Raw genomic sequence first — 138,246 nt, 5'->3', positions numbered from 1 at the left:
CCTCACAGTGAGAAGGTCCTTACATTGTCTCCCAGCTGGTCCTTTATATGTGGAGTTTGAACACTCTCCCCGTGTCTGGGAACAGATTTTTGCAGAGCTCAGTGCGGTGAAGAACTTGGGAATGAAACTTAACGAATCTTGGTCTGTATTTTGATGGACCCATAACAGTGAAAAGAGGTGCTGGATGTGATCGGCTGAGTCCTTTGAGACAAGAAGCCAAAATGAAAAAGCAGCTAACTCATGACTTCAGCACTTCACTTTTTACACATTCTGTGTTAGAGCCTTTTTCCAAAAATGGATGAAATGAATACTTTTTCTCTAAATTCTACACACAATACCCCATAATGACATGATTTTATAAAGATTTTTGCAAATTATTTGTAATAATAATTGTAATAATAAATGATGCTAAATCATTTATTAGAAAAAGACTTGAGGCTGTAATTGCTGTCAAAGGTGCATCAACAAAGTAGTGAGCAAAGGCTGTGAATACTTACAGTTGTATGCAAAAGTTTGGGCACCCCTGATAATTTTCATGATTTTCCTTTATAAATCATTGGTTGTCTGGATCAAAAATTTTAGTTAAATATATCATATAGCAGATGAACACACTGAGATTTGAGAAGTGAAATGATGTTTCTAGTATTTACAGAAAGTCTGCAATAATTACTTAAACAACATTGGGTAGGTGCATAAATTTGTGCGCCCTTGTCATTTTTTGATTTGAATACATTTAGCACTAATTATTGGAACACAAAATTGTTTTGGTAAGCTCACAGACCCTTGACCTCCTTACACAGGTGAATCCAATCATGAGAAAGGGTATTTAAGGTGGCCATTTGCAAATGTTTCCCTTCTTTGCATCTCTTCTAATGAGTGGCAACATGGGAGCCTCTAAACAACTCTCAAACAACCTGAAAACAAAGATTGTTCAACATCATGGTTTAGGGGAAGGATACAAAAAGCTATCAGAGATTTCAGCTGTCAGTTTCCACTGTGAGGAACATAATGAGGAAATGGAAAACCGCAGGCACAGTACTAGTGAAGGCCCGAAGTGGGAGGCCAAGAAAAATCTCAGATAAACTGAAGCAAAGGATGGTGAGAACAGTCATAGTCAACCCACAGACCTGCTCCAAAGACTTACAACATGATCTTGCTGCAGATAGTGTCTCTGCATCGTTCAACTATACAGCACACTTTGCACAAAGAGATGCTGTATGATGCTGTAATGCAGAGGAAGCCTTTTCTGCCTACACGTCACAAACAGAGTTGCTTGAGGTATGCTAAAGCACATTTGGACAAGCCAGCTTCATTTTGGAATAAGGTGCTATGGACTGATGAAACTAAAATTGAGTCATTTGGACATAAGGGGCGGTATGCATGGATGAAAAAGAACACAGCATTCCAAGAAAAACACTTGCTACCTACAGTAAAATTTGGAGGTGGTTCCATCATTCTGTGGGGCCAGTGCAGGTATTGGGAATCTTGTTAAAGTTGAGGGTCACATGGATTCCAGTCAATATCAGCAGATTCTTAAGAACAATGTTCATGAATCAGTGACAAAGTTGAAGCTGCGCCAGGTCTGGATTTTTCAGCAACACAATGACCCTAAACACTGCTTAAATCTACTAAGGCATTCATGCAGAGGAACAAGTACGACGTTCTGGAATGGCCATCTCAGTCCCCAGACCTGAATATTATTGAAAATCTGTGGTGTGACTTTAAGTGGGCTGTCCATGCTCGGAAACCAACAAACCTGAGATGTTTTGTAAAAAAGAATGGTCCAAAATATCTTCCATTTTGGGTAGATCAGTTTAGAGGAACCCCCCCCCCCAAAATGCCTGAGGAATTAGCAAACCATGGATGAAGGCACGTTAACACTGCTAGCTACCCGTTGCAGTGCAATGGAAAAAATAATTCATCATATTATTGTGACGAGCTGCGTGGAAGAACAAAGATGGAGCCAGAGCTTTTGTCTTTTCTGCACTCTGCCACAAGGAGGTGCTTTTAGTTTTATCCACCTTTTTCAGGTTTCAAATCCCACAAAACCTCGGAGAGGTTGCTGCGCTGCAGGATCTCAGTAACATTGAGAACTGCATTGAGACGCTCTGATCACGCTACACTTTATGCTGTGTTTACACATAACGACAAGTCACGAATGCCACGAAGTACACATTCTTGGCCACTGATCACGAATGATGATTTGGGGCGTCAGGTGTCCTCAGGAACTGCTGCAACCTGTTACCACACGTTATGATTAATGGCACGTGTTGCTGGAGAATTATCAGGAACCATTATGCACGGTCAAGAATAATGTTCCGTGTTGTTGCGCGCTATGGTGCGCTATTGCACGTAACAGCACATCATTAAGTTCTGTCACGTTGTGAACGAGGTGAATTGTCTCCACACACACACATTCATCCAACCGTTGCTAACAATTCAGATCGCTCCAGTTTTTCAGAAGAACTTTGTGACTGCATGCGTAGTTGGCACAGAGCCCAACTCGGAGGAGGAGACAGACAGAGCCAGATGTGTGGCTTCATGCGGCTCTCGTCTTGCGCATTTTCCCAAACATCAGGCACATGCAGCAGGTGGAACACCTGCAGGAGCGCACTGAAGAGCACTGAAATGAGACTTTTAGCCGACTTGGTGTCAGCAATCAAACTGAATGCAGTGCAGCAGGGTTTAGTTGTGCGTGCGCTTCTTCCTCCGCCAGACTAGAGGAGGTGCAGAGATGTCTGGCTGCATGCGAGTCTCCTCTCGCTCCTCTGGTTCCTCTGGCTCACTCGTTCTCCCGCTCATCAGTTACAACAGCGGGTGGAACACCTGCAGGAGCGTCCTGAGGAGCTTCAGCAGGAACTGTGGAACGACACTTGGCTGACTTCACGTCACTGTTCCTCTTCAGCATACTGCATCAAACTGAACGCTGTGGAGCTGAGTTTAATTATGTGCACGTGACAGAAAACTGATTCGTCGTAGCGCGCAGTGAAATGTGACGCCGCGTTACAAGTCGTGTCAAAACTTGACAGTTTCCGTGTCACTTCGTAATAACGCGTGACAGTTTGGGCTCCAAGAACCATCACAGGAACCACTACGAACGTTGTCGCGTTCTATTAAGGATCAGTACTCATCAAGACGGATCAATATGCTCAGTTGCGACCTCCACGACGTGAGACGAAATGAGGGTGGTGTGTGACATTCGTGGAAGATTTTTTGACAGACAAAAACATGCTCCACGAATATAAAGAATATCACACACCAACACGCACTATTAAGAAACCTATTCAGATGCGTTAAGTCACATTAAGAATGTCAGGAATGTGTCACGAATGACAGAAAAATGACATTCGTAACGCGTCTTGCTTATTGTGTAAACGCACCTTTAACCGCTGCACACGGACAACACCATTAACATTGCAACATAAAACTATTTTTATATTGTGCCTAGAACTCTTGTGAATATATTCTCTGGGTTTATAGATGTTGTTATTGCATTTGTTTTATGTAAATGTGAGAATCACAGTCTGTCTCTACGTTATTTTCAATGGGAGCTGCTGTGAACTACAATCGCTTCCTGATCATGTCGTTCTGGGGGAAAGTGAAGTCTGCTACATTTAAGATGCGTGGAATTTAATAAACACAGACTGAATTTCAGACATATTACATGGAACAAAGAGGACAATCAGTGTTGTAAAGAACAATAATCAAGACGTTAAAGAACAAACTTCACTTTCCTCCAGAACGACATGATCAGGAAGCGATTGTAGCTCACAGCAGCTCCCATTGAAAATAACGGAGAGACGTCCTGTGATTCTCACGTTTACATAAAATAAACACAATAACAACGTCTATAAACCCAGAGAATATATTCATGAGAGTTTTAGGCACAATATAAAAATAGTTTCATGTTGCGATGTTAATGGTGTTGTCTGAGTGCAGCGGTTAAAGTGCAGCGTGATCAGAGCGTCTCCATGCAGTTCTCGCTTCCTGATCATGTCGTTCTGGGGGAAAGTGAAGTTTGCTCTTTAACGTCTTGATTATTGTTTTTTACAACACTGTCCTCTTTGTTCCAGACTAATATATATAATATGTCTGAAATTCGGTTTGTGTTTATTAAATTCCACACAGATTAAACGTAACAGACACGGATTATTTGTTATAATTGTTTAGCAAGTTTTCAGGGTATCATGCAGCAGTCTCTTATTAATGTGTCAAAAAGCATAAAAATTTTTTATTTTTGTAGTATAATATTCATTTACAATTGTCATCATGTGGATTCTCTATGTTGTTTTGACTGCAGCGTCTCTCTGGCGCGAAAGGGATTATGGGATACATGAAAACGCTGAATACTCAACACAGAGACAATGGCTGAAGTCATCAAACACAACACTTTAGACTTATGGTAACAACAACATGACACTCAACCAAACTGACTAAACCAACTGAAATACAAAACACAACAAATCAACAACACTAATAACACTGTTAAACTAACATGAACCACCACAACAAGACTGAAAACCCCAAACTCCAGTAACGCATTGCAGCACAACACACACACATACGAGGTCTATTAGATAAGAAACCAACACTTTTTTTTTAACTATATGGATTTGAATGACGTGCGATTACACCAATCATGCTTGAACCCTCGTGCGCATGCGTGCGTTTTTTCACGCGTGTCGATGACGTCATTTCCCTGTGGGCAGGCCTTGAGTGAGATGTGGTTCAGCCCTCTCGGCTGAATTCCTTTGTTTCACACGCTGCTCGAGACGGCGCGCGTTGCTTTATCAAAATTTTTTCTGGACCTGTGAGGAATATCCGAGTGGACACTATTTGAGAAATTAAGCTGGTTTTCGGTGAAAAGTTTAACAGCTGATGAGAGATTATGGGGTGTTTCTGTCGCTGTAAGGACTTCCCATGGAGCGGGACGTCGCGCAGCACTTCCAGGCGCCGTCGTCGGCCTGTTTCGACCTGAAAACATCCTAATTTAAGGCTTAATTCACCCAGGAAGTCGTGAGAGAACAGAGAAGATTCAGAAGAGGCCGGCATGAGGACTTTATGCGGACATTCCACTGTTTAAGGACATTTTGTAATGAAAGACGTGCGCGCAAATTCGCTGAGTTGTTTCCGTGACGACTTGGCGAATCTGTGTGCGCCGCGACAGGAAAAACACCTCCGTGTTGAAAACCATTTGTAAAATTCAGGCGGCTTTTGATGGCTTTCAACAAGTGAGTAACTGAGAAATTGTTTAACAGCTTGGGCATGTTCCAACTTGCTCGTTAAGGTTTCCAATGGAGGTGTTTTTCCTCTCGCGACCCCCCGCGGTCGGGTCCGGCCGACATGCGACTCTGCCCGCACGTTCTTTCATTACAAAATGTCCGTTAACAATGGAATGTCCGAATAAACTCCTCATGCCAACTTCTTCTGAAAGTTCTCTGTTCTCTGACGACTTACTGGGTCAACAGAGCTTGAAATGTGGAAGTTTTCAACTTGAAACGGCGAGGCGCTGCGGCCTCGAAGCGCAGATCGCCGTCAGGTGCCGTGGGCCGTCCTTAAAGCGACACTACCAGACCAAAATCTCTCATCAGCCGTTAAAATTTTTACCGAAAACCAGCTGAATTTATTGAATGGTGTCCACTCAGTTGTGCCTTACAGTTTTGAAAAAATTTTGATCAAACAAAGCAGCAGTCTCTGAGCCATTCCTAAACAATGAAAAAAATTGACGAGAGGGTGGGCGACTCCTCACTCAAAGACTGCCCACAGGCGAATGACGTAACCGACAGGCGTGAAAAAAACTCTTGCATGCCCACGAGGGTTCAAGCATGTCTGATGTAATCACACATGATTCAAATCCATATGGTTTTTGAAAAAAATAATAAGGTCGGATACTTTTCTAATAGACCTCGTACATACACTGAGCCATTAAAAACAAAACTTCTCTTCCCCTCCGGGGGTTGGAGTAAAAAATAAAAAGCTGTTGTGTGCAGCAGCCCCACACTTTTCCCTCTTTGTAAGATTCTCAAGCGAATCTTCCACTTATTACTTTGCCATGTGACAGTTGGAAAAAGATATTGTTATGTGAATAAATTTGGTACAGTGATATCAGGGAGAGTCCTGCTCTCTGGAGTCCTGGATTCTTTAACATCCCTTGTTTATTGTTTCAGCATTCTGAAGAGACAGTGGGGGGGGGAACTGTCTATTTTTTCAAGACCTGGCATTTCTCTTTTCTGGATTTCAAAAGAAATCCAGTTTATGAACTGAAATCATGTATGCCACATTTTGGTGATTATCAGATTACTGAAGTGTGTGTAAGTAAACACGAGAGATCAGATTCTATCTAGTGACAGGGGGCGCTTGTTTTTAATCACAGGGACGCCTTCACATATGTAACTTCTGCCACGCCCATGTAGAACCCATGTAGAGCCCACATAGAGCCCGTAGAGCAGAGTGCACATCTTTTTTTGCCACCAAACAATTTATGATATGAGAAATGAACTTCTAGTTATCTGTTCTACATAGAACAGGATATTAGCATGGGGCAGGTTTCAAATGACCCGTTTACAGATCACTCCGTTCTGAAGTTAGACAGATCATCAACTTTGATCAAATATTAGCAATCAGAATATCACGAAGAAGAAAATGGTCAAAGTCTAAAATTCCTGACCCAATATTCAAGTGTGTATTCTGTAAAAACAAAGTAAAGACAGACAGCATTGAAAGCTCACGGTGCACTAGTTGAATCCGCAGGTAATAATCATTTTTATTAGTATGATGTCAAATTTATGATCCGTTTAATGTAGCATATTAATAAGAAAATCTTCTGTTATTGTAAATATGTTACTCTGGAATTATATTTAGGTTATAACAGTGTCATAAATCTATTATCCAAAAGTGTCACGCTTGGAATGCTTAGGACTACTACCACTAATAATAATAATTTTAATGAGAACAGTTTTAACAATAATAATAATAATGTCAGAGTTGAAATCTGTAAAAGAGCAACTTTTCTTCCATTTTCTGACCCACACCTTTTTGCTTTTTTGCAGAGTCCTTAGCTTTCCTCTTTATATTATCCACTAATTCTGTTGTTGTTTCTGGCTGTAATTTCCCTGAGAAATTGAACTGTTTTTGCCACATGCTTGAATGTTTAGATGACTCGGGATATTTAACCTCCATATACCTGAAATCATTAGACTGTGGTTGTGTGTCATGTTTACTGTGAGAACAACAGCAGTTACCCATTTTATCTGTTGGTGGGGTTATCTCAGAGGGAGATCTAAATGAACAGGCTGTTGTTCTTTTTTCACTGTTTTGGTCGCCGATCAGTCTGAAAAGTGTCACCACTTTGATCTCTGAGAGGTGGGTGACCTTGCTTAGGGCTTCTTTTCAGACTCGTAGGTTCACAGACAGGTGGTTGGCTCTCACTGCGGTATTGTATCACTTCCTGTTCCGGAGCACAGCGGTGTTTTTCTGTATCTGTTAGCTGTTTAATCTGCGCAGTTAGATTGATCTAGTTATCTAGATAACGATTTGTTTCCCAGTGTAATCTTCATGTGCCTTAACTAAAGCACTCCTTCTGCTGAATCACCTCTAAATTATTTACACATTATTCACTTTGCGTGTTTTTAGGAATCCGCTAGCTTAGCGCAGCTACTAGCTCTTAGCCGATTTAGCATGGCGGCTTCTCCTGTCTCTCCCGCACTTTTCTGCTCTGGGTGTGAAATGTTTAGTTATTCCTCGGCCTCCTTTAGCAGTAATGGTACTTGTAATAAGTGTAGCTTATTCGTAGCTTTGGAGGCCAGGCTGGGTGAATTGGAGACTCGGCTCCGCACCGTGGAAAATTCTACAACTAGCCAGGCCCCTGTAGTCGGTGCGGACCAAGGTAGCTTAGCCGCCGTTAGTTACCCTCTGGCAGATCCCGAGCAGCCAGGAAAGCAGGCTGACTGGGTGACTGTGAGGACGAAGCGTAGCCCTAAACAGAAGCCCCGTGTACACCGCCAACCCGTTCACATCTCTAACCGTTTTTCCCCACTCGACGACACAACCACCGAGGATCAAACTCTGGTTATTGGCGACTCTGTTTTGTGAAATGTGAAGTTAGCGACACCAGCAACCATAGTCAATTGTCTTCCGGGGGCCAGAGCAGGCGACATTGAAGGAAATTTGAAACTGCTGGCTAAGGCTAAGCGTAAATTTGGTAAGATTATAATTCACGTCGGCAGTAATGACACCCGGTTACGCCAATCGGAGGTCACTAAAATTAACATTAAATCGGTGTGTAACTTTGCAAAAACAATGTCGGACTCTGTAGTTTTCTCTGGGCCCCTCCCCAATCAGACCAGGAGTGACATGTTTAGCCGCATGTTCTCGTTGAATTGCTGGCTGTCTGAGTGGTGTCCAAAAAATGAGGTGGGCTTCATAGATAATTGGCAAAGCTTCTGGGGAAAACCTGGTCTTGTTAGGAGAGACGGCATCCATCCCACTTTGGATGGAGCAGCTCTCATTTCTAGAAATCTGGCCAATTTTCTTAAATCCTCCAAACCGTGACTATCCAGGGTTGGGACCAGGAAGCAGAGTTGTAGTCTTACACACCTCTCTGCAGCTTCTCTCCCCCTGCCATCCCCTCATTACCCCATCCCCGTAGAGACGGTGCCTGCTCCCAGACTACCAATAACCAGCAAAAATCTATTTAAGCATAAAAATTCAAAAAGAAAAAATAATATAGCACCTTCAACTGCACCACAGACTAAAACAGTTAAATGTGGTCTATTAAACATTAGGTCTCTCTCTTCTAAGTCCCTGTTGGTAAATGATATAATAATTGATCAACATATTGATTTATTCTGCCTTACAGAAACCTGGTTACAGCAGGATGAATATGTTAGTTTAAATGAGTCAACACCCCCGAGTCACATTAACTGTCAGAATGCTCGTAGCACGGGCCGGGGTGGAGGATTAGCAGCAATCTTCCATTCCAGCTTATTAATTAATCAAAAACCCAGACAGAGCTTTAATTCATTTGAAAGCTTGACTCTTAGTCTTGTCCATCCAAATTGGAAGTCCCAAAAACCAGTTTTATTTGTTATTATCTATCATCCACCTGGTCGTTACTGTGAGTTTCTCTGTGAATTTTCAGACCTTTTGTCTGACTTAGTGCTTAGCTCAGATAAGATAATTATAGTGGGCGATTTTAACATCCACACAGATGCTGAGAATGACAGCCTCAACACTGCATTTAATCTATTATTAGACTCTATTGGCTTTGCTCAAAAAGTAAATGAGTCCACCCACCACTTTAATCATATCTTAGATCTTGTTCTGACTTATGGTATGGAAATAGAAGACTTAACAGTATTCCCTGAAAACTCCCTTCTGTCTGATCATTTCTTAATAACATTTACATTTACTCTGATGGACTACCCAGCAGTGGGGAATAAGTTTCATTACACTAGAAGTCTTTCAGAAAGCGCTGTAACTAGGTTTAAGGATATGATTCCTTCTTTATGTTCTCTAATGCCATATACCAACACAGTGCAGAGTAGCTACCTAAACTCTGTAAGGGAGATAGAGTATCTCGTCAATAGTTTTACATCCTCATTGAAGACAACTTTGGATGCTGTAGCTCCTCTAAAAAAGAGAGATTTAAATCAGAAGTGCCTGACTCCGTCGCATAACTCACAAACTCGTAGCTTAAAGCAGATAACCCGTAAGTTGGAGAGGAAATGGCGTCTCACTAATTTAGAAGATCTTCACTTAGCCTGGAAAAAGAGTCTGTTGCTCTATAAAAAAGCCCTCCGTAAAGCTAGGACATCTTTCTACTCATCACTAATTGAAGAAAATAAGAACAACCCCAGGTTTCTTTTCAGCACTGTAGCCAGGCTGACAAAGAGTCAGAGCTCTATTGAGCTGAGTATTCCATTAACTTTAACTAGTAATGACTTCATGACTTTCTTTGCTAACAAAATTTTAACTATTAGAGAAAAAATTACTCATAACCATCCCAAAGACGTATCGTTATCTTTGGCTGCTTTCAGTGATGCCGGTATTTGGTTAGACTCTTTCTCTCCGATTGTTCTATCTGAGTTATTTTCATTAGTTACTTCATCCAAACCATCAACATGTTTATTAGACCCCATTCCTACCAGGCTGCTCAAGGAAGCCCTACCATTATTTAATGCTTCGATCTTAAATATGATCAATCTATCTTTGTTAGTTGGCTATGTACCACAGGCTTTTAAGGTGGCAGTAATTAAACCATTACTTAAAAAGCCATCACTTGACCCAGCTATCTTAGCTAATTATAGGCCAATCTCCAACCTTCCTTTTCTCTCAAAAATTCTTGAAAGGGTAGTTGTAAAACAGCTAACTGATCATCTGCAGAGGAATGGTCTATTTGAAGAGTTTCAGTCAGGTTTTAGAATTCATCATAGTACAGAAACAGCATTAGTGAAGGTTACAAATGATCTTCTTATGGCCTCGGACAGTGGACTCATCTCTGTGCTTGTTCTGTTAGACCTCAGTGCTGCTTTTGATACTGTTGACCATAAAATTTTATTACAGAGATTAGAGCATGCCATAGGTATTAAAGGCACTGCGCTGCGGTGGTTTGAATCATATTTATCTAATAGATTACAATTTGTTCATGTAAATGGGGAATCTTCTTCACAGACTAAAGTTAATTATGGAGTTCCACAAGGTTCTGTGCTAGGACCAATTTTATTCACTTTATACATGCTTCCCTTAGGCAGTATTATTAGACGGTATTGCTTAAATTTTCATTGTTACGCAGATGATACCCAGCTTTATCTATCCATGAAGCCAGAGGACACACACCAATTAGCTAAACTGCAGGATTGTCTTACAGACATAAAGACATGGATGACCTCTAATTTCCTGCTTTTAAACTCAGATAAAACTGAAGTTATTGTACTTGGCCCCACAAATCTTAGAAACATAGTGTCTAACCAGATCCTTACTCTGGATGGCATTACCCTGACCTCTAGTAATACTGTGAGAAATCTTGGAGTCATTTTTGATCAGGATATGTCATTCAAAGCGCATATTAAACAAATATGTAGGACTGCTTTTTTGCATTTACGCAATATCTCTAAAATCAGAAAGGTCTTGTCTCAGAGTGATGCTGAAAAACTAATTCATGCATTTATTTCCTCTAGGCTGGACTATTGTAATTCATTATTATCAGGTTGTCCTAAAAGTTCCCTAAAAAGCCTTCAGTTAATTCAAAATGCTGCAGCTAGAGTACTGACGGGGACTAGAAGGAGAGAGCATATCTCACCCATATTGGCCTCTCTTCATTGGCTTCCTGTTAATTCTAGAATAGAATTTAAAATTCTTCTTCTTACTTATAAGGTTTGAATAATCAGGTCCCATCTTATCTTAGGGACCTCGTAGTACCATATCACCCCAATAGAGCGCTTCGCTCTCAGACTGCAGGCTTACTTGTAGTTCCTAGGGTTTGTAAGAGTAGAATGGGAGGCAGAGCCTTCAGCTTTCAGGCTCCTCTCCTGTGGAACCAGCTCCCAATTCAGATCAGGGAGACAGACACCCTCTCTACTTTTAAGATTAGGCTTAAAACTTTCCTTTTTGCTAAAGCTTATAGTTAGGGCTGGATCAGGTGACCCTGAACCATCCCTTAGTTATGCTGCTATAGACGTAGACTGCTGGGGGGTTCCCATGATGCACTGTTTCTTTCTCTTTTTGCTCTGTATGCACCACTCTGCATTTAATCATTAGTGATCGATCTCTGCTCCCCTCCACAGCATGTCTTTTTCCTGGTTCTCTCCCTCAGCCCCAACCAGTCCCAGCAGAAGACTGCCCCTCCCTGAGCCTGGTTCTGCTGGAGGTTTCTTCCTGTTAAAAGGGAGTTTTTCCTTCCCACTGTAGCCAAGTGCTTGCTCACAGGGGGTCGTTTTGACCGTTGGGGTTTTACATAATTATTGTATGGCCTTGCCTTACAATATAAACCGCCTTGGGGCAACTGTTTGTTGTGATTTGGCGCTATATAAAAAAATTAAAAAGAAAAAAAGAAAAGAAAAGGTGTGGTGCTTATAGAACGCTTACAACCTACTTCACAGACAGGGCTTCATTTCTGCCAGTGGGTTAAAACTGGTGACAGGCCCCCGCGATTCAGTTGTGCACGTTCTTATTCATAAAAGCACACTCACACAAACACATTCACATCGCTGTGCTTCAGCTGTTATCACGTTTTAGCTCTGCTGTTATCATACTTCTGCTCCAACCGGTTTTATATCAGAATTTTACGGCTCATCCACTGAAGGTTTCACCGACCTAACATTGTACAGTTTTTTATGCGCTGTTACGGACCTGAAAGTGGTCTTTTAAGTTGTCTCCTGCTTCTTTTAATTGCTAATTGTAACCGCTGCCAGCTCAATCTGGAGCCAACAGCCACATCAGGTGTCTGACACAGCGGGAATGTAGCGCGAGCACGCGGCTCCGTAACAGATGGTCTTTAACCGCTGCGCCACCTGACTTTTAACGCTTTACAGCCAGGCGTTTGCCTCACACCTTACAGTGTTTAAGCCAAGAGACAAACCAAAAAAGACATTACGGGGTTTTTCCTCACGGTGGTCCCGGCCACATGCACATACGTGCACGTACAGAAAAGCAGTCTCACCCGTGATCACACTCTGTCACCACCGCTGAAGTCCGTATGCCTTCATCCTGTTAGGTGCCAACCCGTTAGGGAGGAGACCCGTCCCCCCAGAAAAGGGTCTGCGGGAACTAGTCCCGGCCATGGCCACGGTCTTCCAACGGGGTCCTCTGTCACGGGCCAACCACCGTCCCGCTCTATTGGCACCCGGCTCTTGAAGGACCAAGATGTCAGAGTTGAAATCTGTAAAAGAGCAACTCAGTTAGCTACACAAAGAATGATCATGCAGGAGACTGAATTTCATTTCCTGATCAGGAGAGAACAGACGACCCTTCGTCAAAACTCGTCCTCGTCCGCTCTGAAGGATCCGCCCACTCTGCTCCTGGATTTATTTGAAGCAAGTTGCACACAGACATATTACAAAACAAGCTTCAAAAGCACAGCTGTGTTTCTTCAGTCAGTTATTTGTATCGTTTGCACCTGAAGGCGCCTTATGGTCACCTCAGACAGATAGTAATTGTTCTTCAAATTGAAACATTACAGCACCACCCTCGAACTAGTATACAGGCTGTGTTGTTCTCTGCTCAAGGCCGACTCGTTAATTAAAATGTACATCTGTGCTCAGCAAAAACATAGCTCTAGCAAAACAGTCTGCACATTCACTAAGTCAAAGATCAAATGTTACTTTTCTCATGGGAGCCGTTTTAATGATTACTTGAACAGTTCAGTGTATATGACTGCTTTGACAATGAGTGATTAATTGAACGAATAATGGTGCATGAACTCTCACATGCATATATGTATATATGGAAAATAGAGAACAGAATCAAAAACAAGATCAAAGGCATTTCAAAGTAAAGGCATTAACAATCAAAGTAAAGACATTAATATTTGATAATAATATTGATAATATATAGAAAACCCTGTCATTATTCCCCCCGTTTATCGAATTTTAACGTCTACATTCTCAACATCATCACTGCAGAAACATCAATAATCTTACAAACAGTTTACTTAACCATCATTTTGCCCCGTCTGGGTGGGGTGACATGATTCAGCATCCGATAGCAATAAGGCAACATAGTCACAGTCTAGCAATAAGCCATCAACTGTGGTGGAACTCATCCGTTGAGCCATTGATCAAGCAAGAGGACAAATCACAATACTTAGTAAGCTAGTTACCTCAGAACATTCAATAGTAAGAATTTAAAGGAAGCACATTCATCATACAACACAATTCAACGTTTTCCAACAGATACACATTCGTCAAACACCATTTCTTTGTATAAATATTTAAACTGATTGATATTTGGACATCGGAGTTTCTCAGGTAGCTTATTCCAATTTTTTTGGCCACAAATAGAGACACAGAAGCATTTCCTGGTCATCCTTGCACCCGCAATTTTTAAAACGATACAAACCCCTTAAATTATATATTCCTTCTTGTTGCATAAAATATTCTTGAATTCTGAGAGGTACTTGTTTGTTTTTATTTTTTTTACTTTATACATCAATCGAACAGTCTTAAATGAAATCATGTCACGGAGTTTTAAAATCTGTGACGTAATAAACTGGATTAGTATGATACCGATAACCTGCATTATAAATTATTCTTAATGCTCTTTTTTGAAGGTTGAATAATGGTTGTACTGTAGTTTTGTAGGTATTGCCCCATACTTGCACCAAGTCAAGTAAGGTGCAATCAATGTGCAATACAGAGTATGTAGGGCTTTACCATCAAGAATGTGCTTTGCCCTGCTTAATATTGCCGTACTTTTTGATACTTTCTTTTGACTGTGTTGAATATGTGCTTTCCTGTTGATCCTGTCATCGATGACCACACCTGACGACTTGTTCTCTTTGACAAGTTCCATATTCACCCCCTGTATGTTTAACTGTATTTGTCCATCTTTTTTATGGTTTCCAAATAACATTATTTTAGTTTTTAGACTAATTTAGTGACAGTTTGTTCATATCGAACCATCTCTTCAACTTTATCATTTCTGATCCCAGATCATCTAGTAATTGTTCCAAATTATCCCCTGAACAAAATAAATTTGTAACATCTGCAAAGAGGACTGCTCTAAACAGATCCAAGACTTTACATAAATCATTGATATACAATATGAATAACTTTGGTGCCAACACAGAACCCTGAGGAACTCCACAAACAATGTCCAGATATGAAGAACAGCAATCAACTCAATCAATCAACTTTTTTCTTGTATAGCGCCAAATCACAACAAACAGTTGCCCCAAGGCGCTCCACATTGCAAGGCAAGGCCATACAATAATTATGAAACACAGTCTACGTCTAAAGCAACATAACCAAGGGATGGTCCAGGGTCACCCGATCCAGCCCTAACTATAAGCCTTAGCGAAAAGGAAAGTTTTAAGCCTAATCTTAAAAGTAGAGAGGGTATCTGTCTCCCTGATCTGAATTGGGAGCTGGTTCCACAGGAGAGGAGCCTGAAAGCTGAAGGCTCTGCCTCCCATTCTACTCTTACAAACCCTAGGAACTACAAGTAAGCCCGCAGTCTGAGAGCGAAGCGCTCTAATGGGGTAATATGGTACTATGAGGTCCCTAAGATAAGATGGGACCTGATTATTCAAAACCTTATAAGTAAGAAGAAGAATTTTAAATTCTATTCTAGCATTAACAGGAAGCCAATGAAGGGAGGCCAACACGGGTGAGATATGCTCTCTCCTGCTAGTCCCCGTCAGTACTCTAGCTGCAGCATTCTGAACCAACTGAAGGCTTTTTAGGGAACTTTTAGGACAACCTGATAATAATGAATTACAATAGTCCAGCCTAGAGGAAACAAATGCATGAATTAGTTTTTCAGCATCACTCTGAGACAAGACCTTTCTGATTTTAGAGATATTGCGTAAATGCAAAAAGGCAGTCCTACATATTTGTTTAATATGCGCTTTGAATGACATATCCTGATCAAAAATAACTCCAAGATTTCTCACAGTATTACTAGAGATCAGGGAAATGCCATCCAGAGTAACGATCTGGTTAGACACCATGCTTCTAAGATTTGTGGGGCCAAGTACAATAACTTCAGTTTTATCTGAGTTTAAAAGCAGGAAATTAGAGGTCATCCATGTCTTTATGTCTGTAAGACAATCCTGCAGTTTAGCTAATTGGTGCGTATCCTCTGGCTTCATGGATAGATAAAGCTGGGTATCATCTGCGTAACAATGAAAATTTAAGCAATACCGTCTAATAATACTGCCCAAGGGAAGCATGTATAAAGTGAATAAAATTGGTCCTAGCACAGAACCTTGTGGAACTCCATAATTAACTTTAGTCTGTGAAGAAGATTCCCCATTTACATGAACAAACTGTAATCTATTAGACAAATATGATTCAAACCACCGCAGCGCAATGCCTTTAATACCTATGACATGCTCTAATCTCTGTAATAAAATTTTATGGTCAACAGTATCAAAAGCAGCACTGAGGTCCAACAGAACAAGCACAGAGATAAGTCCACTGTCCGAAGCCATAAGAAGATCATTTGTAACCTTCACTAATGCTGTTTCTGTACTATGATGAATTCTAAAACCTGACTGAAACTCTTCAAATAGACCATTCCTCTGCAGGTGATCAGTTAGCTGTTTTACAACTACCCTCTCAAGAATCTTTGAGAGAAAAGGAAGGTTGGAGATTGGCCTATAATTAGCTAAGATAGCTGGGTCAAGTGATGGCTTTTTAAGTAATGGTTTAATTACTGCCACCTTAAAGGCCTGTGGTACATAACCAACTAACAAAGATAGATTGATCATATTTAAGATTGAAGCATTAAATAATGGTAGGACTTCCTTGAGCAGCCTGGCAGGAATGGGGTCTAATAAGCATGTTGATGGTTTGGATGAAGTAACTAATGAAAATAACTCAGACAGAACAATCGGAGAGAAAGAGTCTAACCAAATACCGGCATCACTGAAAGCAGCCAAGGATAACGATACATCTTTGGGATGGTTATGAGTAATTTTTTCTCTAATAGTCAAAATTTTGTTAGCAAAGAAAGTCATGAAGTCATTACTAGTTAAAGTTAATGGAATACTCAGCTCAATAGAGCTCTGACTCTTTGTCAGCCTGGCTACAGTGCTGAAAAGAAACCTGGGGTTGTTCTTATTTTCTTCAATTAGTGATGAGTAGAAAGATGTCCTAGCTTCACGAAGGGCTTTCTTATAGAGCAACAAACTCTTTTTCCAGGCTAAGTGAAGATCTTCTAAATTAGTGAGACGCCATTTCCTCTCCAACTTACGGGTTATCTGCTTTAAGCTACGAGTTTGTGAGTTATACCACGGAGTCAGACACTTCTGATTTAAAGCTCTCTTTTTCAGAGGAGCTACAGCATCCAAAGTTGTCTTCAATGAGGATGTAAAACTATTGACAAGATACTCTAACTCCCTTACAGAGTTTAGGTAGCTACTCTGCTCTGTGTTGGTATATGACATTAGAGAACATAAAGAAGGAATCATATCCTTAAACCTAGTTACAGCGCTTTCTGAAAGACTTCTAGTGTAATGAAACTTATTCCCCACTGCAGGGTAGTCCATCAGGGTAAATGTAAATGTTATTAAAAAATGATCAGACAAAAGGGAGTTTTCAGGGAATACTGTTAAGTCTTCTATTTCCATACCATAAGTCAGAACAAGATCTAAAATATGATTAAAGTGGTGGGTGGACTCATTTACTTTTTGAGCAAAGCCGATAGAGTCTAATAATAGATTAAATGCAGTGTTGAGGCTGTCATTCTCAGCATCTGTGTGGATGTTAAAATCGCCCACTATAATTATCTTATCTGAGCTAAGCACTAAGTCAGACAAAAGGTCTGAAAATTCACAGAGAAACTCACAGTAACGACCAGGTGGACGATAGATAATAACAAATAAAACTGGTTTTTGGGACTTCCAATTTGGATGGACAAGACTAAGAGACAAGCTTTCAAATGAATTAAAGCTCTGTCTAGGTTTTTGATTAATTAATAAGCTGGAATGGAAGATTGCTGCTAATCCTCCGCCCCGGCCCGTGCTACGAGCATTCTGACAGTTAGTGTGACTGGGGGGTGTTGACTCATTTAAACTAACATATTCATCCTGCTGTAACCAAGTTTCTGTTAGGCAGAATAAATCAATACGTTGATCAATTATTATATCATTTACCAACAGGGACTTAGAAGAAAGAGACCTAATGTTTAATAGACCACATTTAACTGTTTTAGTCTGTGGTGCAATTGAAGGTGCTATATTATTTTTTCTTTTTGAATTTTTACAGCAGTCCCCAAGTTTAACAAACTGTTTCCGGTTTTGTAAATAGCTTTTAATCCAATTCAAAGCCACTCCTCTGATCCCATAAAGCTCCAGCTTTTGAAATAATATGTTGTGATTGATTGTGTCAAGAGCCTTTTTTTTTCATTATGTCAACAAATAATCCTGTTACTATTTTCCTTTGGTCCACATGTTTATTAATCTCTTCTATTGCAACTAAACTCATATTGACTATCATTAAGCAAGCTGTGTTGTTCAGTAAATTTATTAAATCTGTTATTGTAAAGTTTTTTCCAATATCTTTGAAAATTGTGACACTAGAAAGATACAGGCCTATGGTTAGTAAAAAGGTGCTTGTCACCAGATTTGAATAAAGGTATCACTTTCTTCTGTTCTGTATTGTAACATGGTTCATATATATATATATATATATATATATATATATATATATATATATATATATATATTTTATACCACCACACAGTAAATGCCACAATCACAGCAATAATCGTCAAAATCAACATCAGGGTTCAAAGTTTGCATCCTGCTCTGGCAGCAAAGCTCTCCATAGCTAAAACAGTGTTTTGAACAACCTGTTGATATTTCTCTCCTTCTGTCCCTTTGTTGTTGGTTTTTTTTTTTTTTTGTCTTTCAAGGGACAGAGAGAAACTACAGTTCTGATCTTAAAGATGTCTTCTTTCTTTGGTGACAGTTCAAAAGGTGCAGTTTGTCTGGGCTTAGGGGCTGAAGGTGACAGTTCACAGTCTCAGTTCAGTTCAGCAAGGGACTGAGGGACTCTGGAACTTTTTTATGTTATTTCCCTTCAGCTGTAGTGCATAAATCTGTACTATCATCAGTATGTGTAAGGCATGCTGCAAATGGAATTAAAATAATGTGTCATGTACTCTGTCCTGTGCCCTGTTCTTGACGTTTTCTTCAAACACAGGTGCACAGGAATAGAACAGGATTGTCTTGTCTCCCATTCTCTAAGATGCAGTTTTATCTCCTTCTTTCTCCTGGTCTGGTCACGTCACTGCTGTATTTCAAGCTTGTAGTACGTCTGCTTCTGATCCTGGTTCAAGTTGACAGGCCTCTCCTGATATGGCTGGTTACTCGTCTGCTTCAGGACCCTGGTATCTGCTTCAACCTCTGGTCTTTGTCTTTGTTCACTCCTGGTCACTCTCTGTCTCTGTTATGACGCGCTTCCAGCTGTTGCTGGGCCCATAGGCCATCAGCCGTCACTGTTACACGTCACTCCCCTTGTCTAGTTCGGGATCTTTCAGGTATCTTTGTCTTTTGCAGTGGGATAGATGCACCCAAGATGACCTCTCTGCGATTTTCACTGCAGTGGGGGTGGTTAGCAGCACTTGGAATGGGCCTTACCACCTCAGAGATGACCAGTTCTTTCTCTTAATAGTCTTTTATCAGCACCCATTCGCCAATCTGGATCTGATTCTCAGGGCCCTGCACAGAAATAGGAGAGTCTGGTATCGTGTTAGAATGTATAACGTTCTTATGGGACAGTACTTGTCTCATGTAATCAACTAATTCCTCATCCTCACTATCAGGCCCAGCTATCTTCTGTAAATCTGGTATTCTGTAGGGCCTGCCATACAAAATTTTGAATGGCGTAAGGCCAGTCTCTGAGCTGGGTGTTATATGCATGTACAGTTTCACCAAATCCAAACAATAAACCCAGTTTTTTCCTGTTTCTTCCATACATTTTCTGAGCTTACTTTTAATTGTTCTATTTGTTCTTTCCACTAAACCTGCACTTTGAGGATGATTAGCACAATGTGTTTTGCATTTATTTTCAAATGTTCTGTCAAATGTTGGATGATTTTATTTACAAAATGTGTACCATTATCACTGTGCATTGTTTCAGGTATCCCATGTCTTGGAATGATGTCTCTACAAAGTATCTTTGCAACTGTCAGAGCATCTGCATGTTTAACAGGGAACACCTCTACCCATTTGCTATATGCATCAATCAATACTAGGCAATATTTTTTCCCTTCACATTGGTTCAATTCAATAAAATCCATATGGATTGTTTGAAACGGGTATTGAGGTGTTGGAAATTTTCTTTGTATTAGCCTCTCATTCCCCTGCGGGTTATGCTGTGCATAAATTAGACATGCTCTGCAGTAATGTTTTGCATATGCCTGATATCCAAACGTCACAAAATGATTATTAACCAGTCCAACCATCCCAGCCGTAGAAATGGGACATGGTCCATGACTTAAGACGGCTGCCCACTTGAAAAAGCTGCGGGGCAGGACTGGTTTGTTTGAGGATCAGGCATACACACCATCAGCGGTTTGGTGGACATTGTGACGCATTCATTTGCAAAAATTGATTGATTGGATGAATGATAAGCATTGATTAATATTGATTATTAAGTGCAAGCCAATCTTAATATGACAATTCAATTCCTGACAATGATCCAATACTCCAATTAGATCAATACACTACCTACCATGTAGGTATACGGACAAATTTGACCCCACCACAGTACCCCAGTGCCATGCCTTGCCTCTACTGGTGGTTGGCTCTCACTGCGGTATTGTATCACTTCCTGTTCCGGAGCACAGCGGTGTTTTTTCTGTATCCGTTAGCTGTTTAATCTGCGCAGTTAGATTGATCTAGTTATCTAGATTACGATTTGTTTCCCAGTGTAATCTTCACGTGCCTTAACTAAAGCACTCCTTCTGCTGAATCACCTCTAAATTATTTACACATTATTCACTTTGCGTGTTTTTAGGAATCCGCTAGCTTAGCGCAGCTACTAGCTCTTAGCCGGTTTAGCATGGCAGCTTCTCCTGTCTCTCCTGCACTTGTCTGCTCTGGGTGTGAAATGTTTAGTTATTCCTCGGCCTCCTTTAGCAGTAATGGTACTTGTAATAAGTGTAGCTTATTCGTAGCTTTGGAGGCCAGGCTGGGCGAATTGGAGACTCGGCTCCGCACCGTGGAAAATCCTACAGCTAGCCAGGCCCCTGTAGTCGGTGTGGACCAAGGCAGCTTAGCCACCGTTAGTTCCCCTCTGGCAGATCCCGAGCAGCCGGGAAAGCAGGCCGACTGGGTGACTGTGAGGAGGAAGCGTAGCCCTAAACAGAAGCCCCGTGTACACCGCCAACCCGTTCACATTTCTAACCGTTTTTCCCCACTCGACGACACACCCGCCGAGGATCAAACTCTGGTTATTGGCGACTCTGTTTTGAGAAATGTGAAGTTAGCGACACCAGCAACCATAGTCAATTTTCTTCCGGGGGCCAGAGCAGGCAACACTGAAGGAAATTTGAAACTGCTGGCTAAGGCTAAGCGTAAATTTGGTAAGATTGTAATTCACGTCGGCAGTAATGACACCCGGTTACGCCAATCGGAGGTCACTAAAATGAACATTAAATCGGTGTGTAACTTTGCAAAAACAATGTCGGACTCTGTAGTTTTCTCTGGGCCCCTCCCCAATCGGACCGGGAGTGACATGTTTAGCCGCATGTTCTCGTTGAATTGCTGGCTGTCTGAGTGGTGTCTAAAAAATGAGGTGGGCTTCATAGATACTTGGCAAAGCTTCTGGGGAAAACCTGGTCTTGTTAGGAGAGACGGCATCCATCCCACTTTGGATGGAGCAGCTCTCATTTCTAGAAATCTGGCCAATTTTCTTAAATCCTCCAAACCGTGACTATCCAGGGTTGGGACCAGGAAGCAGAGTTGTAGTCTTACACACCTCTCTGCAGCTTCTCTCCCCCTGCCATCCCCTCATTACCCCATCCCCGTAGAGACGGTGCCTGCTCCCAGACCACCAATAACCAGCAAAAATCTATTTAAGCATAAAAATTCAAAAAGAAAAAATAATATAGCACCTTCAACTGCACCACAGACTAAAACAGTTAAATGTGGTCTATTAAACATTAGGTCTCTCTCTTCTAAGTCCCTGTTGGTAAATGATATAATAATTGATCAACATATTGATTTATTCTGCCTTACAGAAACCTGGTTACAGCAGGATGAATATGTTAGTTTAAATGAGTCAACACCCCCGAGTCACACTAACTGTCAGAATGCTCGTAGCACGGGCCGGGGCGGAGGATTAGCAGCAATCTTCCATTCCAGCTTATTAATTAATCAAAAACCCAGACAGAGCTTTAATTCATTTGAAAGCTTGACTCTTAGTCTTGTCCATCCAAATTGGAAGTCCCAAAAACCAGTTTTATTTGTTATTATCTATCGTCCACCTGGTCGTTACTGTGAGTTTCTCTGTGAATTTTCAGACCTTTTGTCTGACTTAGTGCTTAGCTCAGATAAGATAATTATAGTGGGCGATTTTAACATTCACACAGATGCTGAGAATGACAGCCTCAACACTGCATTTAATCTATTATTAGACTCTATTGGCTTTGCTCAAAATGTAAATGAGTCCACCCACCACTTTAATCATATCTTAGATCTCGTTCTGACTTATGGTATGGAAATAGAAAACTTAACAGTATTCCCTGAAAACTCCCTTCTGTCTGATCATTTCTTAATAACATTTACATTTACTCTGATGGACTACCCAGCAGTGGGGAATAAGTTTCATTACACTAGAAGTCTTTCAGAAAGCGCTGGAACTAGGTTTAAGGATATGATTCCTTCTTTATGTTCTCTAATGCCATATAATAACACAGTGCAGAGTAGCTACCTAAACTCTGTAAGTGAGACAGAGTATCTTGTCAATAGTTTTACATCCTCATTGAAGACAACTTTGGATGCTGTAGCTCCTCTGAAAAAGAGAGCTTTAAATCAGAAGTGCCTGACTCCGTGATATAACTCACAAACTCGTAGCTTAAAGCGGATAACCCGTAAGTTGGAGAGGAAATGGCGTCTCACTAATTTAGAAGATCTTCACTTAGCCTGGAAAAAGAGTCCGTTGCTCTATAAAAAAGCCCTCCGTAAAGCTAGGACATCTTTCTACTCATCACTAATTGAAGAAAATAAGAACAACCCCAGGTTTCTTTTCAGCACTGTAGCCAGGCTGACAGAGTCAGAGCTCTATTGCGCTGAGTATTCCATTAACTTTAACTAGTAATGACTTCATGACTTTCTTTGCTAACAAAATTTTAACTATTAGAGAAAAAATTACTCATAACCATCCCAAAGACGTATCGTTATCTTTGGCTGCTTTCAGTGATGCCGGTATTTGGTTAGACTCTTTCTCTCCGATTGTTCTGTCTGAGTTATTTTCATTAGTTACTTCATCCAAACCATCAACATGTCTATTAGACCCCATTCCTACCAGGCTGCTCAAGGAAGCCCTACCATTATTTAATGCTTCGATCTTAAATATGATCAATCTATCTTTGTTAGTTGGCTATGTACTACAGGCTTTTAAGGTGGCAGTAATTAAACCATTACTTAAAAAGCCATCACTTGACCCAGCTATCTTAGCTAATTATAGGCCAATCTCCAACCTTCCTTTTCTCTCAAAAATTCTTGAAAGGGTAGTTGTAAAACAGACAACTAACTGATCATCTGCAGAGGAATGGTCTATTTGAAGAGTTTCAGTCAGGTTTTAGAATTCATCATAGTACAGAAACAGCATTAGTGAAGGTTACAAATGATCTTCTTATGGCCTCGGACAGTGGACTCATCTCTGTGCTTGTTCTGTTAGACCTCAGTGCTGCTTTTGATACTGTTGACCATAAAATTTTATTACAGAGATTAGAGCATGCCATAGGTATTAAAGGCACTGCGCTGCGGTGGTTTGAATCATATTTGTCTAATAGATTACAATTTGTTCATGTAAATGGGGAATCTTCTTCACAGACTAAAGTTAATTATGGAGTTCCACAAGGTTCTGTGCTAGGACCAATTTTATTCACTTTATACATGCTTCCCTTAGGCAGTATTATTAGACGGTATTGCTTAAATTTTCATTGTTACGCAGATGATACCCAGCTTTATCTATCCATGAAGCCAGAGGACACACACCAATTAGCTAAACTGCAGGATTGTCTTACAGACATAAAGACATGGATGACCTCTAATTTCCTGCTTTTAAACTCAGATAAAACTGAAGTTATTGTACTTGGCCCCACAAATCTTAGAAACATGGTGTCTAACCAGATCCTTACTCTGGATGGCATTACCCTGACCTCTAGTAATACTGTGAGAAATCTTGGAGTCATTTTTGATCAGGATATGTCATTCAAAGCGCATATTAAACAAATATGTAGGACTGCTTTTTTGCATTTACGCAATATCTCTAAAATTAGAAAGGTCTTGTCTCAGAGTGATGCTGAAAAACTAATTCATGCATTTATTTCCTCTAGGCTGGGCTACTGTAATTCATTATTATCAGGTTGTCCTAAAAGTTCCCTAAAAAGCCTTCAGTTAATTCAAAATGCTGCAGCTAGAGTACTAACGGGGACTAGAAGGAGAGAGCATATCTCACCCATATTGGCCTCTCTTCATTGGCTTCCTGTTAATTCTAGAATAGAATTTACTTACTTATAAGGTTTTGAATAATCAGGTCCCATCTTATCTTAGGGACCTCGTAGTACTATATCACCCCAATAGAGTGCTTCGCTCTCAGACTGCAGGCTTACTTGTAGTTCCTAGGGTTTGTAAGAGTAGAATGGGAGGCAGAGCCTTCAGCTTTCAGGCTCCTCTCCTGTGGAACCAGCTCCCAATTCAGATCAGGGAGACAGACACCCTCTCTACTTTTAAGATTAGGCTTAAAACTTTCCTTTTTGCTAAAGCTTATACTTAGGGCTGGATCAGGTGACCCTGAACCATCCCTTAGTTATGCTGCTATAGACGTAGACTGCTGGGGGGTTCCCATGATGCACTGTTTCTTTCTCTTTTTGCTCTGTATGCACCACTCTGCATTTAATCATTAGTGATCGATCTCTGCTCCCCTCCACAGCATGTCTTTTTCCTGGTTCTCTCCCTCAGCCCCAACCAGTCCCAGCAGAAGACTGCCCCTCCCTGAGCCTGGTTCTGCTGGAGGTTTCTTCCTGTTAAAAGGGAGTTTTTCCTTCCCACTGTAGCCAAGTGCTTGCTCACAGGGGGTCGTTTTGACCGTTGGGGTTTTACATAATTATTGTATGGCCTTGCCTTACAACATAAGGCGCCTTGGGGCAACTGTTTGTTGTGATTTGGCGCTATATAAAAAAAAATTGATTGATTGATTGATTGATATCCTCATGTCCTAGTGAGTCAGAGCGTCACAGAGACAAGGTCGAGTAATCATGACTGGGCCTGCCTTAGGTTGTCCCAGGGTTTAAGATGGGATCTTACCCGTCATGGGCTCGCAGCCTTCCATACTGGGCAGGGGTTCCAAGGGGTGGGGGAACACCCATTAAGAGGTGTCATGTCAAAACAGCAGGATCATTGAAAGTGAATTGAAATATCTTTTAGCAATTTATCCCAGAATAGATCTGTTGGATTAATCAATGCTTAAACACCAATAATAAATAGAAATAATGACAGAATCTGATACATGAACAATGTTTGGTTCGCAGGAATAACTTTGGGTCAGGATGGACAATAATCATGTGAAAAGTTGTCCAACAATCTCTATCCTTTAAGGCCTAACTTAATCTGCATACATCAACTAAGCACTTCACTGGTCATCAATGCTTCATGAAAGCCTGCAGCTTCTTGTTTGATTTGCAGCAGGGGTTAGTTACATCTCATGAGAGTTCACATTATTTCAGTCAGAACACAGGATGATGAAAATATTGAGTTCTTATTATTTGTTGCTTCTACACTGCTGTCAATTCATCCTCACCAACATTAATGCTTTCAACAGGAGCTCAAACATGTTACAATAATCAATCAATCAATTCAATCAATTTTTTTATATAGCGCCAAATCACAACAAACAGTTGCCCCAAGGCGCTTTATATTGTAAGGCAAGGCCATACAATAATTATGTAAAACCCCAACGGTCAAAATGACCCCCTGTGAGCAAGCACTTGGCTACAGTGGGAAGGAAAAACTCCCTTTTAACAGGAAGAAACCTCCAGCAGAACCAGGCTCAGGGAGGGGCAGTCTTCTGCTGGGACTGGTTGGGGCTGAGGGAGAGAACCAGGAAAAAGACATGCTGTGGAGGGGAGCAGAGATCGATCACTAATGATTAAATGCAGAGTGGTGCATACAGAGCAAAAAGAGAAAGAAACAGTGCATCATGGGAACCCCCCAGCAGTCTACGTCTATAGCAGCATAACTAAGGGATGGTTCAGGGTCACCTGATCCAGCCCTAACTATAAGCTTTAGCAAAAAGGAAAGTTTTAAGCCTAATCTTAAAAGTAGAGAGGGTGTCTGTCTCCCTGATCTGAATTGGGAGCTGGTTCCACAGGAGAGGAGCCTGAAAGCTGAAGGCTCTGCCTCCCATTCTACTCTTACAAACCCTAGGAACTACAAGTAAGCCTGCAGTCTGAGAGCGAAGCGCTCTATTGGGGTGATATGGTACTACGAGGTCCCTAAGATAAGATGGGACCTGATTATTCAAAACCTTATAAGTAAGAAGAAGAATTTTAAATTCTATTCTAGAATTAACAGGAAGCCAATGAAGAGAGGCCAATATGGGTGAGATATGCTCTCTCCTTCTAGTCCCCGTCAGCACTCTAGCTGCAGCATTTTGAATTAACTGAAGGCTTTTTAGGGAACTTTTAGGACAACCTGATAATAATGAATTACAATAGTCCAGCCTAGAGGAAATAAATGCATGAATTAGTTTTTCAGCATCACTCTGAGACAAGACCTTTCTAATTTTAGAGATATTGCGTAAATGCAAAAAAGCAGTCCTACATATTTGTTTAATATGCACTTTGAATGACATATCCTGATCAAAAATGACTCCAAGATTTCTCACAGTATTACTAGAGGTCAGGGTAATGCCATCCAGAGTAAGGATCTGGTTACACACCATGTTTCTAAGATTTGTGGGGCCAAGTACAATAACTTCAGTTTTATCTGAGTTTAAAAGCAGGAAATTAGAGGTCATCCATGTCTTTATGTCTGTAAGACAATCCTGCAGTTTAGCTAATTGGTGTGTGTCCTCTGGCTTCATGGATAGATAAAGCTGGGTATCATCTGCGTAACAATGAAAATTTAAGCAATACCGTCTAATAATACTGCCTAAGGGAAGCATGTATAAAGTGAATAAAATTGGTCCTAGCACAGAACCTTGTGGAACTCCATAATTAACTTTAGTCTGTGAAGAAGATTCCCCATTTACATGAACAAATTGTAATCTATTAGACAAATATGATTCAAACCACCGCAGCGCAGTGCCTTTAATACCTATGGCATGCTCTAATCTCTGTAATAAAATTTTATGGTCAACAGTATCAAAGGCAGCACTGAGGTCCAACAGAACAAGCACAGAGACGAGTCCACTGTCCGAGGCCATAAGAAGATCATTTGTAACCTTCACTAATGCTGTTTCTGTACTATGATGAATTCTAAAACCTGACTGAAACTCTTCAAATAGACCATTCCTCTGCAGATGATCAATTAGCTGTTTTACAACTACCCTTTCAAGAATTTTTGAGAGAAAAGGAAGGTTGGAGATTGGCCTATAATTAGCTAAGATAGCTGGGTCAAGTGATGGCTTTTTAAGTAATGGTTTAATTACTGCCACCTTAAAAGCCTGTGGTACATAGCCAACTAACAAAGATAGATTGATCATATTTAAGATCGAAGCATTAAATAATGGTAGGGCTTCCTTGAGCAGCCTGGTAGGAATGGGGTCTAATAAACATGTTGATGGTTTGGATGAAGTAACTAATGAAAATAACTCAGACAGAACAATCGGAGAGAAAGAGTCTAACCAAATACCGGCATCACTGAAAGCAGCCAAAGATAACGATACGTCTTTGGGATGGTTATGAGTAATTTTTTCTCTAATAGTTAAAATTTTGTTAGCAAAGAAAGTCATGAAGTCATTACTAGTTAAAGTTAATGGAATACTCAGCTCAATAGAGCTCTGACTCTTTGTCAGCCTGGCTACAGTGCTGAAAAGAAACCTGGGGTTGTTCTTATTTTCTTCAATTAGTGATGAGTAGAAAGATGTCCTAGCTTTACGGAGGGCTTTTTTATAGAGCAACAGACTCTTTTTCCAGGCTAAGTGAAGATCTTCTAAATTAGTGAGACGCCATTTCCTCTCCAACTTACGGGTTATCTGCTTTAAGCTGCGAGTTTGTGAGTTATACCACGGAGTCAGGCACTTCTGATTTAAAGCTCTCTTTTTCAGAGGAGCTACAGCATCCAAAGTTGTCTTCAATGAGGATGTAAAACTATTGACGAGATACTCTATCTCCCTTACAGAGTTTAGGTAGCTACTCTGCACTGTGTTGGTATATGGCATTAGAGAACATAAAGAAGGAATCATATCCTTAAACCTAGTTACAGCGCTTTCTGAAAGACTTCTAGTGTAATGAAACTTATTCCCCACTGCTGGGTAGTCCATCAGAGTAAATGTAAATGTTATTAAGAAATGATCAGACAGAAGGGAGTTTTCAGGGAATACTGTTAAGTCTTCTATTTCCATACCATAAGTCAGAACAAGATCTAAGATATGATTAAAGTGGTGGGTGGACTCATTTACTTTTTGAGCAAAGCCAATAGAGTCTAATAATAGATTAAATGCAGTGTTGAGGCTGTCATTCTCAGCATCTGTGTGGATGTTAAAATCGCCCACTATAATTATCTTATCTGAGCTAAGCACTAAGTCAGACAAAAGGTCTGAAAATTCACAGAGAAACTCACAGTAACGACCAGGTGGACGATAGATAATAACAAATAAAACTGGTTTTTGGGACTTCCAATTTGGATGGACAAGACTAAGAGACAAGCTTTCAAATGAATTAAAGCTCTGTCTGGGTTTTGATTAATTAATAAGCTGGAATGGAAGATTGCTGCTAATCCTCCTCCTCGGCCCGTGCTACGAGCATTCTGACAGTTAGTGTGACTCGGGGGTGTTGACTCATTTAAACTAACATATTCATCCTGCTGTAACCAGGTTTCTGTTAGGCAGAATAAATCAATATGTTGATCAATTATTATATCATTTACCAACAGGGACTTAGAAGAGAGAGACCTAATGTTTAATAGACCACATTTAACTGTTTTAGTCTGTGGTGCAGTTGAAGGTGCTATATTATTTTTTCTTTTTGAATTTTTATGCTTAAATAGATTTTTGCTGGTTGTTGGTGGTCTGGGAGCAGGCACCGTCTCTACGGGGATGGGGTAATGAGGGGATGGCAGGGGGAGAGAAGCTGCAGAGAGGTGTGTAAGACTACAACTCTGCTTCCTGGTCCCAACCCTGGATAGTCACGGTTTGGAGGATTTAAGAAAATTGGTCAGATTTCTAGAAATGAGAGCTGCTCCATCCAAAGTGGGATGGATGCCGTCTCTCCTAACAAGACCAGGTTTTCCCCAGAAGCTTTGCCAATTATCTATGAAGCCCACCTCATTTTTTGGACACCACTCAGACAGCCAGCAATTCAAGGAGAACAGGCGGCTAAACATGTCACTCCCGGTCTGATTGGGGAGGGGCCCAGAGAAAACTACAGAGTCCGACATTGTTTTTGCAAAGTTACACACCGATTTAATGTTCATTTTAGTGACCTCCGATTGGCGTAACCGGGTGTCATTACTGCCGACGTGAATTATAATCTTACCAAATTTACGCTTAGCCTTAGCCAGCAGTTTCAAATTTCCTTCAATGTCGCCTGCTCTGGCCCCCGGAAGACAATTGACTATGGTTGCTGGTGTCGCTAACTTCACATTTCTCAAAATAGAGTCGCCAATAACCAGAGTTTGATCCTCGGCGGGTGTGTCGTCGAGTGGGGAAAAACGGTTAGAAATGTGAACGGGTTGGCGGTGTACACGGGGCTTCTGTTTAGAACTACGCTTCCTCCTCACAGTCACCCAGTCAGCCTGCTTGGGATCTGCCAGGGGGTAACTAACGGCGGCTAAGCTACCTTGGTCCGCACCGACTACAGGGGCCTGGCTAGCTGTAGAATTTTCCACGGTGCGGAGCCGAGTCTCCAATTCGCCCAGCCTGGCCTCCAAAGCTACGAATAAGCTACACTTATTACAAGTACCATTACTGCTAAAGGAGGCCGAGGAATAACTAAACATTTCACACCCAGAGCAGAAAAGTGTGGGAGAGACAGGAGAAGCCGCCATGCTAAATCGGCTAAGAGCTAGTAGCTACGCTAACCTAGCGGATTCCTAAAAACACGCAAAGTGAATAATTTAGAGGTGATTCAGCAGAAGGAGTGCTTTAGTTAAGGCACGTAAAGATTACACTGGGAAACAAATCGTAATCTAGATAACTAGATCAATCTAACTGCGCAGATTAAACAGCTAACAGATACAGAAAAACACCGCTGTGCTCCGGAACAGGAAGTGATACAATACCGCAGTGAGAGCCAACCACCAGTAGAGGTGAGGTAAGGTATCAACATAGTCTTACTGTTCACACACTGTACAACCTTCTGCTCTGCTCTCCGGCTGGAGTGATAAATTACACTTTGTTCCCAAAACAAACCACGCTTCAAAAAATAGAACACTGAATGTATTTAGTAAAGTCAATGCAACGTAATACAAAACATAAAAGCTAAATTTAACAGTAACAAACACTTTTAAAACACTAGGATCATTTACATGTAAGCAATTACATGTAAAAACCCAGTGTTTCATGTGTTAAAGCACAACAAAACATCGCTGCAGTGTTTCTCAGTTTCTCAGGTTGTGTGTGTGTGGAGCGGCAGGGAGAGGAGGAGGAGGGAGGTGAGCATTTAGAGCTTCCCTCAGCAGCTGTGTGTGTACACGCTCCTCCAACACCCCAGACCAGGAACAGAATACCACAACTGCTACAACAAACAAGCAAAATAACCCAACTCTTCTCAAATAAAAACCCAAAAAATGTCCACAGGTCCAAAGAAGACCTGTGTTACATTACACACAACATATCATACACACATGTAGACACGTAGAACTCAACAGAACTGTTAATTACAGTGAACTGACAGGAGACTTTTTTTCTTTTTCTTTTTTCTTTCGGCAACCTTCTGTCAGGCTGTTTGGGGCCCGGAGGTCAAGAACCGGGTATGCAATGACAGTCTCACCATCAGTTTTTAATAGTCCTCAGAGAATCTACCACAACCACTGCTCCCTTCTGTCTGTTATGTCATCAAAAATAATTAGTGGATCAGTCCACCAAGAGGATTCGGGTCAGAATCATCACCTTCATCTTCATTCACACGATCTCTGCCACCAACCTTGTATGGCACTGACAGTGATGGTGCAGACTCTCACTACAGAAATCTGCCAGCAGATCATTTCCTCACCATTGAGGAGCTTGTAGCTGTGTTTAGGGATGACCAAATCCCCGTACACCAAAGAATTCCACAGGGGAAAAACAAAAATGTCTACTGTGTGACTGACGGCACCAACAACATTAACCGCAAGTGCAAGGGTCAGAAAAATCAGTTCTCAAATGACTGTGGTGTTTGGCTCTCAAATTCTGGAACCCTGGCTAAGGTGCCCTGGTTGATAAATGATGGTGCAGCACCCACACAACTTCATCATGTACAGGGACGATACTGCAAACACATTAGGCACCAATAAGGGGCCCCAGGTGGTTAAACAACAGAGCTCAACCTTAGAGACTGGGCTGAGAGTGAGCCTTACAAACCACATGGGTGTCCCACGCAAATGCGCACGACTCCCAGTCACAATCCTCTGTGGGGATTTAACCCTTACTGCTCCTGCACTGATCGACACAGGATCAGAAGGGAATCTACTGGATAGTAGGTGAGCTAAGGCTGTAGGGCTCCCTCTGGTAGCCGTTCCTTCACCATTAAAGGTGCGGGCACTAGATGGCACTCTACTACCAGAAATCACACACCAGACACAGCCTTTAACCTTGGTTGTCGCTGGTAATCACAGGGAGGAGATTGTGTTTCTTGCAACACCTTACCTCCAGAGTAATTTTGGGATTTCCATGGATGGCAAAACACAATCCCCGGATTGATTGGCCGTCTGGGGTTGTAGCTCAATGGAGCGAAACCTGCCACCGGGAGTGTTTAAGATCCTCGGTGCCACCTGGTAATGAAGTTAAAGAGGAGGTCAGAGTTCCCCCCAATTTCACGGAGGTGCCGGCTGAGTATCATGACCTTGCTGACGTTTTCAGCAAGGATCTGGCACTCACTCTGCCCCCGCACCGACCGTATGATTGTGCCATTGATTTGGTTCCAGGCGCTGAGTATCCGTCCAGCAGGCTGTACAACCTCTCACGTTCTGAACGCGAATCAATGGAGACCTACATCCAGGACTCATTAGCTGCTGGGCTAATCCGTAATTCTTCATCCCCGTTAGGTGCAGGTTTCTTTTTTGTGGGCAAGAAGGATGGCGGATTCCGTCCATGCATTGATTATAGAGGGCTGAACAAGATCACGGTTCGCAACCGATACCCGTTACCTCTATTGGATTCAGTGTTCACGCCCCTGCATGGAGCCAAAATTTTCACAAAACTGGATCTTAGGAATGCTTACTATCTGGTTCGGATACGGAAGGGAGACGAATGGAAGACGGCATTTAACACCTCCTTAGGTCATTTTGAGTACCTGGTCATGCCGTTCGGCCTTACCAACACCCCTGCGACGTTCCAAGCTTTGGTTAACGATGTTCTGCGGGATTTCCTGCACCGATTCGTCTTTGTATATCTAGACGATATCCTCATCTTCTCCCCGGACTCTGGGACTCATGTTAAGCATGTCCGTCAGGTTCTTCAGCGGTTATTGGAGAACCGGCTGTTTGTGAAGGCAGAGAAGTGTGAATTCCACCGCACTTCCTTGTCCTTCCTGGGGTTTATTATCTCCTCCAACTCCGTCTCACCCGATCCGGCTAAGGTAGCTGCGGTGAGAGATTGGCCCCGTCCGGTAAATCGTAGGAAGCTGCAACAGTTCCTAGGGTCGCCAATTTTTACAGGAGGTTCATTAAGGGCTATAGTCAGGTAGTTAACCCCCTGACAGCCCTGACCTCAACTAAAGTCCCCTTCACCTGGTCAGATTGGTGCGAAGCCGCGTTTAGGGAGTTGAAACACCGGTTTTCTACTGCACCAGTTTTGGTGCAGCCTGATCCTAACCACCAGTTTATTGTTGAAGTGGATGCCTCTGACTCAGTGATAGGAGCCGTGCTGTCCCAGAGCAGGGAGTCCGATAGTGTTCTCCACCCCTGTGCTTACTTCTCCTGCAGGTTGACCCCCGCAGAACGGAACTATGACGTTGGCAATCGGGAACTCCTGGCGGTGAAAGAGGCCCTTGAGGAATGGAGACATCTGTTGGAGGGGGCTGTGGTCCCATTTGTGGTTCTCACTGACCATCAGAACCTGGAATACATCCAGACCACTAAGCGTCTGAACCCCTGTTTTTTGCTCGCTTCAACTTCTAAATCACCTATCACCCCGGGACCAAGAACATCCGGTCTGACGCACTGTCCTGGGTGCACGAAGAGGAAGTTGGAGCCAGGCTGTTGGACCCACCGGACACCATCATACCGGAATCCACTGTCGTCGCAGCCCTCACATGGGACGTGGAGGGAGTGGTCAGGGAGGCCCTGACGCGTCATCCGGATCCCGGAGGTGGTCCTCCCAACAGGCTGTACGTGCCACCAGACGCTCGGACTGCTGTGTTGGACTTCTGTCACAGTTTCAATCTCTCCTGCCATCCGGGGGTGCGAAGAACCGTGGCAGTGGTCCGGCAGCGGTTCTGGTGGCCGTCAGTCGAGGCCGACACCAGGGACTACATCCGGGCTTATACCACCTGCGCCAGGGGCAAGGCATCCCATCAACTGGAGAAGGGGCTTCTCCAACCACTGCCAGTACCTCGTCACCCCTGGTCCCACATAGGAGTGGATTTCGTCACGGGTCTCCCTGCGTCCCAGGGCAAGACTGTGATCATGACGATAGTGGATCGGTTCTCCAAGGCGCCCCACTTCGTGGCCCTCCCGAAACTCCCGATGGCCCAGGAGACCACAGACCTCCTGGTCTACCATGTCGTGCGTCTGCATGGTATCCCGACTGACATAGTATCTGACCGTGGTCCCCAGTTCTCCTCGCAGGTCTGGAGGAGCTTTTGTAAGGAGCTGGGGGCCACGGTGAGGCTGTCGTCCGGGTATCACCCTCAAACCAACGGTCAAGCAGAGCGGGCGAACCAGGACCTGGAACAAGCATTACGGTGTGTCACCTCCGCGCACCCGGCGGCTTGGAGTCAACATCTGGCCTGGATCGAGTATGCTCACAACAGTCAAGTCTCATCTGCTACCGGCCTCTCCCCATTCGAAGTCTGTTTGGGGTACCATCCCCCGTTGTTTCCGGCAGTGGAGGGAGAGGTCGAGGTGCCCTCGGTCCAGGCCCACCTCAGGAGATGCCGTCGGGTGTGGAAGAAAGCCCGCTCTGCTCTCCTGAAGGCCCGGACGCGGGCTAAGGACCATGCAGCTCGCCGGCGAGCCCCGGCCCCAGCTTATCAGCCCAGGCAGGAGGTTTGGCTGTCAACTAAGAACATCCTTCTGCAAACGGACTCCCCTAAATTGACAGACCGTTACATTGGACCATTTAAGATCCTTAAGGTGATCAGCCCCTCAGCAGTGAAGCTCCAACTCCCAGCATCACTCAGAATTCACCCAGTCTTTCATGTGTCCCGTCTCAAACCACATCACACCTCGGACCTCTGCACCCCTGGACCGGCGCTGCCTCCTGCCCATATCATTGATGGGGAACCAGCCTGGACCGTCAGGAAACTGCTTGATGTACGACGGAGGGGTCGGGGGTATCAATATCTGGTAGACAATATCAGAAGAACGCTCCTGGGTGAAGAGGAGCTTCATTTTGGATCCCGCCCTCCTGGCGGATTTCTACCGGGAACACCCCGACAAGCCGGGTCGGGCGCCAGGAGGCGCCCGTTGAGGGGGGGTCCTGTTGTGTGGGCCGCCGGAAGAGGAGGTACTGCTGGCCTACCACCAGATGGCGCCCTGCCATGCTGGCACATTTGGTCCTCTGGAGGGCGCTCAGGCCCTTCTGTCACACCTGGAGGCTGTCATCAGCTGGGGATCATCATCATCATCACCTTTTCCATAAAAGCCTGGGTAGGACTTCACAACCCTGCCGAGTTATCAGTTTACCATACAGGTAAACTATCTCAGCCGTTTTGTGTTGTTCGCACATTCATTGTTACTGAAGTCTTTGCAGTTGTGACTTATACTTGCAGCTTGTTGCCGAGTTTGTGGAAGTTGGAGGAGTTGGCGTCTCCACTCCTCACTTCTGACTTACTGAGTATAACCATTGACACTGCACGTTCTCCAGTTTTCTTCTGCACTCTGGGAGTATCTGGATTTATTCCTTCAGGAGGATTTCTGTGAGTTGCTGACTGTTTGCTGGGTGTACACACACCCACCTTAACCTGTTTTTGCTCCTGCCAGCAGTACCGGGTCTGACAGCCTCGAGCAGTGGCCACCTGGAGAATCAGGACTTGGCGGCTCTGGTGTATTGCAGGCCTCCATCAGCGGTGGAACTTCTTGGGTCCCGGCTCTTCTCTGGATAGGTGTCTCCTACCCTCGGGCCTGCCCATGCGTCACCATTTTGTTGTTAATTGGACTCAGCATATTTGGTTTTGTGTTGCACTTTTGCATAATAAATTGTCATTTATTTGTAATCCTGTTGACCGTTCATTTACGCCCCCTAGCGTGGGTCCGTGCATTCACTTTCCTAACATATGGCATGCTCTAATCTCTGTAATAAACTTTTATGGTCAACAGTATCAAAAGCTGCACTGAGGTCTAACAGGACAAGCACAGAGATGAGTCCACTGTCTGAGGCCATAAGAAGATCATTTGTAATCTTCACTAATGCTGTTTCTGTACTATGATAAATTCTGAAACCTGACTGAAACTCTTCAAATAGACCATTCCTCTGCAGATGATCAGTTAGCTGTTTTACAACTACCCTTTCAAGAATTTTTGAGAGAAAAGGAAGGTTGGAGATTGGCCTATAATTACCTAAGATAGCTGGGTCAAGTGATGGCTTTTTAAGTAATGGTTTAATTACTGCCACCTTAAAAGCCTGTGGTACATAGCCAACTAATAAAGATAGATTGATCATATTTAAGATCGAAGCATTAATTAATGGTAGGGCTTCCTTGAGCAGCCTGGCAGGAATGGGGTCTAATAGACATGTTGATGGCTTGGAGGAAGTGACTAATGAAAATAACTCAGACAGAACATTCGGAGAGAAAGAGTCTAGCCAAATACCAGCATTACTGAAGGCAGCCGAACATAAAGATATGTCTTTGGGATGGTTATGAATAATTTTTTTCTCTAATAGTTAAAATTTTATTTGCAAAGAAAGTCATGAAGTCATTACTAGTTAAAGTTAAAGGAAAACTCGGCTCAATAGAGCTCTGACTCTTTGTCAGCCTGGCTACAGTGCTGAAAAGAAACCTGGGGTTGTTCTTATTTTCTTCAATTAGTGATGAATAGTAAGATGTCCTAGCTTTACGGAGGGCTTTTTTATAGAGCAGCAGGCTCTTTTTCCAGGCTAAATGAAGATCTTCTAAATTAGTGAGACACCATTTCCTCTCCAGCTTACGGTTATCTGCTTTAAGCTGCGAGTTTGTGGGTTATACCACGGAGTCAGGCACTTCTGATTTAAGGCTCTCTTTTTCAGAGGAGCTACAGCATCCAAAGTTGTGCTCAATGAGGATGTAAAGCTATTGACGAGATAATCTATCTCACAGAGTTTAGGTAGCTACTCTGCACTGTGTTGGTATATGGCACTGAAGAACATAACAAAGAAGGAATCATATACTATACTGTTAAGTCTTCAATTTCTATGCCATATGTCAGAACAAGATCTAAAGTGCGGTTAAAATGGTGGGTGGGCTCATTTACATTTTGAGCGAAGCCAACTGAGTCTAATAATAGATTAAATGCAGTGTTGAGGCTGTCATTCTCAGCATCTGTGTGGATGTTAAAATCACCCACTATAATTATCTTATCTGAGCTAAGCACTAAGTCAGACAAAAGGTCTGAAAATTCACAGAGAAACTCACAGTAACGACCAGGTGGACGATAGATAATAACAAATAAAACTGGTTTTTGGGACTTCCAATTTGGATGGACAAGAGTAAGAGTCAAGCTTTCAAATGAATTAAAGCTCTGTCTGGGTCTTTGATTAATTAATAAGCTGGAATGGAAGATTGCTGCTAATCCTCCCCCTCGACCCGTGCTACGAGTGTTCTGGCAGTTAGTGTGACTCGGGGGTGTTGACTTATTTAAACTAACATATTCATCCTGCTGTAACCAGGTTTCTGTAAGGCAGAATAAATCAATATGTTGATCAATTATTATATCATTTACTAACAGGGACTTAGAAGAGAGAGACCTAATGTTTAATAGACCACATTTAACTGTTTTAGTCTGTGGTGCAGTTGAAGGTGCTATATTATTTTTTCTTTTTTAATTTTTATGCTTAAATAGATATTTACTGGTTGTTGGTGGTCTGGGAGCAGGCACCGTCTCTACGGGGATGGGGTATTGGGGGGATGGCAGAGGGCGAGAAGCTGCAGAGAGGTGTGTAAGACTACAACTCTGCTTCCTGGTCCCAACCCTGGATAGTCACGATTTGGAGGGTTTAATAAAATTGGCCAGATTTCTAGAGATGAGAGCTGCTCCATCCAGAGTGGGATGGATCCCGTCTCTCCTAACAAGACCAGGTTTTCCCCAGAAGCTTTGCCAGTTATCTATGAAGCCCACCTCATTTTTTGGACACCACTCAGACAGCCAGCAATTCAAGGAGAACATGCGGCTAAACATGTCACTCCCGGTACGATTGGGGAGGGGACCAGAGAAAACTACAGAGTCCGACATTATTTTTGCAAAGTTACACACCGATTCAATGTTAATTTTAGTGACCTCCGATTGGCGTAACCGGGTGTCATTACTGCCGACGTGAATTACAATCTTACCAAATTTACGCTTAGCCTTAGCCAGCAGTTTCAAATTTCCTTCAGTGTCGCCTGCTCTGGCCCCCGGAAGACATTTGACTATGGTTGCTGGTGTCGCTAACTTCACATTTCTCAAAACAGTCGCCAATAACCAGAGTTTGATCCTCGGCGGGTGTGTCGCCGAGTGGGGAAAAAAGGTTAGAGATGTGAACGGGTTGGTGGTGTACAGAGGGCTTGTGTTTAGAACTACGCTTCCTCCTCACAGTCACCCAGCCGTCTTGCTTTCCCGGCTGCTCGGGATCTGCTGGGGGACAGCTAATGGCGGCTAAGCTACCTTGGTCCGCACCAACTACAGGGGCCTGGCTAGCTGTAGGATTTTCCTAGGTGCGGAGCCGAGTCTCCAATTCGCCCAGCCTGGCCTCCAAAGCTACGAACAAGCTGCACTTATTACAAGTACCGTTACTGCTAAAGGAGGCCGAGGAATAAGTAAACATTTCACACCCAGCGCAGGAGAGGAGGAGGAGGAGATATGAATTTTTTAACATTTATGAAACACTTCTCTAAACAAGGCCATAGGGTCACTGTCCCTAAAGAGATTCCCTCCTTGGCACAGTGATCTATTTCTTTTTGTCTCTTTCTCTAAAATTGTATATAATAATCATTAGATTATTAATATATAAACAAAAATAAATGTAAAAAATATTACAATTTGAAAACAAATGCACCCGAACGTGATGACAGCTGCAACTGCTTAATGCTAACTTTTAACATTGAAAATGCCATAGACATGCTAATGCATTAGCATCGGGATCCGGATCCGGATCGTGATCCGGATCACCACTAAAATTTAATCACTTGTTCCTCTTGTCATTTCCAACCACTCCACAAAATTTCATCAAAATCCGTTCAAATCTTTTCTGAGTTATCTGGGAAAAGTGCAAGTTGCAATAAACTGTGATGCCAAGCACTAAGGATACATGCTATCCAGTCACAGCAGATGAAACTTTTTTACTACTGAGCAAACATCATTGTTAGACTTTTTTAGGTTCAATGATTCCACGGCGTGTAGATGTTATGGTGTCAGTGACCCCATGGCCTTGGCAGAGGTTTGCACTCTGAGTGCTTCTAGTTCCTAATGATTCAGAAACCGGAATATTGACCTTAACCCGAATATTAACGGCATGTAAACGTAGCCACTGTCTGCTGTCCCGTCATGCCTGAAGACCACCACCATAGTCCCCTTACCCACGAATCCCCCCATAACCAGCCTCAGTGATGACCAGCCTGTTGCACTCACACCGGGGGTGATGAAGTGTTTCGAAAAACTGGTTAGAAGTCACATCATGTCTTTCCTAACCCCCACTTCAGACCCAACCCAACTCACAAGGCCAACAGGTCAACAGAGGACGCCATGACTTCTGCCCTCCATACCACGCTGACCCACCTGGACCAACATGGTTGCTACACCCATCTTCTCTTCGTGGATTATAGTTAAGCATTCAACACCATCTTCCCCCGTGGCCTTGTGAGGAATCTGCTGAACCTCAGTCTACCTCCTTCCACAGGTCTTTGGATTAAGGATTTTCTGTCAGGTGGCTCAGAGAGAGTCAGGATTCAATTCAATTCAAATTTATTTATATAGCACATTTAAAACACAGCTGCAGCTGACCAAAGTGCTTCACAATAATAGCAATACAAAAGTGTAAAATATTAACAAAGGAAAAGAATAAAAATAAATTTAAAAAAATCTAAAAATACAGAGCAAAGCATATACCACTTAGCCAGAGATCAATCAATCAATCAATCAATTTTTTTATATAGCGCCAAATCACAACAAACAGTTGCCCCAAGGCGCTTTATATTGTAAGGCAAGGCCATACAATATTTATGTAAAACCCCAACGGTCAAAACGACCCCCTGTGAGCAAGCACTTGGCTACAGTGGGAAGGAAAAACTCCCTTTTAACAGGAAGAAACCTCCAGCAGAACCAGGCTCAGGGAGGGGCAGTCTTCTGCTGGGACTGGTTGGGGCTGAGGGAGAGAACCAGGAAAAAGACATGCTGTGGAGGGGAGCAGAGATCAATCACTAATGATTAAATGCAGAGTGGTGCATACAGAGCAAAAAGAGAAAGAAACAGTGCATCATGGGAACCCCCCAGCAGTCTACGTCTATAGCAGCATAACTAAGGGATGGTTCAGGGTCACCTGATCCAGCCCTAACTATAAGCTTTAGCAAAAAGGAGCAAAAAGTTTTAACCCTAATCTTAAAAGTAGAGAGGGTGTCTGTCTCCCTGATCTGAATTGGGAGCTGGTTCCACAGGAGAGGAGCCTGAAAGCTGAAGGCTCTGCCTCCCATTCTACTCTTACAAACCCTAGGAACTACAAGTAAGCCTGCAGTCTGAGAGTGAAGTGCTCTATTGGGGTGATATGGTACTACGAGGTCCCTAAGATAAGATGGGACCTGATTATTCAAAACCTTATAAGTAAGAAGAAGAATTTTAAATTCTATTCTAGAATTAACAGGAAGCCAATGAAGAGAGGCCAATATGGGTGAGATATGCTCTCTCCTTCTAGTCCCCGTCAGTACTCTAGCTGCAGCATTTTGAATTAACTGAAGGCTTTTTAGGGAACTTTTAGGACAACCTGATAATAATGAATTACAATAGTCCAGCCTAGAGGAAATAAATGCATGAATTAGTTTTTCATTGATTTTAGAGATATTGCGTAAATGCAAAAAAAGCAGTCCTACATATTTGTTTAATATGCGCTTTGAATGACATATCCTGATCAAAAATGACTCCAAGATTTCTCACAGTATTACTAGAGGTCAGGGTAATGCCATCCAGAGTAAGGATCTGGTTAGACACCATGTTTCTAAGATTTGTGGGGCCAAGTACAATAACTTCAGTTTTATCTGAGTTTAAAAGCAGGAAATTAGAGGTCATCCATGTCTTTATGTCTGTAAGACAATCCTGCAGTTTAGCTAATTGGTGTGTGTCCTCTGGCTTCATGGATAGATAAAGCTGGGTATCATCTGCGTAACAATGAAAATTTAAGCAATACCGTCTAATAATACTGCCTAAGGGAAGCATGTATAAAGTGAATAAAATTGGTCCTAGCACAGAACCTTGTGGAACTCCATAATTAACTTTAGTCTGTGAAGAAGATTCCCCATTTACATGAACAAATTGTAATCTATTAGACAAATATGATTCAAACCACCACCAGAGATGAGTTTTCAGTCTGGACTTAAACTGTCCCACAGACTCTGAGGACCTGACAGTCAGTGGAAGATCGTTCCAGAATCGTGGTGCTGCCACAGAAAAGACTCTATCACCTTTGGATTTAAGCCTGGCTTTAGGAACAGGCAGGAGAAGCTGGTCAATCAATCAATCAATTTTTTTATATAGCGCCAAATCACAACAAACAGTTGCCCCAAGGCGCTTTATATTGTAAGGCAAGGCATACAATAATTATGTAAAACCCCAACGGTCAAAACGACCCCCTGTGAGCAAGCACTTGGCTACAGTGCTTCGCTACAGTCAGCTGACCTCAGAGCCCGATGTGGAGCCCTATACAGTGCAGACACTTAAAAACAATCAGCAAAACTTTATATTTAACACGGAAGCCGACAGGGAGCCAGTGTAAGGTGCAGAGCACAGGGGTGATGTGCTCATGCTTCTTTGTTTTAGTCTAAAGGCGGGCTGCAGCATTCTGTACACTCTGCAGGTGCTGCAGGGAACGCTGGTCCAGCCCAACATAGAGAGCATTACAATAATCCAGACGTGATGTTATAAATGCATGGATAGCTCTTTCAAAATCAACTCAAGTAAAATAAGATTTAATCTTGGAAAGAGTCCTCAGCTGAAAGAAGCTGGCCCTGATGACAGAGCTGATGTGTTTATCAAATCTGAACAATGGGTCAACTATCACCCCTAGATTTTTTACAAAAGGGTGGCAAAAAGTGGACAGAGGACCAATAGCACTATCTTGTCCTTGAAGAGGGTCACTTTGCCCGAACACTAAAATCTTAGTTTTATTTTTATTAAGATTCAGAAAATTAGTTCTCATCCAGACTTGTACATCATTCAGACAGTCCTGTAGTATTTTTACAGCAGCCTGGGTATCACTGGAAATTACAGGAAGGTAAATCTGAATGTCGTCTGCAAAACAACGAAAGCAGACGTTGTGCTTTTTAAAAACAGACCCAAGAGGGATCATGTACAAAGCAAAGAGAAGTGGTGCTAAAATTGAGCCCTGGAGCATGTCATATTTAAGAGGAGACACAGAGGAAGAGTACTGTCCTACATTAACAGAAAAAATTTCTGTTGAAAAGATAGAACTGAAACCAATTTAGTGCTGAACCCTTAATACCTATATGCGTCTCGAGGTTATCACAAGGACACTGTGGTCCACTGTGTCAAAGGCTGCAAATAAATCTAAAAGCAGAAGAACCGGAGAGTTCCCAGCATCAACAGTTAAAAGAAGGTCATTAAAAACTCTTAAAAGGGCTGCTTCAGTGCTGTGTCTTAATTTAAAACCAGATTGAAACTTCTCCCCTATTTCATTAAGATCCAGATAAGCCTGCAATTGGTCAAAGACAGCTTTCTCTAAGACTTTAGACACAAATGGCAATTTAGAGATCGGTCTATAGTTGGACAACACATTTGGGTCAAGATTGTTCTTTTTGATGAGCGGCTGGACTACAGCATGTTTAAGAGCTGACGGAAAACAGCCGCTTGATAGAGAAGCATTGACAAGTTCAGCAATGTACAGACCAATACACTGAAAAACATCTTTAAACAAATGACCTGGAACAATGTCCAAAGTGCAGGAAGAAGACTTAAGATGATTAACAATTTTAGTCAGCTCACAAATAGATACAGAATTAAAACAATCAAAAACAGCATGACACATGGATGGATCTGCTGACTCCACCTCAGATACAGGAGACGATCTAAGGGCCCTGTCCCACTGGCGTGTAGGAGGATTTGCAGATGGAATGCACACAAAAGTGGCCCACATCCGCCAAACAACCGCAATAACCGTGTAACATTCCTGTGTGAGTCGGCCACCATCCGAACACGTCCGTGATCATTCACAGAGGCACGCATCTCTGCAGCAAGATTTTTGAGTGGCTCAAAAATCCTGCTGCGGATGAGATCTGCATCACTGCCTGAACACATACTGAAGACATACGCAAGACATGCACAACCAACGCGCCGCATATCCCCTGTCATCCGCTGATATCCGCAACCGACGGGTTGGCACGGCTTGGCGGCGGACCGGGACAGCGTGCAAAACAGATATGACGCGTGCCCAGCACGGCCATATCACGGTCGCAAATGGTATGTCGCGCATGCAGACAGAGTGGGCACAGATGAAGCGAGTGCATCACGGCCGCTGTGCCCCTCATGGGGGCGACTCCGCGGTCACCTTCGCTTCTGTTCCCTGTTATATCCGCTTTTCTTTCTCATGTATTCGCTGATCCACCCCGAGACATTTGTCATTTCTGCCCACCTTTGTTGCGGACGCTCAGCTTTTGTCTCATTTCATGCGCAAATCCTCCTAAACGCCAGTGGGACAGGGCCCTAAGATCAGAGAGTTTACAGCAAGGGCAGGTGCATTTTGCGGCAGTGGCATCTTGTCTCAGCACTTACTGTGGCATCTGCGTGTGTCGGGGCAGCTGCCGCGACAGCCGTGGCAGCTGCTGCTCTTTCGTTGGCATCTTTATGTGCCTGCTGCGTGTGTCACGGCAGCTGCCGTGGCTGCTGCGACTGCTGTTTCGTTGGCATCTTTATGTGCCGGGGCACATGCTGGTGTTTTATTTACCTGCCGAGGCACATGTCGGTGTTTTCAGTTGATTTATTTATTTCAGACGTGTACCAGAGATGAAAAAATAAAAATACATGCTTTCGTTTGTCATAACAAGTCAATGACGAGCACATGTCGGTGTTTTCAGTTGACTTATTTATTTCAGACGTGACCAGATATGAAAAATAGAAATACAAGTATCAAAAAATGCTGGCATCTGTATACTGTCGCAGCAGCTGCTGCTGTTTTTGTATTTCTCGCAGCACTTCCGGCATCTTAATGTGCCGGGGCACATGCTGGTGTGTTATTTACCTGCGGTGGCATCTTAATGTGCCGGGGCACATGCTGGTGTGTTATTTACCTCCGGTGGCATCTTTATGTGCGGGGGCACATGCTGGTGTGTTATTTACCTGCGGTGGCATCTTTATATGCCGGGGCACATGCTGGTGTGTTATTTACACAGAATTCATCATAGTACAGAAACAGCATTAGTGAAGGTTACAAATGATCTTCTTATGGCTTCGGACAGTGGACTTATCTCTGTGCTTGTTCTGTTGGACCTCAGTGCTGCTTTTGATACTGTTGACCATAAAATTTTATTACAGAGATTAGAGCATGTCATAGGTATTAAAGGCACTGCGCTGCGGTGGTTTGAATCATATTTGTCTAATAGATTACAGTTTGTTCATGTAAATGGGGAATCTTCTTCACAGACTAAAGTTAATTATGGAGTTCCACAAGGTTCTGTGCTAGGACCAATTTATTCACTTTATACATGCTTCCCTTAGGCAGTATTATTAGACGGTATTGCTTAAATTTTCATTGTTACGCAGATGATACCCAGCTTTATCTATCCATGAAGCCAGAGGACACACACCAATTAGCTAAACTGCAGGATTGTCTTACAGACATAAAGACATGGATGACCTCTAATTTCCTGCTTTTAAACTCAGATAAAACTGAAGTTATTGTACTTGGCCCCACAAATCTTAGAAGCATGGTGTCTAACCAGATCTTTACTCTGGATGGCATTTCCCTGACCTCTAGTAATACTGTGAGAAATCTTGGAGTCATTTTTGATCAGGATATGTCATTCAAAGTGCATATTAAACAAATATGTAGGACTGCCTTTTTGCATTTACGCAATATCTCTAAAATCAGAAAGGTCTTGTCTCAGAGTGATGCTGAAAAACTAATTCATGCATTTATTTCCTCTAGGCTGGACTATTGTAATTCTTTATTATCAGGTTGTCCTAAAAGTTCCCTAAAAAGCCTTCAGTTAATTCAAAATGCTGCAGCTAGAGTACTGACGGGGACTAGCAGGAGAGAGCATATCTCACCCGTGTTGGCCTCTCTTCATTGGCTTCCTGTTAATTCTAGAATAGAATTTAAAATTCTTCTTCTTACTTATAAGGTTTTGAATAATCAGGTCCCATCTTATCTCAGGGACCTCGTAGTACCATATCACCCTAATAGAGCGCTTCGCTCTCAGACTGCAGGCTTACTTGTAGTTCCTAGGGTTTGTAAGAGTAGAATGGGAGGCAGAGCCTTCAGCTTTCAGGCTCCTCTCCTGTGGAACCAGCTCCCAATTCAGATCAGGGAGACAGATACCCTCTCTACTTTTAAGATTAGGCTTAAAACTTTCCTTTTCGCTAAGGCTTATAGTTAGGGCTGGATTGGGTGACCCTGGACTATCCCTTGGTTATGCTGCTTTAGACGTAGACTGTGGGGGGGTTCCCATGATGCACTGTTTCTTTCTCTTTTTGCTCTGTATGCATCACTCCGCATTTAATCATTAGTGATCGATCTCTGCCCCCCTCCACAGCATGTCTTTTTCCTGGTTCTTTCCCTCAGCCCCAACCAGTCTCAGCAGAAGACTGCCCCTCCCTGAGCCTGGTTCTGCTGGAGGTTTCTTCCTGTTAAGAGGGAGTTTTTCCTTCCCACTGTTGCCAAGTGCTTGCTCACAGGGGGTCGTTTTGACCGTTGGGGTTTTTCATGATTGTTGTATGGCCTTGCCTTACAATATAAAGCGCCTTGGGGCAACTGTTTGTTGTGATTTGGCGCTATATAAAAAAAAAGTTGATTGATTGAAGTTGATTTACCTGCGGTGGCATCTTAATGTGCCAGGGCACATGCTGGTGTGTTATTTACCTCCGGTGGCATCTTCATGTGCCGGGGCACATGCTGGTGTGTTATTTACCTGCGGTGGCATCTTTATATGCCGGGGCACATGCTGGTGTGTTATTTACCTGCGGTGGCATCTTTCTGTGCCTGGGCACATGCTGGTGTGTTATTTACCTGCGGTGGCATCTTAATGTGCCGGGGCACATGCTGGTGTTGTATTTACCTGCGGTGGCATCTTTATGTGCCGGGGCACATACTGGTGTGTTATTTACCTGCGGTGGCATCTTTATGTGCCGGGGCACATACTGGTGTGTTATTTACCTGCGGTGGCATCTTTATGTGCCGGTGCACATACTGGTGTGTTATTTACCTGCGGTGGCATCTTTATGTGCCGGGGCACATGCCCTTGTTGTATTTACCTGCGGTGGCATCTTTATGTGCCGGGGCACATGCTGGTGTTGTATTTACCTGCGGTGGCATCTTTATGTGCCGGGGCACATGCTGGTGTTGTATTTACCTCAGGTGGCATCTTTATGTGCCAGGGCACATGCTGGTGTGTTATTTACCTGCGGTGGCATATTTCTGTGCCGGGGCACATGCTGGTGTGTTATTTACCTGCGGTGGCATCTTAATGTGCCGGGGCACATGCTGGTGTTGTATTTACCTGCGGTGGCATCTTTCTGTGCCGGGGCACATGCTGGTGTTGTATTTACCTGCGGTGGCATCTTTATGTGCCGGGGCACATTCCCCTTGAGGTACTGCCAAGTAATGGAGGCTATGGCCAGTTCTACAGACCCTCATCTGGTGAGAGTACAGGGTAAGACACCTCTTTGCATTCCTGCAGGTAGTCTTAAATTTGTCCCTCTTACCTGCCCACATGCATCGTTAAACCATTGTATAGATCTAATGGTTGAACCCTTGGGACCCGAATATAGTGGCATGCCTGAAGGATTGTTGGTGTCACCTTCCCTAGTAAGGACTGAGAATGGTAGAACATTTGTACCAGTAACTAATGTAGGCACATCTGATGTTTGGTTGACTCCACGTCGGGTAATTGCTACAGTGCAAATAGCCGATGTTGTAGGAGAACATTCACCAATTCAAGTGTCTGTAAATTCACATACTGGTGTTATTTTTACCATGAATCAGGAGGCAACTCCCATGGTAAATGAGTTGAATTTTCCAGAATTTGAAAATCTTGGAGGAAGAAAGACAACAAGCACTGGCTCTGTTAATGAAGTACAGTGGCATTTTTGCAAGAAGTGACTTTGATGTGGGTTGTACCAAATTGATAACTCACGAGGTTCAACTCGTAGATGAAACTCCTGTACGTCAGCCCTATAGACGGATTCCTCCCTCTCAGTATGAATTGGCTCATAATCATATACAGCATTTGTTACAAAGCCAAATAATTAGAGAAAGCTGTAGTCCATATTCCTCGCCCATAGTTTTGGTGGTAAAAAAGGATGGTACATTGCGCATGTGTGTAGATTATCGGCTGCTAAATGCAAAAAACAAGAAAAGATGCATTTCCTCTTCCACGAATAGAGGAGTCCTTGGATGCTTTGGGTGGAGCAAGGTGGTTTTGCACCTTAGATTTGGCCAGCGGCTATAACCAAGTAGAAATGTCAGAAAAGGATAAGCCAAAAACAGCGTTTTGTACACCGTTTGGTTTATTTGAGTTTAATCACATGCCATTTGGTTTATGTAATGCACCAGGAACTTTTCAGCGACTCATGGAGCATTTGTTTGGGGACTGTCGCTATCAATCAGTACTTTTGTATTTGGATGATGTTATAATTTTTTCCAACTCTGTTCAACAACATCTAGAACATTTGGAGCAGGTATTTTCCTGGTTAGAGGGGCAAGGATTGAAGGTTAAACTGTCTAAGTGTAACTTTTTTCAGAAACGGGTGAAGTACTTGGGCCATATCGTGTCTGCTGAGGGGGTGTCCACTGATCCTGACAAAGTGGCAGTTGTGCAGGATTGGGAGCAGCCTAGAAATATGGCAGAGTTGAGGTCATTTTTGGGTTTTGCTTCATATTATAGGTGGTTCATTGCAGGCTTCTCAAAAATGGCTGGTCCTTTAAATTGGTTGGTGACAAAGCTTCTTCCCCCAAAGAAAAAGGGAAAAACGCCAAAGAAGCCTTTAGCTGAATGGTGGGACTCTGAGTGTGAACAAAGATTTTTCAAGCTCAAAACTGCTCTAACGACAACTCCTGTTCTGGCTTATGCAGATTTTCAGAAGCCCTTTGTGTTGGAGATAGACGCCAGCCATGAGGGTCTAGGGGCTGTATTATCGCAAGAGACTGGGGGTAAGTTGAGACCCATTGCTTTTGCAAGCCGTAGTTTAAAACCAACCTACCGAGGGGTGGTGGCCAAGTGGTTAATGCGCTTGGTTTCAGAATGCTCCAGGTTCAAATCCCACCCCTGCCACATTTCTCCGTGTAATGTGGAGTTGCGTCAGGAAGGGCATCCGGCGTAAAACCTGTGCCAATTCAACATGCAGATCCACCTTGGATTTGCTGTGGCGACCCCGAGTGCAAACAAGGGAGCAGCCGAAGGGACTTTACTTTTCAGTTTAAAACCTACCGAACGAAATATGAGTAACTACAGCTCTATGAAGCTTGAGTTGGTAGCTCTTAAATGGGCAGTTACTGAGAAATTTAGAGAGTATTTGCTTGGTAATAAGTGTATAGTGTTCACAGATAACAATCCTTTGAGTCATTTGGCAACAGCAAAACTTGGTGCTACAGAGCAGTGGTGGGCTTCAGAGTTGGTGTCGTTTGACTTAACGATTAAGTATCACCCAGGTTCTCAGAATATGAATGCAGATGCTCTTTCTCGCCATCATTTAACAACTACAGAGTCTTGGGAGGAGGAAGTTTCCGTAGTACAGGCAGAAATAGGTGTGCTACGTGGTGTTGGTCCTTCTGACCTCCACGTTTTACAGTCTCAGGATCCAGTTATTGGAAGCTTTCAAAAATATTGGGAGGAGGGTAGGATGCCTAATGCTAAGGAGAGACAGGAACTCTGTAAGGGTTCAAGGGAGTTGGTGCGACAATGGGGTCGTCTTAGAGAGAGGGAGTCAGTGCTTTATCAGTGTATCCAATGCCCGGATGGAGAGGGGGAGTTTCAGCAGCTGGTACTGCCTCAGTGTTTACAGGAGCATGTCCTTTGTTCTCTCCATGATGAACATGGTCATCAGGGGGTAGAACGTACCGTACAGTTAGTTCGCTCCAGGTATTACTGGCCGAATATGCACAGTGATGTCGAGAAGTGGTGTCAGAACTGTGAAAGATGTGTGTTGGCTAAAGCTCTACAACCGAAGGTGAAGACCTACATGGGCTCACTTAAAGCATCCAGGCCTCATGAAATTTTGGCCATAGATTTTACAGTATTGGAGCCTTCTACAGATGGGAAAGAAAATGTTCTTGTTATGACAGATGTTTTTTCCAAGTATACTCAAGCAGTTGCTACTAAAGATCAACGGGCAAGTACGGTGGCGGAAGTTATTGTAAAGCATTGGTTTCAATTATTTGGTGCGGTAAGTCGTATTCATTCGGACCAAGGTCGTAATTTCGAAAGCAGTTTGGTTCAACAACTCTGTAAAATCTATAAGATCAATAAAAGCCGCACTACTCCTTATCATCCTGAGGGAAACGGTCAGTGTGAAAGATTTAATCGCACTTTGCATGACCTGTTGCGGGCTCTCCCGTCGGAACAAAAGCGTAGGTGGCCTAGGCATCTATCACAGGTGACTTATGCTTATGAAGCAGCAGGACCTTCGTGGCCGGGACGACGGTGGGGATCGAACCCACGCGGCTCGCACAAAAGACCGTTCCTCTACCAGGTCAGCCAAAGGGGAACTTCAAGTTAGCCAAGCTAGTGGGAACGTCTTTTCAATTGGGACCCGGGACTTTCATCCCGCTACACATCTCCCCACCATTTTTGACTTCGTCCCGAAGTCACAGGTGCATGTTAGCATACTCTGTGACCCACATCCTGTTCGTGACGCCAGATTGAAGCAGCAGGACCTTCGTGGCCGGGATGACGGTGGGGCAATGGAACCCACGCGGCTTGCACCAAAAGACCGTTCCTCTACCAGGTCAGCCAAAGGGGAACTCCCCGTTAGCCAAGCTAGCGGGAATGTCTTTTCAATTGGGACCCGGGACTTTCATCCCGCTACACATCTCCCCACCATTTTTGACTTTGTCCTGAAGTCACAGGTGCATATTAGCATACTCTGTGATCCACATCCTGTTCGTGACGCCAGATTTAAGCAGCAGGACCTTCGTGGCTGGGACGACGGTGGGGAATCGAACCCATGCGGCTCGCACAAAAGACCGTTCCTCTACCAGGTCAGCCAAAGGGGAACTCCCCGTTAGCCAAGCTAGCAGGAACGTCTTTTCAATTGGGACCCAGGACTTTCATCCTGCTATACATCTCCCCACCATTTTTGACTTTGTGTCGAAGTCACAGGTCCATGTTAGCATACTCTGTGACCCACATCCTGTTCGTGACGCCAGATTGTGGCGACCCCTACAGGTCACCAACACAAAAAAAAGAGATTCTCAAACTAGGGTAAGAAAGACAAGCAGAGGCGTGGTCCCAAGTTACAATAACTCAAGTTTTATTTTCAAATGTTTACAATGGCCAACTTGTGTTGTGGTTAAAGATGAATTAACAAATACAAAACATGGAGGGATTGGTCAACAGCAAGGGCTTACCGGTGAGAAGGAGACACCAGCAGTGTGTTGTGTGGGCCGCTGAAGAGGAGGTACTGCTGGCCCATCACCAGAGGGCGCCCTGCCTGAAGTGCGGGCTTTGGGCACGAGAGGGCACTGCCACCTCCCAGGAGCAGCCAGGAGTGACAGCTGCCACACATCAAGCATCAATGACCACGTCCCATAAAAGCCGGGCAGCAACTCCACCTCCCTGCCGAGAAATCGTCTACCTGTCAGAGCAGTCGTTGTGTTTGGGGAGTTGGCGTACGCCGCTCCTCGGTTGTGGACTGCTAGTGTGACATCAGGATCTGCATTTATTTCGGGAGTATAGTGATTAAGAGGTGGAGATGTTTCCCACCCTTGTACTGACTGTTTGCTGGGTGTTCACGCACCCACCATCACCTGTCTGTTCTTCCTGCCAGCAGTACCAGATCTGACAGTCGGAGACTTGGTGGCTCCGGTGTGCTCCAGATCCGCTGGCAGTGGAAAGCGTGTGGGATCCGGCTCTTCTCTGGACAGGCGTCTTCTATCCTCGTGCCTGCCCACATGTCACCTTGTATTATTGACTGCTATTCTAAATTGTGTTTGTCTGTTTTTCTGTTGTGCACATTCACAACATTAAATTGTTGTATTTTGGCTTATTCCATTGTCCGTTCATTTACGCCCCCTGTTGTGGGTCCGTGTCCTTACACTTTCCCAACACAGTGATGGTCCCTAAAGAAAGAAATAAGCACCCCAGTCACAAGTGACACACACACCACAATCACACTATGAAGGTCCAATCCTGCGCGGTGGGTGAAGCACAACACACCAAAATCGAGGGATCCAACACCCTGGGCCTCTACACCACCACCTTTTCCCAACAACTGAAAAACAAATAATAAAAGAAATCAAAACAATCCCTCAAACGAAACATAGTTCAAAAAAAAGATTTAAAATTAACCACAAACTAAACAAAAAAAAAACCCACATCAGCCAATATTAAAAAGAAACACACAAAATACAGTTAAAAGGAAAGGGATAAAATAAAAATTGCTATACTCTAATCCAAACCCCCACAAGGCCTACTGTGCAGAGAGGCCTGGATATGTTGCGGGTGTCTAAGTTAGCCACCGGGGGGGGGGGGGTATGCTAACATTAGCATGTGCAGACAACACGCTAAAACCAAATAAGGCAAAGCAGCAGCGGCCTCATGCAGTCGATCCAGAGCTACTGTCCACCCCCGAGATCAATGAAGGAGCCGCTTAATTACAGGAAGGGAGGGAGGAGCGCCACAGCTGCTGATGCCGCCGTAACAACCTACGGATTACGTTTCCTCCACAACACGATAACCACAGATTTCCTGCCTGCTGAGCTGTAGAAAACGAGGCGCATACCCAGATAGCGCACAGAAGGAGGCTGGCAACTCGCTGCATGATGATGTGCTGCACCGGGAGTGAGGCAAAAGAAACCAAGTGGTGGAAGTGGAGCGGCTAAGTGTGCCCGCTCAATACCATGCCGAACCAGGAAGGGCCCACCCATAAGGCACCACTTTTTTTGAAGTGCACCCCTCGTGAGGATTGGATGAACCAAATGACAATCAGGGGAGAGACAGGGAATACTCCTCCTACTACATTCATAACACCACTGTGCATCAGTCAACAAGTAGAACCCCTTATTTTTTAATGTTCGGGCGGGAGCCAAGGTTACCTGTGGATGTTTTAATGGGAGTGGAGGAGATGGAGACGGACAAGACTGTGGACGAGTGGGTTGAGGAACATCAGATGTCTCTAAATGTGGCTTATGAAACTGTACAAAAGAGTTTGGAGAGTAAAAGAGCACAGAGAGAGTTGAAGGAACAGGAACAGTCTATGGCTGCAGATTTCGAGGAAGGAGATTTAGTCTACACAAGAAACCATTCAGTCAGGGGAAGAAATAAAATTCAGGATTTTTGGGACCCGACACTATATCGGGTAGTATGCCCTCCACCTTCAAGAGGTGTTGTTTACTCTGTGGCTCCATAGGTCAGGAGGGCACACTTCGTCAGTTGCACAGGACAGAGTTGAGAAGTGTTCCTGAGAATAGGATTGAGAATGAAACTTCTGATTGTCCAAGGACAGAAGATGCGTCGACTGACTTGATTGTGGATGAGATGGGCGATTTACCTAGTATAGAGTTGAACGATGCATTGTCTGAGGTCGGGTTTCATCCAGGCCAAGATCTTACAAAGGAAGCCGGCACCCCCTTAGTTTCTGAGCCTCGGAGGTCAACTAGGAAAACTGCTGGACAACACTCAAATCCGTATATGCTGCCGCAATCGGTGCAGGCAAATAAACTATTAGAGTAAAGTTGTAGGTATTTGATAGGTTCTCCATGGTACATTGTTGGGTCGACGATGCCTCTTGATGGGGAGGGATGTTGCGGATGGAACCGTGGGGTGTCGCTGTTGCCCCACGGATTACTATAAGAAGCGGAAGTGGGGTGGCAAGTGCGAGCTTTTCCATTGGAGGCCGGGGCATCACCTGGGTCTGTGTTTCATGCCGATGCAATGAATTGTTTGGGTTGCATTTAATTCAATGCTTTGCGTTGGCTGAACAGATACCGTGAGAAGCGAGACGTGTGTGTGGGAATTTGACGCACAGGTACATTTATTTTTATTACATTAGTTTTATTAAAGTAGTTGGGGTTTAAATATTGATTTATGTTTTGTTTTTCTTTTACAGTGATACACTGTCTTCTGCTGTCCTTAGAGTTGTTTTGTTTTTCTTCCCTAGTTGGTCTGTCTAAATTTTAGCCTGTTGATGTATGAATTAGTGTTTGTAAGGACGGACTAACTAGTTTATTTTTGTTTTATTGTTTGGTCACTTCCCTAAACCTGCACTGCCAAGGTAAAATTTTTTTTGTCGCCCAATCCTCTGAAGTGCTGTGATGTCATGCGGTGCCGTGGCTGACACTGGTGTGTTTGTGATTGGGTTGTTCACCGAGTGTCCTCAGGGTGGCGCAGTTGAAGCAGGAATGTGATCCATTTATTCTGAGTGTAAATAAATTATATAAACGATACTGTTGACTGTCTGTGTATTTACACCTGGTAACAATAATAATAATAAAAAAGTCATATGTATTATTGTGTCTTTTTAATGTAATAAATAGTCAGTACAGATGCACACATAATGGTTCTGAAAGCCTTTATTGTAGACTATATGTAGATTTGTGTTATCATTCCTCAAACTATATTTGGATAAAATGTGACGGGAAAGTGAGAAAGACATGTGCTTCTGCAACTGGTGCTTATGTTGCTGTAATTTGTAAATTAGAATAGAGGGGATAGGAGACAGTGATTGTGCAAGTTTCAACAATTTGTATTCAAAAAAAGAATAATTTCAATGGTGCTGGACTTTAATCGGCTCCTCCTCTGCCTCACCACCTCTCCAGCTTTGGAGAAGACCCGCTCGCAAGGCACTGATGTTGCTGACATCGACAAATATTTTTTTCCATTCTCTGTAAATTGGGATAGACTGCGACTCGTGTCACCCAGTATTTGAGCAGGTCTTCTCCTCTGGAGGTGGGCATATGTTGGGTCAAACCTTTGTAGTAAAGCCCTGAAGGCTTTGCTCTCCACTATTTTGAGCAGTTGTACATCTTCCACAACATAGTCCACCAGTGCCTCATCCAGATCAGCTTGTCTGCCTTTAATGGAAATACAGTCTGACATGCTGAGCTATTTTTGTTTATGAGTATGTTTTAATCTTAGATAAAGAATAAAATACAGCTTACATGGCCTGATTCCTGCTCCAGGAGCAGCAGCCATTGATGTCTGGGGATGTTTGGACCTCAGGTGCAGTGGTGTCAAAAGTACACACATTTGTTACTTAAGTAGAAGTACAGATACTGCAGTTTAAAAACACTCTGGTAAAAGTTGAAGTATCAACTTGACCTCTTTACTCAAGTAAAAGTGAAAAAGTATGTGCTCCAAAACCTACTTAAAGTATAAAGGAACCTTTAAAAAAAAAAAGGTAGATGCCACTATATGAATTGAAAGCTTAATTTAAAAACTGATTTGTTCTACATGTGGCCCAAGACCCAAAACCCAAAATTACCCCCCAACACCACCTGCATGAAAATGTTTCAATTCTAGAAGCTCTGAAATACAATCTGGGACTATTCCAGACAATAAACTGCAGTGAGTGCAGCATCCATTTAGTGAAGGAAAAAAAACAAAACAACTTTCCTTATTCAGATTCATTCCAGTAGTATTCTGCTCTTACTAGGATGCAGCAGTTTTCTAGTTTGGCAGATAGTTCTGGAGGAAATCACTGAAGAAATTAACAAACTGAAAATATGGTTTGACCGAAACAAACTGTCATTAAACTTAAAATAGGGATGAAGTGGAGGTGTAAGAGTCACTAGGTGTTCACAGGAAACACTTATTTCTGTATTTATTTATGTATGTTCATTGTTAGTTGCTTTTAGATTTTATTTTCTGTTGTGTTTCTATTCAGGTTCTTTTTGTCTCTTTCTCTGAAATTGTATATAATAATCATTAGATTATTAACATATAAACAAAAATAAATTTAAGAAATATTACAATTTGAAAACAAATGCACCCGAACGTGATGAGAGCTGCTTAATGCTAACTTTTAACATTGAAAATGCCATAGACATGCTAAAGCATTACATAGAAAAGGTAAATAATACTCACAGAAGTATGCTCTTTAGGGTTTTAGCGGGGGAAAATTAAGTGAAAGAAAGAAAGAATAAATGAAACAATAGGTCGAAGCATTGCTTCAATCTGCGAACCACTGATTCGACTGGTTCAAAATCCATTCCTTTATCTTCATTGATCCATGTTTCTGATATAGCAAATATGTTAAATATTTTTTTAAATTGACTTCAATATTCTTTAATGTTGTTAAAGTTTGCATACAGACTTCTGCTGTTGAAATGGATTATTGATAATTTGTTATCCGTTTTAATGATCAGATTAAACTGTTCATCTGTATAATAGCAACAACTGTCATTTATATTTGAGAAGAAATTATTGTCCGGGTCTATATCGTGCTCCAAGTCCAGTACATTGTGGTCTGTGTATTTAAATGTTCTCAGTTCTACTTTTCCATGATCAGCAATCCTTTGAGTTATATCCTTCTTGTCTCCAGATGTAGATGATGTAGTAGATGAATAGGTTCCTCTGGTCTGTGTCATGATGTTGTGATGTGTTTGTGTCCTCATACCTTATTGGTCGTATTTGTCCAGTTCCTCGATGTTCCTGATTACCATAACCTTCTCTTGTTCTGGTGTTCCGTTCAGTTTGATGAATGTTTTGCAGTTGGATGTCCATGTCTGTTGAATTTTTCCCTGCTTTTTTAAGAAACGAGCTTTCCTGGTGATGTCTGCGTTTCTTTTGGTCAGATGTTCATTGATGAATACGTTTGTTCCTTTGAGTTTCTGTCCCTGTTTTAAAAATGCCATTTTATGTTTTCTGTTGACAAACCTCATTATAACAGCTCGCTTGTCTCCATCCTCTCTCCTGGGCAGGGGGTGGCACGCTTCAATGTTATTACAGTCCATTTGAATACCTTTAGATTGCAGGAAGTCAGCCACCTGTTGTTCCACTGAGCTGGCCTCCTGCTCACTGGCCTCCCCTCCGCTGTCTTCTGACACCGCCCGTGCGTAGGATCGAGGTTTAATATGAATTCCTGTAATAATAACGTCGTTCATCCTTGTGTACTGTTCCAACTCCGCAACACGGTTCTCCAGGTGCACCAGACGCCGGTCTTTCTCGGCATTCTGGATCCGGAGAGCCTTCACTTCTTCCACCAGCTCCATAATGGATTTCTGCTGCATTTTAACAACAGAGATTTCCTCAGACAAAAAGTCCAGGGACTTCTTGATATCGTCTCCCTCCTCCGCCGTCAGTCCCTTCTTCGGACCCATGGTCAGATAAATCCGCGCTGGCACCTCGGTAAAGCCGCGCCGGTGGAACTGCGGTGGCGCCTCGGGCTTCAGGTGGAGCCGCGCCGGTGGATGTGCGCTGACACCTCAGCGCACATCCACCGGCACTGAAGCCAAGAGTAACGAGGCTGTTTGTTTTAAAAATGTAAGGAATAGAAAGTACAGATACTTGTGTGAAAATGTAATGAGTAGAAGTCAGAAGTAGGCAGAAAAATAAGTAATGGAGTAAAGTATAGATACCTAAAAAGTGTACTTAAGTACAGTAACGAAGTATTTGTACTTCGTTACTTGACACCTCTGCTCAGGTGTCACTGAAGACGTTTTGTTACTGTACCTCAACTCTTGAGCACAAATCAAGCACTTGATCTTTTTAGGGCTTATTAGATCAAAGTGCTCCCAAGCAACTGATCGAGCTCTTTTTGGAACTGGCTCCTCCATGTCCCTTCTTCACCACTACTCACGCTCTCACACATACACTCACCTTTCTCACACCTTTCACTTCAACTAAATCACAGCTCTTCAGTCACTCAGCTCAGTCTCTGATCTACCTATAATATATAGTCTGACCTATAACCTGTGTTGATGTACTGTGTGAATAAATGTTTTATATGTTGTGTTTGGTGTCTATGTTAGATCCTATGTGTATGTAGCTAACTATACTAAATTAACTCTAAACTAGACCTAAATATAAACTAATGCTTTCCTTGGTGGTGATTGGCAATAACAGTGTCGCTAGCAATCTCCTCCTCTCACAAACCCACGGTTTGAGCTGCGATTCAGATCTCATTTAAATACTTGGCGGGTCGTATTGAAACGCCCAGATTATTCGATTTTTCCGCGAAGCTCGACACGTGGTGTGACGTAACGAGGCCTCGCTCGCAGTGGTCACGTGATGGGGGCGTGCTTGAAACGCTGCTCACTGACACTTCTGGTTCAAAAAGCTCGATGCTGTGTCGAGCAGACTGACTCGAACTTAACATCGCTACCTCTGGGCAACGACCCGGTGACGTTAGCGGTGACGTCATCTCTTGGCAGTACCGAGCGACATACCGAGAAAGTCGAACCAGTTTTTGGGAGCGTTCGTGGTTCTGCTGGTGGTTCGGTGTAAAGACAGCGATGGGGAACTGGAACTGCCGGGAGGACTTTGAGTGGGTCTACACGGACCAGCCGCACGCCGACAGGAGGAAGCGGATCCTCGGTGAGCTAGCTGCTAACGGAGGCGGCCACATTTAGCCTCAAGCGGTCTAACGGTTCACTGTCCGGGCCCGTAACCCTCAGACCAGACCGGCTTTAAATTACCGACCTGACGTCTGTTAATATGTCCGTCTGAGATCACTAACAGCAGTTACTGAAAATCTAAACTTTAATAATATAACGAAGTGTTTAGAGGCGGCTGCAGAAATATTTAGTCCGGCGGGGGGGCAGGTTATTACATGTTGTACACAGTTTGTGAACTGGAGTGATTTTTTTTGTGTTTTTTTTTAATCTTTTTATTGTTGTTGCCATACAGTACATATACGATTACAATGAAATCAATGCACTTCCAAAATAGTCTTTCCTTTTTTTAAACTATAAATAAGATCAAAATTCAGAGTAACAAGAAACAAACGTAACAGCAACAAAAAATAAATAAATATGAACAAAGGTAGCATAGAGCAGGATTAACTGAAAAACATTCAAAGACAGATCTGAATAATTTGATAAAATTCAACCATCCTTTCCATATTCTGTCAAATTTTTCAGTTTCCAGACACACAACATAGGTCCGTTTTCTCCGTCCTATACATGTCATGTATTACATCAAACCATTGTTCTTTTTTGGGCGCTATAGTTTTTAGCCAGTTTCTTGTAATGCCCTTTTTCCTGCCAATAGCATTAATCTCAACATTTTAAAATTCTAATTCTTTTGGTGATTTACATTAATTTTCCCCAAATAAAACATTTCAAAAGTGAAAGGAAGATTTGTTTGAAGTAGAGCTGCAGCAAACGATTATTTGTATCATCGATTAATCTGATGGGGTTTCGACACGATTAATCGGATTAGCGGGGAATTTTTAAAAAATGTGCCAGCCAGGGAAACAGTTTTTCTCTCCTTCCATCACTTTATTTAACAACAGAACATTATTTGAAAACTTAAAATACTTGAAAATCAGCAAATCATCAAATGTCCCTTGGCTGTTGAAATATAAAATAAAGAATCAAACAGTTTATAATAAAGAACAAAAATAATTATTTCAAATGACATTGCTTTATCAAAGTGCTGAGTTGCCATAAAACAACATTGAAACATGTTATAAAATATATGGTGAAAAAAGAGGTATTTTTGTTGCTGCAAATGAGCAATTAGCATAACCAGTTAATCATAAAACCTAAATCAAAAACTGTAGCCTGACTCATTATATGTGCAACATTCTCTGGATAACTTGTAAACTATGTGGTCATTTCACAATGACACATGTGACTCATGTCTCTTTCTCTAAAATTGTATTGTAGCATTATTAGTTATTATTACTATTAGAATTTGTAATACATTTGACTTTTACGACAACGCTGAGCCATTAATTATTATACAGAAAACAAATGCACAAACATGCTGAAATGCCAGCAGCTTAATGCTAACTTTAACATTGAAAACGCCATAGACATGCTAACGCGCTACCATTGGCGTTAGCATAAAATACATCTATCAACTGTTTCAGAAGACCATAACAGGTCAGTTTAACATAAAAAGGTAAATATTCCTCACAGACATATGCTCGTTAGGGTTTTAGTGGAGAAAAATTAAGATAAAGTGAAATAAAACAAATGAAACCAACGAAGCAGCAACTCGAAGCACTCCTTCATTGGTTCAAGATTCAAAGCAAAGCTCGGTTGATTATATGGAACAAAACAAAACATTTGCGGTAAAACAAAGTTATTTAGCAACTAATCGATGACTAAATTAGTTGACAACTATTTTAATAATCGATTTTAATCGATTAACTCGATTAGTTGTTTCAGCTCTAGTTTGAAGCACCTTATCTATACAGTTTTTAATGTCTTTCCAGTAATTTCTAATTAAAGGACAACTCCAAAAGATGTGAACATGTTTCACTCCTACTTCCCTGCACTGTCTCCAGCAGCTCATATCCCGATATTTTGCCTGTACTGGATTTCAAAAAAAAAAAAAAATCTAACAATATTCTTCCAACCATGCTCTTTCCACTTTAAAGAGGATGTTATTTTCCATATTTGTTGATTTATACTGTCCCATTCCTCCTTGGTCAATTTAATATTAGGCTCCACTTCCCATTTCCTTTTAATATATTCAGTGTCATCCCCCTTTAGGTTTTCTAAGCCCTCGTGTATTTTTGAGATCAATTTCCTATTGAGTTTATTCTGGTAAGCCAAGACAAACATTTTAATTATTGCTGTATCAATATCCATGTATTCTTTTTAATATCATGCTCCAAATAGTGCCTTAATTGTAGAAACCTGTAAAAGTTTTGGCTTTCCAAACCACACCGTTCTCTTACTTCCTGGAAGCTTTTACACTTATTATTTTCCACTAGTTCCCAAAACATGTGAGGACCTTGTTTCCAGGCCTTAAATCTCAGATCACCTTTTTTGGGAATAAAGTCTGAGTCAAACCCTATCCATCTTAGAAGTTTGCAGTGGTGTGACAAGTTATTCTTTAACACAATTTCAAACCAAACTTTCAGTGAAACTTCAAGCCATGGATTAATTTCATTGCTACACTGTTGTCTTAATTTATCATCTCCAATTAATGCTTGAACTCCTCGACTCATATTGGCTTCAATTTCTTTCCACCTTGCAGAATATAAGGGGCTACACAAGTTCAGCAAAATTTTGTTTTGTGCTGCTTGATACTAGCTTTTAACACATCGGAGCGCAAGTCCTCCCTTCCCTTTTGGTAACTGTAGAGTTCTATATCTTATAGGTTTTTTTCCTACCCTAAATATATCTCAAGAGTAATTTGTCCCATTCTATAAATTCCTTGTTGGATACTTCCAATGGAAGGTTTTGGAATAAATACAATATACAAGGAAGTACATTAATTTTAATCACCTCAACCCTTGGTGTAATTGTTGTAAAAGGAATTAAATTCCACGTTTCTATATCCTCTTTTATTTTTGCTATCAGTGGGTCATAATTTGCAGTTTTCATCTGGTTTAAATCGTGTGTCAAATTAATCCCCAAATATGCCATTGAATTTTGGTTCCAGTTGATTTTGCATCTTTCCTTCACATTTTCTGACAATATAATTATATTCAAGAACTTGTGTTTTTTGTACATTTATTTTGTAGTCTGATAGATGCCAAAATCCCTCAAAATCTGTCATGAGCTCTGGCAACATTGTGTTAGGACTTGACAAATACGTATATGAGGTCTGTTAGAAAAGTATCCGACCTTTTTTTTTTTTTTAAGTTTTTGTTTTCAAAAACCTGATGGATTTGAATCACGTGTGCTTGCATGAGCCAACCATGAACCTTCGTGTGCATGCGTGAATTTTTCCACGCCTGTCGATTGCGTCATTTGCTTGTAAGCAGCCTTTGTGTGAGGATGGGTAGAATCTCTACGGATTTTCATTGCAAGGAAAATGACGGAATGACTGGAGCAGCACTACTGCATCAAATTTTGCCAGAAACTGGGTGACAGCCAGGTGGAAACCATTCGGATTATTCAGACGACTTTCAGTGATGATCCTATGGGCATCACACAGATTAAGGAGCGGTACAACCGGTTTAAAGATGGCTGCACAACGTTGGAGAGCGAGCCACGCTCCGGGCGGCCATCAACATGCTGAAATGTGAACACTGTGGTGATGCAGGACCGTCGTGTGACTATCCGAGAAATTGTGGAAGAGGTGGACATCAGCACTTTTTCTGCACATTCCACTGTGACAAAAGATTTGGCCATGAAAAGAATGACGGTGAAATTTGTGCCGAAGCTGCTGACGGCGGAGCAAAAGTACCTTGTGTTTAAGTCTCACAGGACATGCTGGACTCCAAAAAATGATGCCCACCTCTTCCACAATTTCTCAGATAGTCACACGACTGAAAAGCCACCGAAAGCCGTCTGAATCTCCCGAATGGTTTCCACCTGGCTGTCGCCCAGTTTCTGGCAAAATTTGATTCAGTAGCGCTGCTCCAGTTGTTCCGTCATTTTCCCTGCAATGAAAATCCGCCGAGAGCACGACACACGACCTCACAAAAAGGCTGCTTACCAGCAACTGATGCAATTGACAGGCATGAAAAAATTAATGCATGCGCACGAAGTTTCAAGGTTTGCTCATGCAAGCACACGTGATTCAAATCCATCAGGTTTTGCAAAAAAATAAAAAGGTCGGATACTTTTCTAACAGACCTCGTATTAAAAACATCATCTGCAAATAATGCAAGCTTTTGCTGTCTTCCCTTGATATCTGTGCCCTCTATTTTTATATTTTGTTTTATTAACTGTTTCAGTGGCTCCAGAAAAATTGCAAACAACAACGGAGAAGCTGAACAACTCTGACGACAACCTCTTTTTAGAAACATATTTTCAGATAAGCTTCCATTAATCTTTACTCTAGCTGCTGGTTTTGTGTACAGAGCTTGTATACAGTTTATGAATGTTTTATGAAAATTACATTTTTGCAACACTTTATTTAAAAAGTCCCACTTGACTGAATCAAAAGCCTTCTCGGCATCCATCCCCATAATAACTTCTTCCATTTTTTAAATCTTTTATATGCTGCATAACATGTAATGTCCTCCTAATGTTGTCTTGAGTTTGCCTCCCTTTTATAAAGTCTGTTTTGTTGGGAAAGTGTAGTGACACGGACCCACAACAGGGGGCGTAAATGAACGGACAATAGAGGAAGTTAAATGTGAACACTTTACTGTTGTGAATGTCACAACCACACACAGCAGATTATAGAATAAATACAAGTCAATGAATGAAGGTGTCGTGTGGGCAGGCTCGACGATAGGAGACGTCCGTCTGGAGATGAACCGGAACCACACGATTTCCACCGCCACCGAACCCGAAGGATACTGGAGCCGCCAAGTCCCGAAGTCCCCAGGTGGCCACCGTCTCAGCGTGTCGGATCTGGTACTGCTGGCGGAGAACAAAGACAGTCAAGTGTGGGTGTGTATACACCCCGTAACAATAACGGTGGGAACTCCACCTCCACCTCTAAACACACTCGTGCAGTGTCTGAGTACCACTTATCTGGTGGGAAGTAGGACGAAACGAAAGTGGGCCGCCTTGGAGAACCGGTCCACTATCGTGAGGATGGTGGTGTGCCCCCGGGACGGCGGGAGGCCCATGACGAAATCCAGACCAATGTGAGACCAGGGGCGATGAGGCACAGGAAGCGGCTGAAGGAGTCCCTGTGCCTTTTGGTGGTCCGCCTTGCCCCTGGCGCAGGTGGTGCAGGCCTGGATGTAAGCCCGGACGTCAGCCTCCAGAGACGCCCACCAGAAGCGCTGCCGGACCACTGCCACGGTCCTACGCACCCCTGGGTGGCAGGAGAGCTTGGACCCGTGACAGAAGTCCAGGACAGCAGCCCTGGCTTCTGGTGGGACGTATAGTCTATTCTTCGGCCCTGTTCCGGGATCCGGGCTCCGTGCCAGGGCCTCCCGGACGGTCTTCTCCACGTCCCAGGTAAGGGTAGCCACGATAGTGGACTCCGGTACGATGGGTTCCGGTGGATCCGACAGCTCGGTCTTGACTTCATGTTCATGCACCCGGGACAAGGCATCCGACCTCTGGTTTTTGGTCCCGGGGCGGTAGGTGATCCGGAAGTCAAAATGGCCGAAGAACAGTGACCAGCGGGCTTGCCTGGGGTTCAGTCACTTGGCGGTCCTGATATACTCCAGGTTCCGGTGGTCAGTAAAAACCGTGAAAGGCACTGACGCCCCCTCCAGCAGGTGTCTCCACTCCTCAAGAGCCTCTTTCACCGCAAGGAGCTCTCGATTGCCCACGTCATAGTTCCGCTCTGCTGGGGTCAACCTGCGGGAGAAATAGGCACACGGGTGAAGAACCTTATCGGTCTCTCCGCTCTGGGATAGCACGGCTCCTATCCCTGAGTCAGAGGCGTCCACTTCAACCACAAACTGGCGACTGGGATCGGGCTGCACCAAGACGGGTGCAGTCGAGAAGCGCTGTTTCAACTCCCTGAACGCGGCATCGCACCGATCCAACCAGGTGAAGGGAACTTTTGGTGAGGTCAGGGCTGTCAGGGGGCTAACTACCTGACTATACCCCTTAATGAACCTCCTGTAAAAATTTGCGAAGCCGAGGAACTGTTGCAGCTTCCTACGGCTCGTAGGTTGGGGCCAGTCTCTCACCGCTGCGACCTTGGCCGGATCCGGGGCGACGGAGTTGGAGGAGATGATAAACCCCAGGAAGGACAAAGAGGTGCGGTGAAACTCACACTTCTCGCCCTTCACAAACAGCCGGTTCTCTAACAACCGCTGCAGGACCTGACGTACATGCCGTACATGGGTCTCAGGGTCCAGAGAAAAAATGAGTATATCGTCCAGATACACGAAGACGAATCGGTGCAGAAAGTCCCGCAAGACGTCATTTACCAAAGCTTGGAACGTCGCGGGGGCGTTAGTGAGGCCGAACGGCATGACCAGGTACTCAAAATGACCTAACGGGGTGTTGAATGCCGTCTTCCATTCGGCTCCCTTCCGGACCGGAACTAGGTGATATGCGTTCCTAAGATCCAGCTTTGTGAATATTTTGGCTCCATGCAGGGGGGTGAACACCGAATCCAACAAAGGCAACGGGTATCGGTTGCGAACAGTGATCTCATTCAGCCCCCGGTAATCAATGCATGGACGAAGACCGCCATCTTTCTTGCCCACAAAAAAGAAACCTGCTCCCATCGGGGAGGTGGAGTTACGGATCAGCCCGGCAGCTAAGGAGTCCCGGATGTAGGTCTCCATCGATTCGCGCTCAGGTCGGGAGAGGTTGTACAATACAACCTGCTGGACGGGAACTCCACGCCTGGCACAATCGTACGGACGGTGCGGGGGAAGGGTGAGTGCCCGATCCTTGCTAAAAACGTCAGCAAGATCGTGGTACTCAACCGGCACCGCCAACAGATTGCGGGGAACTTTGACCTGCTCCTTAGCCTGGGAACCGGGAGGGACCGAGGATCCCAAACACACCCGATGGCAGGTCTCACTCCACTGTACCACCACCCCGGACGGCCAATCAATCCGGGGATTGTGTTTTAGCATCCAGGGGAACCCCAGAATCACACGGGAGGTAGAGGGGGTCACAAAAAACTCTATCTCCTCCCGATGATTCCCTGACACCACCAGAGTTACTGGTAGTGTCCTGTGTGTGATTAAAGGGAGTAGGGTGCCATCTAGTGCTCGCACCTGCAATGGCGAAGGAAGCGCCACCAGAGGGAGCCCTACCTCCCTGGCCCATCTGCTGTCTAGCAGATTCCCTTCTGACCCTGTGTCTACCAGTGCTGGGGCCTGAAGGGTTAAATCCCTGCTAAGGATTGTAACTGGGAGCCGTGTGGAAATATGTGTGTGTCCCACGTGAATTTCTTGGCCCACCCTAAGCCCAGTTTCTAGGGGCGGGCGTTGGTGTTTAACCGTTCGGGGCAGTCTCTCAATTGGTGCTCAATTGAGCCGCAAACAAAACACGCCCCGCGGGGAAGCCTCCTCTGTCTATTCGGTGGTCTGAATGTGGCCCTGCTCGTGTCCATAGCTTCGTCAGCAGGGGGAGCTGTTGCCACACGGGGCGTAGAGGCCATGGAGCGTGGGAAGGGCGGACCTTTTTTGGACCCGGAAGGAATAGGGACGGCGCGTGCCCGGCCATGCCCTTCGTCTCGTTCCCGACGGCGTTCTTCCAACCGATTGTCTAACCGTATAACAAGATCGATAAGCCCATCTAATTCCCGCGGTTCGTCCTTGGCCACCAGGTGCTCCTTCAGGACCGACGACAGTCCGTTTACGAAGGCGGCGCGGAGCACAGCGTTATTCCAGCCGGACCTCGCAGCCGCGATGCGGAAGTCGACTGCATAAGCGGCTGCGCTCCGGCGTCCCTGTCTCATTGACAGCAGCACAGTTGAAGCGGTCTCTCCCTTGTTAGGGTGATCAAACACGGTTTTGAACTCCCTCACAAACCCAGTGTACGTGTGAAGGAACCGTGAATTTTGCTCCCAAAGCGCCGTAGCCCAAGCGCGTGCCTCTCCTCGAAGCAGATTAATTACATAAGCTACTTTACTAGCATCAGATGCGTACATGACGGGACGTTGTGCAAAGACGAGTGAACACGGCATGAGAAAGTCCGCGCACGTCTCCACACAACCTCCGTACGGCTCTGGAGGGCTTATGTATGCTTCAGGGGATGGTGAGAGGGGTTGTTGAACAACCACTGGAACATTCATATCCTGCACAGGGTCGGCAGGAGGAGGAGCTGCTGCAGCGCCTTGAGCGCTCGCCGCCACCTGTGCGGAGAGAGCGTCCACCCTGCGGTTCAGGAGGATGTTTTGCTCGGTCATCTGATCCAACCGAGCCGTAAAGGCGGTGAGGATGTGCTGCAGCTCACCAGTCACGCCTCCTGCAGACGCCTGTGCTCCCTGCTCTCCCATTGGTCGTTCAACAGCTGGGTGACGCCCCTCGGAGTCCATGACGCTGGCCGAGATATCCTGTTGGGAAAGTGTAGTGACACGGACCCACAACAGGGGGCGTAAATGAACGGACAATAGAGGAAGTTAAATGTGAACACTTTACTGTTGTGAATGTCACAACCACACACAGCAGATTATAGAATAAATACAAGTCAATGAATGAAGGTGTCGTGTGGGCAGGCTCGACGATAGGAGACGTCCGTCTGGAGATGAACCGGAACCACACGATTTCCACCGCCACCGAACCCGAAGGATACTGGAGCCGCCAAGTCCCGAAGTCCCCAGGTGGCCACCGTCTCAGCGTGTCGGATCTGGTACTGCTGGCGGAGAACAAAGACAGTCAAGTGTGGGTGTGTATACACCCCGTAACAATAACGGTGGAAATTCCACCTCCACCTCTAAACACACTCGTGCAGCGTCTGAGTACCACTTATCTGGTGGGAAGTAGGACGAAACAGTCGCGACCCACGCCGGTCCTCTGGGTAGACAGCTGCAACACAATAGCTCTTAGAATCAATCAATATAGTACGCAGGCAGAGAAAGTTACCTCTCAAAGAAGTACGATATCTCGGCGACGTGGTGGAGGTGTCATCCTGCTTTTATCCGGGGAGAAGTGCAGATGATCGGTGACAGCTGTCATAGTTGATGAGTGACAGCTGTCACCTCGGCTGTTCCTGTAAGGCGGCAGCGCCCCCTCGTGCCTGAAGCCCGCACTTCAGGCGGGGCGCCCTCTGGTGGTGGGCCAGCAGTACCTCCTCTTCTGGCGGCCCACACGTTTGATCCAAATGATCTCTACCTGGCAAAATTGCAGTGAACAGTCTGTAGTCCTGATTTAATACACTAATAGGTCTATAATTTGAACATTCCATTTCATCTTTACCTTCTTTTGGTATTACAGAGATAATAGCTTCTCTCCATGAATATGGAATTTCCCCTTTCTTCAGCACCCAGTTAAATGTTCTATGTAATACTGGCACTAATATTTTCCTATACTCCTTGTACCATTCTGAGGTGTACCCGTCTTCCCCCGGTGATTTATTTGTTTTAAGCTTAGAGCTTGCCAGGTTTATTTCCTGTGGTGTGATTTCTGAAATTAGAAGGTCATTCTGTTCATCGGATAAAAAAAATCTATCTATTCTATCTAGTCTAAAAAAGAATCTATTTTTACTTTATCTTCACTGGCCGATTGATCATATAATTTTGAATAATATAATTCAAATCATTTTTGAATAGCCTCTGTTTTCTACCTTATTTTTTATTCTGATTATCACTAATTCCATGGATACAATTTTGTTGATTTATTCCTTACTTCATAGTATCTCTGTTTTGTGAATAGGATCTTTTTCTGTATTTCTTCTGAGTAAATGGAATTAATCTCTGCTTTTTTCTTGAAAAATTTTATTATTCGGTTTTTGTTCATGTTCTTGCTCTAATTTCCATAAATCTATCAGTAGTGCATCTAAAGTTTTTTGTCGCTGCTTTTTCAGAAAGGCAGTCTTATTTTCCCTCTTAACACTGCTTTACAAGCATCCCAAAGCACCAGCGACGACACCTCTACATTATCATTTTCCTCAAAATATCTCTTAATTTTGTACTGTTTCCTCCTTCACATTACCTTTCAGTATACTATTATTAAGTCTCCAAGATGTTTTTTCTTTCTGGGGTCAATAATAAAGTCGAGCACACAGGACTATGATTGGATAAGTCCATCACACTAATTTTACAGTTTTTCTTTTTTTATTTAACTCCTAAATCAATCAATCAATCAATCAATTTTTTTTATATAGCGCCAAATCACAACAAACAGTTGCCCCAAGGCGCTTTATATTGTAAGGCAAGGCCATACAATAATTATGTAAAACCCCAACGGTCAAAACGACCCCCTGTGAGCAAGCACTTGGCTACAGTGGGAAGGAAAAACTCCCTTTTAACAGGAAGAAACCTCCAGCAGAACCAGGCTCAGGGAGGGGCAGTCTTCTGCTGGGACTGGTTGGGGCTGAGGGAGAGAACCAGGAAAAAGACATGCTGTGGAGGGGAGCAGAGATCGATCACTAATGATTAAATGCATAGTGGTGCATACAGAGCAAAAAGAGAAAGAAACAGTGCATCATGGGAACCCCCCAGCAGTCTACGTCTATAGCAGGATAACTAAGGGATGGTTCAGGGTCACCTGATCCAGCCCTAACTATAAGCTTTAGCAAAAAGGAAAGTTTTAAGCCTAATCTTAAAAGTAGAGAGGGTGTCTGTCTCCCTGATCTGAATTGGGAGCTGGTTCCACAGGAGAGGAGCCTGAAAGCTGAAGGCTCTGCCTCCCATTCTACTCTTACAAACCCTAGGAACTACAAGTAAGCCTGCAGTCTGAGAGCGAAGCGCTCTATTGGGGTGATATGGTACTACGAGGTCCCTAAGATAAGATGGGACCTGATTATTCAAAACCTTATAAGTAAGAAGAAGAATTTTAAATTCTATTCTAGAATTAACAGGAAGCCAATGAAGAGAGGCCAATATGGGTGAGATATGCTCTCTCCTTCTAGTCCCCGTCAGTACTCTAGCTGCAGCATTTTGAATTAACTGAAGGCTTTTTAGGGAACTTTTAGGACAACCTGATAATAATGAATTACAATAGTCCAGCCTAGAGGAAATAAATGCATGAATTAGTTTTTCAGCATCACTCTGAGACAAGACCTTTCTGATTTTAGAGATATTGCGTAAATGCAAAAAAGCAGTCCTACATATTTGTTTAATATGCGCTTTGAATGACATATCCTGATCAAAATGACTCCAGGATTTCTCACAGTATTACTAGAGGTCAGGGTAATGACATCCAGAGTAAGGATCTGGTTAGACACCATGTTTCTAAGATTTGTGGGGCCAAGTACAATAACTTCAGTTTTATCTGAGTTTAAAAGCAGGAAATTAGAGGTCATCCATGTCTTTATGTCTGTAAGACAATCCTGCAGTTTAGCTAATTGGTGTGTGTCCTCTGGCTTCATGGATAGATAAAGCTGGGTATCATCTGCGTAACAATGAAAATTTAAGCAATACCGTCTAATAATACTGCCTAAGGGAAGCATGTATAAAGTAAATAAAATTGGTCCTAGCACAGAACCTTGTGGAACTCCATAATTAACTTTAGTCTGTGAAGAAGATTCCCCATTTACATGAACAAATTGTAATCTATTAGACAAATATGATTCAAACCACCGCAGCGCAGTGCCTTTAATACCTATGGCATGCTCTAATCTCTGTAATAAAATTTTATGGTCAACAGTATCAAAAGCAGCACTGAGGTCTAACAGAACAAGCACAGAGATGAGTCCACTGTCCGAGGCCATAAGAAGATCATTTGTAACCTTCACTAATGCTGATGCGGCCTGAGTGGCGCAAAGAGCGCTCTGGAGGAGTGGACAACAGGAGCTTTGCAGGTAGGGGGCAGAGCCAAGCAACAAGAAATCAAGATTGACAGTCCGGGTGAGCACCACCCACTGCCGCTTTGGAAGCCGCACCAACAATGAATGCAGGGAGTGACGTAATCACTATTGTTCTCACTGAATGTTTATGCGATGCATTGTGGGCATTTTGATGAGCATGATGTTGAACAATCTTTGTTTTCAGGTCATTTGAGAGTTGTTTAGAGGCTCCCATGTTGCCACTCATTAGAAGAGATGCAAAGAGGGGAAACATTTGCAAATGGCCAACTTAAATGCCCTTTCTCATGATTGGATTCACCTGTGTAAGGAGGTCAAGGGTCAGTGAGCTTACCAAACCAATTTTGTGTTCCAATAATTAGTGCTAAATGTATGACAAGGGTGTCCAAATTTATGCACCTGCCTACTTTTGTTTAAATAATTACAGCACTTTCTGTAAATGCGAGAAACTTCATTTCACTTCTCAAATATCAGTGTGTTCATCTGCTATATGATATATTTAACTGAAATCTCTGATCCAGACAACCATTTTATAAAGGAAAATCCTGAAATTTATCAGGGGTGCCAAAACTTTTGCATACAACTGTATGTAAGAACTTACTTGCCAATAAATGTGATTCTGATTTGACAAATCAGTCCAGGTTCAGCTCTTGTTCAAACAAGACAATTAGGGGTTATATTGTTTTTAAAAAAGGTAACGTAATCACACTGAAAAATGTTTAAAAAAAACTGTCAACATCAGAGGATAACGCTGTCTGTTTCACAGGATTAAAGGTACAGTGTCATTTTTGAATAAGAGAGAAAATGCTATGTCCATCAAATATTAATTATTTAAATATTAATTAGTAATTAATTTATTTTAGTAACTTAAAGTTTGACAGAAACAAGCAAACAAGAACTTTGATATTACAAATATTACAACATAACTGTGATATTTTTGTTTATTACTCTTACTTTCAATTAAGGTTGTGTCTGATCCGGTATCAGGATCGGCTTCTGATACCGATGTAATTCATGTATCGGAAAATACCGATCCAACCCGTGACACTTTCCGATACCAGAGAAGAGCCACTGTGAATCCTCTCAACTGCTGTTTGCTGTCTGTTTTGTTTACTGCCGCGCTTGAGAAGGGGAGGGGGAGGTTTCGAAGCTGCGGCTAGTGGCAAATTTCTGCCCGGCACTTGGGTTCAAATTGTCTATTCGTTGAGCACGGATTTTCCAAAAAATTAACTGAATTGTTCCTGACAATGTGTGCTAAAAAGTTAGCCGCTTCACTGTCTCGAGGCTGTGGAACGTCAGCTCAGCGTGGAGCTGAGGAGGACAGTGAACAGAGATTCTGTCCGCTGAAAGGGAAAAAAAGTCTACGTTTAACATCCTGTGCGTGAGCGTCGATGATGATACATTTATTTTACAGTTGAAAGGCTTCGTGTTTCCAAAAGGTTTGGAGTTTGTGCAGCATGAAAACAGCGATAGAAGGACAGACAGACAGACAGACAGAGTGAATGAGAGACAGACAGAGACAAAGGGAGAGGGGGAGAGAGAGAGAGTGAGAGAGTGTCTGCTCGATAAGAGGGATTCAGTAAAATGTGTGTGGTTTTGTTTTCTCCACAGCAGAGGCGCGATGTGGCGCAACATGTTCCAGCTGTTTTTTTTTTTTTTCTCCACAACAGGGGCAGTTGCGCACTTTGTAACCAGTAACTTGCAAGGTGCCTTCCTGTTTTAATCATTCAGACACAAGTACAAAGTGCACAAGTGTGCACGGGCATCATGATTGAAGGCATATAAATGTTTTACCGTTAACTCTGTGATAAAGTCTGAAGTGGACTCAGTCACTTACACAGACAGTGGAAGCAGGTTTTAGAGTTCAGTGATTGAGAGGCACACGGGTGCAGATACGGCTGAGCTGTTATAGAATGTGCCGTAAGTAAATTCATTATGAATCGTTACAAGTACCTTGCTTTGTAAAGTACCAGTTAGTCACACAGTGAGAACAAAGAACTCCTGTATAGGAAAAAAAAGATGCACCAAGAGAAGTGTTTTCCATCCCGTCCCAACTGATTCAGGGAGGTTTGTACTGTTCCAGTTTGGTCCAGGTCCCATTTGAAACTGCAGAACTCTGATGTAAAAATACAGAGTTCAGACTGAGGCCGTAATCCTCAGACACGAACAATATCTGGTTTTGGCTAACAGTGGCAGCAGCATGGAGTCTGGTAACGTGGTTCCCCTGTGATTATGTGCTATAAAATACACCATGATGACATGCCAGTATGTTGCTCTCTGATAAGCGGGCTCTGGTTTGTGCAGATACGCTGTTACAGCAGGTTAGAAAATGACAGCTACAAGATAAGAGATGTCACTCTTTGATACTCATTCTCCTTAAATGATTTGAATAACAGTAAAAACTGTATGACCCCTGTTCATCAGCCGGGTTCAATATAAGTTGGCTTGCTACTGTCAGAAGCTGCTTTAGCCTTTTTAGACTAAAAACCTGTTTACTCTCTGTTGTTTTCATTTGTCTTATTATGTTGAGCATTTTGACTTGGATAGCAACTATTTTTACTTTCAGTTAGTGAGGTTAAAAAAAGCACCAACCAGTTTTCATTTGGTAACTGAAAATGCAGTTTCATCCAGTGACGTGCGGTGATGTTGACTGGTGAGGCGCTGACTTCATCACAATCAGATTTAAGTACATATAAACCCCACAGAGCAGCTTATTCACCGTTTGATTGGCAGCAGTTAACGGGGTATGTGTAAAATCTCATATCAGCATTCTTTACACATACAAACTATAGCACACAAAAAGCACATTTAATTAAAAAACAAACATGATTATGGTCTTATAAATGCAGTCCATGTGCCGCTCCTTCTGAACAAAAGTATCATTGACTTGTTTGTAGAAGTTTTCCTTATCTTCCTTCAGTTTAAAAGTCTCTCTGTCTCAGTGGAGATCATCAGTCCTGTTCCAACTCTGTTTGGGGCCTTTTCTGGCTTTGAATGTGAGTGGTCGACCACTCGTGTTTGATGAGGAAAATTATTCAGGTCACAATATCCCATCTGAGTCCAGACATTGAGAAAAGGAGGCAAAAAAAAAGTAGTTTCTTGCTGGATGTCCACACAGCCAGACTTTACTTGTGTCCCACTGCGTTTGAAAAGAGTGGCTCTTCTGTTGTCTGAAACAAACCTTTCAGCTCCTGTCTTTGGTCGTCCTTTAATTATTACCTCCTGCTTCATTTGAAAGTCCAGTTTTAAAAATTGTTTATGTAACCCCCATTCTGAAAGTAAACTCCAGGGGAGAGGAAAAAATAAATGAACGGCTGCTCTTGTAGTTTGCTGCCACTTATTCTGCAGCTGAGGAGTTGCTGCGAGAATGAGGCAGGAGATCTGCATGCCTCCCCTGGTGCCTTTTAGCAGCTGTTTTCTGATCGCTCAGCACACGGAACACGTTACACACACACATACAGCTGTTGACAAAAAACACTGTACATTATGTACATCAGCTAAACTATGGAATTTAAGTTCATACAACCAAAGTGTTTGTCCATTTTAATGGAGACACACAGAGAGACAGTGAGACAGTCTGAGTGCACAGCATGTCAGCAGTTAGTCCAGTGATTTAACAATCCAAGGTGAGGCTCGGCTGGCTGCTGAGGCACAGCCACACCTAACCGCACATCACTGGTTTCAACATGATGAAATAACTTCGGTTTAATTTTCTAAACAGTAACTTATTAATTCCCGAGAGCTTGGGAAGGCTGAGGCGGGCCAAAATAAAGTTGGGCAACTTGTGGCCTGCAGGCTGTACATTGAGTAACCTTGCACAGGCACAGAAAGACTGAAGGAAGAAGTTTTGGCTGCATTGTTTTTGGGTTTGTGTTTTCCAGATTAACCGCTGTGAAACAATCACAATATAATGTTTTGTGTCTGATTAACAGTTTTGTGGAGACAGTCACATTCTCTGTGTCACCACCTTTTCACTCGCTCTGACTGAAATGTTCTCTCCGCAGCCAGGAAAAGAAAAAATGCAACCAAACTCCCATGATGGAGTTAATTGTGCTCTGGCAGTGGCTAATGCTTCTTTGTTTATTTAATTTCCACAATAAGGATTTAAATTATTTCCAGATGTTGTCTTCCAAAACAAGGGCAGCTTATGTGGACAACAGTTTCCATCAGCATGTGATGATGAATGTGTCTGAAAGGAAGTGACACGTCAGAGTAAGACTTTATATTTACTCAGTGTGCTGCTTCACATGATGCAAACCTAATGCCAACTGCTGCTCACGATGAAAATAAATCCCATTAATGAACCACCAAGACAAACAAAGTATATTAAATTACAGTTACCAACAATAATGTGAGCATGTTGTGGCTGAAGTTAGTGAGGCAGAGCTGTGGCAGCATTTCACAAAAGCTCTGTTCATTCAGTGCGTTTGTACTGATGTGACTGAACCCGACCCAACCCGCTGGGTTCTGAGTCAGGTATCCACGCTGTAATTTACAGGGACATGTAGTCATTTTGACAGCTTCTCTGTCAAAACGCACTGCAGATTCTGGGCTGATGCTGTACGTGACAGAACTCAGTTCTTTACTGCTGGACACAGTTCTGGATGTCAGTCGGTCCATGATGAATGCAAAAACACTCGAAGCTGTCATCTTCAGTTTAGACTGATCTAAATCCATAATCCATACTGCTTTCTGCTGTTTTGAGTTGTGTTGTAACCAGGATGCCACAGTGGCGGCGGACAAGTGGAGATGTGCAAATCGCTCTATGCTAGCAGCGTTTCTTCGTACACTTTAACTACCAATGTGTTTGCTCGGGGTGGCTAAGGTTAGACCTCAGCCTTGTGAAGTGCTTTGGGGCATCTACATGTCTTGTGATTTGGCACTATATTAACAAATTTAGTTTAATCGAATTATTTTAATGATGGTACTTGGAAAGCCAAATATTTTTCTAAGGTGGTACTTACTGTACAAACATTGCGAGCCACTGATCTAAACCTGATCTAAGACTCCAGCAGGTGGTTTCACTCTTGAACTCATCCCCGTGTGCTCAAAGTGATGTTCATCAGTCACATCAACTGCTGACATCCTGGCTCTTGGCCTTAGGAGTGATTTTTTTATGTGATATAGTGTTTGAGCTGTGATCTCCCTGTATATTGATTGCTCTGACTATTAATTGAGTAATTGTCTAAAAAATAATTTAATTTCATTAATTTACTTAAGCTTAATTTAAGGAGGGGTGGTGGCCAAGTGGTTAATGCACTTGGTTTCAGTTCAGAAGGTTCCGGGTTCAAATCCCACCCCTGCCACATATCTCCATGTAATGTGGAGTTGCATCAGGAACTTAATTAAGCTTCATTTAACAGTAATACAGAGCCAGAGAAAATAATAATAGTTTAATGAACAACCAATCCAACTCCTCTTAAAATAAATATTTTTACTGGCAGACTTTGGTGGTATAACTGCTTTGGTAGCTGCTCCTTTAAACAAAGAAACACGTCCATTTAAGTGGCTTTGGCATATTCTGGATCTTAAAGATGACCAAAACAAACATATATAATAAACATATATACGAGGTCTATTAGATAATAAACCGACCCTTTTTTTTTTTTAACTATATGGATTTGAATGACGTGCGATTACACCAATCATGCTTGAACCCTCGTGCGCATGCGTGAGTTTTTTCACGCATGTCGGTGATGTCATTTCCCTGTGGGCAGGCCTTGAGTGAGATGTGGTCCCACCCTCTCGGCTGAATTCCTTTGTTTCACACGCTGCTCGAGACGGCGCGCGTTGCTTTATCAACATTTTTTCTGGACCTGTGAGGAATATCCGAGTGGACACTATTTGAGAAATTAATCTGGTTTTCGGTGAAAAGTTTAACGGCTGATGAGAGATTATGGGGTGTTTCTGTCGGTGTAAGGACTTCCCATGGAGCGGGACGTCGTGCAGCGCTTCCAGGCGCCGTCGTCGGCCTGTTTCGACCTGAAAACATCCTAATTTAAGGCTTAATTCACCCAGGACGTCGTGAGAGAACAGAGAAGATTCAGAAGAGGCCGGCATGAGGACTTTATGCGGACATTCTACTGTTTAAGGACATTTTTTAATGAAAGACGTGCGCGCAAATTCGCCAAGTCGTTTCTGTGGCGACTCGGCAAATCTGTGTGCGCCGCGACAGGAAAAACACCTCCGTGTTGAAAACCATTTGTAAAATTCAGGCGGCTTTTGATGGCTTTCAACAAGTGAGTAACTGAGAAATTGTTTAACAGCTTGGGCATGTTCCAACTTGCCCGTTAAGATTTCCAACGGAGGTGTTTTTCCTGTCGTGACCCCCCGCGGTCGGGTCCGGCCCGACATACCACTCTGCCCGCACGTTCTTTCATTACAAAATGTCCGTTAACAATGGAATGTCCGAATAAACTCCTCATGCCGACTTCTCTGTTCTCTGACGACTTACTGGGTCAACAGAGCCTGAAATGTGGAAGTTTTCGACTTGAAACGGCGAGACACTGCCGCCTCGAAGCGCAGATTGCCGTCAGGCGCTGTGGGCCGTCCTTAAAGCGACACTACCAGACCAAAATCTCTCATCAGCCGTTAAAATTTTTACCGAAAACCAGCTGAATTTATTGAATGGTGTCCACTCAGTTGTGCCTTACAGTTTTGAATTTTTTTTTATCAAAGCAGCAGTCTCTGAGCCATTCCTAAACAATGAAAAAAAAAAATCGCCGAGAGGGTGGGCGACTCCTCACTCAAAGACTGCCCACAGGCGAATGACGTAACCGACAGGCATGAAAAAACTCTCGCATGCCCACGAGGGTTCAAGCATGTCTGATGTAATCACACGTGATTCAAATCCATATGGTTTTTGAAAAAAATAATAAGGTCGGATACTTTTCTAATAGACCTCGTAAAACATAAACATATATAAACATATTGTCATATTACACTCATTTTTTCTAAAATACAAAAAAATAATAACACTAATTCCACATTGCTTTTTAAGAAGGTATAAATAAAAACACATACACATGTGAGTGTGTGTGTGTGTGCGTGCGCACGCGCATGTCAACCTGCTCAGAACGAAGACTTGCCCTGCACTTCAACGCAATGTTCCTGCTGCGGAAAACTTTTAACCTCACTAAAGCTATGTTTGACCTTAAGGTTACCTGTTGGGTCTGCTTTGCAGGCTCGATGCATACAGCAGATGTTTTCAGCTCAGGTGCTGTAACATGGAAGTACTGTTACGGAAAGCTAATTTGGTTCAGCAGTACACGCATTGCACTGTGTTTTGCTTTCGGTTTAATTGATAATGGCCCCCCCTTTTGACAGTTTCGGATGTTTACTTCACGGGTTATTTTGTACTCCCGGCCACTGTTTTCTTCTCCGTCCGTCTCCATGTCCATTTTGCATTACGCGTGTTGCTTCATCAAAAGGCGAAGTGAGCATGCTGTGCACGTCATGCGCACATTGTAGTGAATTAAATGAAGCTCCGAGGCAGAGAATTTTGCCTCTAAGCATTTTAGCAATCGAATTACTTGAGGAATCGAATCATTTCAGCCCTAAACCCCTGTGTGTCCTGGCTCTTGTCCAGAGGGCAGCAGTCACAGCTCGGACCTGTCTCACAGTATAACAGGGTCCCATCCTGCTGAGGTAATATGCTGAGCAGTGATGAAGCTGAATTCTGTGGAGGAGTGGCAGTGAAACACAACAACTCGGTTTCAGGGCCTGTGTGTGTGTGGTCACGCTGGGTGTTTCCGACCTCGGAGGCTCACTGAGGCCCTGCTGTTCATCACTGAGGTCATGTGCGCGGGGCGGCGCCGGCTGTCGGCGGTTCATCCGGGTGAAGGAGGAACAGCGGTGTTGTCACAGGATGTGGTCTGTGCTCAGACTTGCACTCTGCCTCACGGCCTGTTATTTCCACACTGTGTGGACTTTGGGGTGGGGGGTTGGTTCTCTTTTCTTGACTCTGTATGTTCTTCGCTTCGCTCTCAGACTGCAGGCTTACTTGTAGTTCCTAGGGTTTGTAAGAGTAGAATGGGAGGCAGAGCCTTCAGCTTTCAGGCTCCTCTCCTGTGGAACCAGCTCCCAATTCAGATCAAGGAGACAGACACCCTCTCTACTTTTAAGATTAGGCTTAAAACTTTCCTTTTTGCTAAAGCTTATAGTTAGGGCTGGATCAGGTGACCCTGAACCATCCCTTAGTTATGCTGCTATAGACGTAGACTGCTGGGGGGTTCCCATGATGCACTGTTTCTTTCTCTTTTTGCTCTGTATGCACTCTGCATTTAATCATTAGTGATCGATCTCTGCTCCCCTCCACAGCATGTCTTTTTCCTGGTTCTCTCCCTCAGCCCCAACCAGCCCCAGCAGAAGACTGCCCCTCCCTGAGCCTGGTTCTGCTGGAGGTTTCTTCCTGTTAAAAGGGAGTTTTTCCTTCCCACTGTAGCCAAGTGCTTGCTCACAGGGGGTCGTTTTGACCGTTGGGGTTTTACATAATTATTGTATGGCCTTGCCTTACAATATAAAGCGCCTTGGGGCAACTGTTTGTTGTGATTTGGCACTATATAAAAAAATTGATTGATTGAATTGATTGATTAAAAGGACATTAGGACCCACATGGGTCATTTTTGATTGTTGAGGATATGTTTATACCCGCCGTGTGTTCCAGGCCGGCGAGCTGAGAGCTGACTTCCCTGAAGTCCTCTCCAGGCCTCTTTTCACTCCTGCCTTCATGACTCCTAAGGTGCATGTCTGAACACGGCCAAATTTACTGAGTGTACGTTATACACATTGTCCAACATCAGAATGTAGAGTTTGTGAAAATTAAGTTTAAATCAAAAACATCCTGGACTAAAGGCACACTCATAACTTTAAAAAGTGAAAGGACATTTAGTAATGCTGAAGGTGGTTTCAGTGACTTCTCGTGGTAAGGTTTCATATAGCAGTCTGTCCAGTTGGACTTGTCACGGTTAGGGTGCGCGGTGTTAATGCGGAGGTGCACAGTAGACGGGCACATTCAGCGTGAGCATACCTGCAAAGCAACAGACTCCCCACATATCCCCCCACTAATATCACTAACGCACCTCACAGTGTGTTTAGTATCTCACACCACTGACCCTGTGACAGTCTGCAGAATACACCATGATCCATCCACACCTCAGCACGTCCCTCACTCACACATTCTTGACATAACACTACGACACTGGAAAGTCTGTTCTGCTCACGGTGGCAGCCAGCAAAAACTTGGCAGTCGTCACACTTGGAGAATCTTTCAGGAAGTTCTTCAAGTAAAAATCCACAGGAACCAAATCGTTGAAAAGCATTGACGGCTTCCAGCGGCAGAACACTAAACCTTTCCATCTTATTAGCTAACTCAGCTAATGCTGCCTTTTCTGGGTATGTCCGGATTGATGAATGTGCACTGTAACCTGAAGCAGGATCGGTGCTGTTGGCTGTAATTTAATTCTCCAAAAGGACTCAGGGTCAGAAGACCTCCGATATTTCCGTCAGCTGTACAGATGATTGGATTTCCCTGTATGGCAGAGCCCACAAAGTTTGTACAAATAGGATTTGTCCAACATCGACAAAATAGCAAGTCCAAGCGGAACACAGACTCCAAGTAAAACTATGAAGCAAAGAAACCTTTTATCTGCAGAACTACATCAGGACAAACAGGACTCAGGTCTGTTGTGTTATTGGTACAAATGTTGGTTGTGCTGTACAGAGTTCAGGAGCGCGGATACATGTAGCTGCACTATGAGACTTACCACTAGGTGTCATCACAACCAACATTAGTAAATGTCCCTTTAAGATGGGATTAGGTTTTCCTGGGGAGGTGGGGTCACATGATGATTCTCTGAGTTCCTCAGTGATTTTAGTCCCCCTTTCTTCCACGCACCGCAGCCGAGAGTTTTAAGCCACCGGTAACAGCAAATTTCCGCCCGGCTCTCTGGTTCTTATGGCTTGTGCCTCCGAGCACAGATTTTCCGAAAAATGAACTGAATTGTTACTGAAAAATCAGCCATTTGAACATCCCCTGTCCTCCTCAGCTGCTCTGAGCTAAGGGGGGCAGCCGAACAGAGATTCACTTTCTCTCCGCTGAGAGAAAGTAAACACCAAAATCTTTCATTGTTTATCAGGAGTGACTCCCATGACCACCGTTGGTGATACATTTAGAAATTTACAGTTTATTTAACAGTTGAAAGGCTTCATGGATGCCCAGCAGGAAAATGGCAAGCGAAGTAGAGACAGAGAGAGCAAGGGAGAGAGAGATAGACAGAACGAGAGAGGGGCAAACGTCCCGCTCCGTGGGAAGTCCTTAAAGCGACAGTATCACCTCAAAATCTCTCAGCCGCTAAAATTTTCACCGAAAACCAGCTTAATTTTTTTAACCGTGTCCACTTCGATGTGCCTCACAGGTTTAGAAAAAAATTTGATCAAACAAAGCGCCAGTCTCTCAGCAACTTCTCAGACAAAGGAATTCCGACGAGGGGCTGGACGACTCCTCCCACAAGGAGTGCTCACAGGCGAATGACGTCACCGACAGGCGTGGAAAAACTCACGCATGCGCACGAGGGTTCAAGCATGTCTGACGTAAAAAACATATGAATGAAATCCATATAGTTTTTGAAAAAAATAAAAAGGACCTATACTTTATGGACAGACCTCGTGTCTATAAACAGTTCATTAATATGCACTGTCCCTGTCAAATAAACCAATAATGAATGAATGAATTCCAATTGTCAACACAGCCGAGTGACAGTTACACTATGGAGGGAAGGTGAGCCCACACAGATAGGTTTTAAGATGTTTGCGGAAAGAGAATACAGAATGTGAGGAACGGATTGAGAGAGAGAGAGATTGCTCCAAAGAGCTGGGGTGCATGTGAGCCGGTCACGGTCTTTACTCTTGAAACAGTCAACACTGGACTGGGATTTGATTGAAGGGAATGACTAGGTGTGGCCATGGTGCTAGTACAAGTCACCTGTGAGTTGCTGATGCCATAAAAGTTTAACTACTTACCCTCTTTGCTGCATGGCGCAGTGTTTCAGTTAACGCATCATCGATAGCATCTGGTAAAATTTCCATCTTGTTGCTGAAGGCTTCTGTCACAAAAACAAAATAAAAAACAGTCTTGTATTTTCCTCTTTTTTAACTGGAGAAATGATGAAATTCTTTTAATTGCTAACTAAAATTAAATGATGCAGTGAGACACCTTGATAAGTTACTCTTCAAAACTCTAGAGTGAGAGGCTGCAGGGCTTTCTTCCCTTTCCATCCTTTGAGGCTGACGCCAGCCCACAACCGCCACATCCCAATTTCACCAAGCATCGTCCTGGCAAAGGAGTTCAGCATTGATCCAGACAGCTGTTTCAGCAGATTCACTTATGACAGAGTAAAAAGAAGTATGTGTGCAATGGCAATATGCAACTTTCATGAAAATAACCACTTCTGCAAAAGTGTTAGGAACAATAATTTACCCCTGTCCTCCTAAACTCCTGGTCCTCCAGCGTTTGGCTGAATTGGTCCAGCTCCTCCGTTGTTTTAAGTCTGGCCTGCATTATCTCCAATGCAGTCAGCTTCTTCAGCAGCCTGATTCCTCCACAGTAGTTGTAGTATGCCGTCCAGTCTGTCAAGTCGTTGCTGCTTACCATCTGTTACAAAGTTGCTTCAAGTTTAGTTTACATGAAACAGCTACAATGCTGCTGAAAGCAGGAACACGTATATAAACACAACAGAACTACTCGATCAGTTAATAGGCCTCTCATGCAATGAAATTTGATGACATGGTTGTTTGTATAAATACATTATTAAGATGGCATCGAGCTGGCAGCTCGGTTATAGAAATGAGTTTGTAGAGGGGCAGCTGGCTCTTATTAACAAATTCCATAAAAACCTGAAACATATCTGTGCCTCTCGTGTGGCCTTTCAAAGGTAAAATGCTCAGCAGTTCTTTTACGTTCATGTTGTCAATAAACATTCTAATAAAAACACATAGCTGAGCCACGTCCACAGTGTCAGTGGATTCATCGAATTGCAGAGAAAAACACTCACATACCTCAATATCATTCCTCAGTTGCCGATCAATATCCTCCGCCATTAACTCGCATCGTCGTGCAACAGACTTTCTTGAGAGCTGCACATCCTGCAGACACGATCTCCTTCTGATTTTTAAAATCAGCAAAGAGCACATCTGCAGCTTCCATGAAAGCTTCTTTCACAATTTCACCATCCTTGAATGATTTCTTTCTTTTTGCCAGAACACGGCTGGCACGAAAAGAAGCTGTGGTTGCAGCCTTACTGGTGGTATTTGTCCGGGGGAAAACGGCCTGTTGTGCTGCAAGCCGGCTTTTAGCCGGGAAGCTAGCATCGTAGCTCTTGTGGATCGTCTTAAAATGCTGCTCCAAATTCCCTTTCTTCGGTAATGCCACGTTTGCATTGCAGATAAGGCAGATGGATTTGCCGTTTGAATAAACGAAAAAATAATCTTCCTCCCACTCTGGATGAAAATGATAACTTTGGGATCTTTTTCCTCCGCCATTATACGCTCGCGTCACTCTCCACTGTAGCTCCTCACGACCTCTTGACCCTGCGCATGCGCAGATAGAATGAACCGCGGGAGTTCCCCCCATGCGATCGACCGGTTAATCCGGACTAGACTATCATCGGGACGGTAGGCCTACTAAAGTATCCCTGAGAATGAAAACTTTCGGAAAATTAAGCAAGTTATAAAATATAAGTGTTAAGAAAGAAAATACAGGAATCACTTTATTTAAATTTACAACAATACCAATTCACCAGCCTTATCAATCAATGTATAGATTGATAAGGCTGGTGAATTATGTAGTTAATAGAACTTCCCCTCAACGTAAGTACAACGTTCCAAAGAAACATCCAAAAACTGTAACAAGTAAACGTTCCTGATGGAAGTTGCCAGGAGGTGGACAGAACGTTCCCAATTGTGCAACGAAAATGTAACCTCCCAGCAACGTTGCAAGGACGTTCCGTGTTAGCTGGGAAGTAAAAGAATAAAACAGATAAAAAATAAAAACTATTCATAAGAAAGAGAATAAAAGTAGGCTTTAAGTCTTGACTTAAAAATGTCCACGGACTCTGTCTCACGGTCGCAGGATGACCGTTCCACAGAGCGAGTGCACGATAAAAAAAGCTCTTTGACCTGCTGACATAGAAAACCTGTAAAGCCTACTTTTAGTACACAAAAAATTCACAAGCGGTACAGTCACTTGCCCAGTTCCGGATCATTGCCAGTTCCAGATCACTGCTGTAGTTTTTGCGCCGCCGTTTCTCATAATCAGTGTGAATAAGCTAATACTTGGTACCAATGGAAAGATTGATGTTTTGTCTACAAACGACTACAAGCTCGACCGGATCCAGCCGTCCTTGTGATCAGCAGAGGAATCAAAACATCCCGGTGTCTGTGGTGTGCGCGCGTTTTCTGACTCACTCAATCCTGCAAGTTTTAAAGTAACAATCTTTAAAACGTAGGAAAGGTGAGTTAGCCGTTTGGTGTTTTTGGTTCTAGAGTGGGAAAATACTTACTTACTTGGGTAGAAAATGTCAGTGTGTTATATCTTGCTGTTTAATTGCTGTACACATTTTTCTCCAACGCGAAAATTTGCCGGTTGCGGATCACTGAAGCAGCAGCCTCGTGTCAGTACTTGAGTCATGTGGACTTTGGGGGTCATCTCACCATCACGAATGGGCATGAATGTGGGGGCTTTTACTTTTTAATTCGGGAGAAATCTCACCTCCACACTTCATTTTTTGCTCTTAAAAAGTATAACGGCGCTTTTCGAAACAAAGTAAATTCTCATTTAATAAGTGTAATTTATATCATTTTATGTTCAAAACACATTCTTGGGCACAGTGTGTATCATTCTGCATTAGAAGGGCTCCAGCCAGATGCCAGGAATGCCCCCAAAGTGAGGCAGAGTGTCGTGACCCAGAACTGGCAAAAGTGATCCATTTCTGGCGAATGTTTGCACCACATATAATGTGGCTTCACACTTTAAGTAGAAGCACAACTCCACCCAGACTTTTCAGCTAGATAACATCCAAATACCCAATACAACAATACACAATAAAGGACATTCAGTTGCATTATGGCTCCGTATAGCGGGACTTTAAAAAAGGTGATCCGGAACTGGACAACCATCTGTATCGATAAGGGAATTGATAAGGAATCGGATCGATAAGCAGAATCGATAATGGTATCGATATCGATAAAATCTTATCAATACCCATCCCTAGTAAACACTGATGCGGAACTGGAGAGAGCATAAACAGTGATCATCTCTTTTGGAGAGCAGCTTCTGTTTCTTTTTCCCCCCCTTTCTTCAACTCATGTAAAGTCTTGTATTGTTTGTTAAAACTTTGATGTCTCCCCTCGAGAGTTTCTGTAAAAATAAGAAATGTAAATAAAGTTTAAAAAAAAAAAAAAAAAAAAAAAAAAAACAGCTTCTCTTTACGTTTTGCTTCCGGAAACACGAGTCTGACGGGTGGATTTTGAACGTACAATGTGAGCAGTCAGATCGCATCAGCGCATCGGTCTGTATAGTGTGAGAACACAAATCGTGCACTCTGGACTTTTATACAGTGCGTTTTTTTTTTTCGCAGTTTAAGCTGGAGCTGAGTACAGTGATTGAAAATATCAGAGTCTGCCCAGCTTAAAGAGAACACAAAATAAAAGTAAAACTGCACTAAAGTAGCACACTGAAGTTCTGAATGTTACCTTTAATTTAACTTGATGTTAACTTTTAACCCGACTGTCTTCAATCCAACAGAGAAGTATCCAGAAATCAAGTCCTTGATGGGTCCTGACCCGAGGCTAAAGTGGATTGTGTGCATGATGGTGGCTATACAGTTTTTAGCGTTCTACCTGGTCAAAGACTTGGACTGGAAATGGGTTTTGTTTTGGACTTATGTTTTTGGCAGCTGTATCAACCACTCCATGACCCTCGCTATTCATGAGATCTCCCACAATACAGCCTTTGGAAACAGCAACCCTCTATGGAACCGCTATTTTGCCATATTTGCCAACTTGCCTGTGGGTCTGCCCTACTCTGCATCTTTCAAACGCTATCATCTGGACCATCACCGCTACCTGGGCGGGGATGGCATCGATGTAGACATCCCCACGGACTTCGAAGGATGGTTTTTCTGCACCCGCTTTCGGAAGTTCATCTGGATTATCCTTCAGCCTCTGTTTTATGCCATCCGACCCCTCTGTATCAACCCCAAGCCCATCACTCAGCTGGAGCTAACCAATGTCGTCATCCAGCTCACATTTGACATCCTCCTCTACTGGCTTTGGGGGGCCAAGCCACTAGTCTACATGCTCGCCGGCTCCATGCTGGGAATGGGCCTGCACCCCATCTCTGGTCACTTTATAGCAGAGCACTACATGTTCCTCAAGGGCCATGAGACCTATTCCTACTACGGGTCCCTCAACCTGCTCACCTTCAATGTCGGCTACCACAACGAGCACCACGACTTCCCCAGCATTCCAGGACGGAGGCTACCCATGGTTAGTGCAATATTGTTGTTGACTAATGCTTTAGAACCGACACGTATCTATCAGATGTTTTTGACTGTCCTGTCCAACAACATAAGTGGTGATGTGAAAAGATGACCCCAAAACATCTACAAGCAGAGCCTACATTGAAAACTCTTGTTCTCCTTTAAGGATGACACAAGGATCAAATCTACAACAGCACCAATCACAGTGAGATGTAAATCACATGATGCGCCAGATCATAAGGATTCCAGAAAAGTGTAGTCCTCTCCAAGTTATTGATTTCATTTTCCAGGCCCTTACAAAGTATTAATAAATATACAATGGAGTCATGAAAAGTTGGAAAATGTTGATTGGCTACCCAATATATATATATATATATATATATATATATATATATATATATGGACTTACATTGTCCACTGTGGCATGTTTTCACACCAGCCGGCGTTGCATATATATATATATATATATATATATATATATATATATATATATATATATATATATATATATATATATATATATATATATATATATATATATATATATATATATATATATATATATATCCACTGTGGCATGTTATGCAACGCCGGCTGGTGTGAAAACATGCCACAGTGGATATATATATATGCAACGCCGGCTGGTGTGAAAACATGCCACAGTGGACAATGTAAGTTGATGTGAGTCTTTTCATTGTCACCACTTTTTTTTTTAATGCCTCATCAATGTGAGGCAGTGGGTTGTACCAACAAAGCGAGAAAGAATATTAAAATCCTTCATGAAACACCAAGAGGATTATGTGTCACATCGATCATGTGTTACTTTGGGGGAAATAATCAGCAGCTGGCTTCTCCTGGAGCAGACCAGCAATTCACAATGTGACATAAATGATATCAAATACAAAAATAACTTCCTGTGTCTATGAGGTAGGAATAAATATCAGGATATTTATTGACCGTGGTATGGTTTAAGGCCATACCACTTTGAATACGCCCGATCCTGTCTGATGTCGGACCATCTGGCCCATTGTATGGGATTATTTTTCCATCGTCCAGCTTTCGTGTTGGTACAGACAAGATGCCAGTCCTGCTGCTGCTAATTTGGTTTTATGTCCCTCCATTTCCTCTGTTATCCAAACCCTCTGAAGACTTGAAGGCCACACTAAGGTCTCAACAACAAAAATATAATGAAATTCAAACAAATTATTACTTAAATCTGCAATTCAAGAGCAAATACCAATCCCACATACACAACGTATGTCTGTGGTAAGTTTCACACCAGTGACAAAGCTAACGTACAACACACAGAAGCTTTAATTGAGATGATAAATAAATGAATAGATGGACTTTAAAACAAAGTACAACAGTCTGTGCAGCACAACGGAACTTTGGGGAAAAGGTTGTGTGTTTGGGAGTATGAGATAAAAACCGTGTGAAGAGCTTTGTCACATTGTCACAGCTCTTTCAGGACCTACCTTCCTACTGTACTGTGGGTTCTAAGAACTACTGAGAAACATTCCAAAAGCACAGTGAATCACAGTCTGCAAACAGCTGCTAATCTTCAGCTTTATTTGTTTTTCCCAAGGCGCTGATGAGGAAGTGTTCCAGGCTTTCAGGACACATGTTTTCACTTGACCCAGCTATCTTAGCTATTTGTAGGCCAATCTCCAACCTTCCTTTTCTCTCAAAAATTCTTGAAAGGGTAGTTGTAATACAGCTAACTGATCATCTGCAGAGGAATGGTCTATTTGAAGAGTTTCAGTCAGGTTTCAGAATTCATCATAGTACAGAAACAGCATTAGTGAAGGTTACAAATGATCTTCTTATGGCCTCAGACAGTGGACTCATCTCTGTGCTTGTTCTGTTAGCCCTCAGTGCAGCTTTTGATACTGTTGACCATAAAATTTTATTACGGAGACTAGAGCATGCCATAGGTATTAAAGGCACTGTGCTGCGGTGGTTTGAATCATATTTATCTAATAGATTACAATTTGTTCATGTAAATGGGGAGTCTTCTTCACAGACTAAGGTTAATTATGGAGTTCCACAAGGTTCTGTGCTAGGACCAATTTTATTCACTTTATACATGCTTCCCTTGAATCAAATCAAATCAATTTTATTTATATAGCGCCAAATCACAACAAACAGTTGCCCCGAGGTGCTTTATATTGTAAGGCAAAGCCATACAATAATTACAGAAAAACCCCAACGGTCAAAACGACCCCTTGTGAGCAAGCACTTGGAGACAGTGGGAAGGAAAAACTCCCTTTTAACAGGAAGAAACCTCCAGCAGAACCAGGCTCAGGGAGGGGCAGTCTTCCAGTATTGTCTAGTCGTCCAGCCTAGGGGAAATAAATGCATGAATTAGTTTTTCAGCATCACTCTGAGACAAGACCTTTCTAATTTTAGAGATATTGCGCAAACGCAAAAAAGTAGTCCTACATATTTGTTTAATATGCGCATTTAATGACATATCCTGATCAAAAATGACTCCAAGATTTCTCACAGTATTACTAGAGGTCAGGGTAATGCCATCCAGAGTAAGGATCTGGTTAGACACCATATTTCTAAGATTTGTGGGGCCAAGTACAATAACTTCGGTTTTATCTGAGTTTAAAAGCAGGAAATTAGAGGTCATCCATGTCTTTATGTCTGTAAGACAATCCTGCAGTTTAGCTAATTGGTGTGTGTCCTCTGGCTTCATGGATAGATAAAGCTGGGTATCATCTGCGTAACAATGAAAATTTAAGCAATGCTGTCTAATAATACTGCCTAAGGGAAGCATGTATAAAGTGAATAAAATTGGTCCTAGCACAGAACCTTGTGGAACTCCATAATTAACCTTAGTCTGTGAAGAAGATTCCCCATTTACATGAACAAATTGTAATCTATTAGATAAATATGATTCAAACCACTGCAGCACAGTGCCTTTAATACCTATGGCATGCTCTAATCTCTGTAATAAAATTTTATGGTCAACAGTATCAAAAGCAGCACTGAGGTCTAACAAAACAAGCACAGAGATGAGTCCAATGTCTGAGGCCATAAGATGATCATTTGTAACCTTCACTAATGCTGTTTCTGTACTATGATGAATTCTAAAATCTGACTGAAACTCTTCAAATAGACCATTCCTCTGCAGATGATCAGTTAGCTGTTTTACAACTACCCTTTCAAGAATTTTGAGAGAAAAGGAAGGTTGGAGATTGGCCTATAATTAGTTAAGATAGCTGGGTCAAGTGATGGCTTTTTAAGTAATGGTTTAATTACTGCCACCTTAAAAGCCTGTGGTACATAGCCAACTAATAAAGATAGATTGATCATATTTAAGATCGAAGCATTAATTAACGGTAGGGCTTCCTTGAGCAGCCTGGTATGGGGGTCTAATAGACATGTTGATGGTTTGGAGGAAGTAACTAACGAAAATAACTCAGACAGAACAATCGGAGAGAAAGAGTCTAACCAAATATCACTGAAAGCAGCCAAAGAGAACGATATGTCTTTGGGATGGTTATGAGTAATTTTTTCTCTAATAGTTAAAATTTTATTAGCAAAGAAAGTCATGAAGTCATTAGTAGTTAAAGTTAAAGGAATACTCGGCTCAATAGAGCTCTGACTCTTAGTCAGCCTGGCTACAGTGCTGAAAAGAAACCTGGGGTTGTTCTTATTTTCTTCAATTAGTGATGAGTAGAAAGATGTCCTAGCTTTACGGAGGGCTTTTTTTTATAGAGCAACAGACTCTTTTTCCAGGCTAAGTGAAGATCTTCTAAATTAGTGAGACGCCATTTCCTCTCCAATTTACGGGTTATCTGCTTTAAGCTGCGAGTTTGTGAGTTATACCACGGAGTCAGGCACTTCTGATTTAAGGCTCTCTTTTTCAGAGGAGCTACAGCATCCAAAGTTGTCCTCAATGAGGATATAAAACTATTGACGAGATAATCTATCTCACTCACAGAGTTTAGGTAGCTACTCTGCCCTGTGTTGGTATATGGCATTGGAGAACATAAAGAAGGAATCATATCCTTAAACTTAGTTACAGCGCTTTCTGAAAGACTTCTACTGTAATGAAAACTTATTCCCCACTGCTACCATAAGTCAGAACAAGATCTAAGGTATGATTAAAGTGGTGGGTGGACTCATTTACATTTTGAGCAAAGCCAATCGAGTCTAACAATAGATTAAATGCAGTGTTAAGGCTGTCATTCTCAGCATCTGTGTGGATGTTAAAATCGCCCACTATAATTATCTTATCTGAGCTAAGCACTAAGTCAGACAAAAGGTCTGAAAATTCACAGAGAAACTCATAGTAACGACCAGGTGGACGATAGATAACAACAAATAAAACTGTTTTTTTTGGACTTCCAATTTGGATGGACAAGACTAAGAGACAAGCTTTCAAATGAATTAAAGCTCTGTCTGGGTTTTTGATTAATTAATAAGCTGGAATGGAAGATTGCTGCTAATCCTCCGCCTCGGCCCGTGCTACGAGCGTTCTGGCAGTTAGTGTGACTCGGGGGTGTTGACTCATTTAAACTAACATATTCATTGCTGTAACCAGGTTTCTGTAAGGCAGAATAAATCAATATGTTGATCAATTATTATATCATTTACTAACAGGGACTTAGAAGAGAGAGATCTAATGTTTAATAGACCACATTTAACTGTTTTAGTCTGTGGTGCAGTTGAAGGTGCTATATTTTTTTCTTTTTGAATTTTTATGCTTAAATAGATTTTTGCTGGTTATTGGTGGTCTGGGAGCAGGCACCGTCTCTACGGGGATGGGGTAATGAGGGGATGGCAGGGGGAGAGAAGCTGCAGAGAGGTGTGTAAGACTACAACTCTGCTTCCTGGTCCCAACCCTGGATAGTCACGGTTTGGAGGATTTAAGAAAATTGGCCAGATTTCTAGAAGTGAGAGCTGCTCCATCCAAGTGGGATGGATGCCGTCTCTCCTAACAAGACCAGGTTTTCCCCAGAAGCTTTGCCAATTATCTATGAAGCCCACCTCATTTTTTGGACACCACTCAGACAGACAGCAATTCAGGGAGAACATGCGGCTAAACATGTCACTCCCGGTCCGATTGGGGAGGGGCCCAGAGAAAACTACAGAGTCCGACATTGTTTTTGCAAAGTTACACACCGATTTAATGTTCATTTTAGTGACCTCCGATTGGCGTAACCGGGTGTCATTACTGCCGACGTGAATTACAATCTTACCAAATTTACGCTTAGCCTTAGCCAGCAGTTTCAAATTTCCTTCAATGTCGCCTGCTCTGGCCCCCGGAAGACAATTGACTATGGTTGCTGGTGTCGCTAACTTCACATTTCTCAAAACAGAGTCGCCAATAACCAGAGTTTGATCCTCAGCGGGTGTGTCGCCGAGTGGGGAAAAACAGTTAGAGATGTGAATGGGTTGGTGGTGTACACAGGGCTTCTGTTTAGGACTACGCTTCCTCCTCACAGTCACCCAGTCGGCCTGCTTTCCCAGCTGCTCGGGATCTGCCGGAGGGGAACTAACGGCGGCTAAGCTACCTTGGTCCGCACCGACTACAGGGGCCTGGCTAGTTGTAGGATTTTCCAAGGTGCGGAGCCGAGTCTCCAATTCGCCCAGCCTGGCCTCCAAAGCTACGAATAAGCTACACTTATTACAAGTACCATTACTGCTAAAGGAGGCCGAGGAATAACTAAACATTTCACACCCAGAGCAGAAAAGTGCGGGAGAGACAGGAGAAGCCGCCATGCTAAACCGGCTAAGAGCTAGTAGCTGCGCTATGCTAGCGGATTCCTAAAAACACACAAAGTGAATAATGTGTAAATAATTTAGAGGTGATTCAGCAGAGGGAGTGTTTTAGTTAAGGCACGTGAAGATTACAATGTGAAATAAATCGTTATCTAGTTATCTACATCAATCTAACTACGCAGATTAAACAGCTAACAGATACAGAAAAACACCGCTGTGCCCCGGAACAGGAAGTGATACAATACCGTAGTGAGAGCCAACCAGCCATGATGCACTGAGTTTTTCTTTTTATTCACCTCTTTTTGCTCTGTATGCACCACTCTGCTTTTAATCATTGGTGATTGATCTCTGCTCTGTTTTCAGAGACACGGGGAAAAAATAAAAAACCCATGAGTTGGGTTTTTTTTTATTTTTATTGTGATCAAATCAAATCAATTTTATTTATATAGCACCAAATCACAACAAACAGTTGCCCCAAGGCGCTTTATATTGTAAGGCAAAAGCCATACAATAATTACAGAAAAACCCCAACGGACAAAACGACCCCCTGTGAGCAAGCACTTGGCGACAGTGGGAAGGAAAAACTCCCTTTTAACAGGAAGAAACCTCCAGCAGAACCAGGCTCAGGGAGGGGCAGTCTTCTGCTGGGACTGGTTGGGGGCTGAGGGAGAGAACCGGGAAAAAGACATGCTGTGGAGGGGAGCAGAGATCAATCACTAATGATTAAATGCAGAGTGGTGCATACAGAGCAAAAAGAGAAAGAAACACTCAGTACATCATGGGAACCCCCCCAGCAGTCTAACTCTATAGCAGCATAACTAAGGGATGGTTCAGGGTCACCTGATCCAGCCCTAACTATAAGCTTTTTCAAAAAGGAAAGTTTTAAGCCTAATCTTAAAAGTAGAGAGGGTGTCTGTCTCCCTGATCTGAATTGGGAGCTGGTTCCACAGGAGAGGAGCCTGAAAGCTGAAGGCTCTGCCTCCCATTCTACTCTTACAAACCCTAGGAACTACAAGTAAGCCTGCAGTCTGAGAGCGAAGCGCTCTATTGGGGTGATATGGTACTATGAGGTCCCTAAGATAAGATGGGACCTGATTATTTAAAACCTTATAAGTAAGAAGAAGAATTTTAAATTCTATTCTAGAATTAACAGGAAGCCAATGAAGAGAGGCCAATATGGGTGAGATATGCTCTCTTTTTCTAGTCCCCGTCAGTACTCTAGCTGCAGCATTTTGAATTAACTGAAGGCTTTTCAGGGAACTTTTAGGACAACCTGATAATAATGAATTACAATAGTCCAGCCTAGACGAAATCAATGCATGAATTAGTTTTTCAGCATCACTCTGAGACAAGACCTTTCTAATTTTAGAGATATTGCACAAATGCAAAAAAGCAGTCCTACATATTTGCTTAATATGCGCATTGAAGGACATATCCTGATCAAAAATGACTCCAAGATAAGCCAAACTTCTTGGCACATCACACCCGGCTGTCACTTGAACTCAACCAAATGCCTTGAGACAGAAAGTAGATGTTTGTGCCGTGGCCTCCAGTGCCTTGTTGTATATCAGGGGTGGGCAACTTGTTCCAGAAAGGGCCAAGAGGGTGTAGGTTTTCTTTGCAGCCAGTGATTCCACCAGGTGATTTCAAAAAACCTGCACCCTCTTGGCCCTTTCTGGAACAAGTTGCCCACCCCTGTTGAATAAAGTAGATTTTCGTGCCTGTCCCATCGAGATGAGGTGAACGTCAAGATGAGGTGCCTCACGCAACTGCACATGTGGAGATGATGTAACTCGCTCGACGTGCAACTGCGCATTTTTTTTTTAATTAATTGTATTCAGTGTATTTATAGCCTAGTAAGTAAAACGTTCTGTATTTTACGTTAGGAGCATAAATGTATGTATATTTTGCCTGTCAAAATAAACTAACTCCAGGTTAAAAAATACTTATCGTTTTATAGTGAGTAGATTTTATACATTACTATGTTCGGATGAACAATTTATACATTTACTTGCCCATCAAAATAAGCGAACTTCGTCAAGTAATTTTTTCACTGCACACATATGCAGTTACGCAAGGAACCTCATCTCGACGATGCACCTCATCTCGACAGAACAGCCTCCAGTGCCTTGTTGTATAAAGTAGATGTTCAGGCTGTGATCCCTGCTTTTGTTTGTTTGTGCAGGTGAAGAAGATTGCTGCAGAGTACTATGATGATCTGCCTCAGTACATGTCATGGGTGAAGGTCTTGTATGACTTCATCATGGACGACACGCTCAGCCCATACTCACGCATCAAGAGGAAGCTCAAAGGAGATATCAAGCAGGAATGATGTCATAAAGCAGCAGCCTGATAAACATGTTAATCTGCCTCTAAACAACTAAGGAACTAATGAGTTTGATTTGTTCGTGTCAGGTGTGTGCATGTAATCACGGCCAGCGCAGGAATACTACTGTTCGTAATCCAAACTTGTGCTTCATTCAATCAGTGAAGCTGATCACCTGTCGTTATCTCCACCAACCAGCAGAGGGCAGAGGTTATACTGTCATGTCTGAAGGACAGTTTTAAACAGTTTTTAGTTATTGGGTTTGTATAGAATTGATTAACCAGATCTACCTTTAAAATTTTCCTTTGTGATGTCACAAAGCTCTGTGACTCAGTGTGTGTGCAGGTTTGTGCTTCTTGGTATTTTATTGCGTGTTTCTGTTGAGTGTGTGAGCGGAGAAAAGCTGTGCCTTCAGAGAATCGTCTTCCGCTCCGGTAACACGGTGGCGTCACACCACGTTTCCACCGTTTTTTAAAAATCGTCCACTTCACTGCCAGACCGTTTGAATGCTCACACACATTAAAGTTTGATGGCTTTTGTTTGTCCTCAGCTCTGATTTCTGCATTAAACATCAGCTCATGAGTGCAATGATCCTGTCCGATGTCTTTTGTTGTGTAAAAATCTCAGACATGATTAAAAAAGGTCCAGGAGCATGAATGCTGCTGCCATCTGCTGCAGAGGAGGACCTTAACAGCTTCAAATGGCTTCTGGGTGAATGTGAGTGGTGACTTTGACACGACAAAAAGATAGTAAACACAAACCACCTTGCTGTATATCAAAAAAGAGTATAAAATGCAGCGACCAGTAACCAGACCAGAATGAGCAAAATTAACCTTTGTTTTCGTGCAGATTTAAAACCCAAAGTGTTTAGAATGCTGCCATCCATCACAGGAAAAGTGAGGTTGGGGTCAAGTGGTTTTGACCAAATGGAATTCTCCAGAAACTACATTGGATCAAAGCAGATACCATTTTTACTTTTGGGCTTTAAAGGAAGAAAGAAACAACACAATAACTGTATAGTTGGGGGGGGGGGGGGGGGGGGGGGGTGTCAGGGATCAATATGTCTAATAGATTATACTGAGGAAAGTTCTTTGATTCTTGATCCTTAACAGAATTTTTTGGTTTGTTTTTCTTTTGGAAAACTTGGACCAATGCTGTGGTATATTAACTGCTATTATATAACGGCTGAGTGGATCCATGTCATTTGATTGGTGCTTTGTATGTCACATGATGGCTTAATTCATCCCATTTGTGTTGCCTTGCATTTAGAGTGCAAATTTGGTTCCATACATTTGGTACCTATGCACACACGCGTGTATGCCCTCATGCATGTGGACACACGTGATCGCGCACGCACCTGTGTGCGTGCACGAGTACACGTGCATGCGTGCACGTACAAAACACAACAAATCCACTGTGCTGTCTGTTAGCAGGAAGAAAGAAAGAAAACCTGGACTCATTTCTGATGTGAATTTTTTTTTTTTTTTGCTGCACTGAGGACGTACACAGTCGACCGAGCCGGTTACGTGTGCGCGCACGGGGGACCATGGCATGATTATTTGATTGAGCCATGAATAAAGTATCAAATGATGAGGATCTATTTTAGCCGTTACATAAAACAAATAATGAATGTTTTTACATTCTTTTAATGACAGTGGGAAGGAAAAACTCCCTTTTAACAGGAAGAAACCTCCAGCAGAACCAGGCTCAGGGAGGGGCAGTCTTCTGCTGGGACTGGTTGGGGCTGAGGGGAGAGAATCAGGAAAAAGACATGCTGTGGAAGAGAGCAGAGATCAATCACTAATGATTAAATGCAGAGTGGTGCATACAGAGCAAAAAGAGAAAGAAACAGTGCATCATGGGAAACCCCCCAGCAAAAATATGGGTGAAATATGATCTCGCCTTCTAGTCCCTGTCAGTACTCTAGCTGCAGCATTTTGAATTAACTGAAGGCTTTTCAGGGAACTTTTAGGACAACCTGATAATAATGAATTACAATAGTCCAGCCTAGAGGAAATAAATGCATGAATTAGTTTTTCAGCATCACTCTGAGACAAGACCTTTCTAATTTTAGAGATATTGCGCAAATGCAAAAAAGCAGTCCTACATATTTGTTTAATATGCGCATTGAATGACATATTCTGATCAAAAATGACTCCAAGATTTCTCACAGCATTACTAGAGGTCAGGGTAATGCCATCCAGAGTAAGGATCTGGTTAGACACCATGTTTCTAAGATTTGTGGGGCCAAGTACAATAACTTCAGTTTTATCTGAATTTAAAAGCAGGAACTTAGAGGTCATCCATGTCTTTGTCTGTAAAACATTCCTGCAGTTTAACTAATTGGTGTGTGTCCTCTGGATTCATGGATAGATAAAGCTGGGTATCATCTGCATAACAATGAAAATTTAAGTAATGCTTTCTAATAATACTGCCTAAGGGAAACATCAATCAATCAATCAATTATATTTATATAGCGCCAAATCACAACAAACAGTTGCCCCAAGGCGCTTTATATTGTAAGGCAAAAGCCATACAATAATTACAGAAAAACCCCAACGGTCAAAACGACCCCCTGTGAGCAAGCACTTGGCGACAGTGGGAAGGAAAAACTCCCTTTTAACAGGAAGAAACCTCCAGCAGAACCAGGCTCAGGGTGGGGCAGTCTTCTGCTGGGACTGGTTGGGGCTGAGGGAGAGAACCAGGAAAAAGACATGCTGTGGAGGGGAGCAGAGATCAATCACTAATGATTAAATGCAGAGTGGTGCATACAGAGCAAAAAGAGAAAGAAACACTCAGTGCATCATGGGAACCCCCCAGCAGTCTAAGTCTATAGCAGCATAACTAAGGGATGGTTCAGGGTCACCTGATCCAGCCCTAACTATAAGCTTTAGCAAAAAGGAGCAAAAAGTTTTAAGCCTAATCTTAAAAGTAGAGAGGGTGTCTGTCTCCCTGATCTGAATTGGGAGCTGGTTCCACAGGAGAGGAGCCTGAAAGCTGAAGGCTCTGCCTCCCATTCTACTCTTACAAACCCTAGGAACTACAAGTAAGCCTGCAGTCAGAGCGAAGCGCTCTATTGGGGTGATATGGTACTATGAGGTCCCTAAGATAAGATGGGACCTGATTATTCAAAACCTTATAAGTAAGAAGAAGAATTTTAAATTCTATTCTAGAATTAACAGGAAGCCAATGAAGAGAGGCCAATATGGGTGAGATATGCTCTCTCCTTCTAGTCCCCGTTAGTACTCTAGCTGCAGCATTTTGAATTAACTGAAGGCTTTTCAGGGAACTTTTAGGACAACCTGATAATAATGAATTACAATAGTCCAGTCTAGAGGAAATAAATGCATGAATTATTTTTTCAGAATCACTCTGAGACAAGACCTTTCTAATTTTAGAGATATTGCATAAATGCAAAAAAGCAGTCCTACATATTTGTTTAATATGCACTTTGAATGAAATATCCTGATCAAAAATGACTAAGATTTCTCACAGTATTACTAGAGGTCAGGGTAATGCCATCCAGAGTAAGGATCTGGTTAGACACCATGTTTCTAAGATTCGTGGGGCCAAGTACAATAACTTCAGTTTTATCTGAGTTTAAAAGCAGGAAATTAGAGGTCATCCATGTCTTTATGTCTGTAAGACAATCCTGCAGTTTAGCTAATTGGTGTGTGTCCTCTGGCTTCATGGATAGATAAAGCTGGGTATCATCTGCGTAACAATGAAAATTTAAGCAATGCCGTCTAATAATACTGCCTAAGGGAAGCATGTATAAAGTGAATAAAATTGGTCCTAGCACAGAACCTTGTGGAACTAAATAATTAACCTTAGTCTGTGAAGAAGATTCCCCATTTACATGAACAAATTGTAATCTATTAGATAAATATGATTCAAACCACCGCAGCGCAGTGCCTTTAATACCTATGGCATGCTCTAATCTCTGTAATAAAATTTTATGGTCAACAGTATCAAAAGCAGCACTGAGGTCTAACAGAACAAGCACAGAGATGAGTCCACTGTCCGAGGCCATAAGAAGATCATTTGTAACCTTCACTAATGCTGTTTGTGTACTATGATGAATTCTAAAACTTGACTGAAACTCTTCAAATAGACCATTCCTCTGCAGATGATCAGTTAGCTGTTTTACAACTACCCTTTCAAGAATTTTTGAGAGAAAAGGAAGGTTGGAGATTAGCCTATAATTAGCTAAGACAGCTGGGTCAAGTGATGGCTTTTAAGTAGTGGTTTAATTACTGCCACCTTAAAAGCCTGTGGTACATAGCCAACTAATAAAGATAGATTGATCATATTTAAGATCGAAGCATTAAGTAATGGTAGGGCTTCCTTGAGCAGCCTGGTAGGAATGGGGTCTAATAGACATGTTGATGGTTTGGAGGAAGTGACTAATGAAAATAACTCTGAACAATCGGAGAGAAAGTCTAACCAAATACCAGCATTACTGAAAGCAGTCGAACATAAAGATATGTCTTTGGGATGGCTATGAGTAATTTTTTCTCTAATAGTTAAAATTTTATTAGCAAAAAAAGTCATGAAGTCATTACTAGTTAAAGTTAAAGGAATACTCGGCTCAATAGAGCTCTGACTCTGTCAGCCTGGCTACAGTGCTGAAATGAAACCTGGGGTTCTTATTTTCTTCAATTAGTGATGAGTAGTAAGATGTCCTAGCTTTACAGAGGGGTTTTTTATAGAGCAACAGACTCTTTTTCCAGGCTAAGTGAAGATCTTCTAAATTAGTGAGACGCCATTTCGTCTCCAACTTACGGGTTATCTGCTTTAAGCTGCGAGTTTGAGAGTCATACCACGGAGTCAGGCACTTCTGATTTAAGGCTCTCTTTTTCAGAGGAGCTACAGCATCCAAAGTTGTGCTCAGTGAGGATGTAAAACTACTGACGAGATAATCTATCTAACTCACAGAGTTTAGGTAGCTACTCTGCACTGTGTTGGTATATAGCATTGGAGAACATAAAGAAGGAATCATATCCTTAAACCTAGTTACAGCGCTTTCCGAAAGACTTCTACTGTAATAAAACTTATTATAAAACTGCTGGGTAGTCCATCAGAGTAAATGTAAATGTTATTAAGAAATGATCAGACAGAAGGGGGTTTTCAGGGAATACTGTTAAGTCTTCAATTTCCATAAGTCAAAACAAGGTCTAAAGTATGATTAAAGTGGTGGGTGGACTCATTTACATTTTGAGCAAAACCAATTGAGTCTAATAATAGATTAAATGCAGTGTTGAGGCTGTCTTTCTCAGCATCTATGTGGATGTTAAAATCGCCCACTATAATGATCTTATCTGAGCTAAGCACTAAGTCAGACAAAAGGTCTGAAAATTCACAGAGAAACTCACAGTAACGACCAGGTGGACGATAGATAATAACAAATAAAACTGGTTTTTGAGACTTCCAATTTGGATGGACAAGACAGAGTCAAGCTTTCAAATGACTTAAAGCTCTGTCTGGGTTTTTGATTAATTAATAAGCTGGAGTGGAAGATTGCTGCTAATCCTCCCCCTCGGCCCGTACTACGAGCGTTCTGACAGTGTGACTCGGGGGTGTTGACTCATTTAAACTAACATATTCATCCTGGCTATATTCATACCAGGTTTCTGTAAGGCAGAATAAATCAATATGTTGATCAATTATTATATCATTTACTAACAGGGACTTAGAAGAGAGAGACCTAATGTTTAATAGACCACATTTAACTGTTTTTGTCTGTGGTGCAGTTGAAGGTGTTATATTATTTTTTCTTTTGAATTTTTTATGCTTAAATAGATTTTTGCTGGTTATTGGTGGTCTGGGAGCAGGCACCGTCTCTACGGGGATGGGGTAATGACGGGATGGCAGGGGGAGAGAAGCTGCAGAGAGGTGTGTAAGACTACAACTCTGCTTCCTGGTCCCAACCCTGGATAGTCACGGTTTGGAGGATTTAAGAAAATTGGCCAGATTTCTAGAAATGAGAGCTGCTCCATCCAAAGTGGGATGGATGCCGTCTCTCCTAACAAGACCAGGTTTCCCCAGAAGCTTTGCCAATTATCTATGAAGCCCACCTCATTTTTTGGACACCACTCAGACAGCCAGCAATTCAAAGAGAACATGTGGCTAAACATGTCACTCCCGGTCCGATTGGGGAGGAGCCCAGAGAAAACTACAGAGTCCGACATTGTTTTTGCAAAGTTACACACCGATTCAATGTTAATTTTAGTGACCTCCGATTGGCGTAACCAGGTGTCATTACTGCCGACGTGAATTACAATCTTACCAAATTTACGCTTAGCCTTAGCCAGCAGTTTCAAATTTCCTTCAATGTCGCCTGCTCTGGCCCCCGGAAGACAATTGACTATGGTTGCCGGTGTCGCTAACTTCACATTTCTCAAAACAGTCGCCAATAACCAGAGTTTGATCCTCGGCGGGTGTGTCGAGTGGGGAAAAACGGTTAGAAATGTGAACGGGTTGGCGGTGTACACGGGGCTTCTGTTTAGAACTACGCTTCCTCCTCACAATCACCCAGTCGGCCTGCTTTCCTGGCTGCTCGGGATCTGCCAGAGGGAAACTAACGGCGTGTATAAAGTGAATGAAACTGGTCCTAGCACAGAACCTTGTGGAACTCCATAATTAACCTTAGTCTGTGAAGAAGACTCCCCATTTACATGAACAAATTATAATCTATTAGATAAATATGATTCAAACCACCGTAGCACAGTGCCTTTAATACCTATGGCATGCTCTAATCGCTGTAATAAAATTTTATGGTCAACAGTATCAAAAGCAGCACTGAGGTTTAACAGGACAAGCACCCTGGGTAGTCACGGATATTTACCGTGTTATTCACGGTAATAACACACAAACAGTCTGGCAGATATGCGACACACAGACGACATCACAGGACCACTAGGTATTAAAACCAGCTTACTACGAGTGAAGCGACATGCAGCGGCACAAAGTTCAGTCATGGTACACTATGTCCAAAACAAGAAGTGCCAAAGTTTGAGTCCACAGTGAAACAGGAAATGTCAAATGTTGAACACTTCCTGGATTGACAATAGCCGAGATCTCATGGAATCTTGCGGGAATTCAGTGGCAAGTTCACAGTGAAACAGGAAGTGTCAAATGTGTCAACACTTCCTGGCACTGGTGGAGCTGGGTGTCCCTGGACCAACTTGAAATCTGATTGGACACCCCACGTACCACCCCAGATGATTACATGTCACAGCACTCCAGGTCTGGTTGTAAAGAGCCATTTTGAAATCTGTGCCACATATTGACTGCTATGTCTCTCTTGTACAGTAGTTGGCACTGTGTACCACAAAAAGTTGTAATCCACCTTAGTAGAATAACAAAAATCTTGGAACCATATTTGAACCTGAACACACTGTCTGAACTATGGACTCCTAATGACACCAAACTTATATTGGTGAGTAAATGACCATTTTATGCCAGAAATGAATAGATAGATAGCTTTTATTATCATTGTCATAAAGAGATGTCCGCACACACATTCCACATACAACAGCAATTGATCTACAATTATTACTTGTTTACCGTAATAATGGCACACATCAGAATTAGGACAACACATATACATTTGACATTGTTTATGTGCACTAAACTTGAAACAGCCAGTTTCCCAATTAAGGCGATGTGAGTGTGTTTGTAGCCGCTGCAACTGTCAAGTCGTGCCGCCAGGCCAGCTTGAGAGGACGAGGCTTGCTGCAGGGAGGGAGTGGCAGGAAGAGTGATAAGAGGAGAGGCTGGAGCATGCTTTGGTCCATGTGTAAGTCTGTCAGTTTATTGTCCTTGTGGGTTGAGATAAGAATGGAGCCAAATAATCTCACCAGAGCCTGGATAAATTCCTCTGGAGGAAAAACAGTGGGCAATTGACCTTGATGCCTGTAGTGTTGCAGCCGAGCAGTGAAAAACACTTTTTACAGTTCCACTCACTCAGCCCAATCCCAATTATGAATGAAGAATATTCCTAATTTTGAATTAAGAATATTTACCGGCCTCCGAAACCTTCAGCTTCAACTGCAAGGCACGCATCAGTTCCAAGGTGTCATCCAGTTTGCGTCTGAGTTCAAGAGTCAATGCAGTCTGAGAATGCAATGCCTTGCCGACCTCATTAATCATGACGGACAAGCGAGGGCCCGTGGTTCTTGATGCCGCCATCTTGCCAATTTTCCGGTATATCAGGGCAGCACAAAATCCAAAAAGTACCAGCCCTGCTACCATTAGACCAAAAATGAATAGGTCCTCGACGTCCTCCACAGAGAAAGGCGCCAAGCATGCAACACGCCAAGAACTCCAGGAGTCGAGGACATAGCCCGCAGGATACGTTCCATCTGGGCAGGTAGGATCCCCCAATCCTGACTTTCTTGTAGAAAAAATGATATCAATAGCGTTCAGAGACCAGCTGATCAATTCCATGGTTAATCCAATAGTAGTCCAATAGATCCAGAATCCAATATAGTTTTGAGGAATTCACAAGTCTGGTGAAGTACGGACTTGAAGGTTAAAAGCAGAGAGATAAGGGAGAGTGGAGGAGATGCGACCGCCCTCGTCGGAGTCCCAAGCTGAACATATGAATATATGTTAAAAGCGGCATTTCTCCTTTAATTCGGGTTGTCTGATATATATATACACGTTTTTCTGGTGATTTTAGATTAATAAAGCTAACAGACAGCAGCTGGTTCATGCTCTGTTGGCTTATTAGTGCAGCAGATAAACAATCCTTCAAATGGTGATAAAAGCATCAAATTCAGCACAAATGGACCCAAGACATTACAGTTTTGAAAAAAACTGAATGGCCACTTGAATTTTCAATAGGCAGCCAGGTCGAGGTCAACTGAAGCATTACACGGGTCAAAATTTAAAAATGCTCCAATAAAATTAAACTACACCACATTACTTGTCTGATCATAAAGATTCCAAAAATTCAAGTGGCCAGACAGTTTTTTTCCAAAAGAGTTAATGTCTATGGAGTATTTGCGCTGAATTTCATGCTTATCGCCATTTGTCTTTGTCTTTAATTTTTTTATATAGCGCCAAATCACAACAAACAGTTGCCCCAAGGCGCTTTATATTGTAAGGCAAGGCCATACAATAATTATGTAAAACCCCAACGGTCAAAACGACCCCCTGTGAGCAAGCACTTGGCTACAGTGGGAAGGAAAAACTCCCTTTTAACAGGAAGAAACCTCCAGCAGAACCAGGCTCAGGGAGGGGCAGTCTTCTGCTGGGACTGGTTGGATTTGCAGGATTACGCTCTAAACACTTATCTGCTGCACTATATATGAGATGTAATGCAGCATTTACACATAATGTCAAGTCAGGAATACCACAAAGTATACATTCTTGGCCCCGATCACGAATGTGATGATTTGAGGCAGAGGCGTCATGTGTCCTCAGGAACTGCTGCAACCTGTTACCACACATTACGATTAATGACACGTGTTGCTGACGAATTATCAGGAACCATTATGCATGGTCAAGAATTAATGTTCCACGCTGTTGCGCACTATTGCGCTTAACAGCCAGTAGTGGGCACAGCTAATCAAAACGTTAGCTTTGATAACCATTAATCAATAACTGAAAAGTTATCTTTTATGACAATAAACCGATAAACTGCTAAAAACAAAATTATCTTTATTACCCCATCCCCATAGAGACGGTGCCTGCTCCCAGACCATCAATAACCAGCAAAAATCTAAGCGTAAAAATTCAAAAAGAAAAAATAATATAGCACCTTCAACTGCACCACAGACTAAAACAGTTAAATGTGGTCTATTAAACATTAGGTCTCTCTCTTCTAAGTCCCTGTTAGTAAATGATAGATATATATATATAATATGTTGATATAATTGATCAACATACTGATTTATTCTGCCTTACAGAAACCTGGTTACAGCAGGATGAATATGTTAGTTTAAATGAGTCAACACCCCTGAGTCACACTAACTGTCAGAATGCTCGTAGCACGGGCCGAGGCGGAGGATTAGCAGCAATCTTCCACTCCAGCTTATTAATTAATCAAAAACCCAGACAGAGCTTTAATTCATTTGAAAGCTTGACTCTTAGTCTTGTCCATCCAAATTGGAAGTCCCAAAAACCAGTTTTATTTGTTATCTATTGTCCACCTGGTCGTTACTGTGAGTTTCTCTGTGAATTTTCAGACATTTTGTCTGACTTAGTGCTTAGCTCAGATAAGATAATTATAGTGGGCGATTTTAACATCCACACAGATGCTGAGAATGACAGCCTCAACACTGCATTTAATCTACTGTTAGACTCGATTGGCTTTGCTCAAAATGTAAATGAGTCCACCCACCACTTTAATCATACCTTAGATCTTGTTCTGACTTATGGTATGGAAATTGAAGACTTAACAGTATTCCCTGAAAACCCCCTTCTGTCTGATCATTTCTTAATAACATTTACATTTACTCTGATGGACTACCCAGCAGTGGGGAATAAGTTTCATTACAGTAGACGTCTTTCAGAAAGCGCTGTAACTAGGTTTAAGGATATGATTCCTTCTTTATGTTCTCCAATGCCATATACCAACACAGGGCAGAGTAGCTACCTAAACTCTGTGACTGAGATAGATTATCTCGTCAATAGTTTTATATCCTCATTGAGGACAACTATGGATGCTGTAGCTCCTCTGAAAAAGAGAGCCTTAAATCAGAAGTGCCTGACTCCGTGGTATAACTCAAACTCGCACCTTAAAGCAGGTAACCCGTAAGTTGGAGAGGAAATGGCCTCTCACTAATTTATAAGATCTTCACTTAGCCTGGAAAAAGAGTCTGTTGCTCTATAAAAAAGCCCTCCGTAAAGCTAGGACATCTTACTACTCATCACTAACTGAAGAAAATAAGAACCCCAGGTTTCTTTTCAGCACTGTAGCCAGGCTGACAAAGAGTCAGAGCTCTATTGAGCCGAGTATTCCTTTAACTTTAACTAGTAATGACTTCATGACTTTCTTTGCTAATAAAATTTTAACTATTAGAGAAAAAAATTACTCATAACCATCCCAAAGACATATCATTCTCTTTGGCTGCTTTCAGTGATGCCGGTATTTGGTTAGACTCTTTCTCTCCAATTGTTCTGTCTGAGTTATTTTCAATAGTTACTTCCTCCAAACCATCAACATGTCTATTAGACCCCATTCCTACCAGGCTGCTCAAGGAAGCCCTACCATTAATTAATGCTTCGATCTTAAATATGATCAATCTATCTTTATTAGTTACGTCCCATCTTATCTTAGGGACCTCATAGTACCATATCACCCCAATAGAGCGCTTCGCTCTCAGACTGCAGGCTTACTTGTAGTTCCTAGGGTTTTTAAGAGTAGAATGGGAGGCAGAGCCTTCAGCTTTTCCTCTCTTGTGGAACCAGCTCCCAATTCGGATTAGGGAGACAGACACCCTCTCTACTTTTAAGATTAGGCTTAAAACTTTCCTTTTTGCTAAAGCTTATAGTTAGGGCTGTATCAGGTGACCCTGAACCATCCCTTAGTTATGCTGCTATAGACTTAGACTGATGGGGGGTTCCCATGATGCACTGAGTGTTTCTTTCTCTTTTTGCTCTGTATGCACCACTCTGCATTTAATCATTAGTGATTGATCTCTGCTCCCCTCCACAGCATGTCTTTTTCCTGGTTCTCTCCCTCAGCCCCAACCAGTCCCAGCAGAAGACTGCCCCTCCCTGAGCCTGGTTCTGCTGGAGGTTTCTTCCTGTTAAAAGGGAGTTTTTCCTTCCCACTGTCGCCAAGTGCTTGCTCATAGGGGGTCGTTTTGACCGTTGGGGTTTTTCGGTAATTATTGTATGGCTTTGCCTTACAATATAAAGCTCCTTGGGGCAACTGTTTGTTGTGACTTGGCACTATATAAATAAAATTGATTTGATTACAGATAACCGATAACTATTAGTATTGATTTGGACGTGGCCGCATCCGATTACACTGTCAGCTTCTAATAAATCAGTTTCACTTTAAGCGCCACAGGGGCTGTTGGGTAAATTCAAGGATCACAAACACAAAGAACACATGAAAAATGAACAAAAAATAAAACCCCAAACACTGTCCTCATCTTTCAAAAGCAGTAAAACAGTATTAGAAGTCACAGTTTATCTCGGTATTAGATACACCATCATTTACGAGCTAAAAGCTGCCGCTTTTTTCACACACTTTGAACCCTGCAGCTTAAACCGAAATACATCCATTAATGCATTGATTGGAGAGTAAAATACACGTAGTAAATATAAATTCTTACCTGTTAGTTTCACTGGGATTCATCTGAATAAATAATCCACATAAAGCATCCTTTTTTTAATCCAAAACAGTGTCTAAATGTGAAGTCCCTCTGTACACACAGCTGTGCCATGAGAGCTCCTCTCCCCCACCGCGATTAAATTACAGGCACAAAGAAATAAAACAATGTTAAAATTAGACTGTTTTGTTTTTGTGTCAAGTGGACAAGTCACTGTAATCTCTAAAGAGAACCTGAACTACACTACCCACAATGCTCCCTGCATCGACCGGCCAATCACGTTTTGCATTTAATGATGATGTCATCAGCAAGTGACAGGCAGCCAGTCTGCTGTGGCTACAAACACACAAACAGACTAAAATGTTTGATTTTAGGATTTACAAACATTTTTGGCTGTTAATCTTTACCACCAAAGAAAATGTTATTGGTATGAAAGTTATCTGAACTAAATTTATCGGAAGATAACTGGTCCGATGATGGTTTTAAAACTTATCCGAAAAGCTAATCTGATACCAAAAACATTAGCTTTGATAATTATCTGCTATCGGAGTAGCTGTGCCCACCACTGGTAACAGCACATCATTAATTTCCATCACATTGTGAATGAGGTGAATTGTCTCCACACACACACACACACACACACACACACACACACACACACACACACACACACACACACACACACACACACACACACCCACCCACCCATATTCATCCATCAGATGCTGAACAATTCAGATCGCTCCAGTTTGCTCCTCAAAATCCACAGCAGAAGAACTTTGTGACTGCATGATTAGTTGGGTTCTGTGCCATGGAGTGGCGCAGAAAGGAGGAGGAGACAGAGAGAGCCAGATGTGTGGCTTCACACGGCTCTCATTTTCCCAAACATCAGGCACAGCAGCAGCAACAGTTGGAACACCTGCAGGAGCACACTGATGAGCACTGGAATGAAACTTTTTACCCGACTTGGTGTCACTGTCCTTCAGCATACTGCACCAATGAAATTGAATGCGGTGCAGCAGGGTTTAATTGTGTGCACATCAGAGAAGAATGCTGTCACGCTTTATTAAGAATCACTACTAATCAAGACGGATCAACACACTCAGTTGAGACCTCCACGACATGAGGTGGAGGTGGTGACATTCATGGAAGATTTTTTTGACAACCAAAAACTGCTCCACGAAAATGACAAATATCACGCACCATTAAGAAACCTATTCAGATGTGTTAAGTCACATTAAGAATGTCAGGAATGTGCCAGGAATGACACGAACATGACATTCGTAGCAGGTTCTGCTTATGTGTAAACGCAACATAAAATGTTGCTCCTCACTGTTTCTCAGTTGTCCTCAAAAGTATTGGAACACTTGATATTTCACACATTTTAATTTGTTTATTCCATTTCAAATACATTTGTTTTTCTAAAATTATCTTCCTTAACTCGAACTGAAAGCAAATCTCTACAACTTGATATAAATGAATTAAAAATCTAAATTCCAGCTTCCTGATTAAGTGGTGTAGAGGAGGATTTTCTTAAAAAGAAGACCTGAAAGTTCAGCTACAATTTGACAGAATGTACATTTGAGATGAAAGACTAGATTTGATGTTTAGGTGAAATAAACTTTTGTATTTCTTCATAATTGATGTAAATAAAGTCCAAGACATATTGTTCATGTTTCCATCCCCTGACCTGTCTAAAAACTGGCAATAAAACTGATTTACAGGTTTTTATCAAGTTTTAGAGATTTGCTTTCAGTTTGAGTTTATAGCGGGTTTTCAATCACGTGACCGAAACGTCACATGAAAACCCTCTATAGCACACTTACACACAATTATCAGAGCATTTAAGTCATCCAATTTGTGATTTCTTAACAGCTCTAATGACAAATATGTCACATTTGATTTCATTTTCAGGTCAATAAACGAGTGATATTGTGACAAACAATAGCTTTTAGTCAAGGTACTTAAAAAAGCTATGCTAACATATAGCTAACACTACCCTATGTTTGTTTTTTAACAAACTGCAGTTAGCTCTGTATTAAATATATCTATACCATTATATGGATAATACAATTAACACACACACACTACCTGCATTTTTTTCTCCTCACAGCACAGAAGAATCCTCTGTTTCATTTAATCCACCGTTTATCTTCCAAAGCTGGATATGACTGATTGTCTTCTTCTGTCAAGTTGATTGGCGGTTTGCAAATGCACACGGGGCACTACCACCACCAATTGTTTTTCTTTAACTTCCATTTTTTTTTGCCTGCTTTTACACTGTTTTCCTGCACGTCTTTTTTGCACTGTCCTTTACCATTAACCGTCAACAACTAATTTATTAGTCGACGAGTCGTTTATTTTATTTAAGCCTTTGTTTTTCTCTCAATTCATAGTTTTAGGCAGCGAGCCGTCCTGCCGTCATTTGGACGTTCAAATTTTGGGAAAGACGGCCGATTAAAACAGTGGCCATCTTGTTTAAAGCCATTTAATATGCGCAGTTTACCGAAGGAGCTGTCGGTGTGTGTGTGTGTGTATGTGCGCGCGAGTGGAGTCACCTGGCTGCAGACTGCGAGCGAGGGACCCATCAGTGGGCTTCAGACAGCAAGCACGGGGCAGAGAGAGGATTTTAACCTGAGAGAACATTTTAAAAAAAAAACAAAAAAAAAAAACACACAACAAAACCAAACGGTGGAGCTGCCTTTACTTCTCTTTCCACTTTCTTTACCCGCGCGGTTCTGATGGCACCATCCTGTTCACACCATGCGCGCATCGTATACTGAATTTATGAGATCATGAGATGAAATAAACGTCAAATATCCTTAAAACATCCTTAAAAAAAGCCATCCATCCATCCATCTTCTTCCGCTTTATCCGGAGTTGGGTTGCGGGCGCAGCAGCTCAAGCAAAACCGCCCAGACGTCCCGATCCACACACACATCCCCCAGCTCCGCCGGGGGAACCCCAAGGCATTCCCAAGCCAGCCGAGACATGTAGTCCCTCCAGCGTGTCCTGGGTCTTCCCCGGGGCCTCCTCCCAGTGGGTCGTGCCTGGAACACCTCTCCAGTGAGGCGTCCAGGGGGCATCCGGAAAAGATGCCCGAGCCACCTCAACTGACTCCTTTCGACGTGGAGGAGCAGCGGCTCAACTCCGAGCTCCTCCCGAGTGACCGAGCTCCTCACCCTATCTCTAAGGGAGCGCCCAGCCACCCTGCAGAGGAAACTCATCTCGGCCGCTTGTACTCGCGATCTCGTTCTTTCGGTCATGAGCCAAATCTCATGACCATAGGTGAGGATCGGAACGTAGATCGATCGGTAAATCGAGAGCTCTGCCTCCCTACTCAGCTCTCTCTTCACCACAACGGTGCGATACAGCGACCGCATCACTGCAGATGCTGCACCGATCCGTCTATCGATCTCACGCTCCATCCGTCCCTCACGCGTGAACAAGACCCCGAGATACTTAAAAAATGAGAATATATAAATGAACTGAGCAAAAATTACACATACAGGGATTAAAAAGTAAAACCCTGCTGTGGAGAAGCTGATGTTCAGAGGCACAGATCACAAAAAGCAGATGAGAACTCTGAACTTTAACAGCTGTTATTTTCCAAAGGTATATATTTATTCAATCTTAAGCTTAATGTAGTGTTCAAGCACAAAACGTGACTGATGAGGAGAAAGACTTCACACTAAATGAACTGGAGTCAGAATAAAAATACAAGCTGTTGATTTTTGTTATTTTTCAAAGTTATTATAAGCTGCAGCTACGTATATGTTTTATTAATTTCCAAGTGAGTTACCTCTTATTTTATTCTGATTTATTTATACAAAAAATAGGGGGAGCCAAGTCAGCCTGCATTGTTCTGTTCAGTTTATATCAAAGTTTTCCTGCACGTCTGTTTATTTTTTCCTTCTTTATAAGAGTTTGGTGTTTACATTTGCTCCACAAAGTATTAAAACACAAAATGTTCACACTTTTCTTTATAGCAGCTCTATAATTTCAGAAATGCAACAGAAACAACCACAAATCAGAAAAAGTTGGGACTATATGTAAAATGAAGATAAAAATAAAAAAGTTGCACTATTCTCAGTTTCTTTCAGTCAAACGTTCTTCCAGAGTTTTGTCTTGGTGGCTTCCCTCACTTGTCTCCTTCCAGCATGAACATTTAGTTTTTGAGAACTGCCTACCTGACACAGATTTACTATAAAGTACCACACTGTTTGTATTTCTGAATGACTGATGTAAATGAAGTCTAAGAAATGGTCACTGATTTGGAAATGATCATGTTTTCATCCCCTGACGTTTCTTGGAAAATGCTGCAGGCCTTAATTTAGGAAATTGTAAGGTGAACAACCTCCTCCTGAACGTCGACAAAACAAAAGAGCTCATTGTTGACTTCAGGAGATCCTGACCCAGCCACACACCACTCCTCATCAGCGACACAGCGGTGGAGGTTGTCAGCAGCACCAAGTTCCTGGGGGTGCACATTACAGACAACCTCAGCTGGTCACTTCACCCCATCTCCCTGGCAAAGAGAGCTCAGCAGCATCTGCATTTCCTGTGACGGATGAGAAGAGTCTCCTTCCCCCTCCCATCCTCTCCACCTTCTATAGAGGGACCATCGAGAGCCTGCTGACCAGCTGCATCTCAGTCTGATCTGGGAGCTGTAAGGCTTCAGACGGGAAGTCTTTGCAGAGAGGGGTGAGTGGAGAAGATCATTGGGATTCCACCCCCCATCCAAGACATTGGCCACAGGCGATGCCCAGCCAAAAACAGTTCTTTTCCACCAGCCATCAGACTGTTAAACGGCACTTAACCCCACTTCCCTGCCTTCCTCTGGACTGTTGATACTGTTTGAAGAAAACTTGAGTGCAATACTCCAGACACTGCTGCTAACTATATATTTAATTCTTTTTATGCTGTTTTGAAATTTAGCTCTATTTGCACAAATTTATAGATATATTTTTATAGGTATTTATAACTTGTTCCAGTTTTTGCTGTGTACTCCAGTAGCCAAGCAACGACATTTCATTGCCATTGACTCACTGTCGTGTTTTTGTGCAATGACAATAAAGAAAGTCTAAGTTTAAGTCTAAGGTCACTGTGCATGCGTCATTTCGGACCACAGCAGCTCATCCGAGACAGTCTCTTCACCCAAAGCAATCAAAGGGATTAATAACCATCAGATGACAAAGTAAAACCTCTTACATGGTAAATGGACTGCATTTATATAGCGCTTTTCCATCTGCATCAGACACTCAAAGCACTTTACAATCTTCTTTGTCTTTCGGCTGTTCCCGTTAGGGGTCGCCACAGCAGATCAATCGTTTCCATCTCACCCTGTCCTCTGTATCTTCCTCTGTCACACCAACCACCTGCATGTCCTCTCTCAGCCCATCCATAAACCTCCTCTTTGGTCTCCCTCTTCTACTCCTGCCTGGTGGATCCATCCTCAGCATCCTTCTCCCTATATACCCTGGGTCCGTCCTCTGCACATGTCCAAACCATCTCAATCTCGCCTCTCTTTGTCTCCAAACCGTCCCACCTGAGCTGTCCCTCTGATATGTTCATTCCTAATCTTGTCCATTCTCATCACTCCCAAAGAGAATCTCAACATCTTCAGCTCTGCCATCTCCAGCTCTGCCTCCTGTCTTTTTGTTAGTGCCACCGTCTCTAAGCCGTACAACATAGCTGGTCTCACTACTGTCTTATAACTTTCCCCTTCACTCTTGCTGATATTCTTCGGCCTTTCTCCCCCACTCCACCCTGCCTGCACTCTGTTCTTCACCACATTCTCCATTACTTTGAACAGTTGACCCCAAATATTTAAACTCATCTACTTTCACCACTTCTACTCCTTGTAACTGCACTATTCCACTGGGCTCCCTCTCATTCACACACACGGACTCAGTCTTGCGTCTACTGACTTTCATTCCTTCTCTCCAAAGCATATCTCCACTCCTCTCCAGACTAGACTCAATTTGCTCTCTACTCTCACTGCAGATCACAATATCATCTGCAAACATCATAGTCCATGGGGACTCCTGTCTGATCTCATCCGTCAACCTGTCCATCACCACTGCAAACAAGAAAGGACTTAGAGCTGATCCTTGGTGTAATCTCACCTCCACCTTGAATGAGTCTGTCATTCTGACTGCGCATCTCATCGCTGTCACACTATTCTTGTACATGTCCTGCACTACCCTAACGTACTTCTCTGCCACTCCAGACTTCCTCATACAATACCACAGCTCTTCTCTTGGCACCCTATAAGCTTTTTTTTTTTTTTAAGTCCACAAACACACAATGTAACTCTTTCTGGCCTTCTCTATACTTCTCTAACAGTATTCTCAGAGCAAACATTGCATCTGTAGTGCTCTTTCTAGGCATGAAACCATATTGCTGCTTACAGATCTTCACCTGTTTTCTAAGCCTAGCTTCTACTACTCTTTCCCATAACTTCATGCTGTGGCTGATCAACTTTATGCCTCTGTAGTTACTGCAGCTCTTCACATCACCCTTGTTCTTGAAAATAGGAACCAGCACACTTCGTCTCCACTCCTCAGGCATCGTCGCACTTTCCAAGATTTTATTAAACAATCTGGTTAGAAACTCCACTGCCATCTCCTAGACATTTCCATGCCTCCACTGGAATGTCATCTGGACCAACTGCCTTTCCACTCTTCATCCTCTCCGTAGCAGCCCTCACTTCTTCCTTACTAATCTCTTGTACTTCCTGATTTACTCTCACCACATCATCCAGCCTTTTCTCTCTCTCATTTTCTTCATTCAGCTCTTCAAAATATTCCGTCCACCTTCTCAGCACACACTCGTCACTTGCCAGCACATTACCATGCGCATCTTTTACCACCCTAACCTGCTGCACATCCTTTCCAGCTCTGTCCCTTTGTCTGGCCAATTGGTACAAGTCCTTTTCTACTTCCTTACTATTCATCTTGTACAGCTCCCAATATGCCTTTTCCTTCGCTTTTGCCACTTCTCTTTTCGCCTTACGCCGCATCTACTAGTACTCCTGTCTACTTTCTTCATCTCTCCGACTATCCCAAAACTTTTTCACCAACCTCTCCTTATGCTTTCCTGGACCTCTTCATTCCACCACGAAGTCTCCTTGTCTTCCTTCCACTGTCCAGATGTCATACCCAGTACTGTCCTAGCTGTCTCCCTCACCATGTCTGCAGTACTTTTCCAGTTGTCCAAAATTGCTTCCCATCCAACCAGTGCTTCTCTCACCTGCTCGCTAAATTTCACAGTCTTCCTCCTTCAGCTTCCACCATCTGATCCTTTGTTGGGCTCTCACTCTCTTCTTCACCTCTAAAGTCATCCTACAAACAACCATCCTATGCTGTCTAACGACACTCACTCCTGCCACCACCTTACAGTCTGATTTCTTTTAGCTTGCATCTCCTATAAAGAATGTAGTCCACCTGTGTGCACCTTCCTCCACTCTTATGTCACCCTGTGCTTCTCCCTTTTCTTAAAGTAGGTGTTCACCACAGCCATTTCCATTCTTTTTGCAAAATCAACTACCATCTGTCCTTCCCATTCCTATCCTTGATACCATATCTACCCATTACTTCCTCATCACCTCTGTTCCCTTCACCAACATGCCCATTGAAGTCCGCTCCTATCACCACTCATGCTTGGGCACACTCTTCACCACCTCATCTAACACACTCCAGAAATCCTTCTCCATCTCACAACCTATCTGTGGGGCATATGCACTTATGATATTCATCATCACCCCTTCAATTTACAACTTCACACTCATCACCCTGTCAGACACTCGCTTAACCTCCAACACGCTTTTAACATATTCTTCCTTTAAAATGACCCCAACACCATTTCTCTTCCTGTCCTCACCATGATACAACAACTTGTACCCACCGTCGATGCTCCTGCTCTTACTTCCCTTCCACCTGGTCTCTTGCACACACAATATGTCTACCTTTCTCCTCTCCATCATATCAGCCAGCTCTCTCCCTTTACCAGTCATACTACCAACATTCAAAGTCCAGACTCTCATTTCCACCCTTCTAGTTTTCTTCTTCTCCCGCTGTTTGTGGAAACGTTCTCCTCTTCTTCGTCATCTTCGCCCAGCAGTAGCCCAATTTCCACCAGCACCCTGTTGGGCAACAGCACTGGTGGCGGACGTTGTTAACTCGGGCCTCGACCGATCCAGTATAGAAATTCGATTCTTAGTCTGCATAGTTGGGTTGGCTTGTTTTACGCCGGATGCCCTTCCTGACACAACGCTCATTTATCCGGGCTTCGGACCAGCACTCAGAATGTACTGGCTGCACACCCCATGTGGCTGAGTTAAAGCACTTTACAATAGTCAAAGCACTTTACAATAATGCCTCACATTCACCCCGGGTTACACAGAGTCCTGGATAAAGAAGTGGAGCATGTGAGGCTCCGTTGTGTGATGAAAGAAGCCTTAACATGCTATGACCTTAGAGACTGAACCAGCTAAGCTAACAGGCTAACACGATGGTTCTCCTAAGGCTTTGTTTTGGTGTGGAAATTAAAAGTTATGAGCTCTTTATCTTCTCAGTAATCGTGCATTAAAGCGACCTAACGGTTCAGGGTGCTGACAGCTGCTAAAAGTGCTAATACTGTTAGCATACAACATTAAATAAGACAAGCCTTTCACTCAAATTGCAGCAGGGACGTCTCAGATGATCCATTAGGACATTTGACCAGACTCAAAGTGGTGACCTTCTGTTGGGCCATGCTACCGACACAATTCACAGAACGAACATACAGGAAATGTTGCCGGCGCACAGGACGGTTTCTGGAACAGACACCACACCCATCTCTGGATGGAGCCGCACCTCAAACAGAGAGAAAAAACAGAATCAGGCATCAGAAAGACAACAAATACAGAATAATTTGTCAGCATTAAGTAACAAGAAAAACAGAAGAAATACTAAGGTGATCGCCGGCCACTAGCCCTAAGCGTCACTAAAAGACCCAGAATGTAGATAAAGTTGAGGCCGCGGCACGCTCCGTTTACTAATAAAATGAATTAAAAGAGTAAAAAGCAAATGTCAATATGCTAGCCATATGAAAGGGAAAATAAGTGCATCAAAAAGAAGATCATTCACCACTTTAGTGAGAGCCGTCTCTGTGGAATATTTTCTAAAAGCAGACTGCAGTGGCTCAAAGAGATTATTCTCAGTAAGATAGTCTACGAGCTGCCGTGACACCACTTTTCCAGAATTTTGGAGCAAAATGATAGATTTGATGTCAGCCTATAGATTTTCAATATACTAGGATCAAGATTAGGTTTCTTAAGTAATGGGTTAATCACTGCAGATTTGAAACATTTAGGAACAGATCCAGAAGTTAATGACAGATTAATAATTTCCTGCACAGTTGGCCCTAGAGTGGGCCACAGGTCCTTAAACAGTTTTGTTGGTATAGGATCAAATAAACAGGTTGTGGTTTTTGTTGACGTTACAAGTTTTGTCAGCACGCCTAGTGAGATACTATCAAACTCTGTAAATCTTGGTAATACCTCAGTAATGGTGCCCACCTCAATAGCAGGGTGTAGTGGCTGGATTAAGGCATGCTGGGATATGTTTAACCTAATGTCTTCTATTTTCTTCCCAAAGTAATCCAGGAAATCTTGTGCTGTAAAAGGACAGCGAACTACAGGTGGTTGTCCATGAATAAGTGTTACCACCGTGTCGAACAAGAACGTTAAGGCATGCTTGTTTTTATTGATCAAATTGGAGTAATAGGTCCGCTTTTTAGCCTATAATGTATGCTTATAGTCTAAGATACCATCATGCCACTCAAGGTGGAATACTTCTAATTTTGAACTATGTCATTTTCGTTCTAGACCTCTAGCCTTATGCTTGAGGTCACGCAAGTAATCATTGAACAAAGGTGACTGTGTTTTTAATATAGGTGGTGCAATCATGCCGAGTGTAGTTTTGAATGCCGAGTTTAAAACTATCCAGAAGACTGTCTGCTGATTTGGCATTTTCCAAACGTGAAGCTAAGACATCAGGCAGTCTAGCTTCAAGTTCAGTCTTAGTTGAGGAGTTGATGCGTCGCTGTAGTGATATATAAGGTTGTTGTTCCACTAAACACGGCAGCAAAACTCTAAACCTAATAACTGAGTGATCAGACACCACTGATGTAAGAGGCATGATGTCAATATCTGTGACAGCAATACCAGGTGTGAGAACCAAATCCGGGGTATCCGGTGTGCATCGAGTCCTGAATGCATTGCCGAAATCCTAATATATCTACAATTTCCATAAATGATTTGCAGAGGGGATAAGAAGGCTTATTTATACAGTAGTGTTCAGAATAATAGTAGTGCTGTGTGACTAAAAATATTAATCCAGGTTTTGAGTATATTTGTTATTGTTACATGGGAAACAAGGTACCAGTAGATTCAGTAGATTCTCACAAATCAGACAGTCGCGGCTCCTCCGCACATCTGTCTCAATGTGCTGAAAAAGTGCAGATGTCCACGTCTTCCGCAATTCCTGTGGAAGTCAGACGATGTCCCGGATCAACACAGCGTCCAGTGTGGAAATGAACGGCACATTTCACTGTTACAGGAGTTGTTGTCATGGAAAGAGGAGCGGAGGAATTCCGTGCGTCGCGGTGGAGCCACATGGCGCAAAGCAACGCCGTGATGAAGCCTCACAGGACATGTTCTGGCATGTCCAGCTCATGCACAATTTCTCGGATAGTCACATGACTGAAAAGCCACCGAAAGCCATCTGAAAGCCGTCCTGTGAGACAAACACGGAGGTGCTTTTGTCCCGCGGCATGAGCGGCTCCGTGGTGCATCCCTCCGCTTCTCTTTCCATAAAAAACTCCTGTAACAGTGGAATGTGCCGAAAAGTCTTGATGTCCACGTCTTCTGCCATTTTTGTGGAAGTCAGACGACGTCCCGAATCAACAAAGCCTTCACGTTGGAAATGATCTGGTTGTTTCAGGGGGGTGTCAGCCTGTCGATCGGCGCTCGGACGCTGTGGGCGGTCTTTAAACCGGCTGGATCACTCCTTAATCTGTGTAATCCCTATAAAATCATCCCTGAAAGCCATCTGAATTTTCCGAATGGTGTCCACCTGGAGGTCTCTCAGTTTCTGGAAAAATCTGATGCAGCAAAGCTCCAAATCGTTCAGACATTTTATTCGCAATAAAAATCAGACAAGAGGGGTGGACCACTGCTCACACAAAGCCTGCTCACAGGCGAATGACACAACCGACAGGCGTGAAAAAACTCACGCATGCGCACGAAGGTTCAAGCTTGGCTGACGCAATCACACGTGATTCAAATCCATATGGTTTTTGCAAAAAATAAAAAGGTCAGATAGTTTAACAGACCTCGTATACTCAAAACCTGGATTAATCTTTTTAGTCACATAGAACTCCTATTATTCTGAACACTACTGTATGAATGTTAAAGTCACCAATAATCAGAATGTTCTCTGCACTAGTTGACAAACTAGAGATGAACGCACCAAATTCATCTAAGAATTCAGAGTATGGGCCAGGAGGCCTATATACAGTGAAAAGTAATACAGCTCATTTTTATTCTTCTGACCTTGCAAATACGTAGCATCATGGGCAGAACGGAAAATACGATGCTCAAACGAATTATATTTGTGACCCCCAACAGCTAATAAGCTAAGCCTAGATTTATAAATAAGAGCAACACCCCCATCTTGCTTCGCATCACGAGGGACGTGACTAAATGTGTACGTCGGTGCGGAGGTCTCGGGGAGGCCAGCTGTAGGTTTAAGCCAGGTTTGACATAACCCAATCATATCTCAGTGATTATCCATAATTATATCTTTAATCAGCAATGATTTTGAGGATAGTGATCTTATGTTAATGAGCCCCAGACTAAGTTTCAGGTCTGGTTGCCGGGTGTGGCAGGACACAAATGCAGGACTCAGACTCAAAGCTCTGTAGGTAAAAACTGTTTACTGAAATAGTAAACGGGGTCCAGTACACAGAGCCACCCATCACCAAGAGTCAGGGGGCACAAACAAGAGAGGCAGACAGAAAAACCCAAGCAGAAAGAACCCAACAAGCGAATACACACAGAAAAGCAACATGAAACAAAACCATGAAAATAAAACTCAAATCCTGACACTAAGGACCTCAGTGGGGTTGACAGTTGGACTGTTTGGGTTTAGGGATGGTTTCAGAGTAGCATATATAAGATGCCTGGAAGAAGGTTTAGGTTCGAGACATTCCACGCACCCGGAACAGCCAGTGGGCCATCATCAGTTTCAACATCATCCAATGTAGTAATGGGTATTAAGTTTGCAAAGCATATCCCTCTATGATTTTTATGGACACATCTACGGAAGCAGGACACAGTCTCAACTTGTTGAATTTCTCTCCCTGGCACATAAACTGCACTATCACCATAGTGTATTTTCTGCACTAATTTCCCTGCTAAGCTAATGGATTCCACACTCGCATTTGTCATAAGCCTTGCAGGGTCTCTAATCACCTGCTCTGTGGCCTGCTGTAAAATACTAATGTTACCCTCCCTGTAGAGCTCTATCTAGTAGTGTTCAGAATAATAGTAGTGCTATGTGACTAAAAAGATTAATCCAGGTTTTGAGTATATTTCTTATTGTTACATGGGAAACAAGGTACCAGTAGACTCAGCAGATTCTCACAAATCCAACAAGACCAAGCATTCATGATATGCACACTCTTAAGGCTATGAAATTGGGCTATTAGTAAAAAAAAAGTAGAAAAGGGGGTGTTCACAATAATAGTAGCATCTGCTGTTGATGCTACAAACTCAAAACTATTATGTTCAAACTGCTTTTTTTTAGCAATCCTGTGAATCACTAAAATAGTATTTAGTTGTATAACCAGTTTTTCATGATTTCTTCACATCTGCGAGGCATTAATTTTGTTGGTTTGGAACCAAGATTTTGCTTGTTTATTAGTGTGCTTGGGGTCACTGTCTTGTTGAAACACCCATTTTTAGGGCATGACCTCTTCAAGTATTCTGATATATCCAAACTGATCCATGATACCTGGTATGCGATATATAGGCCCAACACCATAGTAGGAGAAACATGCCCATATCATTATGCTTGCACCACCATGCTTCACTGTCTTCACTGTGAACTGTGGCTTGAATTCAGAGTTTGGGGGTCATCTCACAAACTGTCTGCGGCCCTTGGACCCAAAAAGAGGGACTTTGCGGGGGATTCTTGCAAATAAATTAGCTTCACACAGGTGTCTTCTAACTGTCACAGTGTAACACCTACGAGGGGTAATTACAGGGTAATAACCAGCAAAAGTGCTAATCAATATCCTATGGACCAGAAACAATCAACTAAGTTCGTCTACTGGAGTAAAAATTGGATTACCGAACGTAGGAAGGGTGTTGAAAGACCACAGACCAAGGAATAAGTTTAAATTTCCAGCTTATTATTTACAAATTAGACAAAAGACAATGGACAACAATAAACATAAATTTTACAATACATTAACTCCTGTTTTAGGTAGTTAAGATCCAACACTTTTAATGAAACCTTTGGTTTGATTTAATATTGGTTGTAAGTCTAGATTTAGTTCAAGTTTAGTTTCAGGTTGCAATCTTTTTGTTAGTTTTAGTTCACTTTAGTTCTATTTTCAGTTGAGTTTTAGATTTATTTTGAGTTAACTCTGTTTAAATTCAGTGAAGTTCACCTTTAAGTTCAAATATTCAAGTTACCCTTTTTAAAATCTACTCCTTGTTTAACACCACTCAAAGAAAAGTAATTGCATTGAAAAAATGATCTCTTTACAATATATTTGTTAATAGTCAAAATAAAAGTGATTCAGCAAAAGACTGAACAATCTGCATAACACAATATCAAAGTCTTTTTTTCTTCACAAAATGAATATAAAGTCTTTTTTCTTCTTCCCAGTTTTCAATAGTCCTTTACTGTCTTTGAATGAGCAGTTCAGTGTCCACTGCAGCTTGCAGAAGTTTGGGTAAATCCTACCAGTTCAGAAGGAATATATGTACAGTCCAGCAGAGGGCGTTAACTCTCAGACGGATGCACAGATCAGAAGGTCAAAGGGCGGCTCGCCATCTTGTTTCAACCTCGTGCTCAAAGATGACTTAAGTTGGCTATTTCTCCAACCCAACTCTGAATGGCCAACCATAAACATAAAATGTGCATAAATACACAAAATACATAACCAGGTAGCTCTAAAATAAAGAAAAGTCTACTCTTTGTCTCAACTTGTGCCCATCAAAATGTCTACGTCACATAGACGGGCGGCAGCAAGTCCAGACATCGAGCTCACAGAGTTTAGTTTTAGCTTCAATGCTTCACATTTTACCACAAAAGAACATAAATTCAATACTTTAGCTTCATATTTCCCTAAAGTATAACCACATTGTACAGCTCTCCATTAAAATAAAATACAATTCTTCTTTTCACTCACCAAGTCCCGTTTCTCCAATGTACAATGCGTCTCACACGCACGACAGGTTGAAAAAACAAAAATAACTCTTCTCTGTACCGTTTTTCTTAACAAAAATATATTTTTAACGTCTTTACACTTCTATTTTCCTTCCTTCTTTCTCTCCTCTCCGGCAGCCCGCGTCTGCTATGTGCGTATCTCCCTCGTCTAGCAGGGAAGACTCTAGAACAATCCGATTGGTTGCTGCAAGTTACACGAGTCACGCAGCAAGGTGCATTTCAAAATAAAAGCCTAAAGACATTTTAAATCAAACTAACCATACTGCCATAATTATCTTTTTTTTATTCAATGTATTTATTGATGTTTTATTAACATGCTTTTACTTTAAAGTTGACATTGCTAACCTGCGTTACAACAGCACTTAAGGTAACTCCAGGCTGTCTTTGATCAGCTCCCATTGATCAGCTCCCATTGATCAGCTCCTGGTCACTTCCGGTTCCGGAGCACAGCGGTGTTTTGCTGTATCTGTTAATCTGCGTAGTTAGATTGATCTAGTTAACTAGATAACGATTTGTTTCACAGTGTTATCTTCACGTGCCTTAATTAAAACACTCCCTCTGCTGAATCACCTCTAAATTATTTACACATTATTCACTTTGTGTGTTTTTAGGAATCCGCTAGCTTAGCGTAGCTACTAGCTCTTAGCCGGTTTAGCATGGCGGCTTCTCCTGTCTCTCCCGCACTTTTCTGCTCTGGGTGTAAAATGTTTAGTTATTCCTCGGCCTCCTTTAGCAGTAATGGTACTTGTAATAAGTGTAGCTTATTCGTAGCTTTGGAGGCCAGGCTGGGCGAATTGGAGACTCGGCTCCGCACCGTGGAAAATTCTACAGCTAGCCAGGCCCCTGTAGTCGGTGCGGACCAAGGTAGCTTAGCCGCCGTTAGTTCCCCTCCGGCAGATCCCGAGCAGCCGGGAAAGCAGGCCGACTGGGTGACTGTGAGGAGGAAGCGTAGCCCTAAACAGAAGCCCCGTGTACACCGCCAACCCGTTCACATTTCTAACCGTTTTTCCCCACTCGACGACACACCCGCCAAGGATCAAACTCTGGTTATTGGCGACTCTGTTTTGAGAAATGTGAAGTTAGCGACACCAGCAACCATAGTCAATTGTCTTCCGGGGGCCAGAGCAGGCGACATTGAAGGAAATTTGAAACTGCTGGCTAAGGCTAAGCATAAATTTGGTAAGATTGTAATTCACGTCAGCAGTAATGACACCCGGTTACGCCAATTGGAGGTCACTAAAATTAACATTGAATCGGTGTGTAACTTTGCAAAAACAATGTCGGACTCTGTAGTTTTCTCTGGGCCCCTCCCCACTTGGACCGGGAGTGACATGTTTAGCCGCATGTTCTCCTTGAATTGCTGTCTGTCTGAGTGGTGTCCAAAAAATGAGGTGGGCTTCATAGATAATTGGCAAAGCTTCTGGGGAAAACCTGGTCTTGTTAGGAGAGACGGCATCCATCCCACTTTGGATGGAGCAGCTCTCATTTCTAGAAATCTGGCCAATTTTCTTAAATCCTCCAAACCGTGACTATCCAGGGTTGGGACCAGGAAGCAGAGTTGTAGTCTTACACACCTCTCTGCAGCTTCTCTCCCCCTGCCATCCCCTCATTACCCCATCCCTGTAGAGACGGTGCCTGCTCCCAGACTACCAATAACCAGCAAAAATCTATTTAAGCATAAAAATTCAAAAAGAAAAAATAATATAGCACCTTCAACTGCACCACAGACTAAAACAGTTAAATGTGGTCTATTAAACATTAGGTCTCTCTCTTCTAAGTCCCTGTTAGTAAATGATATAATAATTGATCAACATATTGATTTATTCTGTCTTACAGAAACCTGGTTACAGCAGGATGAATATGTTAGTTTAAATGAGTCAACACCCCAGAGTCACACTAACTGTCAGAATGCTCGTAGCACGGGCCGAGGCGGAGGATTAGCAGCAATTTTCCATTCCAGCTTATTAATTAATCAAAAACCCAGACAGAGCTTTAATTCATTTGAAAGCTTGACTTAGTCTTGTCCATCCAAATTGGAAGTCCCAAAAACCAGTTTTATGTGTTGTTATCTATCGTCGTCCTGGTCGTTACTGTGAGTTTCTCTGTGAATTTTCAGAACTTTTGTCTGACTTAGTGCTTAGCTCAGATAATTATAGTGGGCGATTTTAACATCCACACAGATGCTGAGAATGACAGCCTCAACACTGCATTTAATCTATTATTAGACTCAATTGGCTTTGCTCAAAATGTAAATGAGTCCACCCACCACTTTAATCATATCTTAGATCTTGTTCTGACTTATGGTATGGAAATTGAAGACTTAACAGTATTCCCTGAAAACTCCCTTCTGTCTGATCATTTCTTAATAACATTTACATTTACTCTGATGGACTACCCAGCAGTAGGGAATAAGTTTCATTACACTAGAAGTCTTTCAGAAAGCGCTGTAACTAGGTTTAAGGATATGATTCCTTCGTTATGTTCTCTAATGCCATATACCAACACAGTGCAGAGTAGCTACCTAAACTCTGTGAGTTAGATAGATTATCTCGTCAGTAGTTTTACATCCTCACTGAGCACAACTTTGGATGCTGTAGCTCCTCTGAAAAAGAGAGCCTTAAATCAGAAGTGCCTGACTCCGTGGTATAACTCAAACTCACACCTTAAAGCAGGTAACCCATAAGTTGGAAAGGAAATGGCCTCTCTCTAATTTATAAGATCTTCACTTAGCCTGGAAATAGAGTCTGTTGCTCTATAAAAAAGCCCTCCGTAAAGCTAGGACATCTTACTACTCATCACTAATTGAAGAAAATAAGAACAACCCCAGGTTTCTTTTCAGCACTGTAGCCAGGCTGACAGAGTCAGAGCTCTATTGAGCCGAATATTCCTTTAACTTTAACTAGTAATGACTTCATGACTTTTTTTGCTAATAAAATTTTAACTATTAGAGAAAAAATTACTCATAACCATCCCAAAGACGTATCGTTATCTTTGGCTGCTTTCAGTGATGCCGGTATTTGGTTAGACTCTTTCTCTCAGATTGTTCTGTCTGAGTTATTTTCATTAGTTACTTCATCCAAACCATCAACATGTCTATTAGACCCCATTCCTACCAGGCTGCTCAAGGAAGCCCTACCATTATTTAATGCTTCGATCTTAAATATGATCAATCTATCTTTATTAGTTGGCTATGTACCACAGGCTTTTAAGGTGGCAGTAATTAAACCATTACTTAAAAAGCCATCACTTGACCCAGCTATCTTAGCTAATTATAGGCCAATCTCCAACCTTCCTTTTCTCTCAAAAATTCTTGAAAGGGTAGTTGTAAAACAGCTAACTGATCATCTGCAGAGGAATGGTCTATTTGAAGAGTTTCAGTCAGGTTTTAGAATTCATCATAGTACAGAAACAGCATTAGTGAAGGTTACAAATGATCTTCTTATGGCCTCAGACAGTGGACTCATCTCTGTGCGTGTTGTTAGACCTCAGTGCTGCTTTTGATACTGTTGACCATAAAATTTTATTACAGAGATTAGAGCATGCCATAGGTATTAAAGGCACTGCGCTGCGGTGGTTTGAATCATATTTATCTAAAAGATTACAATTTGTTCATGTAAATGGGGAATCTTCTTCACAGACTAAGATTAATTATGGAGTTCCACAAGGTTCTGTGCTAGGACCAATTTTATTCACTTTATACATGCTTCCCTTAGGCAGTATTATTAGACGGCATTGCTTAAATTTTCATTGTTACGCAGATGATACCCAGCTTTATCTATCCATGAAGCCAGAGGACACACACCAATTAGCTAAACTGCAGGATTGTCTTACAGACATAAAGACATGGATGACCTCTAATTTCCTGCTTTTAAACTCAGATAAAACTGAAGTTATTGTACTTGGCCCCACAAATCTTAGAAACATGGTGTCTAAACAGATCCTTACTCTGGATGGCATTACCCTGACCTCTAGTAATACTGTGAGAAATCTTGGAGTCATTTTTGATCAGGATATGTCATTCAAAGCCCATATTAAACAAATATGTAGGACTGCTTTTTTGCATTTACACAATATCTCTAATATTAGAAAGGTCTTGTCTCAGAGTGATGCTGAAAAACTAATTCAAGCATTTATTTCCTCTAGGCTGGACTATTGTAATTCATTATTATCAGGTTGTCCTAAAAGTTCCCTGAGAAGTCTTCAGTTAATTCAAAATGCTGCAGCTAGAGTACTGACGGGGACTAGAAGGAGACAGCATATCTCACCCATATTGGTCTCTCTTCATTGGCTTCCTGTTAATTCTAGAATAGAATTTAAAATTCTTCTTCTTACTTATAAGGTTTTGAATAATCAGGTCCCATCTTATCTTAGGGACCTCATAGTACCATATCACCCCAATAGAGCGCCTCGCTCTCAGACTGCAGGCTTACTTGTAGTTCCTAGGGTTTGTAAGAGTAGAATGGGAGGCAGAGCCTTCAGCTTTCAGGCTCCTCTCCTGTGGAACCAGCTCCCAATTCGGATCAGGGAGACAGACACCCTCTCTACTTTTAAGATTAGGCTTAAAACTTTCCTTTTTGCTAAAGCTTATAGTTAGGGCTGGATCAGGTGAGCCTGAACCATCCCTTAGTTATGCTGCTATAGACTTAGACTGCTGGGGGGTTCCCATGATGCACTGAGTGTTTCTTTCTCTTTTGCTCTGTATGCACCACTCTGCATTTAATCATTAGTTATTGATCTCTGCTCCCCTCCACAGCATGTCCATTTCCTGGTTCTCTCCCTCAGCCCCAACCAGTCCCCGCAGAAGACTGCCCCTCCCTGAGTCTGGTTCTGCTGGAGGTTTCGTCCTGTTAAAAGGGAGTTTTTCCTTCCCACTGTCGCCAAGTGCTTCCTCACAGGGGGTCGTTTTGACCGTTGGGGTTTTTACGTAATTATTGTATGGCCTTGCCTTACAATATAAGGCGCCTTGGGGCAACTGTTTGTTGTGATTTGGCGCTATATAAAATTGATTGATTGATTGGTTATTCTTCTATCTGTTTTGATGGTTGTTTTCCGTTTTCTTCCACGTCTTTTTTTTTTTGTCCATTTTAAAGCATTGGAGATCATTGTAGATGAACAGCCAATAATTTTTGCACCTGCGTATAAGTTTCCCCTCTCCAATCAACTTTTTAATCAAACTACGCTGTTCTTCTGAACAATGTCTTGAACGTTCCATTTTCCTCAGGCTTTCAAAGAGAAAAGCATGTTCAACAGGTGCTGGCTTCATCCTTAAATAGGGGACACCTTTTTGTTCCACAAAATTGACGAACTCACTGACTGAATGCCACACTACTATTATTGTGAACACCCCCTTTTCTACTTTTTTTTTTTTACTAATAGCCCAATTTCATAGCCTTAAGAGTGTGCATATCATGAATGCTTGGTCTTGTTGGATTTGTGAGAATCTACTGAATCTACTGGTACCTTGTTTCCCATGTGGCAATAAGAAATATACTCAAAACCTGGATTAATCTTTTTAGTCACATAGCACTACTATTATTCTGAACACTACTGTATGTTCGCAGACAAGATGGCGGCACCTTCCCCAGTAGGGTGGAGGTCGTCCGGCATCAGCAAGCCATGGTGGCCTCAGAACAAAGGGCAGTTATCAATAAAACTAAAGCCTTTGCTGTCTACAAAATTGCACCAGCCACCTATTTAATGATGTCAGCCTGCTAAATGCCTCATCTTTACCCTGGGAGTGGTGGGGACCAGAGACTATTAATCAATGCTGACACATCTTTCTGGCAAGGTCACAAGTCCTCTCTATGTCCATTTTTGTGACCTCTGAGTGCTTCATCCTGACATCACTGGTGCCGACATGAATAACTATGACTATCTTGTGTCATGTTCCTTTGTCTGTCTACCCTTCTGCAGTGTCAGCACCCTAAAATGGGAGGCAATGTTGGGAGCTCTGGCCCCAGGAATACATTTAACGTCAGCCGGCGTCTGTAACCTGACTTTGTGGGTGACAGAATCCCCTATCACTAAAGCCCGGTGTTTCAGCCTGGAGATAGGAGTGGACATCATCCCTGCGCTCAAAGAACTCACATCAGACATATCCAAGGCAGAAAACTGGTTCACAGTTCGCAGTGGCGAGTGTGATCAGGGTACCACAACCAGGTGCCAAGCCGTACGTGGCTTCCTCCACCTAACCACTGTTCAAAAGCCGTCATCCACAGCCGGCGTTTCCAGACTGATGCTCCTGTCCTGTGCACCAACAGCATTTCCTGTATTCATTTTGTAAATTGTTCTATAATTTGTGTCTGTAGCATGGCTTAAGCACAGGGTCACCCCTTTGAGTCTGGTCTGCTTGAGGTTTCTTCCTCAGAGGGAGTTTTTCCTTACCACTGCTGCTCTGGGGGTTAGTAAGGTTAGACATTACTTGTGTGAAGCGCCTTGAGGCAACTCTGTTGTGATTTGGCACTATATAAATGAAAATAAATTGAAAAATTGAAACTGAATGGGCATGCTAGCCAGCCCAACACTAACCTTGTTTGGAGTGCCTGTAACATTTATCTCCACTAAGCAAGAAGCTGTTCTAGCCTACGGAGACCATGCATGTCAACCCCTTTGAGGATACACCTGCATAACCAAGTGAGAAAATCCATAAAATCAACACAAAATCCTTATAACCTCTAAATCGCACTAAAATCAGTTTTATTACAGTACACACAACCGCATAGCAGTATCACATAACTGGGTCTTTGTCCACATATTATGAGTTGCCACAATGACATTAAAGTCAGGATCATTAGTATTTCCTCCACAGTTAAATTTCAAACAATATATCTAGTATTCATGCGTCAAGCTGAATTTTATAGAACTGAATGTGTCAAATTTAGTTATTTTTTACAGAAACAAGAAACAAGAACTGTGTGTCACTAGTGGAAATACAGACTGGACAGACTGGCGTCCTGTCCAGGGTGAACCCGCCTCACGCCCTGTGACTGCTGGGATAGACTGAAGCCCCCGTGACCCTCAGATGGAGCAAGCAGGTATAGAAAATGGATCAATGATCCATTTCTGTGTGTAAAACATGTTGTCCACTAACCCCCCAAAAATAGAAGAACTTCATATAGTTTTTGCAGCTGAGGCCTGATACACATCACCAACTCTTGGATTTTCTGGTTCTGTCTGAAAACGTTGCCTTTCTGGGACAGGGTTCTTCAGGTCTTTCTGGGGACATCTTCAGGAGCCAAATCCCCAAAGACCCCAGGACTGTGGACCTGGGATTTAAGACTGCTGGTTCCAATGTGAGCTCCTCCCTCTGATCAGCAGCTGGACCCCTTTGAGTAAAAACGCACTCATTGTCCAAGAACAAAGGCAGGAACCCACCCCAGCCTCTGGGCTAAAAGGGCGACATTCCAGACAAAACACACAGATTTAGCCGTGATAGGAGCAGATTACCGGATCCACATGTAAGTGTGTGTGTGTGTAGGCCTCTGATCATGTTTGTTTGTGTGTGTGTGCACGCCTCTGATCATAATCTATTTCATTCCTCCTGACCGCCAGAGGGCGTTGCTTTAGCACCTGGATTATTCCATGTGCGCATGCGCAGAGGTCGTGTCTTACACCAACAAAGTCACATTAGCGGGCGTGACCTGGGTGATGTCAGCAGCAGTATATGAGCACACGTCATCTAGCATTCAGTCCCTTTTCCATCTCTCGCATGGAGAGCAGAAGTTCAAACTTCTTTCGGATCGTGTGTCTTGCCTGAGTCTCGCAACCTTTCGTGGCTGAAGCTGCGCACACATGCGCCCCCAGAGGCTGCAAGACCACGAATTCTTTACTGTTACGCTTCTGCTGTGGGTGAGTTACCCACTTCCTGTGGGTGATCGCTTGTTGGCTTCAGCTCTCGGTGCATAATCCTGTTTTACTATAAGTGAGCGATTGTGACTTAACTTGTTTAATTAGTCAGTCTGAGTCCATTACACACCGCCGGCACCGTGTACGCCGATGCGTCTGCTTCGTTTTGCTGAGATTGGAGGCTGTGCTGCGAGTGTTTTTCCGCTCCTGTTCACTTTGCCCCAAACGTACAGCTCACTGACGCCTTTTCTGACATCATGCTGTTGTGGTCTTCGCTCCTCCTCTACAGCTGTTGTTCCATGTGCTGAGTTTGGACGCTGTGCTGTGAGTGTCTACGCCCCCTGTTGCAGTTTTTCTAAATGGCCACACCGTTCTCTGATTTTCACTGCTGGTTGTGAATGTTTTTCCGCTCTTTCCTACAACCGTTGTTTTTTTCACAGGCTGTGTTGACCGCTGTTCTGTGGGTGCTTTCTAAAGTAACTCCCAGCTACTTTGCCATTTGGTGGCTTACAATTGTAACACCTAGGTGTCAGTTTGTGGGGCTGTGAGTGCTACCGCTCAATACCACTCTGCACAGTTGTAACACCTGGGTGTGAGTCTAGGATGCTGTGAGTGCTAATCTGCTCGCCTCACCCCCCATTTTGGGCTTTCTGATTGTGCACTTGGGTGTTAGTCACTGGGTGTGCCCCCATTACTGCTCCGCCCACACACACACTAATGTCTACTGCATTGGTGCATGTGAGCAGTAGCTGTCTGGTGCCTCTGAGCCCAGAGGACGGTGATACTTTATGCCCATTCTGTCTCTGACATGGACACTTGAAACAGCACTCACAGACTATGTTTGCTTCAACTGTATTTCTATGCCGCTGAGTGAAAGATTGGCTAGACTGACCAGGTTTGAAGGAGAGATGTCCTCTGCAACACTGGCATCACACTCACATAAGCGACCGCATGCTGAACCCTTTACTGCTACAGCAAAGAAGGGTACCCATGATCTGATTTTGTCTGATAAGTTTGACAACCTAGACCTAGACTCTGAATTTGCTCAGATAAAGTCACTGATTCTTTCTCCGCAGCCTTCTGCTGCTCATCTCACGGAGCGGGTGACACCTTCCTGTGATGATCGTCGTCGTCGTGGTGGCTATCCCTCGTTGTCGACGATGATGGTCTCCTAGTTGTTGGCATGGACTCTTAGGTGACTTAGGAGTCTCAATTGCGTAGCGCACTGCCTCCCGCAGCTTGGACAGGAGGTAGTTGGTGGGAGTTTCTGCCTGTTGGAGTCTTGAAGTTGCTCTTTTCTTCTTCTTCTTTTCTCTTTTGTGTAGGAGATCCTAGCCTCTTCGAAGGCCCGAGTGCCAAGGTGAATGGCGGATCTCCATTTTGGCCGATCTTTGGCTGCAGTTTCCCAGGTGTTCCAGTTGATGTTCGAGCAGACCTTTGTATCGCTTCTTCTGTCCTCCCCTGGTTTGGTGGCCCAGTTCCAGTTCAGAGGTATAGACTTGTTTCAGCAGCCGGTTCTCATTCATCCAGACTACGTGGCCTGTCCAGCTAAGTTGGCTTTTGATGACTGAGATTCAATGCTAGACAGTTTGGCATCTTCAAGGACGCTGACATTTGTTCTGTAGTCCTCCCAGGTGACGTGGAGGATGCCTCTCAGGCAGCGCTGGTGGAAGTGTTCCAGCGCTTTGATGTGGAGACGGTAGGTGGTCCATGTTTCCGAGCCATACAGAAGAGTTGGGATGACAATAGCCCTGTAGACTCTGATCTTGGTCTCAGTTCGGAGGTCTTGGTTCCGAAAGACGTGAGTGCGTAGTCTACCGTAGGCTGCGCCAGCGCACTGAAGACGGTGCTGGATCTCCGCATCGATGTCTGCCTTGGATGACATGTGGCTGCCAAGGTAGGGAAAGTGGTCAACGTCTTTGAGGGTTTGGCCCTGGAGTACAATGGTTGGAGGTTGTGGATTGGCATCGTTTGGGCGCGGTTGCTGGAGAATCTGCATTTCTTCAAGTTGATGTGAAGGCCGAGCTTTATGTAAGCAAACTCAAAGGCTTCAAGGATGGTCTGGAGTCCTGCTTCCATGTGTGATGCGACGCTGTTGTCATCTGCGTACTCAAAGTTACAGAGAGATGTTGTCTTGGTCAGGTTCTTAGATTGAAGTTGGCTCAGATTGAAGACCTTCCCGTCCGTCGGTATCTCCTCTTTATCGCCGGTGGGACTCTGTCTTTAGTCAGGTGGAGGATGGTGGCCACAAACATGACAAAAAGGGTGGGGGTGATGACACAGCCCTGTTTGACTCCAGAGTTGACTCTGAAAGTGTCTGATCTTTCTCCGTTGGCTTGCACGGATGCCGTCATGTCATCATGAAGCAGTCGTACAACCTTGACGAACTTTTCTGGACAGCCGAACTTCGCTAGGATCTTCCAGAGAAGCGGGCAGGAGACGTTGTTGAAGGCTTTCGTGAGGTCGATAAACGCCAGGTAAAGTGGGAGGTGTTGTTTGCGGCACTTTTCCTGTAGTTGTCAGACTGTGAAGAGCATGTCCGAGGTTACTCGCGATGGACGAAAGCCAGTTTGAGTTTCTGGAAGAAAGGTTTCTGCCAATGGTCTTAAACGGCTGTTGGCGATTCAGGCTAGGACTTTTCCTGAGATCGACAGAAGTGAGATGCTACAGTAGTTTCCATAGTCTGCCCTGTCCCCTTTCTTCTTGTAGATCATCACGATGACGGCGTCTCTCAGGTCCGCTGGGATCTCATTGACCCAGATCTTCACGATGAGCTGGTGCAGCTGCATTTGCAGGAGTGGTCCGCCCAGTTTGAAGACCTCAGCAGGGATGCCGTCCAGACCAGGGGCCTTGTTGTTCTTCAGTCCGTGGATCGCCTTAGTTTGTCTCCTGGAAGCTTGGCACTCTGGCAAGATGTTCAACGATGTCATGCTCGGGCAGAAGGCTGAGGACTTCTTCCTCGTCGATGACGGGGTTCATTAAGGTTAAAGTAAGTCTTCGAAGTGCTCCTTCCACCTTGCATTGATCTCCGTCTTGGTCTTCAGGGGTCTAGTGTCGTCTTTGCTTCGGAGTGGGGCTTGTCACTGGGTGGATGGGCCGTAGATGGCCTTGGTGGCGGAGAAGATCCCCTGGTGTCGTTTCTGTCAGCGAGGGCTTGAATTTCAGTGGCTTTGTCTGTCCACCATTTGTTCTTCAGATTTCAGGTTCCCCTCTGAATATCTGCCTTCTTCTGTTGGTGTAGAGCCCTCTTTGCATTGGACTTGGGATCTTTCTTGAACTCCAGGAAGGCTTTGCGCTTTTGGTGCACTAGTTGTTGCAGCGCATGGTCATTGGTGTCGAACCAATCCTGGTGTTTCTTCTGGTCATAGCCAAGGGTGTTCCGGCATGTGGCGCTGATGGACGTCTTGAGTTCTTCCCAGTGGGTGGAACTGGGGCTGAAAACTGTGGGGGCAGCTCCTGAGCAAGCCGTTGCTGGAATTCCTGCCTGATCGAGTCGTCCTGTAGCTTCACAACGTTGTACTTCCTGGCAGTTTTTGCATCCTTAGCCTGAGTTTGGAACAGATGAGCCGATGATCTGTCCAGCAGTCGTCTGCACCGGTGAGCGCCTTGGTCAAGAGGACATCTTTTTGTTCCTGCTTTCGGACAATGACATAGTCCAGCAGATGCCAGTGCTTGGAGCGGGGGTGTTGCCAAGAGACCTTGAAACTCTCTCTCTGTCGGATGACGGCGTATGTGGTAACCAGGCGATGTTCGGTGCAGGGTTCCATTGTCGTGGCACTTTCCGACCCCGTTCCTTTTGATGACTCCGTCCCAGAGTTGGTAGTCTCTACCAACTCTGGTAGAGTTGAAACTAAGGGCTCCCAGACTCACAATCCTGCCCCCGTTGCTCATTCCCAATCGCAGAAAGATCACCTCACCCCCCATTTTGGGCTTTCTGATTGTGCACTTAGTCACTGGGTGTGCCCCCATTACTGCTCCGCCCACACACACTAATGTCTACTGCGTTGGTGCACGCAAGCAGTAGCTGTCTGGTGCCTCTGAGCCCAGAGGAGGGCGGTACTTTATGCCCATTCTGTCTCGGACATGGACACTTGAAACAAGCACTCACAGACTATGTTTGCTTCAAGGCGAACAGGTAACACCTTCCTGTGATGATAGTGAGGAGAAACTGACCGCAACGCCCCCCCCCCCCCCCCCACCCCACCCCCATTGCCAACCATCGTGACAACGATGTGATGTCGATTTTGGCATTTGATTCATTATTCAGTGGGGGCCAGCCAGATCGAATTGAGGCCCAAGAACAATGGAGCCACTCCCACGTCCTTCCATCACAGACTCCCACACTTCACACACTTTCCTCAGAAGTCTGACTCTGGCCTGTTTGTTGTTACACGGGCCATTCACTTGGCCTTGTCACGGCTTGGTGTGAATGCTCCTGCCATGGAGACAGCATATACTATTGCCTTTTTTAGGGATACTCAGAAACCAGCTTTTAGTGTTCCACCCTCCTTACCATATACTAAAGAGCTGCAAAAGTGCAGGTCTGACTCTAAATCATTCAACCATATGCCACGGGATTGCAGGGCATTGTGTGTAATGTCCGATGTACTGCAGCATGGCTTAGACCACATGCCTTGAGTGCGCAGTGTTGTTAGTAGCCTGGTTGTAGCGCCGGCTGATGCTGCCCGGCCAGAGGCCCGTAGCCCACAACCTCAATGTAGGGTCACTGATGACCTCTTTACCAAGAGCTATGACACAGCGGCTCGAATTGGTCATCTGGGGAACTCCCTGTCTCACCTTGCACTTTCATGGTCTCTCCAGGATGCTGGTACTGACACTGACACACAGAGCCTGAGTGATGCTTCGCTCTGTGCTGTCGCCTACGTGTGACAAGAACTTGGCAGGCTGATGTCCACACTGACCATAGCCCGGCACCAGATGTGGTTGATTCAATCCCTCCTGGCTGAGGCTTGCGGGGAATCACTAGGCACCCTGCCTGTTGCCACCAGGTCAGGTTTTCGGCCCTGCGGCCCAACAGATCCTGAAGCATGCTGTTCAACAAGCTAACAGGTCGCAGCAGCAATTTGCCAAATTATAGCTCACTCCCAGTTGCCAACCTAAGTACACAGGTGGCTTCCATCCAGCTAACGGACGTGCTCCCTGGGATCGAGGTGTACCATATCAGCTCTCACAGCAGTCCACCTTTCGGCCACCCATGGGTGGACCACCCAGAATTGGCTGGCAGGACAGAAAGGCTTATGCTCACCTCTCAAAATCATCACGGGGCCGCAGCAGTTGGGTTTGACGCCCGGTACGGATTCACCAATCATTTTTCCCAGACACGGCTCGACTGGTGGCGGGAGTTGGTCTCAGATCACTGGGTGATTTCCACATTGGTCAGGGGCTACAATACCCAGTTCAATCATTATCCTCCAAACTTCAATGGTGTAAAAGTCACAGTTGTTACAGACCCAGAGAGGTCTCTCATTCTCAGGCAGGAAATTCTCGCGCTCCTTAAGAAAGGAGCCATAGAGGGTCCACAGTTCAGATCACCTACTGGGGTTCTATTCAACTTACTTAGGATGGTGGCTTTCGCCCTATCCTCGACCTCAGAAAGTTAAATCGGCACGTGACAGTGTTGCGTTTTCACATGCTCCGCACAACAAAAGCTCTCCAGGCAATTTGACTGGGGGATTGGTTTACCAGTGTGGACCTAGGACACATTCTTCCCACATCACCACAGGCAGTTCCTCCGGTTTGCTTTTGAGAGACAAGCATAACAGTTGAGAATCCTCCCCTTTGGGCTCTCACTCGCTCGGCGTATCTTCACCAGGTGCGTGGCAGAAGCAGTCACTCCCTTGCAGGCATGTGGGATACGGATTCTTCCGTATCTAGGTGACTGGCTTGTGTGCGCACCGAGCAGGCAGTGAGCACTCAATGACACTCTGACCCTACTGGACCACGTGTCGCAGCTATGGCTCACTGTAAATTCTGCAAAGAGCTCCTTGACCCCACACCAACATGTGGTTTTTATTGGCATTGTGCTCGACTCACTGGCGATGACAGCTTGCCCATCCCCGTGAAGGGTGGATGACATTCTCATTCTGTTCATAGGAATACCAGACTGACTTACGGACTGCTTCTCCATCTCATGGGCAAAATGACGGCAATATCAGCAGTCGTACCCCTGGGTTTCCTGTGCTTGCAATCCTTACAAATTTGGCTCAACAGCCTGGGCCTCAACACCACACTGCATCAACACAGGACCATGCATCTTTCAACTCAGTCCCTCCGACTTCTGCCCGCCTGGGGTGAAAGGGAGTTCCTAACACGAGGTGTTCCTCTGGCCTCTCTCCCCTAACACCTGGAGGTCATTCTAACAGATGCCTCACTTTCCAGCTGGGTTGCAGTGTGGAACCACAGGATGATCAGGAGTGTATGAAGTGCTCAGGAGAGGCTCCAGCACATCAATGTACTAGAGATCAGGTGACCCTGAACCATCCTTTAGTTATGCTGCTATAGACTTAGACTGCTACGGGGTTCCCATGATGCACTGAGTGTTTCTTTCTCTTTTTGCTCTGTATGCACCACTCTGCATTTAATCATTAGTGATTGATCTCTGCTCTCTTCCACAGCATGTCTTTTTCCTGGTTCTCTCCCTCAGCCCCAACCAGTCCCAGCAGAAGACTGCCCCTCCCTGAGCCTGGTTCTGCTGGAGGTTTCTTCCTGTTAAAAGGGAGTTTTTCCTTCCCACTGTCGCCAAGTGCTTGCTCACAGGGGGTCATTTTGACCGTTGGGGTTTTTCTGTAATTATTGTATGGCTTTTGCCTTACAATATAAAGCGCCTTGGGGCAATTGTTTGTTGTGATTTGGCGCTATATAAATAAAATTGGTTTGATTTGATTGATTTAGAGCTACAGGCTGTCCAGCTAGTTCTGAGCCACTTCTCCCCTGCCATAGAGGGGAAACATGTTTGTTCTGTCAAACAACCCATTGACAGTGTACCATATAAACCATCAAGGAGGCACCAGGTCTGTTCGTTCCCTCAGAGAAGCCCAGAAGCTTCTCCAGTGAGCTTTGCTTCGCCTGCAGAGTCTCAAGGCTGTGCATCTGCCAGGCGTGCAGAACTATGCTGCAGATTTCCTCTCATGACATAAACCACCACCGGGCGAGTGGTGACTCAACCCATATGTGGTTCTACTGATCTGGGACAGGTTTGCAAAGGCAGATCTGTTTGCCTCGGACACCACAACACACTGTTGCCTGTGGTTCTCTCTCAGAACCACATAGCCCACTGGGCCAGGATGCGCTGGCTCATCCTTCGCCAGCCCATCTATTGGATGCATTTCCTCCCATTGATCACACTGATACTACACAGAATATGCATGACTAAGTGTTACTGGTAGCTCCATACTGGCCCGGGCCGGACATGGTTCTCCATGATTCTGATGCTCCTCAGTGAACAGCCGTGGCCTCTCTCACAGAGGAGGGACCTTTTGTCGCAGTTGGACGTTAGCATTTGGCATCCTCACACAGACAGTCTTCAACTTTATGTGTGGCCCCTGAAGGGCCAGACTCCATGCTGAACTCTTGTGATCAAGCGCTGTTGCGCAGTCTGGACTGAATGCCCGTGTGTGCACGCCTCTGATCATGTTTGTGTGTGTGTGTGTGTGTGTGTGTGTGCACACCTCTGATCATGTGTTCGTGTGTGTGTGTGTGCACACCTCTGATTGTGTGTGTGTTTTCTTGGGTGGTCCCGACAAACAAACTTCAACTTTTTCTTCAATTTTCGGTTCCTTTAGGGGTAAAAATAAATTGGGTGAAATTTCATGAGATTTGAAAAAATATTAACCGCTGTGACGTCACTGATGAACATCACTTTGAGCAGATCAGACGAGTTCATCACTGGAATCACCTGCTGGAATACTGTGGACACCACCACCATAAACTGATGTTTACAGTAAAACATGAAGGATGTGGTGAGACGTCGTTCTGTCCACGGACCAGCTGGCAGGAAGAGGACTTCATGTGCATATGAAGACGGTTATGTGGTGCACCGGTTCCCACCGGTCTGGTTAGAGCAGAACGCCGGTGTGCAGCAGAGGGGAGACGTTTACATCAGTCCGGATGAAATTTCAGATGTCCTGGGACGTACAGTGGGGCCAAAAGAATTTATTTGTAAATTATGGTGGAAAATAAGTATTTGGTCACCCACAAACAAGCAAGATTTCTGGCTCTCAAAGACCTGTAACAACTTCTTTAAGAAGCTCTTCTGTCCTCCACCTGTTACCTGTATTAATGGCAGCTATTGGAACTCATTATCTGTATAAAAGACACTTGTCCACAGCCTCAAACAGCCAGACTCCAAACTCAACCATGGCCAAGACCTAAGAGCGGTCGAAGGACACCAGTAAGAACATTGTAGATGTGCACCAGGCTGGGAAGCGTGAATCTACAATAGTCAAGCAGGTTGGTGTGAATAAATCAACTGTGGGAGCAATTTTAAGAAAATGGAAGACATACAAGACCACTGATAATCTCCCTCGATCTGGGGCTCCACGCCCCTGTCATCCTGTGGGGTCAAAATGATCATGAGAATGGTTAACCAAAATCCCAGAACTACACGGAGGGACCTGATGAATGACCTGCAGCTGGGACCAAAGTAACAAAGACTACACACTACGCAGAGGGACTCAAATCCTGCAGTGCCAGGCGTGTCCTCCTGCTTAAGACAGTACATGTCCAGGCCTGTCTGAAGTTTGCCAGAGAGCATATGGATGATCCAGAAGAGGACTGGGAGAATATCATGTGGTCAGATGAAACCAAAATAGAACATTTTGGTAAAAACTAAACTAGTCATGTTTGGAGGAAGAATGCTGAGTTGCATCCCAAGAACACCATACCTACTGTGAAGCATGGGGGTGGAAACATCATGCTTTGGGGCTGTTTTTCTGCAAAGGGGACAGGACGACCGATCCGTGTTAAGGGAAGAATGAATGTGGCCATGTATCATGAGATTTTAAGCCAAAATCTCCTTCCATCAGTGAGAGCACTGAAGATGCGACATGGCTGGGTCTTCCAGCATGACAATGATCCCAAACACACCGCTCAGGCAACGAAGGAGTGGCTCCGTAAAAAGCATTTCAATGTCCTGGAGTGGCCGAGCCAGTCTCCAGACCTCAACCCAATAGAAAATTTGTTGAGGGAGTTGAAAGTCCATGTTGCCCAGCGACAGCCCCAAAATGTCTCTGCTCTGGAGGAGATCTGTATGGAGGAATGGACCAAAATACCAGCTACAGTGTGTGCAAACCTGGTGAAGACTTACAGGAAACGTTTGACCTCTGTCATTGCCAACAAAGATTATCAATCAATCAATCAATCAATCAATTTTTTTATATAGCGCCAAAACACAACAAACAGTTGCCCCAAGGCTCTTTATATTGTAAGGCAAGGCCATACAATAATTATGTAAAACCCCAACGGTCAAAACGACCCCCTGTGAGCAAGCACTTGGCTACAGTGGGAAGGAAAAACTCACTTTTAACAGGAAGAAACCTCCAGCAGAACCAGGTTCAGGGAGGGGCAGTCTTCTGCTGGGACTGGTTGGGGCTGAGGGAGAGAACCAGGAAAAAGACATGCTGTGGAGGGGAGCAGAGATCGATCAATCACTAATGATTAAATGCAGAGTGGTGCATACAGAGCAAAAAGAGAAAGAAACAATGCATTATGGGAACCCCCCAGCAGTCTACGTCTATAGCAGCATAACTAAGGGATGGTTCAGGGTCACCTGATCCAGCCCTAACTATAAGCTTTAGCAAAAAGGAAAGTTTTAAGCCTAATCTTAAAAGTAGAGAGGGTGTCTGTCTCCCTGATCTGAATTGGGAGCTGGTTCCACAGGAGAGGAGCCTGAAAGCTGAAGGCTCTGCCTCCCATTCTACTCTTACAAACCCTAGGAACTACAAGTAAGCCTGCAGTCTGAGAGCGAAGCGCTCTATTGGGGTGATATGGTACTACGAGGTCCCTAAGATAAGATGGGACCTGATTATTCAAAACCTTATAAGTAAGAAGAAGAATTTTAAATTCTATTCTAGAATTAACAGGAAGCCAATGAAGAGAGGCCAATATGGGTGAGATATGCTCTCTCCTTCTAGTCCCCGTCAGTACTCTAGCTGCAGCATTTTGAATTAACTGAAGGCTTTTTAGGGAACTTTTAGGACAACCTGATAATAATGAATTACAATAGTCCAGCCTAGAGGAAATAAATGCATGAATTAGTTTTTCAGCATCACTCTGAGACAAGACCTTTCTGATTTTAGAGATACTGCGTAAATGCAAAAAAGCAGTCCTACATATTTGTTTAATATGCGCTTTGAATGACATATCCTGATCAAAAATGACTCCAAGATT

At 43.2% G+C, this 138,246-nt stretch overlaps 1 protein-coding gene across 1 annotated transcript; it reads left to right on the top strand.

The window, feature by feature from the left end:
• Positions 1–57,498: 57,498 nt before the first annotated feature.
• degs1 (delta(4)-desaturase, sphingolipid 1) lies at positions 57,499–93,248 on the top strand. The gene is made up of 3 exons (XM_034185050.1): positions 57,499–57,714; positions 84,394–85,136; positions 93,054–93,248. The coding sequence occupies exons 1-3, from the start codon at positions 57,633–57,635 to the stop codon at positions 93,198–93,200; spliced, it is 972 nt and encodes a 323-aa protein (XP_034040941.1). The 5' UTR covers positions 57,499–57,632; the 3' UTR covers positions 93,201–93,248.
• The last annotated feature ends 44,998 nt before the right edge of the window (positions 93,249–138,246 follow it).

Source organism: Thalassophryne amazonica, chromosome 13 (assembly GCF_902500255.1).
Source record: "Thalassophryne amazonica chromosome 13, fThaAma1.1, whole genome shotgun sequence".
NCBI classification, from domain to species: domain Eukaryota; kingdom Metazoa; phylum Chordata; class Actinopteri; order Batrachoidiformes; family Batrachoididae; genus Thalassophryne; species Thalassophryne amazonica.
Note: the sequence above shows the minus strand (reverse complement) of the source record. Positions and strands in the feature narration are given on the sequence as shown.

Coding starts and splice junctions, on each gene's coding strand:
- degs1 (XM_034185050.1), top strand. CDS start 57,633: ATGGGGAACTGGAACTGCCGGGAGGACTTTGAGTGGGTCTACACGGAC. Junction 57,715..84,393: donor CAGGAGGAAGCGGATCCTCG/GTGAGCTAGCTG, acceptor TCAATCCAACAG/AGAAGTATCCAGAAATCAAG. Junction 85,137..93,053: donor CAGGACGGAGGCTACCCATG/GTTAGTGCAATA, acceptor TTGTTTGTGCAG/GTGAAGAAGATTGCTGCAGA.